Source organism: Chionomys nivalis, chromosome 4 (assembly GCF_950005125.1).
Source record: "Chionomys nivalis chromosome 4, mChiNiv1.1, whole genome shotgun sequence".
In the NCBI taxonomy this organism is placed as follows: Eukaryota; Metazoa; Chordata; class Mammalia; order Rodentia; family Cricetidae; genus Chionomys; species Chionomys nivalis.
Window position 1 is genome coordinate 21719073 of NC_080089.1, and position 122612 is coordinate 21841684.

At 44.2% G+C, this 122612-nt stretch overlaps 4 protein-coding genes and 1 non-coding gene across 6 annotated transcripts; all 5 read right to left on the reverse strand.

The window, feature by feature from the left end:
- Positions 1 to 9084: 9084 nt before the first annotated feature.
- On the reverse strand, positions 9085 to 9489 carry LOC130872688 (EKC/KEOPS complex subunit Lage3-like). The gene has a single exon (XM_057766865.1). It carries the CDS (start codon positions 9487 to 9489, stop codon positions 9085 to 9087), a length of 405 nt encoding a protein of 134 aa, XP_057622848.1.
- Positions 9490 to 17473: 7984 nt separating this feature from the next.
- LOC130872908 (zinc finger protein 25-like) lies at positions 17474 to 30805 on the reverse strand. The gene is made up of 5 exons (XM_057767284.1): positions 30636 to 30805; positions 28824 to 28956; positions 23339 to 23431; positions 20858 to 20961; positions 17474 to 19241 (listed from the first exon to the last, which is right to left on the reverse strand). The coding sequence occupies exons 1-5, from the start codon at positions 30666 to 30668 to the stop codon at positions 17892 to 17894; spliced, it is 1713 nt and encodes a 570-aa protein (XP_057623267.1). The 5' UTR covers positions 30669 to 30805; the 3' UTR covers positions 17474 to 17891.
- Positions 30806 to 53707: 22902 nt separating this feature from the next.
- LOC130872909 (zinc finger protein OZF-like) lies at positions 53708 to 104251 on the reverse strand. Of its 2 annotated transcripts, XM_057767285.1 has the most exons (8): positions 104126 to 104251; positions 101306 to 101389; positions 93974 to 94066; positions 75922 to 76024; positions 65257 to 65383; positions 61123 to 61215; positions 57604 to 57710; positions 53708 to 56470 (listed from the first exon to the last, which is right to left on the reverse strand). In XM_057767285.1, the coding sequence occupies exons 4-8, from the start codon at positions 75922 to 75924 to the stop codon at positions 55415 to 55417; spliced, it is 1386 nt and encodes a 461-aa protein (XP_057623268.1). In that variant the 5' UTR covers positions 75925 to 76024; positions 93974 to 94066; positions 101306 to 101389; positions 104126 to 104251; the 3' UTR covers positions 53708 to 55414. The 2 variants fall into 2 exon arrangements, with proteins under 2 accessions (XP_057623268.1, XP_057623269.1); XM_057767286.1 differs by lacking the exons at positions 75922 to 76024; positions 93974 to 94066; positions 101306 to 101389; positions 104126 to 104251 and adding an exon at positions 66986 to 67286.
- Positions 71544 to 72216, reverse strand: LOC130872910 (60S ribosomal protein L9). The gene has a single exon (XM_057767287.1). It carries the CDS (start codon positions 72206 to 72208, stop codon positions 71630 to 71632), a length of 579 nt encoding a protein of 192 aa, XP_057623270.1. The 5' UTR covers positions 72209 to 72216; the 3' UTR covers positions 71544 to 71629.
- Positions 104252 to 119420: 15169 nt separating the features above from the next.
- LOC130874010 (small nucleolar RNA SNORA3/SNORA45 family) lies at positions 119421 to 119549 on the reverse strand. The gene has a single exon (XR_009057061.1). It is a non-coding gene; the product is annotated as a small nucleolar RNA SNORA3/SNORA45 family (small nucleolar RNA).
- Between the last annotated feature and the right edge of the window lie 3063 nt (positions 119550 to 122612).

Here is a 122612-nt window from a genome sequence, read left to right on the forward strand (position 1 = left end):
CTTTCTGTAAAATCAGTCTTTGTGCATTGTTTTTGCCTTTTTTTCATCTGTATGTAGACAAAGTTATCTTCAGACTCATTTGATCCTGGTTGCCTTAGGAGTTTGGCTGTATAACCAAATCCCTCTCAGTTTGAATCTTGATTTGGTTTGTCAGCCAGCTCTCCACAGTTCAGGGATTTGCGGCCTCACTTCTGTGGTCACTCCATTGCTGTTCACACTTGTGGAGCTTTATGCCCTGACCGTCTGTGACGACTGTGAACGGCAATGAACCCTCTGCCCAGTTGCCCAGGAATTGCACTGCGTGAGGACACGTAGGGAATAGTCAGATTTCTATTTGTCAGGGACAGCTAGCAAAGTACAAAATATTTCTTTACTGCCTGCAACTTATAGTGAACCAGGAGATAGTTTTGAAGCCTCCATTCCTCCCTACTGCAGATAGCTCCACTGGCCTTGATGGTGCTGCCAAGTACTGTTCATGGGACGCGAATCTCAAGTGCAGGGTTATATACAGTTTTATAGTTGAATCATGATTATCCTTTTTTTTTTTTTGTTTTTTCGAGACAGGGTTTCTCTGTGGCTTTGGAGCCTGTCCTGGAACTTGCTCTGTAGACCAGGCTGGTCTCGAACTCACAGAGATCTGCCTGCCTCTGCCTCCCGAGTGCTGGGATTAAAGGCGTGCGCCACCATTAAAATCTTGTGATTTTTTTTGTGCTCTAAGAAACCTTGCCTGGCCGGGTGGTGGTGACGCACGCCTTTAATCCCAGCACTCAGGAGACAGAGGCAGGCGGATCTCTGTGAGTTCGAGACCAGCCTGGTCTACAAAAACCAAAAAAAAAAAGAAAGAAAGAAAGAAAGAAAGAAAGAAAGAAAGAAAGAAAGAAAGGAAGAAAGAAAGAAAGAAAGAAACCTTGACTGGAGATCAGAGTGTGGAGCTAGCCACTAGCTAACCATAGAGGCCAGGGAGTAGTAACACATAACTTCTTGGGAGGAGGAAAGAGGAAGTGAGACAGGAAGTGATACAGCTGGGCGGAGACAGGAAGTGAATGGCTGGACTGAAACAGGAAGTGATATGACTAGGCAGAGAGAGAAAGTGATGAAGTGGAGCAGAGATAGGAGCTCTGCCCCTTTTGGCTGTGAAGTTGGCCAGGTAAGAGGTAGCTGTGGCTTGCTCCTTTGTCTCTCTGATTTTTCAGCCTTTACCTGTGGCGGCGCAAATGAAAGTAGACAGATTATATAGATATATACAGCTTTAATAAGGAAATAAACTTACAGGACCACAGGTTCCCGCGGAGCACAGCGGAGCAAAAGAAAAAAGGGCTGCTGGGCTCACGCCCGGCAGATTTATCTGTAAACATTAGCCCGAGGCGAACACGCCCCCAATGGGTGAGGCTATATCCCTACATCTCCCCCTTTTGTCTAAATAAGATAGAACTAAACCAAGTACAATTATATACAATAATAACAAATAATAAATATAACAAACAATATTGAGAACAAAACTTTTGTTAAACATTTTATCTCAAGGAGTCTAAATAACATAGAGAGTAACTACAATTATATAATCTTTAACTTTGTTAAAGATCTGAGAAGGGAATAAATATTACTTAACAATCGAGAGATATCCAAAATGTGTAACAATTGACAGAGACAACTGACTACCTGGGCAATCATCCAAAGTTTTGTTTGTAATGTTGAGTCAACTAACTTTGGCTAAGGCCTAACATAACTGGCATACCATTATTAAAGGCAAGGAACTTTTTTAGGACTATCCTACCCTGTCTTGGCAAGATAAGACAATCCTGTTTTATTTACTTAGGGATATTTTGTATCTTTGTCAGAAGTTGAGGTATGGGCTTTTTTTAACCCAAAGGTCAGTTCTGCCAAGAAGACAAGCTCCCAGTGGAGTGTCTTTGGTGCTCATCGTTTTCTCGGGAGTAGAGTGGTGTTGTCAGGAGTAATTGTGTCTCTTTGGCACAGAAATTTTAGGTTAGATTAAAGGCCATTTTCTACAGCTCTTTGAAGAGGCTGAAGATCATACTATTTATACTAAATATAATCTCTATGTAACTAAAAGACCTGATTAACTTAAAAATAAATATGACAAACATATAATTTTCAATACCTATCTAATTTTGAAGACTAAAAGAATAAACAACTGTGCAATATATGAAGACAATGATCTTTAACTGTAAACAATGTCATAGTATCAGAGGTAGAAATGTACAATGTAATATGGTAGATATATCAATACAATATAGACAAAGTTATAAGCATACTCATACAAAAATGGAGGTAAGAACATTTACATTTAATATTTAACATATCAATATACAAGAAACAGTACCAGTACAATTTTCTATAAACAGTAATTTACAAATACCAATCATCCCAAAAGTTTTTATTGAAAGGGACTGAAGCTTATGATTTAAATTAGCTGTTTTTTTTAATAGTAATGAATTTTTTTTTTAACATTAGCCTGTACCTTTTTTAAATTTTGTTTAGTTTGTCGGGTTGTGTTAAACAAAGATTTGTTTTTTGCCTGGAGAACTTTAAACTGATTTTTGAGAAGGTTGTTGTCATTTTTAATTGTTTTTAAGTGTTTAACCTTGTCTCGTAAAGACTTTAATCATATTTTTATTATCAAACCATATAGTACCAAGGAAAACTACGAATCCCAGAAAGATCCATATCTGTAGGCTGACAGACACTTTTTGTAAAATCTCTCACATGGTACAACTGAAAAGGCTGTTAAAGTCTTGAATGGTAATGTTTTTAGACATTTTTTTTATTTATAAAAGAAAATTATGTACCTGTAATGAAGTTTTCCTGCCAGTGGTGGCTAAAGAAATGTACCTGAGTCCACGTGGTCTAAGCCAGAGCTGGTCTGAAACAATTAACTCAAAACAAAAATTATTGTACTGCCTGTTAAGGGAAGGGGTTGGCGGCTTTTGCTTCAAAACCGCAGGTGCTTCACTTAAATCAGGCAGTGAGGGTTTGGAAGAAGCAGGGAGCTATTAACTGCTCTGTGGGGTGTCGCTGCTCTGTGACTGTAGTGGCCTGGAGTGGGGGAAGGGAAAGCGAGCAGGGAGCACGCTGTAAATCGCACTTTCTGAGCTCCGGTAACTAGCTGGGAAAGGTGGAGCTTGCGCCCCCCCTGTGCCGGGTCGGGGGCAAAATAGCCCCACGTTGGACGCCAAAATGTGGCGGTGCAAATGAAAGCAGACAGATTATATAGATATATACAGCTTTAATAAGGAAATAGACTTACAGGACCACAGGTTCCCGCGGAGCACAGCGGAGCAAAAGAAAAAAGGGCTGCTGGGCTCATGCCCGGCAGATTTATCGGTAAACATTAGCCCGAGGCGAACACGCCCCCAGTGGGTGGGGCTATATCCCTACATCTACCTCTATATCTGACTCTGTTTTTTTATTATTAAGATCAATTAGAATTTGTGCTACAAAACCTGAAAGTGAAACTAGGTCAATTTTACTCGGGGCAGTTGGCGATTAGACAGAAGCATTTTGATAGTTATCAGAATGAGCAAAGACAAACATCTCTCCACAACTCAGTCTTCTGCTGCCTAAGATGAAACACCAGGAAAAGATGATAGGCAACACCGCTGGTTTCAGGAGAGTATTGGAGTATAGAAAACTGGGATTGAGTGTGCAGTCAGGGCTTAGGGAGACGGTTCAATGGGTAAACCGCTTGCTATGCAATCCTGACGACTTCAGATCCCCACAGCTCATGTAAAAGCCAATTGTAGGGACACAGCATCTGTGAGGCTTGTGTGGAGGCAGGAGCAGCCAGAAGCTTGAGTACACGGTGGCAGAAACAGAGAGCCTTGCCTCAGAAAACGGTGGAAGGAGAGAACTGATTTCAGAAGGTTGTCTTCTTCAGCACCGGCATGCACAGTAAACAAAAGCTTCAGATTCGTTCCTTATTAATTTGCCTCCAGTAAACTCAACTAATACTTAGTTTCTCCTTGTTGGGGCATCTGTTTATTGTTCAGGGATAACATATATACCTTTAAGATGTTTTTTTTACACCTGAGCACAGTATCTGATTAGCCCCTCATAGTCTCATGTGTGAATACCTCATGCCCAGTGGGTGGAACTGTGTGGGAAGGATGGGTCAGAAGGTGTGTACCACTTGGGTGGGACTTGAGGTTTCAAAAGACTGGAGCTAATCACAGTATGCTCTTGGCCTCCTAGTGAATCATTATGTGAACTCTCAGCTCTTCCTGCAGCCATGCCTTTGCTCTGCCATCCTGGACTCTAACCCTCTGAAATTATAAACCTAAACAAACATTTCATTTTATTCATTCGTTCATTCATTTATTTTTGGCTTCTTTGAGTCAGGGTTCTCTGTGTAACAGCCCTAACTGTCCTGGAACTCACTTTGTAGACCAGGCTGGCCTTGAACTCTCAGAGATCCGCCTGTCCGGCTGCTGAGTGCTGGGATTAAAGGCTTGTGCCACCACCGCCAGGCTCACATTTTATTTTATTTATTTATTTATTTGGTTTTTTGAGACAGGGTTTCTCTGTGGCTTTGGAGCCTGTCCTGGAACTAGCTCTTGTAGACCAGGCTGGTCTCGAACTCACAGAGATCCACCTGCCTCTGCCTTCCAAGTGCTGGGGTTAAAGGCGTGCGCCACCGCTGCCCGGCTTCACATTTTATTTTGTAAGTTGCCTTGGTTGTGATGTTTTGTCAGAGTAATAATAGAAAAGTAAACAATGTGCCTTTCATCCTTCATTGTACCCAGTGGTCATCGTTGACAGCTGTCACCTAGAACACTTGCGGCTCTTTCCCCCTGTACTCCATGTCACCTTTTAAAATACACCATGTCTTCTAGCCTTGCTTCTTTTCTACAAATTCTCACTTGCTTGTGCTGCATTCAACACATGGCTGAGAGACACTTGAAGAAATGTTCAACATCCTTCGTCATCAGGGAAATGCAAATGAAAACAACTTTGATATTTTTGTCTACATCAGTTACAATGGCCAAGATAAAAGAAGCGACAGCTCTTGCTCGTCCGGATGCGGAGAAAGGGGAATGCATCTCCATTGTATGGTGAATCCACAAGAAGCCAGGAGATCTACCTCAACATCCAGCTATGTAGGTGGAGGCTGCTTGTTTATTCCTGGACACCCAGACCTGAAATAACCACACAGAAACTGTATTAATTAAAACAGCCTTTGGCCAATCACTTAGGCGTATTGCTAGCTAGTTCTTATATCTTAAATTAGTCCATCTCTATTAATCTGTGCATCCCCATGAGGTTGTGGCCCACCAGCAAGGTTCCATCAGGCTCCTGTAGGATATCTTTCTTATCTGGTGGCTACATGGCCTCTCCCTGACTCTGCTTTTTTCTTCCTCTATCTGCTTGGCATTCCTGCCTTGCTCTATCCTGCGCTGCAATAGGCCCAAAGTAGCTTCTTTATTAACTAATGGTATTCATAGCATACGGAGGGGAATCCCACATCACAGCTATACTACCCTTGGGTATATATCCAAAGGACTCTATCCTACTGTACTGACACTTGCTCATCTGTGTTCATTGCTGATCTTCATCTAGAGATTAGAAACAGCCTTCCCTCAACAGATAAAAGGCTAAAAGATGTGGTACATTTACATAATGGAATATTATACAGAATCATGAGATTCAGAAGTAAGAGGATGGCGTCAGCAAAACATCATTACTAAGATAACCCAGACCGAAAATGGGAAATATGGTATGTGTTCTCATCTATGTGAATATTGCCTTTTAAGCCTTTGATAGGCATGCTGTACTCTGTATCAGCACAGAGCACAGATATAAAGGCCAAGGGGGAAGGGAAGGATGACTCAAGGAAGGGAAAATAGAACATAACAATGGAGAGTCGGGAGGGGGAGGGCAGACTGGAACAGGAGGTTTAAATGGGAAGGAGGAGGGAAAAGGGGGGTTGTCGTGGGAATTCCCTCAGAGTTCTGCGGCTGGTTTGATTCTGGAGTATTAGCACCTGGTTCTGATCATCCATTGTGAACGCTGCCTTTTGTGTCTGCCACCTTCTGTTTGAAGTATGTGAATCTTATCTGAGCGGTTCCTAAAGGTTCAAAGCCTATGCAAAACTTGGCTGTGGGAAGACTCAGAAAACTGAAATGTCTGTGACTGGGAATTGCTTTGGCATTTGACCCTTTGGGGAGCTTCAGATAAGAGGTTTTGGTATGTGGACTGAACACCTGACACGACAGGGCAAAGAAGGGATTAAGGGAGGGACACACCACTAATCGCCCTTTGAGGGATTATATGGAAACTGATAGAAGCCAGTATAGAAGCTTCTTAAACTATATACATACACGAAATAAACCTAGATAGAGTCCCCAGATAATGGGGGCGACAATGCCCAAACTCGACATCTCTTGTCACCAAGTGTCAGGAATGGGTAACATCTAATGAGTTGTTGGCCAAAAGGGTTCCATAGAAACCCCCAAACGACTCAGGCTTTCCCATTTCTCTGCTGGGCCCAAAAGACCTTGAACTACCCCCAGACCCCAGGATGAGCTGAAGGCCATAGGACCCCTCTTTAGGGAAAGTTAAAGTTGCTGACTGCAGACCATTCCCCCACCCAGCTTCCCCTATCAGCTGGGTGACATCAGCTGGGCGATATTTCAAGCAGCCCCTGTGGTTAGCACAGGTCAGCAGATGTCTGGAGGACATAAGCAGGGGCTGTTGCTATCCCCCTTAGATGCTAACAGCCTATCAGGAACCAACAGCTGAGCCTTACCCCACCTTTAGCCAATAGTGACATAGGATCAGTAATTTTGTATTTTGAGACTGTAACCTTGTGACTGCTTTGTGGTTTTTGTCTTTATAAACCCCTTACAAAAATAGACGGGGTCCTTCTCCCTCCATCTGCTGTGTCTGACTGTGAGGCAGAGGACCCGTGCTAGCCTGTACTTAGTAAAGGAAACCTTGCTTTTGCATTTGGAAGTGTGGCTCCGTGGTGGTCTTCTTGGGGGTCCTAGGACTCAGGGACAACAGTGTCACTGTGGAGGTATGGCTTGAGGTCTCATGTATGCTCAAGCTATGCCCAATGGCCCATTGTGGAACATCTCTCTCTGCTGCCTGTGTGTCCAGGTGTAGAACTCTCAGTCCCTCCTCCAGCACCACGTCTGCCTGTGTGCCACCCACCACGATGATAATGGACTAAACCTCTGAAACTGTAAGCAAGCCTCCATTCAATGTTTTCTTTGTAAGAGCTGCTGTGGTCAGGGTGTCTCTTCACAGCAGTAGGAGCCCTAATTAAAACAACTGCTTTTGGGGCTTCTCAGTCCACCCATCAGGTTGATCTCCGCCGCCTGTAACTTCAACTGTAGTGATTTGATGCTGCTTCTGGCTTCTTTGGGCACTACACTCATGCACAAACCGCACGCATGCACACATACACATAATTAAAAATAAAAGAAACAAAAGCCCGACGTTATTCAGTCACTTAGCACCTTGTCTGAGCTTTGGACCTGGGGAGTAAGTAAGTACAGACATGTTATTAACACACATTGAATAACACACATTTTTGTGAAAAAAGTTAATATAACATTTAAACAATAATTGCATATGCATTATTGTGATTATGATAATTTGACATTAGGTTTCATAAAATTAATAATATATCCAAAGCAAGGGCTAACATTGCTACTTGAATGAGCACCGTATGATGCCTCAACTCCATGTACGTCGGTAACAGTATGACAGAACATGGAATCTATCTTCTGGAAATACCATATAACCTTAGCATCTCTTCCCCTACAAGGCCATCTATTTTAATGTAAGAATTTGTGTCTCCTCAATATTTGCTAGAATCTTCATCTAGTTAAGTCTTAGCTAAAGACCTAGAGTTCACAAGTAAAGAGTTAGCTAGCTAGGGTGGCTTCTAAATAATTATTTAAGGAATTCACTTAAGAAGAGAAGCTCACTGTGTGATAAAAGACAGCAAGATTATAGTGGAGAGCAAATATTACTAAATTGAATGTCCCCGAAATTGCACAAATGGTGAGTCACACTTTATCCTTTCTCAGGAGATGTGTAGGCCAGTGAACATCTCACCTTGAAATTCAAATCAGATCTCAGGGAGAATGAATCTTTGGGGCCACTTGCCTTGAGATACTTTGTTATCTAGCAAAACAAAATAAAAAAACCAAACACATTGTGGCGGCTTGGATGGGAAAGTCCGCATGGACTCCTGTGTTTGAATGCTTGGCCCATCAGGAGTGGCCCTTGTTGGAGTGAACGTGACCTTGCTGGAGGAAGTGTGTCTCTGTGGGGTGGGCTTTGAGGTTTCAGAAGCTCAAGTCAGCTCTGTCCCTGCTGCCTGAGGATCAAAATGTAGAACTCTCAGCTCCTTCTCTAGTACCATGTCTGCTCCCATGTTTTCCACCCTGTCCATAATGGACTAAACATCTGAACGGTAAGCCAGTCCCAATTAAATGTTTTCCTTTCTAAGAGCAATGGAAACCCTAAGACATGGCAGAGCTGTGGAAGAGAAGCAACACTCAGCAGGCATAGGTGAGGGGGAGTTTATTCTCTCTGTATGAGATACACGCAGCTCAGGAGCACATTTCTGTTGCACACATATCTGGGGTTCCTCGGGGGATCTCCTGGTATCGTCAGGGGATGGCGCAGGCATTCAAACATTTGAGAAGAGTGCGAAACTCATCGTTTTCTTGAACATTGTGTCATTTGTGATTTGAGGAAGAAAGGTTCTCAAGAGCTCCATGTTAGGAATGCGGATTGCCCCTGACAGTTTAGAAGGAATGTGTCCTTCTAGAGTTCATAGCAAATTCGTGGAAATCAAAACAATACTATACTTTACAATCTTTTTCTTAAAAAAATATATCCGTACAGCTTTATTTTCTTCAGCAACAAACATTTAAGCACCAGACTAAACAAGTGGCCCCTAAGGACCTGAAGACCAAGTCAGGCAAAAAAATATTAGGCCCCGCATTTAAGTGGCCGTTACTATTTCTGGAATCTCTTCCGTAGGATTGTACTGCTTAGGAGGGACCGGACATAAGGTCAAACCTGAGCGCCTTCTCCCAGCCAGGCTTAACGAGAAACTGGGGGCCCAAAGCGCTGTATGGTGTTCACCACTAGGGAAAGCTGGTCAAGAAAGTTCATGATGGAAATTCGGAGGAGGCGAGAATCTTCCGAGATCCAGTGGACTTCCAGCACGCAGCCGCTCACTTTAAGCTCCTTCCCCAACAGTCCTCGGTGCGGTTCGGCATCAGGAGCTAGGGACCCACAGGCGATTTCTGCCTCCAAAGAGGTCGGGAAAGGCACTGTAAGCGCGAATCTGTGATGTCGGATTCCCGGCCTTTGGGTAAAAGGCATTGTGCTTTTACTCGAACTGGCGACTTCCGGTGCTCGTGCAACAGGGTGAGAGCCACTGGGAATAACTGCCACTGAGCCTGCATCCGGGACAGCAGCGGCTAGTCGGGGAATCCGCGCCATGTGCAGTGTGGCCTAACCCTCTCGGTGCTCCCTGCGTGTGTACTGCTGCTCCTTTACAATCTTACACCTAGCTTCTTATTTTTAAATTAAAAATCATTTATATATAACTTGAAAATAAAAAACATCACACAGTGAAATTAGCCAGACTCAAAGTCTATTCATCTCAATGAAGTAGTTCTATAGTTAGGCAGCTATCCTGAGGCTATGGAGAGCCCACTTCGGTTTTTGCACTTTTCCTATGCATTAATCACAAAAGCTAAAAAAAAAAAAAAAAAAAAAAAAAAAAAAAAAAAAAAAAAAAAAAAACCAACAAAAAAAAACAAACAAAAAAGACTATGCTCTTTCATGACTCGTGTCATTTTTCTGCACATATTACAGGGAAGATTCTGCATATGATGGGGGACATGCTGTAAGTGGGTGACCTCACTGAATAGTATATATTGTAAGTTCATCCATTTTCCCACAGATTTCATGGTTTCTGTTGGGATGTTCTGTGTTGCATGAGACAATCAAGAAAGAGGTCACTCCAAGAAGAAATGTTAAGGCCTGTGTGACAGCAAGGAGGTCCAGCCTCTGATGGACTGAACCCTCAACAGCCATACCAAGGTGTTTTATTGATTGTTACATAAAGTTGTTTTTTTGGGTAAAGTATTTCCTGATACCTATTCTAAATCATATGTCTCTAAAGGACAGCATCACCTGCCCCACACATTTGCAGACCACAATAATCCTAGAGATTCAGGTGTGCCCGAAGCATCTGTGACCAAAGTCATGCAAGGGCTGCAATGCCCCTTCAGAGCAGCTCTGCAAATCATGGAAAACAATCACCACTTTCCACAATGATTCTTCAAACACTTATTCACTCTAGTGATTCATCCCCGAGTCCTACAACAGATTGCATTCTTCTTCAGAGCTGGACAGTATTCCATTTTATGGATGTACCAGATTTCCATTATCCATGTCTGTCGATGGACAACTAGGCTAATTCCATTACCTTGTTATATGAACAGAGCACCAACAAACATGGGGTAACTATGATACAAATATCTCTATGGTAGGGCGTGAAATTCCTGGGTGTCTGACCAGGAGAGAAATAACTGGGTCATATGGTACTTCTATCTTTAATTTTTTTGAGAAATCTCCAAATGAGCTATATTACTTTGCACCTCTCCCATCAGTGAGCAAGGGGTTCTCTCCACATCCTCTCTAACATTTGTTGGTAGATTCTGATTGGGATGAGGTGGTATCTCAAAGTAGTTTTAATTTGCATTTTCCTCATGGCTAGAGATATTGAACACTTTAAAAAATTAATTATCCTATTTGTTGATCGGCAGTTTTATTTTCTTGGTATTTAATTTCTGCAGTTCTCCGTAAGTTCTGGATGTCAGCCCCTGTCTGAAGTGTTGCTGGTAGAGATGTTCTCCCATTCTGTGGGCTGTGTGCTCTGCTGATAGCTTCCTTTGCTGTGCGGAAAAGTTTTGTTTCATGTAGTCGCATGGGTCAATATTTAGGACTGGTTCCTGTGTTATTTGTGTTGCATTCAGAAAGAAAGTTCTTGCCTACCCAGTGTCTTGAATAATATTCCCTACATTTTCTTTCCTTTGGTATTTTTACTATTGTACTGGGTCCCCGAGTTTCTTCTGTGGTCATGTCTAGTTGAAGCTCTACACACCTCTTGTGCTTCGTTGTCTACTTTTCCTCTAACTTTTGGAAGTTTTCTACCATGCTCACTTTGGAGACTAGTTTGGGTAAATTTCTAAATTTGTGCATCTGTTTGTTGAAATGTCCTTTATCAGTTGTTCTCAACCTGTGGGTCTTGATCCCAGAAAGACCATTAGAAAACACAGAGATTTACATTTCAACTCAAAACAGTAGCAAAATTACAGTTATGAAGTAACAACACAAATGATTTTATGGTTGGGGGTCATGACAACATGAGGAACTGTATTAAAGGGTCGCAGCATCAGGAAGGTTGAGAACCGCTGGCCTAGATGATCGTTAATTCTCTCTCTGACATGTTAACTGTCTCTGTGGTTGGGATTCCTGATAGGGCGTTAGCAGGTTAGGGTAGGTTGTGATGGAGGTTGTGTTTATGTCATGGTCTTTGTTGGTCATGTTTCACTCATCTGTTGGAGTGGAATTCACTTTCAGTTTGATCTGTTTGGATATCTTGTTTTCCATGACTCTTCCTAGAAAGAAGAGTTCACGAAGCACAAAGTTCTGCTGTAGGGATGGTGAGACTCGGTGTTGACTGTCCAGTGCAGTTGCTGAGGTGATCCCTTCTCAGCTGTGTGAGGACAGGGTTGAGAGTGGGCTGCGCACTAAGCGTGAAGGTGACCATGTAGAGTCTAAACTGTGATTGTGTCTTGCATTTTGTGAGCCTGTTTGGGGCAGGATAACACATGTTGAACCCACTGCGGTCTGTGTATTATCTGGAGGCTGTGGTTAGAGTCACAGATCTGCAGTGACCTCAGTGACCACGGCAGTCTAGACTCTGGATCCTGCAGTGACCCCTGGAACCTGAGAAGTCAGACCCCATGCCCACACCGACAATAGAGACGCCTGGAGCCCAAATCCCAGTCTCTAAAGTGATCTTAGGTATAATGAAGAAAAAGTTGGGCTCTGCCCTGATCCTTGGGGCACTGGTGGTAGAAGTCTGGTTTTGGGGTACACACGGATCTATAGGGACTAGAGAGCCCATGTCCAGTGCACTCTTTTCCCACAGAAACTGGAGGGTCCAGTCATATGGCTGTCTGTAGTAGAGGAGTCTAGATGTGGGCAGTTTGTTCCACTGTGTCCCAGTGTCTTTCTCTGGCTTCCTGAGAATTAGGACTGACGCCAGGCTGGTACCTCTGTGAAAAGTGGGAATCTGATCACCACCACAAGGCTATCAGTATTTTACTTTGATCCTTTGGTGCAGAAAACCCTCTTGAGCAGCTCACCTTGTGTAGCCAAGAAGACAAGAGGGAAAAGAAACTGGGAAACCAGTATCTCTCCTAGGACACTTCTCCATGGCCTCATTTGCTCCCACTGGCTCTATCTGCTTAGTATCATCACAGATAGGGGACAAAACTGTAATACCTGGTCTTCAACACAAATCCAAAACTTAATACTGAAATGCACTCTGCTACACTTAGACATTTCTTTTTTTAAAAAATATTTATTTATTATGTATACAGTTAGCCAGAAGAGGGCACCAGACCTCATCACAGATGGTTGTGAGCCACCATGTGGTTGCTGGGAATTGAACTCAGGACCTTTGGAAGAGCAGGCAATGCTCTTAACCACTGAGCCATCTCTCCAGCCCCCTACACTTAGACATTTCAACCTTAGTTTAAATTTAAATTTTTAAATTTTTGTGACACATTAATCCATGAGTTGTGTTGCTTAGGTTTCTATTGCTGTGATAAACATGATGACCGAAAGCCCCTTGAGGAGAAAAGGGTTAATTCCACCTCACAGGATACAGTTTTTCATTAGGGAAGTCAGAACAGGAACTCAAGGCAGGAACCTGAAGGCGGTAAGTAAAGCAGACGTCATGGAGGAATGTCACCAGCTTGCACACCATGGCTTGCTCATCCTGCTTTCTTATACCACCCAGGACCACTTGCCCAGGGGTGGCTGCTAATCCCACTGGCTAAGAATGAGACCACTACCAGTACATTTACACAATGGAGTACTACACAGCAGAAAAAAACAATGTCATCCTCAAATTTGCAGGCAAATGGATGGAGCTAGAAAACATCATTTTGAGTCAAGTAACCCAGACCCAGAAAGACAATTATCACATGTACTCACTCATAAGTGGTTTTTAAACATAAATCAAAGAAAACCAACCTACAAATCACAATCCCAGAGAACCTAGACAACAATGAGGACTCTAAGAGAGACAGACATAGATCTAATCTACATGGGAAGTAGAAAAAGACAAGATCTCCTGAGTAAATTGGGAGCATGGTGACCTTGTGGGGGTTGAAGAGGAGGGGAGAGGCAGGGAGAGGAGCAGAGAAAAATGTAGAGCTCAATAAAAATCAATTTAACCCCCGCAAAAAAAGAATGAGACCACTACCACAATTTAAAGCCAAACTTGGAGCATGTTTTAACTAAGTATTGACCAGGTAGATAGGCTCTGGCCGGGTATGTGGCAGGTTTCCCAGGAAATGGCCCTGAATCAAGTTTTGCAAGGGCTTGAGAAGGAAAACCCATAATTCATTGTATTTCCATCAGGTTCAATCAGAAGAGCAGATATCCTGACATTTCCTGCCCATGTTCCTCCTGCCCACATATGATCAAGCATATCTGCTGCAGATGGGTCAAACAAACTTGTTTAGGGCGTGAAAACACGTGGTTTGTTAGCTCCCGTAAGCAACAGCCTTCAGCATTTCAGGAACTCTCTGTCCTTGGGGAAAGGGCTTGCTGGTCAGAGGCATTTTTGCTTCGTGGCTCTCTAAGGCCTAGTCAGTAAAATTCAAAATGTAACTTTGGCTCTCACATCACCCCCTCGAGTTGTATTCTGAGTCCAGTATTTGACTTTGTGTCGGTAACTGTTTATGTTGGGACTTAAAAACCATCAGCCTAATGGTACCCAGGCAGGAATTATTGTTTAGTTGAAGCATTAGTGGTGCAAAATCCACCAGCATTAGCAGAAACCTAAGGGCCGAAGGCCTTGTGATGGCTGACTTCAGAGTTACCACCTAGAGGAACCTGGAAAGGAGAATGGCTTCCAGTTATTCACTTCAACTCAGGTTCCCTTTTTTGCAATCATTTTTTTTTAGTACAGTCAGATTGTTTCTAATGATTCCTGAGTGGTTTATATAGAAAAAAATTTTTTTATTAAAACGATACAGTAACCTCTCTGTTTTACCTAGAACAGGTTGAGTGCCCAATCACACTATAGAACTATTTCAGCTAATGAATCTACCTGTTGATAGATCTGGGTCTATTTGGCTTTAACGGGCACCTTTCCTGGTATGCTGATGGGCACTAAGGTAGCTATTTTGTCCCCTATGACAGAGAGTGTCCTTTTGATCTAATATTCCAGCCTGTTGGGGGGCAAGGGGCACCATACTTTCTTCTGTAACTAGATCCTGCTAAAATCCTTTTTAATAGCATAGTCCTCACATTCACGGGATTGCCCATCCGCTCGTATACTGACACTGCGATTTCATAAGATTCTTTCCTGTTTTCTATAATAGAGATATTTTTTTCCAGCATATTTTTATTTTGGGGGAATTTCATACTACGTATCCCGGTCACACTCACTTCCCATTCCTCCCAGGTCCAACCTCCCACCCTTGTGCCCTGCCCCCAAATACACCAAGTACAATTCCTATTGCCATATACTCATTAGAGCATGGTAAACCCCCAGGGGCCAGCCCCTTAAAGATAGCTGAGTCCTTTCCTATCCCCCACCAGAAGCCAACAACTGTGAAGAGTTACTTCAGCATCTTTATCACAATTACTAAGTATTTCCCCAATGGCTTCCTGTCTAGACTGCTTGTTTTTCTTGGGGTGTGTGTGTGTGTGTGTGTGTGTGTGTGTGTAGGTTGTTGCAGGAGTCTTCACTGTCTCTCATTCTCAATTTGAGTCTGGCTGGAGTCATTGATACCATTGCAACAGATGCTCCCTTGCCCACAACCAACAGCAGCCTGGATCATGGACTTCTACATGGTTTCCCAAGGCTGCACTGACCACGGACATCCACATGATCTCCAGGAGCATCAACAGACCACAGGCTTCATCATGGTCTCCAGCAGCAGCACTGACCACGGACATCGACATGGCCTCTGTGAATAATGGAAGATGGACCTCAACATGGTCTCTGAAGACAGCATAGACCACGGACCTTATCATGGTCTCTGGTGGCTGCACAGACCTCAGACATCAGCATAGATCACAGACAACACCATTGCCTCCAATGGCATCAGAGACCACAGACATCAACAAGGTCTCTTTGGCAGCCCTCATCACAAGCACCAACATGACCCTCAGCAGCAGCATGGCCTCTGGTGGTAACACAGACCATGGATAGCTACACTGTCCCCTGTGGTGGGGCAGACTATAGACAAACATGACCTACAGCAAGAGTTCAGACCACTGACATCTGCTGGCAACACTGACTACAAACATCAACTCAGGCAGTAGCCCATTCCACAGACATCCACTTGTCCTATGGACCAAGAAAATCAGCAGTCTCAGGTGGCAGCACTGACCATGGAGGCCAACATGACCTCTGATGGTAGCATGAACCATGGACATCAACACTGGACTCCGGCAGAAACAGACCACTAATGCCAACATGGCCCCCACAGGGAGCATAGGCCACAGCCACCCTATGGTCTCTGGTAGCAACAGTCTAAAGGCATTAACACAGCCTGCACAAGCAGTCCAGACCACAGGCACCCCTGGCTGCATAGACCACATATAGCAACATGACCTCTGGTGGCAGCACGGACCATGGAAGATTTCTGAGAAGACCCAGTCCAGGAAATGAACCAATCTCCTTGGACATCCTGATGTTGCTAGGAGCCAGGGTGACCCTGGAGGCTGGGGAGCGGCTTCGGGACCCCACCGCGCTGCCCCCACTTGACCATGGCGCGCTCCGCGACCTGTTGCTGTTATCCCACACCTGCCGCCACCCGTGGCTCTAGCTCTGTCCTTCTTCATGCGCTGCTCCCTTCCACCGTCCTTCCTGCCTCTCTTGGATGTTTATTTATCTAAGTGGCGAACTGCAGCGTGTCACACAGTATATTATTTTTTGTCCAAATAGCTTTACATGCACATACTTATTGCAATGAGTCATTGGTCTGGTTCAAGATCTCTGGTTTCTGAAGCACCATAAATACTGGACTATTGCTGAGGCTCCTCTCAGATATCGTGCTGTTGCCGAGTCAGGGTGATCTTTCAGCTGGGCAGGGTGTCCAGGGCAGGACCCGATAGAGCTCCAGGCCACTGCATATGGCTCCGCCCTTGGCGAAGGCTCATTGTGTATGACCGTCTTGCCTGCAGCCCTTGGGCAGCTCAGGAGCAATGGCGGCTCCATGCTGAGGGTCAAGTCCCAAGAGAGTGACCAGGGACCCACCCACAAATTGCTCTGTGGTACTACCAGTGTCGGGGACCACCACCATCTTGAATGAATCTTCAAATATTTTTAAAAGATTCTGATATCAGAAATTACAGAAGTGCCAGGACACATCTGGTGAAGGTACAGTCATTCTCTCTGATGCTCCTCTCTAAGTTTCTTGCTGTAGGGCAGTGCTCAGGTTTAGGATTAGGTTTTGGCAGTGGTGGTGGCGGCGGCAGCTCCTCCATGCTGACTGCAGGGGTGATGGGGTGGGAGGAGGGCACTGGTTGGGTTAAAGCGGCTCTCATCTGTCTGCTGTGGGGGAGAGGGATTCAGGAGCCTCGACTGCCCCCTGCAGGAGCCATGAGCACCATGGCCATCTTGGCTCCAGTATCATAAAATTTTTACATTCCTTAAATTCCTAGGTTTTTTATCATGTATGGATTTTCTTACAGAACTCCCCCCAGGCAGAAGTCCTGATCCTGTAGGTGTCTGATACATTTTCATAGTTGTTATAACCATCAGTCTTCTGACTCGCGGACATTCTGTCGTCAGGCGAGGGCAAACGGGTCTACCAGGCTTTCCTGCGCTGGGGGAGATCTGCTGGTGTTGATGGCTCCAGACCACCACCAGTGGAGCTGATCTCGGCTTAGGGGACAAAGTTCACATTCAGAAGACCAGAATGGGCCATCGAGTTCTCTGGCCGACTAAGAGGAGAAAGAGGCACACAGTGAAGAAAGAGGCGGGGCCAAGGGGTTGCACGCTCTCAGATTGAGGAAGTAGAGAAGGTGGGTTGTTTCTCAGTTACTCTGAATTTCTCACGTTTTTTTTTTTTTTTTTTTTTTTCTGGTTTTTTGAGACAGGGTTTCTCTGTGGTTTTGGAGCCTGTCCTGGAACTAGCTCTTGTAGACCAGGCTGGTCTCGAACTCACAAAGATCCGCCTGTCTCTGCCTCCCGAGTGCTAGGATTAAAGGCGTGCGCCACCACCGCCCGGCTGAATTTCTCACGTTTATTCCTTAATATTTATCCCCAAGTTTCAGTTTTCAATAAATGATTTAAAAAAATGCCAATACTCCTTACATTCTCATCCATGTGGCCTCTTGTGCTGGGGCAGGTACGACTGGGGAATGACTTTGTCCACTCCGCACGGGTAAAGCTTCTTGTCTGCGTGAGAGCGCTAATGCGCCTGAGCGGCGACGTAGAGAACGCTGAGCTTCACTCTACACGGTGGTCATTCCCATTTATTCTTCGCTGTGACTCGCGGGATAAAGTTCCCTCCTTCCCTCCTCGGGGCTCCTCATCTGAGCCGCCCACTGTCACTGTGACGCGAAGTAGAAAGCTATCCTGCATTCTTTTCCTTCAGAACGCCTGCCACACGCGTGTGCTCCCTGGTGTGACTGACAGCAGAAAGCGTTCCCACCTGATTTGCATTCAAATCGCTCTTACCTGTGTGAGTACTTTGGTGTCGAGTGAGGTGTGGCTTGCGGGAGAAGGCTTTCCCACATTCTCCACATTCATAGGGCTTATCGCCTGTGTGAGTTCGTCCATGTACAATGAGTAGTGACTTATAGTAGAAATATTTGCCACACTCTGTACACACATAGGGGCGTGTATCTGTATGTATGGTCTGATGCAGAGTGAGATGTGACTTGCAGTAGAAAACCTTGCCACAGTCTGAGCACGCGTACGACTTCTCGCCCACGTGAGTCCTCTGATGTAGGAGGAGTGTGGACTTCTGGTGGAATGATTTCCTGCACTCCATGCATGCATAGGGCTTCTCGCCCGTGTGAGACCTCTGATGTGCAGTGAGGTCCGACTTGCAGTAGAAGGCTTTCTCACATTCCGCACATTCAAAGGGCTTCTTCTCATTGCTGTGAATTCTCTGGTGTCGAGTTAGGTGTGACTTATAGTAGAAAGGTCTTCCACACTCCATGCACTTAAAAGGCTTCTCACCCGTATGAGTTCGCTGATGTAGCTTAAGCTGGGACTGGCAGTAGAAAGCTTTCTGGCATTTTGTACAAGCATAGGGCTTCTCACCCGTATGAGTTCGCTGATGTAACGTGAGGTGTGTTAATCGGTAGAAGGCTCTCCCGCACTCTTTACACTCATAAGGCTTCTTGCCTGTGTGGATTTTCTGATGTTGAGTGAGGTACGTCTTGAGGGAGAAAGCCTTCCCACATCTTGTACACTCGTAAGGTTTCTCCCCTGTATGGATTATCTGATGCAGAGTAAGTTTCCCCTTAGTGTAGAAGGCCCTCCCACACTCTGAACACGCAAAGGCCTTCTTGCCTATGTGGATTTTCTGATGTTGGGTGAGGTATGACTTGAGGGAGAAAGCCTTCCCACATGCTGTACATTCATAGGGCTTCTTGCTTGTATGAATTCTCTGATGTTCTGAGCTGCAGATGGAAGCCTCTCTGCAGTCCGTACGTTCACAACGCTGTACATCCGTAGGCGTTTCCTGACATACGGTAGCATGTGGGCTCTGGAAGGAAGCTTCCGTGCCTTCCCCACTCTTACGAAGCCCCTGAGCTTCACTGAGAGTTGACACATAACGGATGATTTTCCTACGAGTCTGAGACGTTTGATTCCCGGTGCCCTGTGATTTCTGGCAAAATGTCTTCCTATACGCTTCAGTTCCACAGGACTTTGACCCTGGATGGGTCTTCTGTTGCTTCTTTAGCTCTGCCTTGAAATAAAGAATTTGTTATATTTCTTATACCTACAAAGAGGCCTTTGTCCTGGCCTCTGTTCTTGAGGTTCTGTGAGGTCTGATTTCTCACAGGCACATGTACATTTTTCATACATGTGCATTTTTCCATTTACTGAATTGATTTATACAGCACAGAATCCCAAATGTATTAGTAGTGGCTAAACAACTTCACATGATCTGTGTTTTGTGCTACATATACAGTGTCACTTAAATGACTTTTCAATACTTACTGAATTTACTACAGGTATCTTTAAATGAAACTTCATGTATCGAACACACTGCGTTAGCTTAGAATGATATTCCTGGTCAAACATACTAAAGATCATTGTTGTTATGGACAAGATATGCAGGATGCAAAAGATTTGCCGACTGCATGAAAAACTGAGTTATTCTCCTCCCGGTAATTAAGAAGCTAAATATTGAGAAACGGTACATTCTTGCCTGGGTTAAGTGTCTGTGTCAGGAAGATGTGAGTACATATATGTCTATGCATGTGTGTCCACCTGTGTGCAAGTGTGCATGCGCTGACAACAGAGGCCTCTCAATTACTGTCCACCTTTATTTTTGAGAAAGGGTCTCTCATTAAAGGTGGGGCTTGCTGATTTAGTTAAGATGTCCAGGACTGATGGAGGAAGGTCATTGGTTAAAAAATAAAGAAACTGCTTGGCCCTCATAGGTTAGAACATAGGTGGGTGGAGTAAACAGAACAGAATGCTGGGAGGAAGAGGAAGTGAGCTCAGAAGTCATGCAGCTCCTCTCAGGGCAGACGCGATGAAGCAAGCCGCCAGGTCAGACATGCTGAATCTTTCCTGGTAAGACTGGTGCTACACAGATTATTAGAGATGGGTTGATCGAGATATGAGAATTAGCCAGTAAGAGCTAGAGCTAATGGGCCAAGCAGTGTTTAAAAGAATACAGTTTGCCGGGCGGTGGTGGCGCATGCCTTTAATCCCAGCACTCGGGAGGCAGAGACAGGCGGATCTATGTGAGTTCGAGACCAGCCTGGTCTACAAGAGCTAGTTCCAGGACAGGCTCCAAAACCACAGAGAAACCCTGTCTCAAAAAAACCAAAAAAAAAAAAAAAGAATACAGTTTGTGTGTTGTTATTTCGGGGCATAAGCTAGCCAGGCGATCAGGAGCTGGGGTGGCAGGAACACAGCCCGCAGCTCCCACTACACAGGACTAGCCTGGCGGTGGTGGCACACGCCTTTAATCCCAGCACTCGGGAGGCAGAGGCAGGCAGATCTCTGGGAGTTCGAGGCCAGCCTGGTCTACAAGAGCTAGTTCCAGGACGGACACCAAAGCTACAGAGAAACCTTGTCTCGAAAAACCAAAAAAAAAAAAAAAAAAAAAAAAGATGTCCAGGACAGCCTTCTTTCCCAGTCTGCTGAACACTGGGATAAGAACTTTCTGCCACCACTCGCAACTTTTTTCTTGGGTGCTGGAGAACAAACTTAGGTCCTCATGCTCACAAGGCAGCCTGGTAATAACTGCGCCTTCTCACCAGCTTAACATCAAATTCTTAGGGATAATAGGCTTCCCTCTTTATGGTCAGATTTAGATGAAGTGCCCAAATTTAATGCTTTACTTACAATCTTCTCACTTGATGCCTTGGTTTGGAAGGTTTCAACTTCCCACAAATGCACCTTATGATTTTCCTGGCTGGTCACATTCTGGGTAGTCAATATAGGAAGATCTGAAATTAGATGAAAAAAATCCCTATCCATGAATCACATGATAGTCTTATTATGCAATACTAACATAAAGTGGACTTTTTCCCTCATAGAAAGTATAGAATAGTAATGAGTGTACACATCTTAGTGCTTCACGGATCTGTGTAGCAAATGGGACTAGCACACACTGCATGCTGGGTCACGTCTCTTACTGTTGTGTTTTCTTCTGGGGAAGCACAAAGAGAAGCTACTCACCTCTTTCTCCGCTGTAGGTCCCAACTGATTTTCCCCTGCTAGGTCCTGGTCGCTCCATTCCTCTATGATACTAACTATACGTATAATATCATCTATGGTACACATCTTTCATGGGTAAAAGAGATTTACTTTTAAATAGTTATATATAAGATGTAAACATAGCCAAATGTTTTCTCTCCTAAGCAGGAATACATGTTAGGGAAAAGAATGCTAAATATATGTGTTTAAAAGGTTACTTTGCACTGGGTAAAAGCAATAGAACTCTCTGTGGGGTTTGTGAGGCAAAGTGTCTTCCTCAGAAGCAGAAGACACCTTCTCCCAAACTTTCTCTTTAATGCATGTTTTACACCTCCTCTTCACCTTCTAAAACAACAAGAAACACCTTCATGGAAACTAAATAGTGACCAGAGTTTATTATGGCAGTGCGTTTTTCTGTGCATAGCTGACAATTCTGAATGAAAAACGTGTGCACACTGGAGACCAGGTCTCACTTGGTAGCTCCAGCTGGCCTGGGACTTGCTATGTAGACCAGAGTGGTCACCTGCCTCTGCCCCCCAAGTGCTGGGAGTAAAGGCGAACACCACAACACCTCAAATGCAAATATAAATTACTTACCGCATCTTATAGGACAAGGCAGTCTCCCATCTTCCCCTGCGCTGGTTCATTACCCCTATGAATCCACCCAGTTTTACTCTTGACTTCAGTTCTGTATTCAGTGCATAATACAAAGGAGATATTTTCTATTTCAGTTCTAACTTATTTCACTTCCGTCCCTGTTTCTGTAAGACCAAGGTCCGAGACAGGGTTTCTCTGTGTAGCCCTGGCTGTCCTGAAACTCACTCTGTAGACCAGGCTGGCCTCGAACTCACAGAGCTCCGCCTGTCTCTGTGTCCCAAGTGCTGGGAATAACCATCACCTGGCCAATGATTCTTATGAAGGCCGAGTGATACACTTTTTATGTACAGCCTTCTCTGAGTCCAGTGATAAGCAGATGGGGCAATATCATACCATGGTTATTGTGAGTAATTGTTCAGTAAATATGGGCCTACAGACAGTAGTTCTATTTCATTTCATAAAAAAAAAAACAAAAACAACAAATGAAAAACTTCCTGAGTGAATGGACAACTGGACATTATCGACCATAGTGTGTGTGCTTTTAATTTTTATTATTATTATTATCATCATCATCATTATGTGAGGTAGGGTGAATATAGACATGTGTATACACACACACACACACACATGATTGGAAGTCAAAGGACAAATTTCCAGAGTTCGTTCTCTACCTCATTGAGCCAGGTTTTCCTATTTCCTCTGTACTGCAGACCCCAGGCTAGCTGGCCCATGAGCTTCTAGGCAATTCTGTCATAGGATTTAGACAGGGTCTCACTGAAAGCTGCTGTGTAGAGAAGGCTAGCCTCAAGCTCAGAGCACTGAGAGGAAAGCCGTATGCTAGCACACCCAGTTTAAATCTTATTTTAACAAGAAGGAAGAAAGAACGAGCACCCCGGTTCATTGCTTATACTAAAGGAAATGCTTTGCTTCGAGCGTGAAACGGAGTTTTACCCGTGTGACTTCCGGTTGGTCTGTTTAGTCTATCCCCTCAAGAGTGGGTACTGACATTAACTAACAGAACCTGACACTTTGGGGCACATCATTTATAAGAACATTGGCTCACAAATGTTCAGGGAATATATATTTATATTTGATATCACTTCATAATGAATAGTTCATAGTTTCATAATAAACAGACTTCCTTTGACTTTCCATATGCTTCAACTTTGATAAGAAAACCTAGTTTTGATTTCCCTTGCATTTAGTTTGCTTCAAATATCACTTTCTATCTGTACAGTCTGTGTTTTCATTAGCAAACAAATGCAGGTAAGAATTTAGTTTGCTTGCGCCAGCCCTGATTGGAAAGCTGAGATGACTTGCTTTAAGGGCTGCTATTGAAGCACATGTATGATTTCTCCCCTCATCTTAGAGGCGTTCTGGTTTACAAGTTAATATCGAGCACTTTCTTCTTGCTGACGTTTATTTATGAGACTTAGTCCTCAGGAGTGGCTTTAGATAAAGTCAGTGAAAAAGCCCAAGCGGGCCAGAGACTAATGAGTTTCCTTCCATGCTCGCCATGCAGTCACTGACCTGGGAGGCTCCTGTCCGAGGCTTCCGCTGCGGTACATGGCCCAAGTCCTTGCTCCAGCTTGAAGATCAACTCAGGTTTGTTCAGACAGTGCCCTGTAAGTGTGGAGCAATAGAGAGTGAAGCCAGAGTGCTGAGACGGGTCTACAAGACAACAGACAGCTCCGATTCACAAATGGTGCTATGATCAGTGGTTAGAGGCTTGTGGGAGAGATGCTCTCTCTTTCTTTGTTGACTGGAATACTATCTTCAGGCTCATACTGCATGAAATAATGAGGAGATGATTTGAAGAGAACGGAAGTGATAATTAGAGGCGACATATATGGTATTTAGGACAGACTGAAAACGAGAAAATCATCACAAAACAAAAACAAAAACAAAAAAACCCTGGTCTGTGGACAATGAAGAGGGAGAAAATATTACATAGATCATAACTTTACAACTTGTTGCAGCCTTCCTCTTGAATGAGAAGGACTTCCTCCTGGGCAGGAGTGGGTGGAGTCATCGGAATTTGAAACCTATTGTATAGATCACACAAATAAATCAGTCAGGCACCCCAATTTTTCCAGTGCATCTCAGTGTGATCAGCTTCCTCTGATCACATGCTAGGTACAGCAAATGGAAAGATCAGTCCCTCCTGGCTCCTGCGAAGCCTTGCCACACTGCAGGAATTCTCAACTGGTTTCAGGCTCTGCCTGAGCCCCTGCGAAATCTGAGCACATTCTGGCTGTGCTGAAGCGGGAGCCGGGACCCCTACGGCTTGCTGAGTTGAAGCAGGAGCCGAACCGGCTTGCTGAGTTGAAGCGGGGGCCGAACCGCGGGAGCCCTACCGTGGTTGCCCAGCAACAACACGGCAAGAAGTTTTTAAGTTAACTTTATAAAAACAGAGATCAAAATACAAAGTTGGATTTGGAACTTCACTGTCATGAGTTTGTATGTGATGTATGTGGTCATCTACTCCCCTCCTCCCAGTCAGTGTTAAGAACACAACACCTTTGATGCAGGCTGAGAATGTCCTTCAGGAACTTATTTAAACATAAGGCCCAAACCGCTGTGGAGAAGGCATGTTGCTAACACTACTTCCTTGCTTTGAGCCAGAGTGCGTAACTACAGTTAGCAAGGCTCGGATAAGACACAATGCAGGGTTACTGATCACACAGCACACGACCTTCCATCAGGCTGTGCTGTGGAACAATCTTTGTACAGAGTAAATATGTATAACTCTTATTGGTTAAAAGAGCTGGCTGACCTATAGCTGGTCAGGAAGTGAGTAGGCAGGAGAGCCAGTCTAGGAGGGTGCTGGGAGAACAAAGGCGGGGACCGAGGAGTTTTGAGCCAGACACAGAGGAAGCAGGACGTGTAGAAAGTGAGGTAACAAGCCATCAACCACATGGTAGATCTTAGACAAGAAAGATGAGTTCAGTTGTAAGACTTAATTGGTAACAAGCCTGAGCCATCAGCCAAGCATTTATAATTAATATTAAGTCTCTATGTGGTTATTTGGGAGCTGTGTTATGAATACGCAAATGTTTCAGTTTTCCTAAATACAAGCACTCCTGGCTAGAAGTCACTTCGAATTATTAATGGGCATTTGTGTTTGGTTTATATAACAAGTTTATTAAATATATTTTGTGTGTGGGGGGGAGAACTAGTCAAAGCTTTACAGAAGAACTCAATTGATGAACAGGGATTGGGGAGTAAAATTCTAAGATTCCAAAGTGATCGGGAAGCACATATCTGGGCTGGGGAGATGACTCAGTGGGTAAAAGGGCTGTGCAGCATGAGGACCTGATTTCAGATACACAGCACAAACACAAAACAAAACATAAACACAGAAAAACCAACAACGACCAAAACTGGAAACTTCGCACACTCGTCGGCTACCCTGGTGCCCCTGTGGACGACAGGAGATGGAGACGGGAGAATCCCCAGCAAGCTCACGGGCCACCTAGATTGACATATGCAGCACAAAACCAACAAGAAACACCATCTCAAGGTGGGACACAAGGACCAAAACCTACGGTTATCCTGTGACCTCCGTGTAGATACACAGGACATGTAATATGCCAGCTGCTCAACTCCCTCCCACTGATGAAAAGGAAAATAATACCTGGTGAGTATTCCAGAAGAGAAGGGAAAAGACATTATAATATTGATTCAGTGAGAAAGTTTTACATCTTGGGGTAGATTAGCACACTCAGGTCCAGAGAGTTCAAAGGAAGTATAACGGATCCGACCAACAGCGACTCCACGCCTGCCACACTACAGTAAAACTCTGAGACAAACACAATTCTAGCTGTTCCAGAGGACAGTGTGGCGGTGCTGCGCATCGAAGACCTACTGGAGGAACGGTCAAGCTCCTGTTGTGACCACCTGGGCTCTACAATGTTGTCCAAGCTACACAGCAACCAAATTACAGGTGTGTATTCCTAGTCAACACAGGTGCAAAAATTCTCAACAAAACTAGAAAACAAACACATAAAAAGATTATAAACGGGCAAGTGTTTTGGCATGTTCCTTAATCACAGTGCTTGGGAGGCAGAAACAGGTGAATCTCTGTGTTTAAGGCCAGCCTGGTCTACAGAGCAAGTTTCAGGCTATCCAGAGCTGTTACACAGAGAAACCCTGTCTCGAAAAACAAAATAAGACAAAACAAAACAAAAACCCCCAAAAGCCACCAACAAACAAAAGAAAATAAGAAGCTTATAAAAAGGATCCCATGTGACTGCTCCCAAGGATCCCACTGTAACAGGCCCCAGACCCAGCACAACTGACTCCATGATGGAGGGCACCCCTCAGGTCACAACACACAGCATGTACACAGTTCCACTGGCCAAAACTAAAACAAAGGTCTAATCCGTCAGAGCCCATAGTTCTGGGACAGTCTCTAAACGCACCAGCCTTGCTTTCTGGCTTCTGCAGTTCTGCTTCTGACTAACTGTTCTTGTCAACTGAAGTATGCCAGCCAGGATGTAGTTTGTGTCGTAAAAGCTCCCACTGAGAAAGGCCTGGTGCTTCACTGGGATCCTGAACACCCCGTGTAGTTGCCAGGCCCGGAAATAAAGACTTTCTATTGGCTCACGCCCACGTCCAAGCTGTCTTCTCTGGTGGCTACCCTATAGTACCAAATGCCCGTTCGGAAACTCACAAGTTTAAATCATTACATTTACACATTGAGCAATAAACCACAGGAATGTCACAACAGATGCATGAAGGGCAGTTTAAAAATACGGTGGTGGTGCACACCTTTAATCTCAGCACCCAAGAGGCAGGCAGATCTCTGAGTTCAAGGCCAGCCTGGTCTACAGAATGAGCTCCAGGACAGCCATGGCTACACAGAGGAATCCTGTCCAAAAAACAAACAAATTAATAATAATACCCTATCTTCACATAAACCCTCATATGTTAGGCATGACTTTCTCCACAGAGTAATGACTACATACAACCAATAAATCCGTAGCCTCCAGCATAAGCAATGGAGAAGGCATGAAATGTTCTCCTCTAAGGTCCTCAACAGGACAGAGATGTGCTCTTTCAACACTATTTCCCGATACGGAGCTGAGGTCTCCAGACACACACATCTGATAGCACGATATTCTTCCTCACCAAAGGCCAACCTCCTCCCCATCTTTCCTTCTACAGTTTCTTAACACGGAATGCAACCCTGCATTCCTTTCTGAGACATATTTCTGGCCAGATAAGGTAGACTGTCCTCTCTAAAAACTGCACGTAAAAGGGCAGTCAGAAAACTTCAAAAGCATCCACCATGCCGTCAAACCCCCACCCGGCTGTCCCTGGCTGATCTCTTCCTGACATTGTGGCCAACAGGAGTCAGAATGCAGAAGTTAGGAAAGCTTAGCGATAGCTGCTGTCAGAGCTGTCAAGGAAGCAAAAGGGCCCAGCTGCTACGAGCCCGCACAAAAGGGCACAGCTGCCACGAGCACACACAAGAACAGCGGCCAAGCAAAAGAGTGTGAGCCTGTGCAGATCTTTGCTCCCTAGTTAGTGGAAAATGCCAAATTTTAGTTCAGATTTTTTTTTTTTTTTTTTTGGTTTTTCGAGACAGGGTTTTTCTGTAGCTTTGGAGCCTGTCCTGGAACTCCCTTTGTAGACCAGGCTGGCCTCGAACTCACAGAGATTCGCCTGCCTCTGCCTCCCGAGTGCTGGGATTAAAGGAGTGCGCCACCACCGCCCGGCTAGTTCAGCTTTTTAAATAAAGATGCATTTGTAACTCTAAATCAACTGGAAACCAAACCACAAGCAAAAGCACACTGTGCTTCCTTTTAAAATGCCTGTCTCCGGTGTTTGGTTGGTGCAATGGACCACTAAACATCACCAGCTGGTTTCAATAAGTCTAAGAACTCATATTCACAAGGGACGTTCTCTTGCATCAATTCTGAGCTAAGATACAGGGCATCTTCATTGTCACCATAGAAGTAACCTAAAACTGAGTCCAAAGTTAAATATGAGAGTTGAAAGCCATGAAGTTCCTAGAATATATGGGCAGCATCAGTATTTTTATACATGTGGAGAACAGAAACATGAGTCAACACATGGGAGAGCATCAATCTCCAAATCATCTATACAGAAAAGTAGACAATTATTAGAAGAAATCAACTTACAGGCCGGGCGGTGGTGGCGCACACCTTTAATCCCAGCACTCGGAAGGCAGAGGTAGGCGGATCTCTGTGAGTTCGAGGCCAGCCTGGTCTACAAAGGGAGTTCCAGGACAGGCTCCAAAGCTACAGAGAAACCCTGTCTCGAAAAACCAAAAAAAGAAAACAGAAATCAACTTACAGAATAAGAAAATACTGCTAAACGACTCATTTAACATGAAATTAATTTCCATAACATATAAGGACATTGAACACCCTGACGGTAGGAAGACCTCCATATTTATTGTGAGTGGATGTTTCCCAGAAAAGTCAAAGATATAAATGAAATGTATAGACACACATGTGCACGTGTGCACACTAACACACACACACACACACCTTTATGCTACCCAAACTCCGAAATAAAGATGACAGCCAAGAAGTAGAGATAAAAACAGTGTTAACTCTCAAGTATGGAAAAATGTATGCTGGGGTTGGAAAGGCAGTGAGTGGTTTTTAGTGAGATGTCTGTGGAAGTGAGGAAGAACTTATATTCTACAGAACAGCAAACAAGATAAAAAACAATTAAATTCTTCAAAACATTTATTAGATAAGTTTAAAATGTTCACAATAGAAAAAAGTAAAGCCGGGCTGATAAATGTCTCTCTCACATCCATTTGTCTGACCATTACAGATGACAACTATTCGTCTAACCATTACAGATGACAACCATTCGTCTGACCATTACAGATGACCTAAGGCATTGCAAACCCCACTGCTCCCAAACACTTGGAAATGTGCACTGGATTAATATTAAATTAGCAATGATTCCTACCTTATCAACTAAAAAAAGAAAGAATTGCTTCTGGAGTTTCTAGAGGAGTCTGACTCACCCAAGGACACCAGGCTGCTGTAGGTCTCCAGCATCACGTCCCTGTAGAGGGTCCTCTGGGCAGCATCCAGGTCCTGCCACTCTTCCCGGGTGAAGTCCATGGCTACATCCTCAAATGATACCTGCTCCCGCTCCTGTAACGACACAGTTCTCTTCAACCCAAGTCTTCAGCTTTTGGAACACAAAGTGGGGGTTCATTCTATTCTGTGGCGGTCTCATAGCAGGCGACATTTGATTTGTTTCATGGGAGAAAGAAAAACCAATCCAAAAATCTGTTAGTGTAAGGATTTCAGAAAACATGGTCAGAGTTTTCCAAAGGATTACAACACAGACAGCTATACCTGTGATTTCTCAAATGAAGTCTCCAAGTCCTCTAAAATCTTCCACTTCCTGAAAGAAGTTGGTCCTTATGCGGAGGACCTCCGTTTATTGAATACAGAAAAACCTAAAGCTCTGGAAACAAAAGCATCTGGGCACATGCAAGTCTCTCTGGATCTAAAATCAAATGGTGCTTAACTACTTCCATGGCAAAGTAGTTAAAAGGGAAAAAAACATAAAACTCTGTCCATTCACCGACTTCGTGTGAGTACTCTCTTCCACTGGCTTTTTGTTTTTCTTTTTCAAGGCAAGGTTTCTCTGTAGCTTTGGAGCTTGTCCTGGAACTAGCTCTTGTAGACCAGGCTGGCCTCAAACTCACAGAGATCCATCTGCCCCTGGCTCCCGAGTGCTGCTGGGATTAAAGGTGTATGCTACCACCGCTGGGCCCAGTGGCTTTTGACGGTTTGAATTCTAACAGACACGCACCAGATATTGAATGCATCACGTAGCAGGATGCCTGCACTCTACATACAACTATAAAAACAGTTTTAAAAAGAGACAAGTGCTGAGAGGAAGCCGGCATGCCAAAGAGGGAATTCCGCACTCTGTTCTTAAAATGAAAATTAGTAAAAGCATTTTATAAATTGACATTTCAGTTCTTTAAAACCTTAAACAAAAGCTGGGCGGTGATGGTGCATGCCTTTAATCCCAGCACTGGGGAGGCAGAGGAAGAAGCAAGCAGATTTCTGTGACTTTGGGGCTAGCCCTCTCTACATGAGTACTAGGCTCACCAGGGCTGTACAGACACAACTGCCAAATAAAGGAAGAGGCGTCCCATCCACGTTCACTGTGACACACGGAAAATGGAAATCCTGGTCCGGAGGAAGAAGAGACTGACAAAAGCGCCTTTGGTTTAGCGGTCTGCAGGGCGCCTGGCGAAACCAATCCCCAGAGGCCTAGCCACTCCATGCTCTTGCGTGATGTGACCGTGATCTGCTCACCAGGGATAACACCAGCGCTCAGCGATGCTCCCCGCGCCCGTCCTGTGGGTCCCACCACCCGCGGGTACAGGGCCTCTGCTGTCCCCTGAACACCTATCCAGCCGCAGGAACACACAGGCGGGTCCCGGCCCCCATGGCATGCCCAGGCCCAGGCCAGAGGTGCTTTGCCAAACTGGGAGCCAAGAGATGGAGTTCACGACACAAATAGATGGAGTTCCAGGTACCTGGGGGATAGAGTCGAGCTGAGGTCCCGGGGACAGATGGGAGACCATCTAGGCACCAGGCTGAACACCTAAAACCCTGGTGCAGTGTCGGGAATTGGAGCGGGAGCCAGGAGACAGAGATGAGGAGCTGAGGGACTTAGACAATGAAAAGCCAAGGCGCCGGGTCCAGGCGTGGTTATCGCTTTCCTTCCCGTCCGGCACAACACACGCTCCGAGCCAGAGCTGCGGAGAGTCCCCGCGCGGGGACCAGGGACCACCCGCCAGACTCACCATCTCCAGATTCCGGGGCACCAGGGTCCTCATCGTGCGTGGTTCCTCACGCGGCCATGTGCAGAACCTCCCGGGCCGTCTGGGCAGTACGGAACATCTGGACCAGACCCAAGATGGCGAACAGGTGGCGCAGACTTCAGCCCGCCCCTGCTCTCGGTCTGAGTGCTTGATTGGACGTTCATCACCGCAGGGCCTCGGAGACGGCTTGGCTCGGCCCACCGTCTCAGACCCTGTGGGACAGTAAACGACAAGTTCTTGGCTACAAGTATTTATGGCAGGGCTTTTTGCGGAGAATCAGCCCCAGCTGTGCATTTACACTGAATTTTCTAACTAAGGTTACATCGGCTAAAATGTATTTATAAATGAAAACAGTATCAGACTTGTTTGTTTTTGTTTTACGAGACAGGGTTGCTCTATAGCTTTGGAGCCTGTCCTGGAACTAGCTCTTATAGACCAGGCTGGGCTTGAACTCACAGAGATCCGCCAGCCTCTGCCTCCCAAGTGCTAGGATTAAAGGCGTGCACCACCACTGCCCGGCGGATGACGTTTTTTCCCCCTGAAATAGAGTCTTTGTACATAACCCTGGCTGTTCTGGAACTTAATATGTAGACCAGGCTGGCCATGAACTCACAGAGATCTGCCTGCCTCTACCTTCCTAGTGCTGGGTTAAAAGGTGCGCGACACTGTTAACCCCACAGATTCGACTACCTTTTGAAACAAAGGCTTAGTTGTGGTTTCCTGGAACAAGCAGTGCAGAGCCATTTGTAGTTAAGGCAGTTCATATATAGCTGAACCTTTGAGAAACAAATTTAATCATAAACAGGAATGAACCTAGTTTGTCTTTAATATAAGATGGCTTCCAAGCCTAAGATGGAGGCAGACTGGTTGAGAATATCTTTCTAAAAGTGGTCGTTATGATTCATAAAAATAGACATCCATATAATATGAAATCAGCGTAATTTGAGACAAAGTTTAAGCACATGCAGTTTTGCCCAATGCTATAAACGATCAAGTGATAAGTGTTTTAAGAATTAATAATTCTTAATAGAGAGACTATAAATAAAAATTTTTAACTTTTTCTGACAATAAATGATATGAAATTTCCACTAGTTACACAAACTCCATTATCAAATTACCTAACAGAATGTTTTAAAAACAAAAAAAGCAACAAAACCAAGGAAGAGAATTTGCTCTGCCAGACTGGTAAGTTTTTGCACTTGCTGGTTTAACCCCTCACTCTTGAGGAGGAACATGCCAGTATCTGAAGCAAATATATAAGTAAAAAAATAGAATGTAAGCAGGAAATGAGGCTAGAGCATGTTTAGCTACTGCCAGGAGCCATGCATAAGAATCATGTTTTATAATCTCCTGGCTTCCGGTTTCCTTTGGAAGGGTGGACATAAGCAACTCCATCTTGCTGGTTTGAGAAAAGATTTTATCATGAAGCCTATGCTGTAACCTCGGAACTATAACCCTTCAGCTTCAGCTGGCAGGCGTGGATTACAGTGTGCCTTTACCTTGGTTCTGGCCACGCCCCCTTTGTCTCTGAGAAAAAGTCTCTGAAGACATTGCTGATGGGCCATCTGGCAGCTTGTTCTCTGTCCCAGGATGCCAGAGTAAGAGTCGTCCTGGTTGGGGGAGGGGCAGGTGACAGACATGGAGGAATTAGAGTCCTTAAGTCCCTTAGTCCTGCTTTAACCAGGTGAGATACAGAAGTGGCTCTTAGGGGCGCTGGAGTCCGTTCTGCTTATCCTGCTCGGAAGAAGGTTTGGATTTGTTGGAGCAGCATCTCTACAGAATTTAGTAATAAACTTCTACATCAGTTTATTTATATGGTTTTCAAAACCACAATGGACAGAGTTAAACTGTTTTGAAAAATAAGTGAGCCGGGCGGTGGTGGCGCACGCCTTTAATCCCAGCACTTGGGAGGCAGAGGCAGGTGGATCTCTGTGAGTTCGAGACCAGCCTGGTCTACAAAGGGAGTTCCAGGACAGGCTCCAAAGCCACAGAGAAACCCTGTCTCGAAAAACCAAAAAAAAAAAAAAAAAAAAGAAAGAAAAAAAAAAGAAAAATAAGTGATTGTATGCAGATATATCTTATTCAATAACTATCGATATTTAGAAGGTTTACAGAGTTTATGAGGCTCTTATCCACAGTGCCAGAAACAATTGGCATGACACAGAAGAACTAGGCACAAGCTATTCCCAAAGCAAACTTCAGAAACTTTAGTTAGGTAGAATAAGTTTACTTACAATTTTAAATCTCTCACAAAGTTGAGAACAATGCTGGTTATTATACACAGATTATATGGCTGGTCATTGAATCTGGCAGTTCCCATCTGGAGCTGAAGGCCGGGGATGCCTGGAGAGCTTGTGGTCCTCAGTCTACCTTGGATTGTTCAAGAATTGCTGCCACATGGTGGGTGAACTTGCCAGCGAGAGGGGCAAACCGGTGAGAAGCAGCTTCCCTGGTTCGTGTCCTTTCACATGGACTGCCCTAGGAAGGTGCGGGCCACACTTAGAGTGGGTTTTTCTGCTTGAAATAACCCAGTCAAGAAAACCCCTCACAGGCATGCCCAGCAGCTTAGTTCCAGATGTAGTCAAGCTGATAAGCAAGATTAGTGATCACACGGAGCATGGTGGTACACACCTGAAATTTTATAATTGGTTAGCAGGAGGACAGGAAGTTAAAGATCATCTCCAGCTATAGGAATTTCAAGGGCAGCCTGGGCTACAAGACACCCTGTCAACCCCAAACCCCACAGGTGAGGAAAGCAGTGGTCCCTGATGATTGCACCTGTGGGAGGAGGTACCAGAAACTCTATCCTAGGATCTAGAAACCGTGAATGGGTGGGAAGCAGGGATAATGTACAAAGCACGATACAGGCCACACAGTCACCGTTCCCTAGACGGCACCCCAGGGAGCTGGGATCGCATTACTGTCTGTGATTCACATCCATGGCTGGTGTCATCTGCTTTTTGGACCACCACAGCTAGACAGCCACATTATATGAAGCACCATAACCCGAAGGCCCACAGGACAGGACAGTCCTCAGAGCCCTGGGACTACAGCTCGCGATAATAAGGTGAGTTCTCACTGGTGGTTAGGGAGACTCGTCCATCAAGACCTGCCTGGCCTTCAAGACGCACCACACAACACGCAGCTGTGAACATTGACAATAAGAAAGGCTCCTGCCTTGGCGCATTTGCAGGGAGCACATGGCCACATGATGAAGTAGTTAGGCCCAGGGAGGGGGTGGGGCTGGTGAGGAGGGCAACAGCGGTGTGGGGGGTTGAAGTGACGACAAACAGCACTTTGTGGCACGCACAGTTCAGAGAGACGTAAAGACGTAAAGACGTAAAGACGTGCCTTCCCCACAGGGCATCAGCAGTGCTCCTCACTCCATGACTCACAGGACAATTAACGGGCCGCTTGGTGCCTCTGGCCCCTGCTTGGGCTTTTCATTTTCCTTCCGTGCTGCCAACCCAGCTGGGACCACTGGTGCGGACCCTGATTCCCGCTTTTGTCTCTGACCATTGCTGTCTACAGCTTGACTTCTTTAAGGCTTCATTTCAGGACTTTGATTTCACAGGGTGCGAACTTTATCCGGACTGCCTTCAGCCCTCCACTGTCCCCTCAAGGGCATTGGCCACCCTGGGATGGCCGTGCTTACTCTGCATTCCGACCTTTGCCCTGACTCCATCCGTGACTGAGCAAAACCCCGGTTCTCTCCCCTAATGCTCAGGCCCTCCTTGTATGGACCAAGCCACCAGCTCAAGCGGTAGTAAGTTCTACTATAATTCCTCACCGTTCTATGAAATTCTGTTTGTTTGTTTGTTTGTTTGTTTTTTTGTTTTTTTTTAACCATATATCAATCTCTGGATAAATGGGTTAAAACTGATATTAAGTTCCTACTGATGATTCCAAATATGCAGGAATCATGGAATAATACTTTTAAATGTATTATGTTTGATTATGTTGTGGAACATTGGTTTAATGATGCAAAATGTGTTGCATTCTTTTATGTCGAATTTGTTTAACTCTGTGAAGTGTTGTTACTTTTTCTGTTTAAAACGCCTGATTGGTCTAATAAAGAGCTGAAGGGCCAATAGTGAGGCAGGAAAAGGACAGGCGGGGCTGTCTGGCAGAGAGGATAAACAGAAGGAGAAAAAGAGAAGGAGTGAGGGAAGAGGATGCCAGGGGCCAGCAACCCAGCCGGTTGTGGAATAAGAAGGAAAGAAAAGATATGCAGAAATAGAGAAAGGTAAAAATCCCAGGGGCAAAAGGTAGACAGGATACTTTAAGAAAAGCTGGCTAGAAATAAGCCAAGCCAAGGCCAGGCATTCATAAGAAAGAATAAGTCTCCATGTGATGATTTGGGAGCTGGGTGGCAAGCCTCCAAAGAATAAAAAGAGAAAAAAATGCATATAAGTAGTGGGCTTTTATTTGGTAGCATGTGGGATATGGCTCTCTATTACAGGGTAACTGAATTTAAATTGTGTGTGTGCATGCACATGCACATTTGTCTGTCTGTGTGCATGTCTGTGTGTGTTTTAGGAAGCTTCTACAGCGTGGCTTTTTCAAAAGGTTTTAGTGTTAGCTGTCCCTTCCCACATTTCCTACAGTGCCTTGGCCTCTCGTCCTCCACCTGCTGTAATCCTCCGCGGTCCACTGTTCCCGCCACAGTGCTACATTCTAGCGCTCTTTCTCCTCCTCCCCATGACACCCTACATCCGCTTCACTTCCACAGGTATTTCAAATGAAACACACATTCCTTCTCCTTCTCCTTCTCCTTCTCCTTCTTCTGTAAAAGCTAACTTATGATAGAACATGCAGTGTTTATCTTCCTAGGTCTGGGTTACCTCACTCAAGATGATTGTTTCCAGTTCTATCCATATACCTATGGATTTAATAATTAAGTTTTTCTTAACAGCTAAATAATATTCTATTAGTGTACCACATTTTTGCTATCCATTCATCAATAGATGGACATTTGGCTATTGTGAACAGAGCAGCAATGGACATAGATGACCTGGTATCTCTGTAATGATATGTAGAATCCTTCAAATATATGTCCAAGAGTGAATCTTTTTTTTTTTTTTTTTTTTTTGGTTTTTCGAGACAGGGTTTCTCTGTGGTTTTGGAGCCTATCCTGGAACTAGCTCTTGTAGACCAGGCTGGTCTCGAACTCACAGAGATCCGCCTGCCTCTGCCTCCCGAGTGCTGGGATTAAAGGCGTGCGCCACCACCGCCCGGCCTATTGAGGAATCTTTATGCTGCTTTCCTCCATGGCTGCACTAGTCTGTACTTGAGTCAGCGGTGAGGAAGAAACCTCTTTTCCCCACATACTCCTCGGGGTCTGCTGTCATTTAAATTGTTTTTGGTTGTGGCCATTCTGACCAGGTAACGCTCAAAGTTTAAATTTGCATTTTCCTGATGGCTAAGGATAGTGAACATTTTAAAGAATATTTCTCATTCATTTGTGTTTCACATTTTGACACTATTTAGTTCCAGGCCCCATTTTTAAATGTGGTTGCGTGATTTCTTGGTGTTTAGTTTTTTGAGCTCTTTGTATATTCTAAATACTAACCTTATGTCAGATGTAGAACTGGTTAAGATTTTTTCCATTCTGTAGCCAGCCGGTGCACTCGAATGATAGTGTCCTTCTGTACAAAAATCTTTCTGTTTCGCGTGGCCCCACTTGGTCTGAATGTCTGTCCTATTGGGGTCCTGTTTAGGGACCACTTTCCTATATCCAAATGTTTTCTCTTCTGAGAACCGGTTAGATTCGGGGTGTCAGGGCTTCTGTTGAGGTTTTGTTCAGTGTGAGAGACAAGAATCGAGTTTCAGTCCTCTTCATGCAGCCTTCCAGTTCCACCAGTGCTGTTCGTTGAAGATGTGGTCTTTTCTCCAGTGTGACATTTTGACCTCTTTGTCAAATATCAGGTGTCTGTAAGTGTATGCGCATATGCCCGGTCTTCAGTTCTGTTCCTTTGATCAATGTATCTGTTTTGTCCAACAGCATGCCCATTTGACCACAGCTCTATAGTTATACTATAAAATCAGTGCTCCAGTTCGTCTTCCCTGCCGTCAAGGCCCGCAGTCCTCTCTTTTATTTGACCCAATCTGTTGAAGGCTTTCCTTTGGGAGTTTTGTTTAGCTTTCTGAGATTTTCATTTCTCATTTTAATTGCTTAGTTTTTCTGCAGAGATTCTAATTCTTTACTAAACTACTTTCATATCCTGACTGGTTTTAATTATTTTGACTGTCTTTTTGCAGTCTTCATTGAATATCCTTGTTGAATTCCTCGGGCATATTTATAATTCCCTTTTTGAGCCACTGGTGCAGCAGCTAAGTTGTTTTCTCAGGGAATGTAACATCAAAGGTGCTAGTTTCTGGAAAAGACATATCGATCATTTGTGTTGTTTGTGTATTTTTTGTTTTGTTTTTTTAAAAATATTTATTTATTTATTATGTATACAATATTCTGTCTGTGTGTATGCCTACATGCCAGTGGAGGGGTTCAGACCCCATTACAGATGGTTGTGAGCCACCATGTGGTTGCTGGGAATTGAACTCAGAACCTTTGGAAGAGCAGGCAATGCTCTTAACCTCTGAGCCATCTCTCCAGCCCCTGTTGTTTGTGTTTTTGTGATGGGATCTAGCTGCTGGTAGGTCATTAGTAAAATTTATTGGCATGGATATCTGGCCATGCCTCTGTTAGAACTCTGGATAATTGTTGTTATTACCAGAAGCCCCTTGAGCCACATGAGTGGCCAGGCCCCTCCTCCAGGGACCTCCAACTGCCAGGTTCCACTCACAGAACACTCTGACTGCCCTAACTGCTGAACCCTGACCCCACCCTACAGAGTAAAAAGCCCAATCTCTGGACATGAAATCCCACCAATCTCTATCCTGAAAAGTTCCACCCCCTTCCTAAGAAACTCTATATAAGTCCTGTATCCTGCTCAGTTTGCTGCTGTTTCTTGCTCGAGCAGAGACAGCCACCCTCCTGTTTTCTTTCTCTCCCAATAAATCGCTTGTGTGAAGTTTGTTGTGTGGTGTGACTTTGTGGCATCCCTTGGCTTCCAGCTGCCAGAATATCTTTCCATCTGAGCTACAATGGTTGCATTTGGTGCCAATGCCCTCATACTCTAAGCTGCACTGAGACCCCATCCCTCATCTCCAGTCCACCTGCATCAGACTCACCTTCTGGCTCACTGAACACTTAGAACCCTATTCACCAGCAGCAATTAGGTAAGTTTCCCCTTTGGTTGTGTAAATGTTTCCCTGAGTCTGAGAAAGGGACTGTTTGTTAAGTGTCCTGCACCCCTCTGGTACTCTTGGAAGCAGAGGTAACCCCAGCCCAGTCTTTAAGGCTGTGGCTGGCCCTCTTCACCTAACCCCATCCCCCACCCCTGGAGCTGCAATCCTGCAGTTTCTTTAGGCCAAACCAGGCGCCCCCTCCTGTTCTCTTTCTCCACATTGCCCCTGGAGCTGCCTATTATCCCAAGGCTCCATTAGGACCTCATGGATTTTGTGACCCAATTCCCAGTCTCTTTCTTGTGAATAAAAGTCTCCCCCTAAAACTCAATTTTTTTCACTGTCTTGCATCTATGGAAGCCCTGGTACCAGGCACTAAGTCTCTCCTCTGGCTTAGCCAGGCTAAGCCCCTGATCCCTGTTGACTATGGTGATAACCCACTGAATAGCTTGGTTCTCATTCGGTCCTTTGTGTCCTGGTGATGCCCACAGCTACAGGCTGCAGTGATGATTTCCTCTTCTCTCATCCATGGAAATGTGTCTTCCATACTTGTTCATTCCCCCTTGGGACACCTCTTAGAAAACTTCCAGCCTCTCTGAAAGGATCTAAATTTATTCACTTTTGCAATAAAATTTGGCTTCTGTACCCCTTAGATAATCAATCCAAAGTGCCAGCTAATGGCAGCTCAGATCCTAATACCCCTCTGAACCTTTACAAATATTGTGAGTGATAGGGAAACAGAAAGGGATTCCCCATTCCCCATTTCTCTGCTCCAAGCCCTATTTGTCTTTGTCTAGTCTCCCCCCAACACACTATGTAAATGTCCAGACTTTTAAGTAACCATAGATGGATCAGTAAGTTTGTTGCAAAGTAGGAGCTAGGAGTGAGACCTAGCAAGATGGGGAGAAAGCAAAGGAGTAGAAGGGGTAGGCCAGCTGCAACATGCACACACCCTGCACACACCCTATACGCGCCCTGCACACACTCTGCACACACCCTATACAAACTCTGTACACACCCTGCACACACCCTGTACACACTCTTTACATACCATACACACACCCTGCATCACTCTGCACACACCCTATACACACTCTGTATACACCCTGCACACACCCTGTACATACTCTTTACATACCATACACACACCCTGCATCACTCTGCACACACCCTGCAACACTCTGTACACACCCTGCAACACTCTGCACACACCCTGCACACACCCTGCACGCACCCTGCACACACCCTGCACACACCCTGCAACACTCTGCACACACCCTGTACACACCCTGCACGCACTCTGCACACCCTGCACACACCCTGCAACACTCTGCACACACCCTGCACGCACTCTGCACACACCCTGCTACACCCTGCACGCACTCTGCACACACCCTGCACACACCCTGTACACACCCTGCACACACTCTGCACACCCTGCACACACCCTGCAACACTCTGCACACACCCTGCACGCACTCTGCACACACCCTGCTACACCCTGCACGCACTCTGCACACACCCTGCACGCACTCTGCACACACCCTGCAACACTCTGCACACACCCTGTACACACCCTGCAATACTCTGCACACACCCTGCACACACTCTGCACACACCCTGCACACACCTTGCACATACCTTGCACATACCTTGTATATACCCCACACACTCTGCACACACCCTGCACAACCCTGCACACACTCCTCAGGGGCTGGTGCATCTCTCAGCTCCCACCCTCCTGCAGCATCCTTTGTCTATAGCCAAGACTCAAAAATGTCCTAGCTCTAAGCCTTCTTTGCCCTCAATTTTACAGGGACCCAGGTATCTTTTAAGTATGAGTGGCATTAGACTGCTGTTTTGTGCTGCCCCGCTTGAATTAAATCTGGCTTTAGTTAGGGAATGGCTCCCCATCCTGTAGACCCAGGAATGTTTGTTGAAAGGTTTCTTCCAAAATCTGTCTGGTATCAGGCAAGCCACCTGCTGTGTGACAGAGAAAGGAGAGCAAAACAAAGCAAAGGAAGGGACTGTTGCCAATAGCGATTATTGCCTCTCATACCTTTTTGGTTTTCCTTTAACTCTAAAAATTTTGCTAAGGTATAAATTTTATCTCAAGATTTGAAAAACTATTGTGAAAACTTTCTGTATCTCAAGATTTGTAAGCATACTGGGTCTGATTAAAACCCTGTAAAATCTGTAACAGAAGCACAGAACACAAGGATTGGGAGTTACAGATCTATACGAAGATAAACTTAAAGGAAACGTGTGGGTTGCTGCCACCTTAGCTGCTGCTCCCTCACTGACAGCCATCTCAAGTAGAGTTGGAAAGGATGGACATTGCCATGTGACCTCACTCCCATCTTGATAAAAGTGACCACATGACATAAGCCATCCAAGGGAAAACAATTCCTCCTAGCTGTGAGGCCCAAACCAGATGATTCTTCCTTTTTTTTTTTTTTTTGAAATGTCCCTGGCTGTCCTAGAACTCGCTCTTGTAGATCAGGCTGACTTTCTGGCTTCTTCCATTATTTTTGATCACACTTAACAAGCCTCAGCCCACAGTCCCTTCTCTTACTGTCCAGCCTCTCTGGTTTCTCTTTCTCCTTTATTAGCTATAGGCTGCCCACCCAGTCAGGGCTGAGGCAGTCCCTGACCAGGACCCTGAATGAAATTACAGGTGGTAGGGATCAGTTTGTAACTTGCAAGGGCCTTTAAGGTATACCATGGGAAAGATGAGAATGCCAAAACCAAAAATACCTGATGCTAGTGAAGACCCTTTGAGTGGCCATAGCAACTGCCCAGGCTCCCTGGCTTCCCAAATCCTGAAAACCTCTGGGTCCCTGTTTCAAATGCAGTCAGAAGGTTCTCTGGGCCTGGGCCTGTCTGATCCCTCATATACCACCCAGACCATGTCCAAGGTGCCATCAAGAAGGGCATTAGGGTGTTGACTGTGCTTATGTCCCTCATGGTATGGGGACATCAAGCCCAGGTGGCCCTTCAGCTGACTTCCTAGATCTGGCCATGGATGACTGAGGGGCTGGGTTCCCTTTGCCCAACCACTGCCACCTCCCACTGGCAGCAGACATCACAGTATCAGGGCAATCTGTCTCCCTCTTTCTGGACACTCGGACCACCTATTTTAGTCCCGACAGAGATTTACAGACCTACATCTTCTTGCTCCCCTATTGTCAGGGTTGGGGGACAGCTTTACCAGCCTCATCAAACTCCACCAAATATATCACCCAGGCTCAATACTCACACTCTCTCCTTAGCCTCAGCAGACATAAGTCTCTTATCTCTGACCTTTTAAGAATCTTGTATGCTTTTTGGGCTGCCTACCACAGGGGCATACCCCCTGCAGCACCCTTCAGGGCCCTACCATGTGTTGTCAGGGTTTCTGTCCTGCCCAGTTTCTGCAGTCATTAAGTCCCAAAGAAATCACACAGAGGTCTACATTAATCAAACTGATTGGCCCATTAGCTCAGGCTTCTTATTAAATTTTATAACTTATATTAACCCATTATTCTTATGTATCTTAACCACATGGCTCAGTACCTTTTTCAGCGGGGTAGGTCACATCTTCCTTCTTCTTTGTCTAGGCAGGACTGCAGAGGAATGGGCTTTCCTCTTCCCAGAATTCTCCTGTTCTCATTGACCCACCTCTACTTCCTGTCTGGTTGTCCTGCCTATACTTCCTGCCTGGCTACTGGCCAATGAGCATTTATTTAAAACATAATTGACAGAATACAGAATTGTCCCACACCAACCACACTTGCAGTTCTACTCACTAAGACGCTTGTACCTCTGTTCTACTTTGTCTCTCCCCTCCTGGGTAAATGTCATTATGGAGCTCCCTGCTTTGTTAACTTTTATTACAAAAGTCATATAGGTGTGCCAGGATAGCTCCCCCCGCCCAAGCTGTAGGTATAACCTGGCTTCTAGTGGCCAGTATAGATTCCCCCACAAGCTGTAGGTGTAGCCTGGCTTCTGGTGGCCAGGACACATTCCCTGCAGACCTATAACACCTACAGGTGTAGGCTGGCTTCCAACATATGAAATGGGATGCTACCCTTCTTGACCTCCTTTCCCTGCTTTTCTTAGTCCTATTGGTTGTACCCTGCCTTATAAACTTCTTGTCTAGATTTCTTCAACAACAGATCCAAGAGATTTCCAGCCAGACTTTTAACCAGTTACTATTACAACCAACCCCTAGCTACAGAGCCAGAGACCTGTGGCCCCTGGTTCCATCCTGATGACGGAGATCAAGATGGCCCCAAAGAACCTTAATGTCCTGATTCAACAGAAAGCTGTCTAATGATATCATCACCCTCTCCCCCATGGCCTGGTTGTTTATCGATAATAAACATAAAAGGGGGGAATGTAAGTCCCTTGAGCCACATGAGTGGCCATGCCCCTCCCCCAAGGACCTCTAACTGCTGGGTTCCACCCACAGAACACTCTAACTACCCTAACTGCTGAACCCTGGCCCCACCCTACAGAGTAAAAAGCCCAATCTCTGGATACAAAATCCCACCAGTCTCCACCCTGGAAAGCTCCACCCTGAATAGTTCTACCCCTTTACTAAAAACTCTATGAAAGCTCTCTATCCTGTTCAGTTTGCTGATGTTTCTTGCTCAAGAAGAGGTAGCCACCCTCCTGGTTTCTTTCCTCCCGATAAATCTCATGTGAGGTTTGCCTTGCTGTATGATGTAGTGGTATTCCTTGGCTTCCAGGTGCCAGGATACCTTTCCATTTGAGCAGCAATGTTTACAATCACCCCTGCATGGCCGTCTGTGGACCCAAATGCAGAATGTTTATCAGTCTAGGATCCTCTCTGTGGTTCCAGGCTGGGCTTCATGTGGTTTTGTGTGGGGTGGTTAATAGACAGGTGGGTTCTGTGGGTTCCTACCAAGAGCTCTGGTTGAGACTCTGGTTAGGATTCCATGAGGTCTCAGGTCAGCAAAGGGGGTGGGTGTTTTCAGAGTTTGGTTTTATTAGTAGCTCCTTGTATTTCCAGATTTTTTTTTAAAAGATTTATTTTTATTTTGTATGTACTAGTGTTTTGCTAGTGTGTGTGTTTGGATACCACCATATGCATGCTTGATACCCAAGGAGGCCAGAAGAGGGTGCTGGATCCCCTGACACTAGAGTTGTTGCCAGCCTATGGGTGCTGGGAACCTAACCAGGTCCTCTGAAGAGGAACGAGTGCTCTTCATCCCTGAGTCATGTTCCAGTCCTCTTGGTTGTTTTTTAAGCTACAGTTTCTGCAAGCATCTTTCCAAATGTCACACTGCATTACGAATGTTGGTACTTCACCAGTCTGGCAGTTCCACATTCACACCAACAGAAGAAGCTCAGGAGAGATAATAAAATACAGCAGCAATAAAACACGAGGGCACCACTCTTGCTGCTCAGTTTGAACCTAACTTTACTCCCATTTAGAAAACGTCTGTCATTTCGTCTGACCTACAAACGCCCATCTTGTTTCACCTGTTTCTTACACTTCTCATCACGTGACCCACACCTTTACCTGATAGAATCACAACTTTGCTGGAGCCGGGGCACAGGATTCTCTGTGTGCCATCTCCTTGGCTACCACAATACTGCATAGGTGTCTGTGTTTTTATTGTACTCTGAATGACAGTGTCTGATCCTGAGCACTGCTGACGAGGATGAGCTGGAGATCCCTTCATGAGGGTTTCGTCACTTCCCTGAAAATTTCTCAAAAAAGAAAATAAATATGCTTTTCACCCATTCCACTGCACATTACAACACTAAGTCAAGCCAGACTTTTTACTTCAGTCTAAACCAGTGGTTCTCAACCTGTGGGTTGTGACCCCTTTGGTGTTGCATATCATATATCCTGCAATCAGATATTTATATTATGATTCATAACAGTAGCAAAATTACAGTTATGAAATAGAAACAAAATTTTATAGTTGGGGATCACCACAACAGGAGGAGCTGTATTAAAGGGTCACAGCCTTGGGAGGATTAAACAAAGTGAGAAAACGTTCCTTTGCAGGCATCTTGAAGCTACATCCACATGTATGCTACTTAATGGAATAAAAGTCTATGTAATTGGTAGTCAACTCCAGTTCATACTCTTTTGAGCAACCAGTCGAAGCTGGAAAGTGAACTGTGGTCATGTTTTTAAAAGGCTCTTCATAGCTCCAAGGAGACTGCAAGCACAAAGCCCTTTCTGGTGGCGTCATCTTGGCTTTAACAGAGATGATAATGTTGTAAGCATCTATGTAGCTCTCTTGCTGGGGTTGAATAAGAACTGGTGTTGTAGAACTTTAAGCTGAGGCCTCTCAGCAGTAGTGCCCCCCTCCCCTGGGAACCAAAGATCTAACAACTACACATGCACTTACTAAAATGTTGAGAACTTTCCATCTCCCTGAGTCCTTGTGAGTGTTCTCCAAATAGAGCTCCGTTTATGAAACTGGGACAGATAACCCACAGATGTCCACAGATGTTTTGACTCAGTCCCTGGGAAAGGGGCAAAGTAACACTCAGATGTTTCCTCTTACCTCATCTGATCTGGCAACCGCTTTTTAGCCAATTATTGGTAACTGCCCTTTTGAATAAGCCACTCATAATAGTTAAAGAACAACCCCCAGACTCCCCCATTGTTTCTGTTTTTTATTTTGCTTTAAAAGTAGCCTTACCAGCCAGTCTTTCTGGCTTCTCGAATGCTGAAAGACCCTGCCACGACAGAATTAATAAAATCCTCATGCTTTTACATCAACCGTGGTGTGAGAGATGGTCTCTTGGGGCGACTCTTCCCGGTAGTTGGACTTCAGGGTCCAACAATGTGAACTGGCCAAGGTTTGCTAGAGCCATGCTAGAGGTCTTTATGTGTGGAACCCCCTTGGCTATTGGGATACTGCACAAGTGGCCATCCTGTCAGTCAGATGGAGGTCTTCTGTTCCTGACGGTACTGGTGATGCTACTGATCTTTAGTTTACTGGTGGTGGACAAGGGTGTGATCTGAATAGACCTCACTCTAACATCAACACAGGGATAATGGTTCTGATTTCACTCACATCACTCATGCTTTGGTAAGTGCCCTGGAGGTCCTGATGCTGCTCAGATGTATTCAGGTCCTGGACTGCTGTCTCCAGCACTCTCAGAGAGGGTGCATACTCTGTGTTTGGTTGTGTTCACCAGCTTCTTTAAGACTCTTGAGTCAGACAGGTGTTAAGTTGGGAGCATAGGCCCCAGCCCCTCGCATCTATCCCAGCCCCCAGGCCTGAGAGTTATATTGGTCTGGACTCCAAATCCCAGTAGACCAGGTCAGGGGGTGTCAGGACCACTCCCACAGAGTATTTAAATGAACTCCCAAAAGAGGAACACGTGGTCTCTTTTCCTTCCTCCCGGTGGTCGCGTTTGTGGCCTCTGGTTTTCTCTCGCAGGACTCCCATTAAACCTGGATATTTCTTAATTTGGTTTGTTTTGATTTGGCTTGACTGGGAATTTGTGTCGGCAGAGAGCTCGCATTAGGAAAATATTCCTAACAACAGGGTTTTGGAGTTCTCTATGTTTTTGCTGGTGACTTCATATAGAGCACAGAAGACGGTTGCCACAGTATTGTCAGAGTACATGCTAGGGCTATTACTGCCAGCAAGCCAACTGAACAGTAGCACAATTCTTTTTGAGAAAATGGAAATTAAACAATGGGTCTTGTTAGGTTTGTTTGTTTGTTTTGGTTTTTCAAGACAGGGTTTCTCTGTAGCTTTGGAGCCTGTCCTGGCACTCACTCTGTAGACCAGGCTGGCCTCCAACTCACAGAGATCTGCCTGCCTCTGCCTCTGGAATGCTGGGATTAAAGGTCGCTGTGGGTTTTTTTTTTTTTTTTTTTTTTTTTTTTTGATTTTCGAGACAGGGTTTCTCCATAACTTTTGGTTCCTGTCCTGGAACTAGCTCTTGTAGACCAGGCTGGCCTCAAACTCACAGAGATCTGCCTGCCTCTGCCTCCTGAGTGCTGAGTGCTGGGATTAAAGGCGTGTGCCACCACCGCCTGGCCCCCCCGCTGTGGGTCTTGTTAGTTTTCAAGACACTTTCTGTTTTATAATGTATCAGGGAAGTAGAAACAAATTATCAAGCTTCATTTGTAGTTTTAATACTCTTTTTGTTTTCCCACATATAAAAGGCCCGTTGGGAAATGTACAAATCTGGTGAAACACAGACCTCCAAGTTAAATAAATACATCATTTTACCTGTATCCAGTGTGCAGGAGCGAAAGATGTGCACTTGCTGGGGAAGGCGGTGGCTATGCAGAAAAAGTCTAAATGCTTGTCCTGCTCTCTGCTTATTAGTCCATTCTCCAGCTATCTGGGAGTTCCACAAAATACCAAAACGCTATCCAAAAGCTCAGACGAGGGTGTGATCTCAATGGACGATCCAAACATGGGCTACTCAGGCTCTCGATTCCACTGACATCACATTCCGTGTCTTTCCACCATCTGTCCATTTGACCTCTGGTGAAACTGTATTTTCAAACAGAGACATCTTTAGATGCTAGTGAGATGGCTCAGGGGGCCAAATGCTTCTGGATGAGGCTGATGAGTTGAGTCTGTCCCTAGAGCCCACATAAGGGTGGAAGGAGAGATCCAACCTAACAAGGCTGTCCTCCACATGTACACCATTGCATGCTCCTGGACGAGAGGGACACAATAATTTTTTAAAAATCAAAAAATATCTTTAACTTGACACATCCCTGAAATATGTGGTACACAATATTTAAAGAAAAGCTATGGCTGGGTGGTGGGGGTACATCCTTTATTCCCAGCACGCGGAAGGCAGAGGCAGGCAGATCTCTGTGAGTTTGAGGCCAGCCTGGTCCACAGTACAGGCTCCAAAGCTACAGAGAAACTCTGTTTTGAACAACAAAAAACAAAACAAAAAAGTTATGAAACAACGTGGAACAAGTACAGCGATTAAACTGTGAAGAGAGTGAGCAAGAGCTCAGCTTACATCAAGGATTCTTTCTAGATGAAGATGCCCTCTCCTCAGAAATGCCACGTGGGAACAAAATGAAGTCTGTTCTTAGAAGAAAAGATTTTATAAATTATGTTCAAATGAGGAGGCAACAAAGTGCAGCGGTGAAGAAAATCGTGGGGGCTTGGGGTTTGTTTTCAATGTCATTTCCTCCTTTGCTCTCACTGTAGTGACTAGGAGTGCAGTTGAGTGTATAAACTCGGTTGTCTGCCACGACAGGAATCTTGACATGCTGGGGTCGGGGGAGTCACAGGATACTGCCTGATATATGCAGTAGGGACAGTAGTCAACAATCTTTTGGAAGAGGAAGGTGGTGGTTGGAATATGGTTGCAGTTGTGCAGAGTCTATAAAGCTGCTTCCAGGTCTAGAAGGATCTGGCTTGGGGGGCATGGTTCTATTACTTAACTTAGGGTCACAGTCTGTACCCCAAGAAGTCAGCAACCCACTCCAGTCCCCCCACTCCAGTCCCCCTTCAGGGACCTGAAATGAGATTAAATTGAAATAGGCCAGGGATATGCACAACTAAGCAGACTTGGGCAAGGTGTGTCCCGTCTACCACTGACCCACTACTGTCTGATGTTGTCTTCAGCGAGGCAGTCTGACGAGTGGCCAGCACTGTGAGATCTGAGAGGTGAGCTTCCCCACTCCAACCTACTACAGTCACGGCACTGCCATTAACTAGAGCACAGTTTGTAGGTCACTTCCTGTGTCACGATCCTGAGTCCTGAGGCTTTCCAGCATCTTCTTTCTCCCAGCATGAGATTCCTGGATGGATAATTCTGGTTTCTTGGGGGTTATGCCAGTAATCTGATGGTTAGTCTGAGGAACACAGTGTCTCCTTAGACTATTCGTTTCTGCCAGGCCAGTGACAGTTACAGAACTGTACACATCCCAAGCCGAGACACTTCCCAGACATTTGGAAAACTCAGGGGAACAGGTGACCCATTCTGACGATGGAGGGACGTTTCTCTCCAATATCTCATTGCGATTATACAACAGGCCACCCTGATGATCTCAACTTGTAATCACTTAGCATAAAAAATTTCCACACAAGGACTTTAACATATATTTCAGGACTCACAATAAAAAACAACTCTGGTCCCAAATTAGAAGGCGTGTTCTTGTGTGTGCGAAGTTGAGTTTTTCCTTTTACAGTTGTGTGTATGCATGGGCAAGCATGCGCATTGGTGCATGTGTGGAGGTTTGACAGTCTGTGTTCTCACCCGTGGATCCGGGGCCCGAGGACTGAACTCAGGTCAGTAAGTTTAGTGGCAGATGTCTTTATCTAATGAGGTGTCACTCAGCCCTGGTGACGCAAAGTGTGTGGTGTTTTCACGGCACAAATCCACGTTCTGTCTGTTATCCTGTGTGTATGTGGTGCCGGTATCTTGTAGTATCCAAGTAGCAACACTGGGTTTTCACTTAAATACTATTGTTTATTAAAACTTCTAAAAGAGAACCTCACCATCACAAGCAGTGCCAAGTAAAAATTATCGAAGTGCTACATAGTCATTCTCCCATAGAAGGATGTCTGACACTCACTGCGTGCTACATAGTCCTTCTCCCATAGGATGTCTGACACTCACTGCGTGCTAAGAGTCATTCTCCCATGGAAGGATGTCTAACACTCACTGTGTGCTAATAGCACATCTACACCACAGTTCCAATCTCCATAGCAACACTGTACAAGCCTGGACAGTCTATAGCCCTCACTTCCAAAGCAGTACTGATTTTATGTATTGTGTAGTAAGTGTATGTATGTATATGCATACCAGAGGTTAATGTTGGGTGTTGTCCTCAACCATTCTGCACCTTATTTTTTGATACAGGGTCTCTCACTGAACCTGGGGCTCATCATTTCAACTAACTACGCTGGCTAACAAGTCCCAGGGACCCTTCACATCGTCCCCCAAATGCCCGCCAATTCCAGCCATCTCTCTCCCTCCCTAACCTGATCCCTCTTGTTTCCATGCCCATATCCACCCACATATTGTTTCCCCTTCGCAGGGAAATCTAGGTGTCCCCCTGGGCCCCTCCCTAGCCTCTCTGGGTCTATGGATTGTAGCAATGATTATCCTTTACTTAACAGCCAATATCCACTTATACGTGCATATCATGCTTGTCTTTCTGGGCCTGGGTTGCCTTCCTCAGGATTTTTTCTGGTTCCAGCCATTTGCCTGCAAATTTCACGATGCCATTTTTTTTTTTAATGGCTGAGTAATACTCCTTTGTGTAAATGTGCCACATTTTATTTATCCATTCTTTGGTTGAGGGACATCTAGGTTGTTTCCAGCTCTGGCATCATGAATAAAGCCTGAATGAACATAGCTAAGCACACGTCCTTGTGGAAGAATGGAGCATCTCTGGGTACATGCCCAAGAACGGCATAGCTGGGTCTTAAGGAAGTCCTTCTATACACAAATGGCAAGTGGACTGAAGAAGAAATTAGGGAAACAACGCCATTCACAATAGCCTCAAATAATACAAAGTATTTTGGGGTAACCCTAACCAAGCAAGTGAAAAACTTGTATGACAAAAACTTCAAGCATGTTTGTTTTCTAATAAAAAAGCAAGAAAGGATATGGATTCGGGAAGGTGGGGGAACCACAATCCAAATATATTGTGTGCAAAAAAAGATCTATTTTCAAAAAAGTAACAAGGCATGTTTAAGGTTTAAAAGATCGTGGTAAAGATTTAGAACCAGTAGCATTTAATGATAATATAGTCTCAGAAATAAAAGTGTTCATTCCACTCCTTAACTTTTCTCTTAAAAGCACTAAGAACTTCTGAAGTTTATTTTTCATAAAATATGAGCAGACTTTAAAATGAATTGTATATTTCATTGACACTCATTTTCAATATCAATTTTATTTAGCAAGAATCATTTTCAGACACACCCAGTGTTTGCCTGCTGTCCATTCTGCCTCAATGATGCATTTCCAGGTGCAGCTACCACGCTGTTTGCAGAGCTGCTCATAATAGAACTGCGACTGTCCTCTGGGGACAGGCACGTGACCTCTGCGTTATTCCGACCTTCACTTGTTTCCTAAGCCTTTCATAGTCCCGGGGAATCTCTACATTTATCACTATAAAAACATCCTTGGAGCTTTTTTTGGTTAATTCTTTTGTACATATTATAATATCCACTACCTCAAACATTTATTATTTATTGTGTCGGGAAATTCAAAGTGGTCACAGTGGACTGGTGTGAAATGCACACTTATAGTTGTCTGTACTATGGATCACGCGGTATTCTTCTTCCTGCCCATCTTTCCTCCTGAGCCTTGAACCCGTTCTCTTCATATCATCCCAGTATCTTTCCCAGCATCTGCTTGGGTCAGTATTCGCAGTTCTCCGTGTGCCTTCCCTCGCTCCTTTTATTGTTGGTGGTTTTTCTTTTTCAGGGTCCTATTATATTCTTCTGTTTTCAAGATCCTAACTTACTTGCCTTGGCTTCATTAGTGCCCGGATTACAGGTGTATACCACCACACCTGGCTACAACCTTCTGCCTAGCCCAAGGTGATTCTGTAACCATTTGTAACTTCAATCCACATTCATATTTTTAATTCCTACTCTCTATACCTCATCCTCCTTCCAAAACCAATAGAGCCAGAGCATTTACAACAGATACTGTTTGTGGCGTTCCATTGCATGTTGGTTTTTTTCCTATTTATAGGTGAATACAGGTGTATATTCACTGAGTTGTGGATAGAATTATATTACCCATAGTAGTTTAATATTGTCCTTATACATTTACTTTGAACAAAAATTTTTGCTCTATAGTTAACTTCGAATCGAGCATGATGAACTCTGCTGTGTTCACTGTTTTTCAGTAAAATAGCTGGGTCTTCTGTATCATGCATCTCTCCACATCTTTGCATTGAGATTTATGTGCAATTAATTAACAGCATTGGCAGGTGCTTTATAGCAGCAATATAACAGTCCCCAGAGTCATGGAGCCATCTGGAGTGGGGACAGGAGTTTCAGAACTGTCTCCCAGAGCACCAGTGTTACCAGACAGTAACCGAATGCTGTCTGGAGCTGGCGTAATGGCATTCCTTCCTACAATTAGACAGCCAATGCACTTCCCATTGTCCCCAAGCGGTGAAGCCCATGCAATGGAGGTGTGCTGGTTTGAATGAGAATGCCCTCCAAGGGCTCCTGTATTTGAACACTTGGTCCCCAGCTGGTGGTGCTGTTTGGGAGAGGGTCAAGGAGGGTGACTTTGGTGAAGGACTGTGTCACTGGAGATAGGCTTTGGGAGTGGTTTTCACCATTTCCAGTTTGCTCTCCCAGCTTCATGCTTGCAGTTCCAGATGTGAGCTTTCAGCCTTTTATTCCAGCTGCCATGCTGGTCCACGCTGACAAACCAGCTCTAAATGAAAATCAACCATTTCTTGTGCAAACTGCCTTGGTCATGGTGTCTGTCACAACAAAGAAAGGTAACTAGACCTTCAGTCACCATTCTTCTCCCCATCCATCTCAGACATTCCACACGAGGGCACAACATCCAGCACACACACACACACACACACACCATACACACAATACACACACCCACACCACACACCTCCACATACACACATACACAAACACACGCACCCCCTCCACATACAATACACACCCCTACACCACACATCTCCACATCACACCCCCCCACATATACACCCCTCCACCCCCCCACATACACACACACACCTGCACACCCACACCACACACCCACATACCCGACACCACACACACACACACAGTCCCCAACACACCACACATATACACCCACACACAAATGTGCGAACTCTGACCAGGTATCTCTGCTGTGTCTCTCTTTCTGGAGATTGCCCACTTGCTGAAGAATCATACCTGTATGCCAACAGACAGGCTCATACAGTCCTGAAAGGCCTTTGGGGAAACATCAGCATGATATAGATATAAAGATTCAATTAAGATAAATCCCCAAATAACTTCACGTAGATCTGGGCGACAAAACCAAGTTAAGACTAAAATGAGAACACGTTTTCACAGACAAACACCCGGAGGCCCTCCAGCCTCCAGAAATAAGAGCGATTTTCTAAATCACAACTGTCATCGTCATTGCTGCACGTGGTTTCCATTAACATTTAAGGTCCAATGCATTTCAACTAAGTTGCCACATCTAATGACACATTTAATGACATTTTATTTAAAAATATATGTATCTTTAGAAATATTAGGGATTATGTCACATATACTCATACATATGCATCCCATACAATTTCACTTAGGGGAAGAATACACCATTTTAAAAAATTTTACATCAACAAGACATGTCACTTCTTTTGTCCACGGTACACCGAGAGGGCTACACTAGGGAAGGAAACGTATAGAGTCTTCGGAATACAACATTGGGTAAACATACTTGGAACATTGTCTTTGCCCTACTGACACCCACAAGGAATGAGGAATGAAGGGGGGTGACTGTGGTCGGCATTCCATCCACCAGGACAGTGAGAACTGCTGACATCAGCCACTTTAACTCTGCCCACAGCTGGGGACAATCGCTTAAGGTAGTTTTTGTGGGTTAGGGGATTCTGGCGTGTCCCCATGTGTGTATCTCTCATCTATATGTGTTTCATGTGCTCTTTCTTTGGCTGTTCTTGTGCTCATTTGTTCTCCTATTCAGGTTTGTTTTTATTTTATCTTTTTTTTTTTTTTCATTTTTAAAGATACCTGTTTGTTTTCTACCGAGAGAGCAGGAAAAAATTTGGGAAGATGGGAGGATCTGGGAGGAGTTGGGGAGTGGGAACCACAATCCACATATATTGTATGTTTAAAAAAAAATCTACTTTCGATCTCCTGAGTAAATTGGGAGCATGGGGACCTTGGGGGAGGATTGAAGAGGGGAGGGGAGAGGCAGGGAGGGGAGCAGAGAAAAATGTAGAGCTCAATAAATATTAATAAAAAATCTACTTTCATTAAAAAAATTCAATTGCAATTAAAAACTGCTTCTGTTAGCCACACTGGTTTTGCTTTGCTATTGTATTAGAAATTACTTCTTACTCTCATTTATAGGATAGTTTGTAACAGCGTCCATGCAATTTAGATACACACAAACAAAGACACATAGTAAAATGTAACGGCTTCATATTTAAAGATTCATGAGTGGAATGGAGTTTTATTAAAGGTGGATATTTTTAGTGCATTTTGGCTTTGGAATGAAATTTCCCCCACACACTTGAACTCAAATGTGGACCTGGTTTTGGAGGTGTTAGCTGAATCTATGTCACTAGGGTCATGCTTTGGGAGATGTAATACTGCATATGGTCTCTTCCTTGGTGCATTTCCTGTCATTACAGGAGGAAACTCTTCTACCACAACCACCTGTCACCATAATATTCTTCACACTGGTCTTTGGCAGAGTAGCCATTAACAAAATCCATTGAAGCCACAACCCAAAACAACTACTTCAATCCTTAATTTTTTTCTGCTGAGACTTAGTCACAGCGACAGAAAGACAATGAGTAGTGTAAATCACAATATCTATCTATCTATCTATCTATCTATCTATCTATCTATCATCTATCTATCTTTCATCTATCATCAATCTATCTATCATCTATCTACCTATCATCTATCATAAATCAATCTATCTATCTATCTATCCTCTATCAATCAATTATCTATCTATCTATCTATCTATCTATCTATCATCTATCTATCTATCTATCCTCTATCAATCAATTATCTATCATCTATCTATCTATCTATCTATCTATCTATCCATCTATCTATCCATCTATCTAATGTATAATGAAGATTCCCATCAAGACTACATACATACAAACGCATGTATCCTACCACTTCCATTTTCTTCCACTGTTATTTCTTATACAAAGTATATGTATTTTCTATACCATCATGCTGAGTATTCTACAGGCAAAGCATTAACACAAAATACTAACATACAGAAAAATTTTCTGTTGTGAGGAGTAATTGTGTTCTACTAGATCTTTATCAGCATCGTTGGTCTTTGTCTACTACATTCATTACCCACTACCAAACTCTAGTTATGAGAACACATAAATGCCCAAAGAAAAAGATTAACAGACAGTGGCTGGAAATACCATTGTGTTTATTTGGTAGTATACAGTTAAATGCTTAATTTCCAATACCATTTCAAACAATCCCATCTGGAAATTAACATGCAAGTTACATAAACTGAAAATTTTCCCCCAAATTTATGATGTATAAAAATGTTGAAATTTTACTGAAAAATTTTTCACATATTAAAGAAATACACGGTTGCATGGAAGCCCATTCCTCTAATCCAAGCTCTCAAGGGCACAAAGCGGTATTACCATGAATATGAGAACGGCTCAAGCTGAAAACGGTGCTCAAAATAACGTATGATGGGTTTGTTACAACCTCTTCACAACTGCTTATACTCTATAACAACTGTTTCATGAGCACGAACGCTGAAAATCTGGGCGACATGTGAGAAGCTTCAGATACAAACGGAGAAGAAACGCATGTGCTTCCCAAGGGCACTGTGACTGAGCCCCATCCCAGTTCTACTAATTTAAAAGTGCAGACATGTTCCCATTCTCACAAACGGTGTCTGTGGTGGTGGGTTTCTAGAGCGCGTGTATGCAGATAAATACTGAGATCACTATACCGACACGGGGCCAGGAGAAACGGAGCACCTACACGCCTGTAAACACAATGATGCTGTATCACCCTTTCGTTGTGTTCTGATGTCAGCTGAGTTCCAAATTAAGGTTTCTGACATCCTTTACTTTCTTACGGTTTAACAACAAGGCAGTGTCTACTGACACTGAAGATTTTCTCTCTTTTGTGGCAGGCTTTCACTGTATAGCCCTAGTTGGCCCAGAACACGCTATGTTGGCCAGGTTAGCCTCAAACTCAGCGGTCCACATGACACTGCCTCCTGAGTGCTTGGATTTAAAGGCGTGCACCACCCACCTGGCTTTCCCTATCTTTTGGTCTGGTGTCTTGCTATGTTGGTACATATCAAGTCCCTATGTGTCTCTGCCAAGATCACCAACACGGGTCAGGATAAACACCCGTATCTGGCTAAATCACTTGCTGTACACAACTTCATCTTTATGAGGTTTCTGATGTAGACTGAGATCTGACTTAGGTATCGAAGTTTTCTGTGATATTCATATTGATAAAGTCTACCTGTATGAGCTTTTCTGCCCATTGAATGTACTTTATGGTTTAAAAAAGTGTTCTAGTGTTTTTTATATTCAAAGGGCCGTTCGCCTGTGTATGCTACACGTTGACCCATGAGCTCTGACCACACAAAGTCTGCTCGTGCTCCCTAAGTGTATTGATCTGTACATGGAGATGAGCTAAAGCAGACAGCTTTCTTACTTTATTCTCATGGGTATTTTTGCGTCTGGATGAATTCTGATATTGAGGGCTAATTTTATGGCAATAGTTTCTATAAGTGTCCTCTGATGCCAGCTCTAGACTGACTGGCTGTGCTGGGCTTTGCTGCGCCCTCTGTACTCAGGGTCTGTCACCTGCGTGTGTTTTCAGATGCCGAGTGAGGTCTGACTTGGTGTAGAAAGCCTTCTTGCATTCTAGACACACATACGGTTTCTCACCTGTGTGTGTTCTCTGATGTCGCGTGAGTTCATACTTGCACTGGAAGGCTTTCCCACAGTCTTTACACTCATACGGCTTCTCACCCGTGTGGTATCTCTGATGGACGGTGAGCTGGGAATTGCAGTAGAAGGCTTTCCTGCATTCTTTACATGCGTAGGGCTTCTCGCCCGTGTGCGTCCTCTGATGGACAGTCAGGTCGGACTTGCGGTAGAAGGCTTTCCTGCACTCCCTGCACTCGTACGGCCTCTCGCCAGTGTGTGTTCTCCAGTGCCGAGTGAGGTCCGACCTGCACTGGAAGGACTTCCTGCATTCTTTACATGCGTAGGGCTTCTCGCCCGTGTGCGTCCTATGATGGACAGCGAGCTGTGACTTGCAGTAGAAGGCTTTCGTACACACGTGACATTCGTAGGGCTTCTCACCAGTGTGCGTCCTGTGATGGACAGTGAGCTGGGAATTGCAGTAGAAGGCTTTATTGCAGACTTTGCATGCATAGGGCTTCTCGCCCGTGTGCGTCCTCTGGTGGACAGTGAGGTCGGAGTTGCGGTAGAAGGCTTTTCTACAGTCTTTACATTCATAGGGCTTCTCCCCCGTGTGAATTCTCAGATGGACGTTGAGCTGTGACTTGCTGTAGAAGGCTTTATTGCAGTCTTTACATTCATAGGGCTTCTCGCCCGTGTGCGTCCTCTGGTGGACGGTCAGGTGGGACTTGCAGTAGAAGGTTTTCCCACATTCCCCGCATGCATGGGGCTTCTCGCCCCTCTCGAGCCTCTGGCACTGACTGAAAGCAGACTTAGGATAGAAAGCGTGCCTACACTCCTTACATTCGTACGGGTTCTCACACGTGTGATACCTCGGATTTCTGCTACAGTCTGACTTCAGGTACAACGCTTCCAAACACACTTCGCATTCATAGGGCTTTGTTCCTTGGTGGATTTCCTCATGTATCTTTAGTTCTGCCTGAAGACAGAAGGGTTTGTTAAATTCCTCGTATTCACAGGGAGAGTCCTATAGAATTTATTATGTTTTGTTTATCGTGATTTCTTAATGACACTTCTTACAACCACACATTGAAATAATTTCTCTCTGCTGTCTGTCTATTTTACTTCATTTACTGGATGAATTTAGTCAAAGAATGCCGTCTCAGATACATCCTATTAGAATTTTGCATCCTAATCTGTGTCATGACTTGAATAAGTCACGCCTTATCACAGGATTTCCTAGATTCATTGAGCTTACTAGAGCTCCTCTACAAACGAAAACTTTTGTGTTAATGACCCTGCCTTTGTAGGTTCTTCTGGAATCAAAATGACATGATTAACTGTGTGTTACCCAGGAGCACAGGGTAACTGGAGGGTTTCAATTACTGTAAAATGGTCAGATTCTTTTGTAGCCCACATCTCACCAGGTTCACTACTGAGACGTTCATCCTGCCATAGATTAAGTTCCCACGGAAACATTCCTAAAGCAGTTTCTACTTTCCATGTTCAAAGCTGGAATATGGTTTTGAGGGACATGGCGTTGGGTCCCTGGTGGGTGGCCAGATAGGAAGAGGGGCCATAACTAGGTGATAAAGAAGGCAGACTTCCGCGATAGCAGCTTCTTCCTCACTTTCCTGACCTGAGATAAAAGCCTGGCAGCTTAAAAGAAAGGCCTGGTGGGCTTCTGCTGCCGCTAGGAGGGCACCGTGGCGATGGGTCTCCAATCAGTGCGAGGGTGGATCAGTACATGTTCCCACCAAAGTTAAGGGCCTGTTAGCCACTCTCTCTTTGTTCAGATGGACCAACCCTAAATTAGGGGTGAAGACCCCTCGAGCACTCAAATACCCTTGAAACCCCCATGTCCTTAATAAGAAACTGGGTTTCAGACTCCTGGGGCCCTTGGCTCTGTAGAGGTCTTTCTCTGTGTGCCTCGGTGTGTTTCCTTTCTTCAGGATGATGTGCCTGCTCCGTCTGATATTTCCCTAGAGGCTAGGCTAGATGTGGCACCTACAATACCGCCTGCCTTTCCTGTTTTTGCCTTTCTATTCTTCAGCTGGCAGAGAAAATGAAGTCAGTCAGGGCACAGTTTGGGCTGACAGCAGCTTTACCTACTTCAATGAGTTCTTCGTTTGACGCATTGCTGTCGATTTCAATTCGCCAGAAATGTCTGTCTCCATTTTTCTGGCTGGTCTCGACCAGGCTACTCATTTTGTTGACACCTGAAAATAGGAAAAATTTCAACTACTATGAATTGGGCACATGTTTTATGTAATTCAAACACAAGATCTGCCTGCCTCTGCCTCCCAAGTGTTAGGAGTAAAGGCGTGCGCCACTACTGCCCAATATACATTTGAACTTTTACAATATCATCTTATAACTGTACACATCCTAGTCTTTAATGAATTATAATAAAACAATACACTGAGAAATACTGCAGTGTTAAGTCCTGGCTCTCTGGTGCATTGCTGCTCCTTTGAAATACATGGCAATAAACACCCAACCAGTTTCTTAGCTGTAGGTGTCTTTATAGCGATGTTCCCTCTCGTTATTCTACCTGTCCTGTTTCTCTGGTTTCTAAATGTATCCTGCCATGCTCCTTCATCTGTGAAACAGGAAATGCTCTTCTATAGCTACCTTTAGGATGTAGGTTATAAACATTCTCCCTCCCTAGTATACCACTTAGGGTGAAGATTGCTACTTTGTTTCAGATACTGCACTTTGCTTTGATAAAGAACAGCAGGACCTTCCATGGGGTTTTGTGGGAATGATTGTTTTTATAAGAAATGTTGGGGCTGGAGAGATGGCTCAGAGGTTAAGAGCATTGCCTGCTCTTCCAAAGGTCCTGAGTTCAGTTCCCAGCAACCACATGGTGGCTCACAACCATCTGTAATGGGGTCTGGTGCCCTCTTCTGGCCTTCAGGCATACACGCAGACAGAATATTGTATACATAATAAATAAATAAATATTAAAAAAAAAGAAATGTTGCTTGTGGCTTGCCTTTACAAAAAGAATGTTGTTACTTTGTTTTAAGTATCTTCTGTAATAGTGACTTAGTATTCATGGAGTGAATTCATAACATTATCTGATTTTAGACTTTGCTTCATAGAATAATCTTTATTGGCAGTTTATATTTTCAGGGTTTAAAACACCAAAGACTATACTTTCTAGAATTCAGAGTTTCTGTTAATCAATCAGCTATGATAGTAGACTTATATTCAAAAGGAACTACTGGGCGTGGTGGCACACGTGTTTAATGCCAGCATTCTGGAGATCTCTGGGAGTTCAAGGGCAACCGGATCCACATAATGTTTCAGACCAGTCAGAGCTACGTAGTGAGATCCTGTCTCAAAAACAAACCAAACCCAAACAAACTAATCACACATTTTGTTTATGCTTTTCAATATTTGATGGGGGAGAGTCTTCTGTTTTGTGTTGATTTCATTGGTTAATTAATAAAAAAACTGCTTGACCTTTGATAGGACAAAAAATTAGGTAGACGGAGTAAACAAAACAAAATGCTAAAAAAAAAAAAAGCCAAGTCAATGAGTCGCCATGATTCTCCCACTCCAGACAGACACAGGTTAAGATCTTTCCTGGTAAGCCAACTCATAATACTACACAAAATATTAAAAATGGGTTAAATCAATATGTAAGAGCTAGCCAATAAGAGGCTAAAACTAATGGGTCAGACAATGATTAAAAAAATACAGTTTCCATAAAATTATTTTGGGACATAAGCCATGCGGGCGGCCGGATGCTGGGGACGCAGTCCCGCCGCTCTTATTACAACAAATATTCTGCCCATATTCCATCCTCTGGGCGTCTTAACTGTAACAACCTCTGAGGAAGTATTCTCAGAGTCTAGTTGTAAATGCCGTATATCTGGAGACCTGTCTCTTGGCCAAGACTTGTACAATATTATACACTAATTTCATGGAGTATGTTTTGTGTTGACCTTATTCTCAATTCACTGTTTAATAAAAGATTCACAGATTAGATACCTCACTCCCCAAGAGCTCTTCCATCTAGAAGTGCTAACAATCGTCCTGTTTGCTTCCCCTTATTACTATGTAATTGTTACACTTGCTCAATGTTGTCTTTAAACACATCACTGGGATTATTTCTTCCACATTGTGTACTTTCCAAAGAGTGTTTTTTGTTTCTGTGTTTAATTTAGCTTTTCTCTTCCCAGATCTGAGATTGTATCTTTTTTCAGAATCACTCTGATGAATTTCTTACCCAAGAAGCCAAATTTTCCATACAAGAGTTAAAATGACCTTGTACATGCAGGCTCATGTAGGTGTACACGCAGTGTGTTTGTGTGTATGAACATGTGTGCACACATGGGGAACTCAGAGGGTGAACCTCGAGTATTGCTTCCTTGTTTGAGACAATGTCTCTCACTGGGACCTGAGGTTCAGCAATTTATGAGACTGGCTGGCCATCAGGCTCCGGGGATCTGCCTGTCTCCAACTCCGAAGCACCAAGTTTACAAGCAGGGGCCCCCAAACCATGTCCCAATTTTTGTAATTGTGTACAGAAACTCAGGTCTGCAGCCTTTGAAGGCAAGCACTTTACTGACCGAGCTCTCTGTCTGTCTGTCTGTCTGTCTGTCTGTCTGTCTGTCTGTCTATCTGCCTCCCTCCCTCCCTCCCTCCCTCCCTCCCTCCCTCCCTCCCTCCCTCCCTCCCTCCCTCCCTCCCTCCCTCCCTCCCTCTCTCTCTCTCTCTCTCTCTCTCTCTCTCTCTCTCTCTCTCTCTCTCTCGGGACTCTCCCTCATCCACAACTCATCTGAGTGTGCCTTGGCTTTTGAGCTAGTTCTCCAGTGTTCGGTGACTGCGCAAGGCTTTCTCCTCTCTGCACACTCCACACTCACCTTTGTGATTCCGACTTCAGATTTCCACAGTCCATGTGGAAAGACCTGCTTGTGTGCCATCCAACCCTGTGACTTCTGATGTCCTCTGTCCACAGGTGACACAAGTACAGCCAAACTAGACTCTTGTTTGGCTGGTAGTTTCTAATCAGGTTCCCTAGCTAGTCTTAAATTTAAATCCACGTGTATACTTCATGGCAAATGTGGAAAATAGTCATCACACAGTAAAACGGAAATAAATGAAAAATTCTTTACTATTTCCTCCTCTAAAGCCCCATGTTCTCCCTCCGCGCCTGAGAAACATTCTCTGTGCTGCCTACCTGTCCATAACACATGTTCCTTACTCCTTTTCTCACACTATATGGAAGTATTTTAAGAGGAGAAGCATTTGTGTGTGATTAAGGATCAGGATAACTGCAAAGACAAGCACTTGTCAATAAGCTGGTATTGAAATAATGTCAATAAATGCCTAACTTAAAACATACGGTGGCAAAGGGAAGGGAACACGCACAATTGAAGACCCGGGTAAAGCAGCTAGATGGTTCTGAAGAGCAGCAAAACAAAAAAAGCTATTCCTCAACATCAAGAAACTGGTAGTTTAACACAGAATGTTGGGAAACCAGATAGAACAGGTGTCTGGTCCAGGAGGCGAGCTGTCCTCAGGACTGGGTTTAGACGGACCTTGTTGAAAACCGCCCGAGATGAACAGTATGGCGGCCTCTGTGTCCCACCCCTCTCGCCTCGTTCATTCACTGACCTGAGAGGCTCCAGACTGAGGCATCTGCCGTGCTCCACGGCCCAAGTCCATGCTCTAAGTTCAAGATCAATTCAGGTTTGGTCATGCAGTGCCCTGTGAGTGAGAAACAATGCAGGGGTTGTGACAAAGTGCTAATCAAGGCCCCTGATGGGAGCATTAGAAACATCTTCCTTCCTTTTTATTTATTTATTTTTGAGTGGACCAGAGACTAAACCTATGGCCTTACACAAGGTAGGAAAGTCACTGTCAACCGAGCTACAGCCCTAGCTCTCAGTGATTTACACATTTTTACTAAAGTAGGTTTTCACTCACACTCTCCACTGATGGAAGTGTTGTCCCCAAGTGGCACTTGAGGATTTTAAGAAACCTCCCAGGGGAGATGGATGGTGGAACAGTGGGTAAAGCCCCCGTTATGGATGTATGAGGACCTGAGTTCAGTCCCCAGCAGTCATGTAAAAGCGCTGACTTAAGGAAACACGATAGACAATTTGTCTGCTATAAAGGATAAATTAAAAAAGAAAAGTAGTCATAAAGAAAGAACCACCCAGAAGATTTGTAGGGGAAGAGCTCAACTGATCAAAGAAAAAAACACACACAGCTGGAACGACCATGCAGAGAGAAACACGGGGACAAAGACTGGCTACCTTAAACAAAGGAGATTAAAGAATTGGGAAGAAGAAAAGACAGGGTCTAGAGAGTCTGCTCAGTAGTTATGAGCACACGCTGCCCTGATCACAACCATATAAAGCTCCAGCTCCAACGCATCTAATGCCCTCTTTTGGCCTTCAAGGACACCAGGCGCACAAGTGGTGCACAGACATAAAAAAGGCAAAATATCCATACTCACAAAAATTTTAAAAATAAAAGAATATATATGAGAACATAGTTCCTTTTTTTTTTTTTTTCCTTTTTCCAGACAGGGTTTCTCTGTATAACAGTCCTGGCTGTCCTAGAACTTGCTTTGTAGACCAGGCAGGCCTCAAACTCACAGAGATATGCCTGCTCTGCCTTTCAAGTGCTGGGATTAAAGGCGTGCACCACTACCACCACCCAGCAACATGGTCCTTTTAAGAAAACAAACATTCACATTATTTGTGTTCCAGAAGAAAAGAGAATGGTTATAAAAACATAGACAGGCATGTCCAATAGAACCTAAAAGATTTGGACCAACAAATCACTTACATCCAAACTAGAAGAACTCCAAGACAAAGGGAATCCCAAAAACACAAGGAAGGAAGCCTGCAGTCGCTTATAAATGAGCACCTATTACTGGAACAGCCAAGTTTCCAGGACTAGCTATTACAATGACTTCAAATCCAGACAAAGTCACACAAGATCCAAATGACAGATCTGATATCTCCAACAAATAAAGATGTAAATCGTCTCCACAGAATAGAAATGGAGCAGACGAGGACATCACTACTACAAAAACGACCAAGGGAGCCTCATGCCAGAGACACAGTATTTCTACATAGAAATGAGCGAGCACAAAACACTCTGTACACAGTTAAAAATAAAACAAAACAAAATCCATGCATACTTAGTATGGATCAAAAATGCACTCCAGAGACAGGTGGGCAGGCACTGGTCAGCGGTCTGCTATGCAATCATCAGGTAAAGTTAAAGGGGAAGGAAAGGAGCTTGCTGGACACACTTTGCAGGGGACGCGCTCACTGGACACACTCTGCAGGGGACGAGCTCACTGGACACACTTTGCAGGGAACGAGCTCACTGGACACACTTTGCAGGGGACGAGCTCACTGGACACACTCTGCAGGGGACGAGCTCACTGGAACACACTCTGCAGGGGACGAGCTCACTGGACACACTCTGCAGGTGACGAGCTCACTGGACACATTCTGCAGGGGACAAGCTCACTGGACACACTCTGCAGGGGACAAGCTCACTGAAATACACTTTGCAGGGGCACTGAGGGAACCCAGCTCACTGGACACACTCTGCAGGGGACAAGCTCACTGGGACACAGTTTGCAGGGACATTGAGGTGTCATCTCCTACCTTTCCTCCTACTGAGACTGAACTGAGAAGCCTTGCCCTGCAGTGTGTTCCTTGCTACAAGGCTCTCTCAACAGAGGCTCCACGTAAAAAGGCCCAAAAGAATGTCAAATGAAACCTCTGACCTCCTAGAGCTAAGACACATCTTCCCTCCCCCATGGCATCAGAGGGCAGGGAGCTTCTCACTCAACAGAGGCTTCAGAACTTACATTCAGAAAAGAAGTACGTTCTCATGAATCAATTATTCTGCGAAACCTGGATATTTACATGCTATAGAAAGGGACCACTGTCTTGAGAACAAACAAAAGACTAGACTCTTCTTTTTTCTTTTTCTTTTTTTTTTTTTAAAGATTTATTTATTATATATACAACATTCTGCCTCAATATATGCCCGCATGCCAGAAGAGGGCACCAGATCTCAGTATAGATGGTTGTAAGCCACCATGTGGTTGCTGGGAATTGAACTCAGGACCTCTGGAAGAACAGCCAGTGCTCTTAACCTCTGAGCCATCTCTCCAGCCCAAGATGAGACTCTTTTCATACCATATAGAGAAATCAATTACAAATGAATTAATACAATTACAAATAGAATTACATGTAAGGTCTGGAACTCTAAGACTCGGAACAATGATGCAGATGGAGTCTTTTAATATATGCCAATCCAGTCAACAGAAGCAAAACCAACAGATGAGATTATATTAGACTAAATGTCATGTCTAGAATGAGAAAATACTGGAAAATTATTTATTCAGCAAGCAATTAATTTCTAGACCATATAAAGGATCTCATTCACTAAACATAGAAAAGTAAAAGATTTCATTAAATCTGGGCAAACAGTCTAAACTGATATTTCCCAAACATGATATACAAGTACATTTACAAGTAAAATTGAAAGAAATTTTCCCAAATTTACCACTGAATTATAGATAGAATGTTACTTTTAATATACAAAGTAAAAAATGCTAAAAAGTTACACAAACAGATAGTAGCAATATATGTTAGTGCAGCCACTTGAAAATACAATGTCCTGGTTGTAAAACTGGACCCAGAATGACATCAACACTGTGCCACTGCTGGCCATATTCAGTCAAAGGAAGTGACGTTAGCGTCTCCAGGGAAATCTGCACACTGGCGGTCTTCAACAAAGGGATGTGAGTAGAGAAGTGTGGCACATGCAAATTTAAAATAACATCGGTCACGGTGGCAGGTAAGCAGGCCATTCTGTTATCTGTAGGCTGTTATTCTGGGCTTCAAAAGACTGGCACCATCTTAAAACACAGGATGATCTTGGCACAAAGCCATGGCAATGAAATGAACAAAGATACATAACATTATGGAGGGGACCAGGATTGGTAGCATCCCCTTACGAGACTATCATGTATTTCTCTGCTGAGATTCCAGCCTGGGCACACTTTTGCCCACCTGTAAGTTGGTAAAACTATAAGTAAAAAGTAACTAAGGTTGGAGGCTTTTTCTGCTTCTGTTTTTTTGTATATCTGAGAGTCACATTTACTCACTAAATAAACCCAATAAACTCATATATTCACCAAGCACTGATGAAATCTTTCTTTGGGTAATAAAACTCCATTCGTATTTGGAGCAAACACATTTTTCCCAAGTCTCTCCAGGAAAGTTATAGTGTGTAGATGAAATGAGTCAGGCACAAAATGAAAAGTCCTCTGTGTTCTCATCAAACTTGCAAACTAACGGTGGCCTCAAACAGAGAGAAAAACAATAGGAACTAGAGCAAGGGCAAGACATGGGGCACGGGGGAGGGGAAGAAGGTAAGCAATAGCAGGACATAGCAGGAGGGGAGGCCTAGTGTAAGCTCTACAATACTATCACTATTATACCCATATATACGGCACCAACGAAATATTCTAAAATGGCATCAGAGAGATGTAAATGTTCCCCATACAAACAAGCGAATCCAGGGCTGGTACACTCTCAGTTATCACCAGCCAGACCACTACACACGATGTGCGGTACAGAGCTACACTGTTCTTCATCCATGCGTATCACTGCCACGCCAATTAAAATGTACAATATCAGATTAGCATTAAAAGTAAGCAACAATTCTACAACTGGTACCTCTGAGAATCACGGGAGTCTGACTCACCCAAGGACACCAGGCTGCTGTAGGTCTCCAGCATCACGTCCCTGTAGAGGGTCCTCTGGGCAGCATCCAGGTCCTGCCACTCTTCCCGGGTGAAGTCCACGGCTACGTCCTCAAATGATACCAACACCTAGAATGACAAATTTGTCTTCAATCCAAGTTGTGCTCACCCTTAGGAACAGAAAATGGGAACTGATTGTTTTATGTGTATATATGTCTTATCAGTGTCTTATAAAAATGTAGCCTGTTTTGTATTCTGTATTATTATAGAAGAAAAAAAATCAACACAAGAATCCTATCTATGTATTAATCTTGTGATTCAAAAAAATATGACCAGAAACTTTTCTAAGGAATTACAACAGAAACACAAATTCATAGAGGAATACATGTATATGCATGGTCTGTATTATTATGAGCAAAAGACAGACATAGATACATGTAACCATTAAGTCTGTAAAGGATGAACAAAACAATGCAAAGGCAGATGGGGCTGGGAGCACACCGCTGTGGTATAGTGCATGCAAATGGCAGGGCCGTGAGTTCAATTCCGAGAGCCTGGAGCAACTGTGGAATCCATATGGAATCATGTACACTGGTGTAGATGTTGGGGAAAATTTGTCAGTACTTAACATTTCCTGAATATGTGTTAACCAAAAATGAATTCTGAATCAAGTGTGCATGGATCCAAGGGGAGCGTGGCACCAGATCACGTGGTGCAGCACGGGGGAGCTGTTGTGCAGCACTCAGCAGCTTCCTGCTGTGATTCCACCACACACCTCCCGGGGAAACGACCAGAAAAGCTTTGCCTCACACGTATGTTTTAAACTATGCTGCTTTTATTGTAAATACATTTTCCACTCCCACAGAGACATGACGGCTTAATTATAGAAAGATTTAACATTTTCCATATTCTTCATCTAAGCATCAAACTAGTATATGTCTGAATTGTATTGTTAGAAACACAAGCCTTTCATGGCTTAGTATGCACCTTGCCTTCATCTTTAATTAAAATTGTATGTATACCAAAGAATCGTTTTAAAATAACTTCTTTATGGTTTCTCATCAGTAAACCTTTGAGCCATTTGTATACCTATATATCTAGGGTCATATAAAATATCTCAGATAAAAAGTGGTCATGCATGCAAAATGTTTTAAATGTCCTAAATGGTAGAAACTTGATTTTTCCTCTATACATGGTCATAAACAATAAATATCTATACATATCTGAGGCCCTTCTGAAAAGTACATAGATTGACAGAATATTAAATTCTGTATAGTTTAGACAACAACCATATAAATGAGTTTGGAATGTCAGGGCACACACAAGCATGAGTTCTACATTGGGCCAGTATACTCTGTAATTAAAAAACAATTCCAGACCACTAACATCCCTCTGAAGGGAGAAAGACAGTTACCTAAACTCCGCTATTTCATCCACACAAGCCCATCTAGAGCACAGATAAAAATGGGAATTCTACACACAATGTTTGTTTCCACTGGCTTCATCCTAAGGGACCAGGGCAGAAGAGAGAGGGCAAACTCACAGAATTTACTCCTGGAAGGTAACTTCAAACAAGGTTTGCTTACTGCCGTTGCCAATAATCAAGCTTTTACCGTACTTGCCCGCAGAAATGAACAGGGCAGAGTGAACAGAAAGCTCTAGCAATCTGGCAGATCTTAGACCTTCCTGAGCCCAGGCCTTACTTACAGAAATCTAGTCTGCTCTGAATACCTCCGCTTTAACAAAGCCACGATGAGGGAATACAGGCGAAACTCCCCAGCTCTGGAGGAAAGGGACCCGGGCACATGCCAATCTCCCTGCAGCTCAGAGAGACTAATGATTCCTGAGGATCATGTCTTCCATGGATTCCAATCCCTAGTGGTGTTACAGAAAAGGAGACAACACAGATCATGAGATCTCTTTGGTGACTTTTGTGTGGATCTTGAACATGAATGTTGCAGATGACATGGTGGTGTTGCAGCGCCAAAGCACTGGACATGCACACAAGGTCTGAGGGGACGGTCAATCAACAGGCAGTCTGGCAAGGGTTGAGTCTATGGGAAGAGGAAGTACAAAGATTGTTTACATGGAATCAAGCCAATCTTCTCAGCTTTGCTCTTATGGGAAATGCCCGCAAGCAATTATAGCATTCTTTCAAAAGCCTTTGCTGCAGTGCTGAGAAAAAGACAAAATAGAGAGTGTATAAAACAAGCACCAGGAGAAACACATGCTTAGTAGAAATGTGGGAAGAGGGACTTACTGTACGGGAATGCTTGCAGGGAGGAGAATCTTAGGACTTTGTCTCCAGACACAGAAGTCAGCACTCTGGATTTGATAGCTTGCTTCCTACACATATGGAAAGCTCAGGGACCAGAGGTGAGCCGTAGGGGAGAGGTGCGGCTACCCCAAAAAACAAAGGATTACCAGACATGGGAAGAAGAAGGCCCTCGCTCTGCATTCTATCAGGAAGCCAGAAACTTACAGACACCCAACACAATTTCCAAAAGAGATATCTTATACTAATTATGCTTTAATCAATAATATATATATATATATATATCTTTATATGCCAAGGAGTGGCATAACTGGATCATATGGGAGATCTGATTTTAGCTTCTGGAGAATTCACCACATTGGTTACACCAGTTTGCATCCCACTCATAGTGAATTAGGGTTCCATTCTCTGCATCCTAGCCAGCATTTGCTGTCCGTTGTTCACTTGGTCTGGAATGAGATAAAATCTAATACTAGTATTAAATAGCACGCCCCTAAGTGTTAAGGATGGTGAACAGTTTGAGATATTCCTACACGTTTCTATTCTCTTTTTGAAAACTCTCCTTGGATGCATTTTTTTCTCTTTGATTTTGAGAATTTTGTATAGTATGGATATAAGTCATTGTCAGTCATTGACCTTAGCTCCTGGGAAACATTCCAAAGCTCACTTCCCACACTACATCCTACAGGGCACTACCTCCCTTTCTTCCAACAGTTTCAGAGCTCCAGGCTCCTCGTGGACCCCTCTGATCTATTGAGAGTTGATTTCCATGCAGGGTGGTAGATAAGGGGCTCTTTTATTCTTCCTTCTATAGACATCCAGTTTTCCCCAGCATCATTTATCGAAGATGCTCTTTTCTCCAATGCATTTTTGGGGCATCTTTGACAAACTGAGATGCCTATAACTAGATGCAATCACATTTGGATCTTCTACTTTGTTCTGCTGACCTGCATGTTTGTTTTGTGACAGTGCCATGTTGTTTTCATTACCATTGCTCTGTAACATAGCCTGAAATCTGGTGTAACTGTCCTTCCAGCACTGTTCCTTTGCTTTGGATTGCTTTGCCTAGCTAAGACTTTTGTGGTTCTGTGTGAATTTCAGGATTATCTATCTATCTATCTATCTATCTATCTATCTATCTATTTATTTTTGTGTGCATGTATGTGTGTGTACACGTGTGGGCATGTATAATACTATGGGAATTTTGACGGAGATTTGCTGAACCTATAAACGGCTTTTGGTAGAACAGTCTATTGTAATAAATACGCTGGTCTGCCCTGTCAGCTGTCCCTTTAAGAGACAAGCCCCTCCCAGCACTTGGGAGGCAGAGGCAGGCGGATCTCTGTGAGTTCGAGACCAGCCTGGTCTACAAGAGCTAGTTCCAGGACAGGCTCCAAAACCACAGAGAAACCCTGTCTCAAAAAACCAAAAAAAAAAAAAAAAAAAAGACAAGCCCCACCCACTCCCAATCTCCCCCTTCCCGCCAAGCAGATCTACTGATCTTCTGCCTCCTCTCCATCTCTCTCTCCCTCCCTCTCTCTCCTTCTCCTTCTTTTGAAGCGGCAGTCTCTGCCTCTCCCTCCCCTTTCTTTCTTTCTTTCTTTCTTTCTTTCTTTCTTTCTTTCTTTCTTTCTTTCTTTCTTTCTTTCTTTCCTTTCTCTGTCCCTCTAACTCTCTCTCTTTCTCTCTTCCCTTTATAACTCCTTACACCTATACCCTTCCCAATCCCACTAAATAAACTCTATACTCAGGCTCTCTTTGAATTGCTTATCCATCCAGCGGCTCTGCGGCAGCAGTCTCTGGCCTCGGTGCCCTCTCGGAGCCTTTCTGGGTCCAGCTTCCCCGGCACCCTGCGGAAGTGCAGGGCTTCCCCAGGTGTTGGGGCTTTGCTGTTCCTGCTGCTGCCGTCCAGACAGGAATTTCCGTGGAGCACAAAATCTGTTACTTGCACTGAATAACCGCTTTTAATTTAAGCATATTTTTCAGTATCTAACACGCTAAAAGCAATTCAAACTGTTCAAGCCGGCCACAGAGTTACAGCTGCGACACCTACTGTCCGGTAACGGTATTGCACCTACTCTAACTCATTACAGGTGAGATTTGTAAGGTCAAATTTGTAATTTATAAGGTCAACATGACAGATAATTTAATGATGCAAGAGTTCAACAGCTTTTTTACTTATACCATGAATAGCATCATGCAAGGCTTATGTGATTTACCTTCTACATCACTATATTTAATTCTAGGGATTAGCTTTGTCTTCCATATTTTCTCCTTAAAAAATGGTTTGATAACAGAGCCAAGAATGAGGCACTTTTAGAAATTATACAGTCTTTACAGACTGATAATGACCAGCTAAAAGGGAAAATTATTAGCACTCTAAAAAGGACATGACCAATTTGATGGATAAAACCCAGTCCGTGACAGAGGGTGCTGAGACATTGTCTGAGAGAATTTGTACTGTTACCTGTATTCATCGAAATCTATTGACAGTTATAATAGATTGATGGATAGAGTGTTTCTTCAGGAAGGTAATATGTATGCCATAAAAATTACGTCCAAGGATATTATTTTTACTGAACAGACTTCATACCTTGGAATCCTCAATGAGGACATTAGAACAGAACACCAGACAGGAGATCTAGACTTTACAAAAGGCAGTGGTAGAAAGATTTAAAAAGATTGAAAAATTTATCAAATTTGATGACCAGGGACAAAAGGTACAAAGACAAAATTTCGCCTCATCAATACATACCACGCTCTGGGATATCTTACCCAGAGTTCTAACTGCCTATCCAGTAATCTCCTCGGAAAGAGCATCTGACACCAAGTACCTAAGGCAGTCAAAGAATATACATGGAAACCCATACGTATAAGTGCTCTAAAGAAATTAAACAAACAATAGTTAATTATGGCCTACGTTCACCGTTTGTTAGGGAAATGGTCAAAACATGGGTTTCAAGCAATAAGGCAAACCCACAAGATTGGCTTCAATTAATCTCAGCAGTCCTAGAAGACAGACTGCAGCTTCTTTGGAAATGTTACTGTAGAGAAGAAGCAAAATTTTTATAACAACAGGGAAAAGCAAAATGACTTACTATTTCCCAAGATCAAATTCTGGGCGAGGGACTTTACTCTGAGGAGGACCTGGCTCTTTATGACGAACACACCTTGTCCCTATGTAGCACGGCAGTTTTAAATGCTTTGGGCAAGATTCAGAAACCAGAAAAGAGAATTAAATCATATATCAGGGTTAAACAGGGCCAAAAAGAACCCTTTAGTGACTTTTTACAAAGATTAAACTAAGGCTGTACAAGTAGGAGTAGCAGACCCAGAAGTTAGATGTGTATTCATTGAATCTTTGGCTTTTGAAAATGCCAACTTAAAATGCAAAAAGATTCTTGGGCCTTTAAAGGTTAGATCAGCACCAAGAGATAAATGAATCTTACATATGATAAATGTTGAGACATTTGACTATAGTACTGAAGCTTGGGTAGGAGAAGCAATTTCCAACAGTATGAGGAGACGCCAAAATGCCTAAAGTTTTAACTGTGGTAGAACAGGATGTCTGAAAAGGGATTGTAGACAAAAAAATTCTAGAAATAATACCTCCTCTGGGAATGGCAAGAATAGGAGGACTCAGCCTTCAGGTGTATGTAGAAGGTGTGGCAAAGGCCGACATTAAACCAGTAAGTGTAGATTGACAAAAGACAGACAAGACAACACAATACCATCAGAAAACTCCCTTGGGGGGCCTCTTGCAGGTCCCCATGTGGAACATGATCCAATCATTCCCAGTGACTGTGGAAAACATATCTCATCAAAAAAATTAAAAAATCCAATACCTACTGTAAAAAATCATACTAGTCTGGACGATAAAATAGACATAAAAGTGAATCAAAAAAGAGAAGAAACTGAATGGGATAATAGGTAATTTAGTGTGAACTTATTCATACTACTACCAATAATAGTGGGTATTAGAATGAATAATTGTGGGCTATTCTTTTTTTTTTTTTTCAATACAAGTCTTTTATTGTCCCAAAAGACACCCCAAATCGTAATAAAATTCCGAGCTTGTTTCTGGGACTGGTACCTTATGTCTACTCATCAGCCTGCTGCACTGTTCCCTTTTCAGACACATAGATACCATCCAAAAACTTCCTGATATCCTTGTTCTTAACTGTTGTGGCCTGCTGTATCAGAGCCGCCGAGTTTGAAACAAGTTCAATATCATTTCCTTCAAGGATTAATTCATCCTTCTGGGCTTGAGAGACAGAACAAGCAACGCCTGTCCTCATCCGAACCCTGCGGATGTATTTTTCACCCAAGAAATTTCGGATTTCAACCAAAGACCCATTCTCCTGAATAACGACGTTGATGGGGAAGTGAGCATACACAGACCTCATCTTGTAGCGGAAGCCCAGTGTAACACCCTTGATCATGTTTTGAACGTGGCTGCAGATGGTTCTGACGGTGGCCAGTTCCTTCCTGTTGCCCCACCATTTGTCAACCCGGAGCCTCTTCTTCTTCTTCCCAAGAAGGCTCAGCTCTACGTTGATGTGATTGAAGTCCCTCCGGAGGGTTCCTCTGGGGCCCTTCACAATGACTGTGCGCCCCTTCAGAGTGATGTCCACATTTTCTGGAATGTCGACTGTCTGATTGCTGAGAATGGTCTTCATTCTCGCAGTAGATGGGGCAAAGAGCTTGTGGGCTATTTTTTATGGACAATTTACACTGGTATAGATTCTTGTATATTGATACAAGTTCAAATTATCTTGTTATTTGTTTACAATATTTGTACACCTATGCAAAGTTATTTTGTCAGATTGTATATATGTATGTTTCTACCTCTGTTTAAGACATTTTGTATATTGATACAAATTTTAGGATATATTTATCATATTGCATTACATAGTCCTACCTCTCTGATCAAGATACTTATACATTGTTTACATTTTGAGGTCATTGTCCTCATTTAGTTCACAGTTGTTTACAGATTATTTAATATTCTGATATGGAGTCTTAGTCCTTAAGTTATACAGGTATTAAGTATTATAGGTCAATAGTTATTCATGTGTGTTATACATATAGTCGGATTAATTAGGTTCTTTAGATACAGAGATTGCATTCTGCCTAGATAGCTAATCTTCAGCCACTTCAATGATCTGTAGATCATGGCATTTAAATAACTTAGAATTCTGTTGACATGAGACACGGTTGTTCCTGACAGTACCAATCTATTCCTGAGAGAATGTTGAGCACCAAAGACACTCCACTTGGCATTTGTTTTCTTCTTAGCACAACTGGCCTTTGGGCAAGGAGCTGCCTATGCCTCAACCACTAACAAAGTACATGGTGTCTGGACTGAATAAGCAGAACACATTCACATAAAAGACTGCCAAGCCTTGCCAAGACAGGACAAAACGGTTCTGAAAATTTTCCTGCTTCTAAAAATGGTCTGTTAGTTACGCTAGGCCTTAGTCAAAGTTGGTTGCTTCAACACTGCAAATGTTAAAGATTAGATAGTCATAGTTACTGTACTCTTATGATCTAGCCAAGCCATTTCCAATGCAAGACTTAGACTCTTTAGGATAAAATGTTTATTAAAACATTTAGCATGTGTCCTTGCTTAATATTGTTTATGTTGGTTATAATCCTAATTTTATACTTGATATCTGTTCCTAGTATATATGGTTTTTTTAAGATTTATTTATTCATTTATTTATGCAGTATCCTGACTGTAGGCCAGAAGAGGGCACCAGATCTCATTATAGATGGTTGTGAGCCACCACGTGGTTGTTGGAAATTGAACTCAGGACCCTGGAAGAGCAGTCAGTGCTCTTAACAGCTGAGCCATCTCTCCAGCCCCCTACAGTTTTGTATTGGGTTTAAAACTCTCTTATTTATACAAAAGGGGGAGGTGATGGGGAATCTCTGTCAGTCAATGATTTTCAAGAGGTTGGACCAGGTTAGGGGAGTGATCTTTTGGGTACCTAGAGAAAAGCTGCTGGTGCCCAGGGCTTTCTCTCTCTCTTTCTCTCTCTGTGGTTTCTACGCTACACAACTGAGGTTGGACTTCTGGTTCCTGTTTCATGAGTTTTCCACTTATAATAAAGAAAATATAATTTGTTTATCTTAGAGTTAGCCTGGGTTTCTTCAACCTGTGTCATTCAACACACATCATCACTGGGTCCTCACTGGAACTCCTCTGGGACTCCTCTGGGATATCCTGTGGCTGCCCCAGGATCTACAGGGCCAGTTCCTTCACGAACTCTACCGGGTTCTAGATGTAGTAGATGTTAGGGTGTGCCAACTCAGGGCTATGACCTGGGTGGTAGCTGAGCTGGTCAGTGGGGCCACTGGGGCAGCCTTCTTTAGGTGAGGGACGAGAGTCAGAGCTACACTCATGCTATCAGGGTCAGTTCTCCCTCGCCTGTGGTGAGGGATGGAGCCATCTCTCCCAGCTTTTCCAGGGCCAGAAAAGGGTGGGGCTGGCTCAGCATGGCCCTCTGATTTCATCATGCATCGTTCCTACGGTCCTCTGAGATGACACAGGCCACAGACATCAGCACAGACCCCAGCTGCAGCTGGACCTCAGACCTACACATAGCCCTCAGCAAGCAGCTGGGGCCCGGATGACACCATGGCCCGAAGTGGCAGCACAGGCCACCCAGATCTATACGGCCCCTGCTGGAGCATGGACCCCAGACTCCAACCTTGGGGCTCTGTGTGGGCCTGGTGGCAACATGGGACATGGACTTCAACACAGACCCCAGTTGTGAAAGGACCACGGACCCAGGCACAGTCCTTGGCAGCCACCTGGGTCTGGATGTCACCATGGCCTCAAATGGAGGCCATTGGCACCGCTGCGGAAGGCCATGGAAGTCACTGGTTTTTAAGTTGGTTTTGCTGTCAGGCGGTGGTGGCGCACGCCTTTAATCCCAGCACTCGGGAGGCAGAGGCAGGCGGATCTCTGTGAGTTCGAGGCCAGCCTGGTCTACAAGAGCTAGTTCCAGGACAGGCTCCAAAGCTACAGAGAAACCCTGTCTCGAAAAAAAGAAAAAAGAATAAAAGTTCTTTGCTTTTCCATACTGGACTTGGTCTCCTAGGTGGTTCAGGGGGGACTCCGTAATCTGGGCATAATGCTGTGATCAGTCATGTAAGCTGAAATAAAGCCTTTTCCTCCAGGTTGCCTTGGTCATGGTTTTTCGGCACAGCAGTAGAAACCCTGACAAAGACAGGCACTCACCAGGCGAGCCTGGCATACAGGCTGTGTGGCAAGGCTAGGTCTAAGGACTGGGGACAGCAAAAGCAGAGGAGGTTCCAGGGATTCACCAGTTGAGAAGGCGCACACATATGTGCTCTGGACTAGGCTTTTATTGGCTAATGAATAAAGAAACTGCCTTGGCCTGTTGATAGGGCAGAGTAGAACTAGGTGGGAAAACTAAACTGAATGCTGGGAGAAAGGAGGCGGAGTCAGTGAGAAGCTACATAACTCTGCCAGGACAGCCGCAGGACAGAAACTTGTCGGTGAGCCACAGCCATGTGGCGATACCACAGATTAATAGAAAAGGGTTAATTTAAGATATACGAGTGAGCTAGAAATATACATAAGCTAATAGGCCAAGCAGTGTTGTAATTAATACAGTTTCTGTGTGATTATTTCAGGTCTGGGCATCTGGGAACAAACAAGCGGCCTCCCTACAACAACCCGGCCTCCCTACAACAACCCGTGTTTCCAAGCCAAGGTCAGTTACTTAGTGTCTCCTCTGTGAAGTTAGAGACTTGTTTTTCATGGACAAGAAAAGTACATAAACCAACTTATATATTTTTCTACCTAAGTTTTAAAACATTTTTAATTCTTCAAAAAATGTCATAGATGAAGACAATGGGTTGAGGTTTTTTTTGTTTGTTTGTTTTGGTTTTTTTTGCTTTGTTTTGTTTTGTTTTTTGGAGACAGAGTTTCTCCGTTTCACTGTTTAACAGTTCTGGAGTCCTGGACCTTGCTTTGTAAACCAGGATGGCTGTGAACTCACTGAGATGTCTGTCTCTGCTTTCCAAGTGCTGGGATTAAAGGTGTCCACAGCCAGCCTAGACAATGCATTTTATCTGTCCACACCCAGCCCACCCCTTCTTCTCCCTGGAACACTCAGTTCCAACTTCACATCCTCTTTTCCTTAAATAACCCACTGAATCCCAGTGTTCATGGAGGTGGGGCCATCCCCTGGAGCACGGGGTTACTTACCAGGGGTCCCACCCAAAGAAAACCGATTTGCAAGATGTGTTTATTCATTAAACCATGATGTAAATTATATCTTTGGTGCAATGTAAATAAGAAGCCCACAGAACGATCAGGCCTGTGTTCCTTGCCAGAGATGTGTCACAGACTCACCATTTCTGGTTCCAGGACACCCAGTGTCCTCTCTGTGGCTCTAAGGGAGCAGCACGTCACCGGGAAACAGAAGTGGCATTAGAGCCTCTTGATCAAGATGAACCTGAAGACAGATCACATGATGGTTTGTTCAGAGACAAAGACTGGACATTCCTCACCTTAGCGCTGGGCCAGACAGGGTTTTATTTCTCACCCCCTTGGACTCTGAGTAACAGCAGGTGGCACAAAGCCTAGGGAAACTGAGCCAGAAGGCAGAGCTTCCTACTCAGGACAGCCTGCAGCTATCACTGTGGCCCAGTTAGAGGCTGGCCTCGAATTATTAGCCTTTCTTATGCTTCTCAGGCCTGAGACTATGGACTCCTGAGCACTGCACCTCCTTAACCAGGCTCACCTTGAAACAGAACAAATTGTTATTCTGAGATACTAAGGTATGCAAACATTTAATATTTCATAACTTCTAGAAAACTCTCGTGTTCTTCCAAGGGCAATTCTTCCTTCCCACAGAGTCAAGTGAACGTTGTGACTTTTAAATCAAATTTTTTGTTTGATTGTACAACTACCCACTACCCCCTCCAGCTTTGTCACTTAGGAAATTGTCTGAGAGTCAATGGAGTGCACATCACCAAGCCCTGCGGGCAAACCATTCCGACTCCAGGCTGGGGACACTCTCTGAAGCCCAGGCTTACTTCGTTTGAAACTTAACTCATCTAAGTGCTCAATTCCTGTTAATTCCTTCTTCCTCCCCACACCAGGGACTGTGGTGTTGGTACCAATGCAATGGTCATTACAGATCAGTCACAAAGAGCCCTGCTGGGGCGAAGGGCACAGAGCCCAGTCCCCAGGGTAAGTTCACGCCTTTTCTTCACACTGTGCACATTGCCTGTCTCTCAGTATGTTTTCAGGCATGATTACTGTATGGGTACTAAAAACTTCATTCTTGCTTTCACCAAAACTTCCACAGCTCTCCTAAGAATATTTTTTAACCATATTCATATAATTTATATTCACTCAGTACAGTCTTTGCCCTCTTCTTTAAGGATTAAATGCCCCCAATACAACTTTAGACTTTTAGATAGTCATTTTCTTACAGTAATCACGTGGAGGTTGGAATCATATTCTGGACAATCATTGCATGTTTGTGCCTTAGCAAGAATCTGGCAGTAAAGGGCAGTTAACTCCCCATTGTTCTGTAAGACTTTAAGACAATACTGAAGCCATTTTGACAATTCTGAATCCTCTCAGCCTCTGTGCCACAGTGCTTCCCCTCCTCCCCTGGGAACCAAGGACCTAACAGCTACACTCGCACGAACTCAGTTCCTGAACAATTACCCATATACGTATGTTTTGGTTCAGTCCCCTGGGGAACGGGGTCAAAATGACCTCTTACCTCACCTGATCTGGCAACAGCTCTCCAGTCAATTATTGGTAATAGCCCTTTAAATAAGCCAGTCAAAATAGTCAAAGAACAACCTCCCTTGCTTCTGTGGCCCCTTTAAAAGTAGACTGTACCAGCTATTCGAGGTCCCTCGGCTTCCCAAATGCTGGGGGACCCTGTCATGACAGAATTAATAAAATCCTCATGCTTTTGCATCGGCTGTGGTGTGTGAGATGCGTCTCTGGGGGCGACTCCTCCTCGGTGTTTGGACGCTGGAGTCCAACAGTCCCAGTGCTGCCACAGATGAAACACAAGCCTTCGCACATATTAGCCAAGCGCCCTACTGCCGAGCCATGGCCCCAGCTCCTAAACGTTCAGTTCTAGGCAACTGTTCCTCCACTGAGCTACATCTGAAATTGTTTTTGAGGCAATGCAGGTCTATGTGGCCTAGGATAGGCTCAAACTCAATACTGTTCCTTCAAGAGTCTAAATTTGGGGATTACAGGTGTATGGCCATCATTACCAGCCCAGACACTTTAAATATTTTTAAAATATTTTCTACACGAATGTTTTGCCTGTATATGTGTGTGGGCATCATAAGAGTGCTGGATGCCCTCAAAGGTCAGAGGAGGGGTCAGAGTCTCTGGAATTGGATTTATGGAAGGTTACGCCATCATTGGGTACTGAGAACTGAATCTGGGTCCCCAACAAGAGCAACAAGCATTCTTTTTTTTTTTTTCTTTTCTTTCCATTTTTGGTTTTTTTTGAGACAGAGTTTCTCCGTGTGACTTCTGGAACCTGTCCTGGAACTTGCTCTGTAGACCAGGCTGGCCTCAAACTCATAGAGGTCTGCCTGCTTCTGCCTCCCAAGTACTGGGATTAAAGGCGTGCGCCACCACCACCCGGCACATTCTTGTGTGGTAATGAGCATTCTTACCAATAAGCCATCTCCCCAGCCCTGGCTAGGCTAACTTTAAATAAAGGCCAGGCATCATGGGTAAAGTTAACGCTGCTGTGCTCAGCCCTTCCCCGACATCCATACGCTTGCACACTCACGAATGCTCTCGGCTTTGCTATCGACTGGACGGCTGTTCTAGCTGGGGACCACTGGGAAGCGGGCAGAAGGGTTCGATGGAAAGGACTCTCTGTCATCTGAGCAGGGACCAACTGCCCCACAGGGAATCCTGGAGGTCACATAGCTTCCATAGTGAGAGTCAAGAGATTGTAGATGACCAGCCTGGTGCCACTGCATAGCTGATGCCCTCATCCCATGAGACAGGCATGATATGAGCAAGCACCTCCCTAACAGAGGGTACTTCCCAGGTTATATGAAATCAAAGACCCTTCCATTGGCAAAAGCCCAAGAGCGATGTCTCTATCCCACCTAGCCCTTCCTCCTTTTAGCCAAGGTCTGTACTCCATATACAGCCCGTGAGTATCTTGGATTGGAGGCTGACTTTGATGTGCATTTGGCAGAGACCTTGAGGACAGCCCTGAGTTCACATCCCTCACTTCATAGATGAGAGAGCCATGGCCCACTAAGGGGTGAAGTTGAGAGTGACTGCTGCGATGAGTGTATTCATTTGGCGAATTGTCACTGAACACATACACCGTACCAGCTGTGTGTGGTGAATGGTCACATACACCGTACCAGCTGTGTGTGGCAAATGGTCACATACACCGCGCCAGCTGTGTGTGGCGAATGGTCACAAACACCTCACCAGCTGTGTTCTAGGCATCAGTGAGAGAATGAAGTCTTGCCTTGGGGAAGGAAACATTTTAGCAGGGAAGATTCAGACAGCTACAGAGTATACATGAACCACACAATGACATGGAGGAAAATGAGGCAAGGGATCACAGGGCAGAGAATTTGAGTAGAAACAAATTGACTGGATCGAGCCCTGTAGCTGTCTAGGCAGGACCATTCCAGGCTGAGGGTTTCCTGGGCAAAGGCCGTAGGAAACAATTAGCTTAGTGAGTCTGAGAAGCTCAGCACTGAGGACAGTGTGACCAGAGCAGAAGGAAGAAAGCATGGAGATGCAGCAAAAGGAGGTGGAAGATACAAACACCAGAAGACACAGATGTTAAATATGCTTTCTTTTTTCCATTTAATATTTTTTGCTTTGTCAAAAATCGGGTGTTCTTAAGTGTGTGGACTGGTATCTAGGTCTTCGATTCAGTTCCATTGGTCCTCCTGTTTTTATGTTTTTCTGCCAATACCAGGCTGGTTTTGGTACTGCAGCACTGAAGTAGAGTTTGAAGCCACGGATTTTGATGCCTCCAGAAGTTTCTTTATTGTACAGGATTGTTTTGGCTATCCTGGGTTTTTGGCTTTTCCATATGAAGTTGAGTACTGTTCTTTCAAGGTCTTTGAAGAATTTTGCTGGGATTTTGATGGGCATTGCATTGAATCTGTAGATTGCTTTTGTTAAGATTGACATTTTTATTATGTTAATTCTACTTACCCAAGAGCAAGGGAGATCCTTCCATTTTCTTGTTTCTTCTTCAATTCCTTTCTTAAAGATTTAAAGTTCTTGTCATATAAGTCTTCCACTTGTTTGGTTAGAGTTACTCTGAGCTATTTTATGTTATTTGTGGCTATTGTGAGGGTGATATTTCTCTGATTTCTTTCTCAGCCCATTTATCATCTGTGTAAAAGAGGGCCACTGATTTTTTTTTTTGAAATAACCTTGTATCCTGTTACATTACTGAAGGTTTATGGATTGTAGAAGTTCCTTGGTAGAATTGTTAGAGTTGCTTATATAAACTATCCATATTATCAGTAAATAGTGAGAATTTCACTTCTTTTTTTTCTGATTTTTATGTTTAGGAATGTCCCTGGTATCCCTGCTCTAAGATCTTTATCCTAAAGGGATGTTGTATTTAGTTGATTGCTTTTTCAGCATCTAATGAAATTAACATGTGGTTTTTATCTTTCAGTTTGTTTATATGGTAGATTACATTGACAGATTTTCTTATGCTGAACCATCCCTACATCTCTGGGATGAAGCCGACTTGATAATGGTGGATGATTTTTCTAATATGTTCTTGGATTCGACTTGCCAGTATTTTATTTAGTATTTTTGCCTCAATGTTCATGAGTGAGATTGGTCTGTAATTCTATTTCTTAGTAATGTCTTTATGTGGTTTGGGTATCAAGTAATTGTAGCCTCATAAAAAGAGTTTGGCAATGTTCCTTCTCTTTCTATTGTGTGGAAATATTTGAGGAGTATTGTTATTAGTTCTTCTTTGAAAGAATCTGAGCTGAAACCGTCTGGTCCTGGGCTTTGTTTGATTGGGAGACTTTTGATGACTGTTTCTATTTCTTCAGCAGCCATAGGTCTGTTTAATTTGCTTATCTGGTCTTGATTTAATTTTGGTAAGTGATATTTATCCAAAAAGGTGTCCATTTCCTTTAAAATTTCCAATTTTGTGAAGTACAGGTTTTCAAAATATGACCAATGATTCTCTGGATTTCCTTTGTGTCTGTTGTTATGTCCCCCTTTTCATTTCTGATTTGTTAATTTGGATATTCTCTTTCTGCCTTTTGGTTAGCTTGGATTAAAGTTTGTCTATTTTGTTGATTTTTTCAAAGAACCAACTCTTTGTCTCATTTATTCTTTGTATTGTTTTCTTTGTTTCTATTTTGTTGATTTCAGCTTGTGTGGGATTTTTTTCCCAACCCTTTACTCTGAGGTAATGTCTGTCTTTGAGGTTGAGGTGTGTTTCTTGTACACAGTAAAAGGATGGATTCTGTTTTTGTATCCAATCTGTTAGCCTGTGTCTCTTTATAGGTGAGTTGAGTCCATTTGTATGAAGGGATATTAATGACCAGTGATTGCTATCTTCTGTTATTTTAGTTTTTGCTGTTGGTGATGTTATTTTGTGTGTTTTTCCCTTTTTGGGATTCCTGCTATGAGATCATCTATTGTCCATGTTTTTGTGGGTGTGATTTCAGCTCTCAATTTGATTATTTCCTGCCATCTAGTCCTCTTGGGTGAGTTTGCTGCAGAGTTCTCTGACATGGGCCTGCTCCCTTGGTGGTTGCTCCCCCTGCTCATGTAGAGTTTGCTGCCTCGGCCTGCTCCAATGGAGGTCGCTGGCTCAGACCTGTTTCTGTAGATGTCCCTGGCCTGGGCCCGCTCCCACGGAGGTCCCTGACTTAGGCCTGGTCCCACAGAGGTCTCTGGCTCTCGTCTACTCCCTCAGAGGTTTCAGGCTCATGCCCCTTTTGTTTTTAAAAACTCATTTCAGAGAGATTGGCTGTGGACCTTCCCTGGGAGTCTGGCAGAATTCTGCTGTGAGCCCGCCTGGGCCTGGGCTGCTCTCTTGTGGGTTCTCGTCACTGTCTCCAGTTCCTCGGTCGGGGGCAGCTTACACTGCGGTCCATTTCAGAGACGCTTCCACGAGCTGCTGAGAAGGTGTCTGCTCTTTGGTGCATGTTAGGTTCATATGGCGTATGGTGCCACTTAATTCTGGTGTTTCTGTTTATTTTTTGTGCAGATGTTCTGTGTAGTGGAGAAAGCGGTGCTCTGAATGGAGTTCATCTTTGTCCTGAAGGTCAGTGGTATGAAACTGTGGTCAGTGCATTTCTGGTATGAAGAGTACTTTATATCTCCTGGTTTGTTTTAGTTTGAAGTCTGTTTGCCAGATATCAGAAGAGCAACATCTGGTTGCTTCTTGATCACATTTGCTTAGGGTACTTTTACTAATATTGTCTTTGGAGGTAAAATGAGTTTGTTGTAGACAACAGATGGAGTCTTTCTTTCTTTCTTTCTTTCTTCCTTCCTTCCTTCCTTCCTTCCTTCCTTCCTTCCTTCCTTCCTTCCTTCCTTCCTCCTCCTTCCTTCCTTCCTTCCTTCCTTCCTTCCTTCCTTCCTTCCTTTTTCCTTCCTTCCTTCTTTCCTTCCTTTGTAGGGACATAGCCCCACCCATTGGGGGCGTGTTCGCCTCGGGCTAATGTTTACGGATAAATCTGCCAGGCGTGAGCCCAGCAGCCCCTTTTTTTCTTTTGCTCCGCTTTTCCAGTACTCCGCGGGAACCTGTGGTCCTGTAAGTCTATTTCCTTATTAAAGCTGTATATATCTATATAATCTGTCTACATTCATTTGCGCCACCATATTTGCCGTCCCAACGTCGGGCTATTTTGCCCCCGGCCCGGCACAGGGGGGGCGCAAGCTCCACCTTTCCCTGCTAGTTGCCTGAGCTCAGGAAGGCTATTTACAGCGCGCTCCCTGCTCGCTTTCCCTTCCCCCACTCCAGGCCACTACAGTCGCAGAGCAGCGACCCCCACAGAGCAGTTAATAGCTCCCTGCTTCTTCCAAACCCTCACTGCCTGATTTAAGTGAAGCACCTGCGGTTTTGAAGCAAAAGCCGCCAACCCCTTCCCTTAACAGGCAGTACAATAATTTTTGTTTTGAGTTAATTGTTTCAGACCGGCTCTGGCTTAGACCACGTGGACTCAGGTGCATTTCTTTAGCCACCACTGGCAGGAAAACTTCATTACAGGTACATAATTTTCTTTTATAAATAAGAAAAATGTCTGAAAACATTACCATTCAAGACTTTAACAGCCTTTTCAGTTGTACCATGTGGGAGATTTTACAAGAAGTGTCTGTCAGCCCACAGATATGGATCTTTCTGGGATTCGTAGTTTTCCTTGGTACTGTATGGTTTGATAATAGAAATATGATAAAGTCTTTACGAGACGAGGTTGAACGCTTAAAAACAATTGAGAATGACAACAATCTTCTCAAAAATCAGTTTGAAGTTCTCCAGGCAGAGAACAGATCTTTGTTTAACACAACTCGACAAACTGAAAAAAATTTAGAAGAGGTACAGGCTGATGTTAAGGAGAAATTCATTACTATGGAAGAGGGAACAGCTGATTTGGATCGTAAGCTTCAGTCCCTTTCAGTAGGAACTGAAATATTAACGGCTGATATTAAGGAGAAATTTATTACTATGGAAGAAGGAACAGCTGATTTGGATCGTAAGCTTCAGTCCCTTTCAGTAGGAACAGAAACATTAACTGAGAGAATCAAAACTGCTGAATGTGACAATCGGATTTTGTCTAAAGCTTATGACAGATTGACAGAAAGATTATCTATACAAGAAGGCACGGTATATGCTATAAAAATTATGTCCAAAGATGAGACGTTATCTCTAATGGACAAACTTCATACTTTAGAATCCTCAATGAAGGCTTTAGAACATAATTCTGGACAGGAGATTCAGACATTAAAGAAGGCAATGGTGAATAGAATTGAAAAGATTGAGGAATTTCTAAATTCTGAGGAAGAAGAGCAAGAGGTAGAAAGGCATATTTTAACTAAATCTGTGGGTAAATCCCTCCGGGACAATTCCCACAAAGCTCTACCTACAGTTCTACCTGCCTTTCCAGTTGTAACAACCGAGAAAGTAGTTGGTTCCAGAAACCCTAGGGTCATCAAGGAAGATACATGGGAACCTGTCCGTATGAATGATCTCAAAGAAATTAAACAGGCTGTAATGACTTTTGGAATGAATGCCTCTTTTGTTAAAGAGATGCTAAGATCTTGGGCCACGACGAATAAGGTCACGCCCTCTGACTGGTTTCAACTGAGCTCTGCTGTCCTTGAGAGTGGAACGCAATTGAAATGGAAATGCTTATTCAGGCAAGAGGCTAGACTTTTAGAACAGCAGGAAAGAGCAAAGGGAATTGAGATTTCCATAGATCAAATTTTGGGAGAGGGGCTATTTTCTGAGCCTCAGGAACAAGCTAATTTGGATGAAAACATACTCTCCGTGTGTACTACAGCAGCCTTAAGGGCTTGGGACAGGGTGCAAGACCCAGGACAGAGGATGGAATCATTTGTCAGAGTTAAACAGGGTCAGAGAGAACCCTTTACTGACTTTTTACAAAGAATAACTAAAGCTGTACAAATAGGGATATCTGACCCAGAAGCAAGACGTATAATGATCGAGACTTTGGCTTATGAAAATGCAAATGTGGAATGCTAAAGGATTTTGGGACCTTTAAAGCTCAGATCAGCGCCATTAGAAGAATGGGTCTTGCATACACTAGATGTTGATACATTTGACTATGGCACTGAAGCATGGGTAGAAGAAGCAATTTCCAATGGTAAAAGGAGACATCAGAATACCAAATGTTTTAATTGTGGCAAAATGGGTCATATGAAAAGGAATTGTAGACAACGGATTTTCAGAAATAATAATAATGCATCTTCTAGAAATAACAGAAATAGGAGGACTCAGCCTTCAGGTTTATGTAGAAGATGTGGAAAGGGCAGACACTGGACGAATGAGTGCAGGTCTACAAGAGATAGACAAGGCAACCTGATACAGACGGGAAACGTGAGAGGGGGGGCCTCACAGGCCCCCATGGCAAACATGGTTCAGTCATTTCCAGTTACTACAGAGAACGTGACTCGTCAGGACAATTAGGAAGCCCCATGCCTACTGTTACAAGCAACAATGATCAGAAAGATGAGTTCCGTGTGTTTTGGCAAACTTCTATAAATGACCAAAGACCAAAGCTGAGAGTGTGTGTAAATGGCATTTTTATTACTGGCCTGCTGGACACAGGTGCGGATGTAAGTATCATTACCCCAGAATCTTGGCATCCATATTGGCCTCTTCAGAATGTAAATGTTCAGCTCCTGGGAATTGGAACCCTATCTCGAGTAAGGCAGAGCACGAGATGGGTTGAATGTATAGGACCAGAGGGACAAATAGGAAAATTAAGGCCATATGTAGCCAATATTGCAATGAATTTATGGGGTCGTGACCTATTACAACAATGGAATACCCAAATTAACGTTCCTGCTACTTCTAGAGCCTATATTTCTGGGGATAATATTAAAAGATATTACAAACGGAGAAAACGGGCCATTCGGGCTGTACAAGAACAAGCAATTGATGTCCCTTCAGAGATACCAACAGCCTTGCCTTTAAAATGGTTGACTGAGAAACCAATATGGACAAAGCAATGGCCTTTAGCTGAGGAAAAGTTACAGGCTTTAGAACAGTTGGTACAAGAGCAATTAGATGCTGGACATATAGAAGAATCTTGGAATTCGCCTGTATTTGTGGTTAAGAAAAAATCAGGTAAATGGAGAATGGTGACAGATCTCAGGGCTATCAACAAGGTTATTCAACCTATGGGCCCTCTGCAATCTGGAATTCCTTTGCCCTCTTTATTGCCAAAAGGATGGCCTCTCATAGTTATTGATTTAAAGGATTGTTTTTTCACTATATCTTTACAAAAAGAAGATAGAGAAAAATTTGCCTTCACAGTGCCTACTTATAATAATTCTCAACCTTCGAGGAGGTACCACTGGGCCGTCCTCCCCCAGGGTATGTTAAATAGCCCCTCCCTGTGCCAATATTTTGTGAATCAACCATTGCAAATAATACGCAAGAAATTTCCCAAATCGATAGTATATCATTACATGGACGACATTTTGTTATCCGATTCAAACATGGATACCTTGAACAGACTGTTTGAAGAAATAAAAATACTTTTACCAAAATGGGGATTGCAAATTGCTCCTGAAAAGATTCAGAAGGGAGATTCTGTTAATTATTTAGGTTATAAAATAGGTTTACAAAAAATTAAGACACAAAAGGCACAAATTCGGAGAGATCGCCTACGGACTCTTAATGACTTTCAAAGACTATTAGGGGACATTTCCAGTCTACGGCCAACTATTGGGATAACACCTGATCTAATAATTCATTTGAACAAAACCTTGGATGGTGACAAAGATTTAAACAGTCCCAGAGAATTAACAGCTGAAGCAGAAAAGGAACTGACGATGATTGAGGAAAAATTACAACAGGCACATGTGGATAGGGTAAATCCAGAGCTCGACTGTATTCTCGTCATACTACCATCAAAAATTTCCCCTACAGGAATTTTAATGCAGAGAGATGATATTATCTTGGAATGGATCTTTTTACCACATAAACCAAGTAAGAAACTGAAAACTTATGTAGAAAAAGTCTCTGAGTTAATTATAAAAGGCAAGTTGAGACTTCGTCAACTAGCAGGCATAGACCCAGCAGAAATTATAGTGCCTTTCACTGCTGATGAACTAAAGAAATTATGGGAAGATAATGAACCATGGCAAAGAGCTTGTGCTAATTTCTTGGGAGACATTAATAACAACTATCCAAAAAGCAAGAGGCTTAACTTCATAAAGAGAACTTCTTGGATCCTTCCTCGAATCGTCCGTGATACTCCAATAACTGGAGCCCGTACGTTCTATACTGATGCCAATAAATCAGGGAAGGCAGGTTACAAATCAGAAGACTTGGGTAAGGTGGAACAAAGTCCTTATGATTCTGTCCAGAAGGCAGAATTATATGCCATTCTTATGGTGCTAAGGGATTTTAAAGAACCTATTAATATAGTTACTGATTCACAATATGCAGAAAGAGTTATTTTACATATTGAAACTGCTGAATTTATATCTGATGATACAGAACTAACCTCTTTGTTTATCCAGGTGCAAGATTTGATTAGGAACAGGCTTTGCCCTATGTACATAACACACATCCGATCCCATACGGGTCTGCCAGGTCCTCTAGCACAAGGTAATGCAGAAATTGATCAATTATTGATTGGTAGTGTGCTACAAGCCTCTGGATTTCATAAAAAACATCATGTTAATAGCAAAGGTTTGAAGAGTTTTCTATTACATGGCAACAAGCTAGGGAGATTGTAAAGAAATGCCCTACTTGCTCTTTCTATAACCAAACGCCACTGCCTGCAGGGGCTAATCCAAAGGGCACCCAAAGGAATGAAATCTGGCAGATGGATGTGTTCCACTTTGCAGAATTTGGCAAATTAAAATATGTTCATCACACCATTGACACGTATTCAGGCTTTCAGTGGGCAATGGCTTTAAGTTCAGAAAAAGCTGATTCAGCTATCACTCATTTATTAGAAGTCATGGCTATCATGGGTATACCTACACAAATAAAGACAGATAATGGTCCTGCTTATGTCTCTAGGAAAATGAAACGGTTTTTTGATTATTACAATATCAAGCATGTTACAGGTATACCATACAATCCTACAGGTCAAGCAGTCATAGAAAGATCAAATCGAACTATAAAGGATATGTTGAACAAACAGAAAGGGGTGGAAAACACCCCCAGAAATAGGTTACATAATGCTTTGTTAACCTTGAATTTCCTCAATGCTAATGAGAAGGGAACATCGGCTGCAGAAAGACATTGGATAATGGAAAAGTCTACTGAACTAAATCAACCAGTTTATTTCAAGGATGTGCTGACCTCACAATGGAAGCCAGGAGATGTGCTGCGTTGGGGAAGGGGATTTGCTCTTGTCTCCACAGGTGAGGAAAAATTGTGGATTCCATCAAAATTGATAAAGGTTCGTTTTGATGAAGAGAAGCCAGTTGGGAAAGATAAATAACAATTCAATCACATGGATGGCAATCATACTGATGGTAAGTAATACAAATAGGTTGGGGGCAGGGTTCTCTTCTTATCTCCACAGGAAAATACCCATCTTCAAAGAATTTAAGGTACCCCTAATATTTAATTACTGATGGAGGGACTTGTTCTGTAAGTATTAATTTATATATATATATATATATATATATATATATGTCTTAAACTTTCTTTGCTTTTCCTCATATCTGTGTCTTTCTTTATATGTCAGTATATGTCCTTGTTGTTAATGTTTAAATTTCCCATAACAAGCAACAAATTTTCCTACAGTAATCTTTGAAGTTTCCAGGATGAAGATGGGGCCCCACAACATCAACTCCATCTGGTTTTTATGACGTCATGATTTTTTTTTTAAAGCGCTAATATTAGACCTGTTTTTTGGTACCAACTACAAGAGACAATTTCGAATGGTGCACATTTTTGACAACACTCTGGTCGGACCTTCTCAAAACGCTCTGAGACTAGTTACAATTTTCTTAGGTCAAAGGTTAATTTGGAAATTTTACCATCATTTGCTTTCACAGGACCCCCTAAGAAGAACGTCGCCCCCATGTCAGCTAGAAGCAATCTTAGAGGACGGCATCCCCTCTCCCAACAGAGTTTGCCCTCAGGGTTGGGGACATCTTTTAATGGTTGGTTTAGGGTTGAGGGGATGGGGTGATATTTTTTTTTTGGAAAAAAAAAAAAAAGAAGAAGAGGAAGAAGAAGGGGGTAACTGGTTTTTTGGGATGATTGGTATTTGTGAATTACTGTTTATAGAAAATTGTACTGGTACTGTTTCTTGTATATTGATATGTTGAATATTGAATGTGAGTGTTCCTACCTCTATTTTTGTATGAGTATGCTTATAACTTTGTCTATATTGTATTGATACATCTACCATATTACATTGTACATTTCTACCTCTGATACTATGACATTGTTTACAGTTGAAGATCATTGTCTTCATATATTGCACAGTTGTTTATTCTTTTAGTCTTCAAAGTTAGATAGGTATTGAGAATTATATGTTTGTCATATTTATTTTTAAGTTTATCAGGTCTTTTAGTTACATAGAGATTATATTTAGTATAGATAGTATGATCTTCAGCCTCTTCGAAGAGCTGTAGAAAATGGCCTTTATTTATTGTTTTTTTTTTGTGTATACAATTGTCTGTGTGTATGCCTGCAGGCCAGAAGAGGGCACCAGACCCATTACAGATGGTTGTGAGCCACCATGTGGTTGTTGGGAATTGAACTCAGGACCTTTGGAAGAGCAGGCAATGCTCTTAACCACTGAGCCATCTCTCCAGCCCCGAAAATGGCCTTTAATCTAACCTAAAATTTCTGTGCCAAAGAGACACAATTACTCCTGGCAACACCACTCTACTCCCGAGAGAACGTTGAGCACCAAAGACACTCCACTGGGAGCTTGTCTTCTTGGCAGAACTGGCCTTTGGGTTAAGAAAAGCCCATACCTCAACTTCTGACAAAGATACAGAATATCCCTAAGTGGATGAAACAGGATTGTCTTATCTTGCCAAGACAGGGTAGGATAGTCCTAAAAAAGTTCCTTGCCTTTAATAATGGTATGCCAGTTATGTTAGGCCTTAGCCAAAGTTGGTTGACTCAACATTGCAAACGAGACTTTGGGTGATTGCCCAGGTAGTCAGTTGTCTCTGTCAATTGTTGCACATTTTGGATATCTCTCGATTGTTAAGTAATATTTATTCCCTTCTCAGATCTTTGACGGAGTTGAAGATTATATAATTGTAGTTACTCTCTATGTTATTTAGACTCCTTGAGATAGAATGTTTAGCAAAAGTTTTGTTCTCAATATTGTTTGTTATATTTATTATTTGTTATTATTGTATATAGTTGTATTTGGTTTGGTTCTATCTTATTTAGACAAAAGGGGGAGACGTAGGGACATAGCCCCACCCATTGGGGGCGTGTTCGCCTCGGGCTAATGTTTACGGATAAATCTGCCGGGCGTGAGCCCAGCAGCCCCTTTTTTTCTTTTGCTCCGCTTTTCCAGTACTCCGCGGGAACCTGTGGTCCTGTAAGTCTATTTCCTTATTAAAGCTGTATATATCTATATAATCTGTCTACATTCATTTGCGCCACCACACTTCCTTCCTTCCTTCCCCCCTTCCTTTTTTTCTTTCTTTGTTTTTCCAAGATGGTTTCTCTGTGTAGCCTTGGCTGTCCTGGAACTCGCTCTGTAGACTAGGCTGGCCTCGAAATCACAGAGATCTGCCTGCCACTGCCTTCCAAGTGCTGAGATTAAAGGCATGTGCCACCACTGCCCAGCTCAGAGTTTGTTTCTTAATCCACTCAATCAACCTGTGTGCTCTGATTGAGGAGTAGAGGCCATTAATATTTAATGTTATTATTCTAGGTGTGCTGATTGCTGTCCTTTTGTTTCTGTTCATGTTTAGTGTAATCTTGTGCTTCAGTAGTTGTAGCTTCATTTGTTTTCTTCCTCTGGCTATGCTTATTCCTCTCATCAGTGCAAAGTCTTGTTTCCAACATTCTCTGTTTGGTGACATGAATTCTGTTAGCCTGGTTATATCATGAAGGTTTTCCCCCTTCAAATGTGGTACATGGTTTTCCTGCACACGGTAGTCTCAGTTTGTGTTCATGGTCTCTGAGAACTGGGGTGCACTGTTCCAGGATTTTCTTTCTGGTTTTTAAATCTTCCACGTGGAAACCACCTGTCGTTCTGATGGACCTTTCTTTCTACATGACTTGTAACTTTTCTCTTGCTGCTTTAGTACTCTCTCTATGTGCTGTATGTTTGATGTCTGAACTGTAATATGCCACGGGGAGCTTCTTTTCTGATCTTGTCTATTTGGGGGGTCTCTGTGCTTCTTATATCTGTATGAGTGTATCTTTCCTTAATTTGGCCAAGTTTTCTTGTATGATACTGTTGAAGATCTGGTCATTCCCACTGGAATTCTTCTCTTTCATCATGCCCATAATTTGAAGATATGGTATTTTCATGGTATCTGACAATTCTTGCATGTTCCTTGTGCATGTTTTTAATTTTTTTATAATCCTTGCTTGAGTGGTGTCTTAGTCGGGTTTACTACTGCTGTGGTGAAACACCATGACCAACACAACTATTAAAAAAGAAAACATTTCATTTGGGCTTGCTTACAGTTTCCGAGATTTGGACCACTATCGTCATGTTCGGGAGCATGGTCGCATGCAGCCAGACATAAAGCTGAGAGTTCTTCATCTGGATTTGCAGGCATCAAGAATGCTGGGCCTGGTTTGAGTTGAATGTCTTCCTGTAATCTGTCTTCATGTGGTTTCTAACCATATGAGCTCTCTGAAGGACAGTAAGTTGTGACTTCCTGTAGAAGGTTTTTCTAAATCCCTCACATTCATTAGGTTTTACACCTGTGTGGGATCTCTGATGTCAAGTAAGTGTGACTTGCAAAAGAAAGCTTTTCTAGAAGCATTATTTGCATTCACAGGGCCTCTTGTGTGTGTTCTCTGATGCACAGGAAATTTTGACTGAGCAGAAAGCTTTCTGTACTCCATGCAGCCATAGGACTTCTCCCTGTACATACTCTCTGATGTAGGGTAAGCTTTTCTTCTGACAGGGGTTCTCACTGGTATGAGTCCTCGGATACAGTTTTGACCTAAGAGAGAAATATCTCCCGCATCCTTTGTATCCAAGAGGGTTCTCGCCTTATGAACTTCTGATGCAAACCAAGTAGAAAGCTGTCCTTCTTTCTTTACACTCATAGAGCTTCCCACCTACGTGGGGTCTATGTGTGCAGACACATGACTTTTCCGATGCAGAGCTGTGGCTTGCAAGAGGAAGTCTTCTTGCATTCTTCACATTATTAAGGCTTCCAACCTTAATAACGTGTGACTTCTCTGATGTACAGTGAGTTGGGACTTGAAGTTAGCAGCTTTCTTGCATTCTTTACATTCATAAGGTTTCTTCCTCTATGTGTTCTCTGATGAAAAGTGAGCACTGACTTCAAATTGAGTACTTTCATAACATTCTGTAAATTCATAGGTTTCTCCCCATTCTAAAATTTCTGATGTTGAGTGGGGGCTGATTTGCAATAGAAAACTTTCCTATATTTTATAGATATATAAGGTTCTTAAATTGTGTAAGATTTCATGCCTTTAATCCTAGCATTCAGGAGGCAGATGCAAGAGGATCTCTATGAGTTCAAAGCCCACCTGGTCTACAGAGTGAGTTCCAGAACAGCCAGGGCTCCACAGAGAAACCCTGTCTCAGGAAAAAGAAAAAAAAGGTATAACATTTTTGATTCCTGCAGAGCTGTGACATCTGGTTATACATTTTCATACATGCTTTATATTCATAGGAGTTTTATCCCATAGAGGATTTTCTGTTGAACTTTTTGTTCTGACTCAAGACATAAAAAATATTTATATTCCTTATACTCATGGGGCCTTTTCCTAGCACATATATCCTAATGTTTTCTGAAGTATAGCTACTTAATAAAAGATTTCTCAAATAACTATATTTACACTACTTTTCTTGTGTGTACCTACCATTTTCTGAGTTACATCTGTAACAGAACATTATCCCACACCCATTAAATTTAATGGTTTGCTTCTTTTATATTTTTCACATTTTAGGCATTAAATGCTGCCTCTAAAGGGGACTTCTAGCACTGATTGAATCTCCTAGAGCCATCTTGAATATGAAACCTCTTGATGTGTCAGTAAGATTACACTGATTTTGAAGGATATCCCTCATCAAATATATGGAGTATAACAGCATGACTCTTGAATCTTCTTATAGACACCAAGATGGTCAGCACATCAGAGGGCTTCCTCAATTATAAAAGTGCTGGGTTTGGTGACACAAAAAGCCAGCACGCACGTTCTCAGCTGTCTTGCTTTCTGCCCAAGCCCTTTTGTCTTCAGCCTAATGCTTACAATCTACATTTTATTCCACCTCTGTTTAAAAAGAGAGCAGCGGCTCTTCTCCCGTCCGCAGTTCACCAGGCGCACTACGGAGCAGTTCCGCATTCCTGAAGACTTTTCGTCCTTTATGTTCAGACCTGAAATGTGGTTTGAGCGCTTGCAATAAATGTTTTAGATAAATCAACAGTCTTCATTTGATGTACTGCTTTTTCGATTCCTATTTGCCACAAGTCTTTCTCTTGATTTTCATGGCTGGTCTCAATCCTGGCATTCACTTTATGAACACAGAAAATGATATTAAAAATACCACCACCCAAGATCAAGGATGATGTGCTAAATTTGGAAATCAGTTAAATCCAACTTGAACTAAAATAAACAAATATCTCCTTAACATTGAGTTCAGCTTTTACATTCTTCTTAAAACCTCACACCTACTTTTTCTCTCCTCCCAGTAAACACTGTCTGAGCTCTACGTCACCATAATCTTCCTATCTTTGGTTCACTTTTCTTCTTACAATGAATGTAAGATAACTCTAAGAGTTGCCTGTGAGCATGGAGGTGCACACCTTTAATCCCAGCACTCCAGAGACAGAGGCAGGTGGATCTCTGTGAGTTCCAGACCAGCCAGGTGTACAGAGCGAGTTCCAGGCAGGACTGCTAGGGCTGTTACACAGAGAGTTGTCTGTGTGATTACTATTGGCATCACCACCACAGCTACAAAGAATAAACAGGACCATAGCAATGTTGAAAACCGATGTTAGCAACTGCTTAATTTAAAAAGAATGGAAGCGAGAATTTAGGTCCAGGGACTAAGCAATAAAAACATCTAAGTCAGAGGTTCTCAACCTTCCCAATGCTGAGAGCCTTTAATACAGTTCTTCATGTTGTGGTGACCCCAGCCATAAGATTAGTTTAATTGTTACTTCACACCTGTAATTTTGTTACTGTTATGAATCATTCTGTAAATATCTGTGTTTTCCAATAGTCTTAGGTGACTCTTATGAAAGGGTCATTCAACCCCCAAAGGGTAGCAACCCATAGGTTAAGAACCACTGGATCTAAGTACTATATAGGATTGAAATTTTAACAAATCTAAGAAAATATACTTCGAAGCAGAAACTGGAGACTGTGTTAACAAGGAGAACCCTCTTCAGGAACTACAGAAAACACATATCTGAGTCACAGGACTAACTATCTACAGGAACTGTTTGGGTATAAAATCAGCTCAACACAAACAATACATGATGTGCTCTCCTTGTTGACACTCTTGTGCCATATGCACTGACTGACCTGGGAGGCATCGAACTGAGGCTTCTGCTATGGTCCATGGCCTGAATTTCAGCGCCCACTTAAAGATGAACTCTGCTCTGGTCATGCGGTGTCCTGCAAATGGAAACAACACATCAGCTTTGCAACGTTCCGAGTGAGGGCCACTCATGAAGGACGACGGCTCCATCGCAAAGACCGCACTGTGACCAGTGAATCAGAAACACTCTCACCCTGTTCCCCGATGGGGCTGCTACCCTCAAGTGGCAGTAAGCTGCATGATAAATAACCCAAAATAAAGATCTGGAGACTATTTAAGGTAACAGAAGATAATAAAGAGAAAATACAACCAAATTAGAAAAACTCCATTAGAGCATACAGAACTCAGAAAGAGGGGTAATTATAAAGAACCGGCCAGAAACTTCGCATGGAAAGAGTTCAATTCAACAAACAAAAAAAGTGGAAAAACAAAGCCAGGGACAGAGGCCGTTAATCCCAGCACCTGGGAGGAAAAGACTGGCAGATCTCTGTGAGTTCAAGGCCAGCCTGGACTACACAGCAAATTCTAGGCCAACAGGGACTACATAGTGAGACCTGCCTCAAAAGAAAGAAATGTAAAAAAGGAAAAACAACCTCCAAAGCAACAAACAAAGACAAAGAAGAAAAAGAGCAAAAAGCAAAGACTCCACAGCTGAATTGGTAAGGCAGAGAAAAAATCCAAAGCACAATGACTTTATCTTTAAATAACTGAAGCAGGTGAAGAAAGGAGAAACACTTAAGGAATAACTGACCTTTTGATATACACTAGTGGACATTAAGGAAGCACACACTAGTGTTATGTTCCAGAAGAGAAAGCACGGGGCTGGAGAAATGGCTCAGCACTTAAGAGCATTGCCTGCTCTTCCAGAGGTCCTGAGTTCAATTCCCAGCAACCACATGGTGGCTCACAACCATCTGTAATGAGATTTGGTGCCCTCTTCTGGCCTTCAGGCATATGTGCAGACAGAACACTGTAAACATAATAAATGTTTAAAAAAAAAAAAACAGAAGAGAAAGCACATGAAAATACAGTTTCAGCAAGAGAATTTTACCATCATAGGAGAGATAGACACAGAGAGACTCAGAAACTCAAGGATCCTCGGTAGATATAACAATTCTGTCAGGGACATTGAAACTAACAAACTTCTTTTCTAGAGAATTCTATAGCCCTGAAGAGGTACACCTAAAGCCCTTATTAAAAAAAAAAAAAAAAAAAAAAAACAGCAAGTAGAGGCCCTGCCGACTTCCCGGCTATAACCATACAACCAGCATTACAATGCTTTTTTTCTTGGGGAAGGGGAGTTTGCGACAGGGTTCCCTCTGTGTAGCCCTGGCTGTCTTGGAATTCACTCTGTAGACCAGGCTGGCCTCTAACTCAGAGATCCACCTGCCTCTGCCTCCCGAGTGCTGGGACTAAAGGGTGTGCCACCACCACTCCTGGCTTGCATATGCTTTTAAAACTATATAAAGTAAGTTTAAATCTACCCTGGGCTACAACAGAGTTTCAAAAGACAAAGAAACAGAGAGAAATGAAGGCTCCAAAATGGCACAGGAATTATACACCAGTTCTTAGGAAGAAAACAAAGAACCAGTTCTGACCTGGAAAGCACCGTGCTACTCCTGTGCTTCAGGATGGCCGCACCGTAGCCACAGGGGAGATAGGGTGTCCAGGCACCACTGGCTGTTAAGAGAGACTTAGCTGAATGCTGAGATGTGTACATGTTTCAAGCTACCTGAGAGGCTGGTGCAGAAAACTGAGTTCAGGGCCAGTCTGGACAAAGAGTGAAATCCCGTCTCAAGCCCAGAGTGGGGCATCTTGTTTGTAATGCCTACATTCAGTAAGCTTCATCATGTGTTTGAGGCCAACCTGGGCTGCCCAGCAAGATCCTGGAGACGGAGGAAGACACAGATACAGAGCCTAAGACCTTGGGGGTGAGGGTACACACTGGGGTGGCGGGTATAGTGGCCCATGACAGTAACCCCAGCCCTCTGGAGGCTGAGGCAAGGGCCTACAAGATCAAGGTCAGGGTGGGCATCAAAGGTCCAGGCCAGCCTGTTCTTCAGAGTAAGACCTTATTTCAAAAGAATAAATAAAGTTAGTCATGGACACAACTGTCTGTAATCAAACCACAGACCCAGTGGCTGAACGCACATGTAATCAAACCACAGACCCAGTGGCTGAACGCACATGTAATCAAACCACAGACCCAGTGGCTGAACGCACATGTAATCAAACCACAGACCCAGTGGTTGAACGCACATGTAATCAAACCACAGACCCAGTGGCTGAACACACATGCAAAAACTCTTAACAAGGGCTGGTGAGATGGCTCAGGGGAGAAAGGCATTTGCCACCAAGTCTGACGACCTGAATTGAATCCCCAGGGCCTACCTGATGGAGGGAACCAAGTCCTTCAGGTTGTCTTCTGACATCAACATATTCACCACAGCACACATACCATCTCCCCAACAAATATGTACATTGGAAAAAAGGCTATCATTAAAATTTTTCAACAAAATAATCAAGAGGAACAACACATAAAGATTGCAAACTACTTGTGGTGGTTTGAATGAAAATGGCCCCACAAGCACTGGTAGGAGGTGTGGCATTGTCGAAGTAGGTGTGGCCTTGTTGGAGGAAGAGTGCCACTGGCTTTTGAGGTTACAAATGCTTAAGTCAGGCCCAGAGTCTCTCTCTTCCTGCTGCCTGCTGATCCAGATGTACAATTCTCGGCTACTCCTCCAGCACCATGTCTGCCTGTGTGCACCACCAAGGTCCCCACCATGTTAACAATGGATTAAAACTCTGAACCTGTAAGCCTGTCCCAGTTAAAAGTTTTCCTTTATAGGAGTTGCCGTGGTCACTGTGTCTCTTCACAGCAAAAGAACACCAAGACACTACACAAACAGGAGCCAGGGGTGCACACCCGTGATCTCGGCACTCAGGAGGTAGATGCAGGAAGATCAGAAGCTTGGCTTCATCCTTGTCTATATGACGAGTTCAAAACTAGCCCAGGCTTCATGAGACACTGTCTTTAGAAACATTATAAATTATGATCATGTGATACATGCCAGGGTTGCAACATTCACAGTATAAGATCTCACACGTGTAAGACACCAGATCCACAGGATAAACACCAAAACGGTGTAAGCAGGTCAGAACTGATTGTTAGAAGTCCTAGGGGGCTGCTGAGATGCGGCCCTGTTTCCTGGCTGTAGTGAGGTGACCAGCCTGGCTCTACTGCCTGCCGCATTGCCTAGATCCACTGCATAGGTGAGAAAACTGTACCTAGCAAAACTGTCTGCCTAGAATCACATTGGAATTCAAATACAAATTTGAAGAGCAAGGAAGCCCCTCCTCTGCAGGTGGTAATGAAGTCTCACTATATAGACTAAGCTAGCCTCAAATTCCCAGTTCTCCTGCCTCAGTGTGTCAAGTGTCAGAATTTAGGCAAACACCACCATGCCTGCACAACCTAAACGATTTGATGGTACCCCACTTACAGATGAGTACCATGGTCCCCCTGCTGTCTTTCATCCTCTCGTGGGGACCTCTGTGTTCTTAGGTCCTAAACCCAATTTTCTGAGACTTGCCCTCAAACCTATCCATTGATGGCAGATGCCAGCGTCCACACGGTACCATATCTACACTGGCCATTGTAGTCAGGAGAGGAACACAGGGCGTCAGGTTCCCGGGTGGCAAAGGGAGGAACCTGATATCTAAAGGCTTCTGTACAGACACAGCCTGAGGAGAAAGGGGAAGCCAAGCACTGGGGGTCAGCAGAAGGCACTGCTCCTGCTTCTGTGAATAAGTAGAGCTCCACCCCCAACTACTGCGCTGGGGATCTCTCCCCAGCCCTTCCTTCTCCTGGAGGCAGCAAAGTCAAGTTGCAGAGTGTGTGGCTGTGTCATCAGGTCCCTGCAGACACCCTGGCAAGGCACAGCTTCAGTCACCCCACGATCCATTTTCCTCATCCAAGCCATGCCCTTCCGGGACCAAAGGCTGAAAATCAGAGCCAATTTGTAGCCACTGGCCGCCCACCCAGGGCCTGCTGAAACCAGAACACTGGAGCCACAGATGTCCGGTTTAAGCCCCATCTCCTCCCAGTCCCTGGCTGGGAAACAACTCTGAGTGTAAACTTCAGCTGAACTTTCTTCACAAGGTGCAGAGGGGGCAGATTATGTGGTCAATTCTGAGTGGGACTCGGGGGAGGCCCACCCTGTCTCCTCTGTGTGCTTAAAGGGTTACGAGAAGCCACGAGTTGAGCGGATAAGGGTAAGACAAGCAATGTAGGTAGGAAGAGTGTGTACACCTATAAGCACTTCCGAGGCTGAGATAAGAGGTTCCTTGAGTTTGAAGCCATAATGGACTATACAGTGAATCCCAACCCGGTGTGAGCTATATAATGGGTTCCTATCTCGAAACAAACAAATAAAAATCAAACATTACCCAAATAAAACAAAACGCTACCAAAAAAATAAGAACAAACCAAAGGTAGAGACAGAATCATTCAGTCTTTTATCTTCTTGTTCTCTCTCCCCATATGTGTGTGTGTGCACACGGCACATGTGTAGACACGTGTGTGCCTGAGAAGTCAAGGCTGTGTCTCCCTCTGTTAACTTTCTGCTGTGTTTCTGAGACAGCGTGCCTCTCTCAGACAGACTATGATCCACTTGCCTCTGTTCCCCTAGCACTGCGGTTACAAATACCCCAGCACGCCAGCACGCCAGCACGCCAGGTCCTCTTGCTGCATGGCATCATTTTACTGACTGAGCCATCCTCCCCCCCCCACTCCCTTATTCATTCAGTCTGCACATGGGCTAAATTAAATCTGTTCATGACCCTGTGAGGACCTGTTATTGTCTTCAACTCTTAAAGTCACAGTGCAGGACCGCGGAGGGAAAGCGACCAACATGGGTAACGCAGCTACGATACAGCATCAGAATTTATAAGACAGAAGCAAGGGGTAGTCAAAGCTGGAGCCCCCAAAATCAGGGCAGAAGCAGGAGGATCAAAGTGTATTTAAAGCCAGCTGGGTCTATATGGTGAGCCTGGAAAAGCCTTGTCTTAAAACCAGCAAAACGTGAAAAGAGAGAGCGTGGCTGCTGAGTGGATCTGGTTTCCCAATTTGGCAGCTGAGGATCTGTAGCGACAGCTATGGCCTGGAACTCCCAAAGATGATGAGCAGTTGGTAAAACTTCCACACAGAGCTACACTGAGGCAGAAGGAAATGTGATGTCTAAGCCCCATTGCCCTCTCAACTAAAGGACGTCCAGTTCACAGAGAACCTCCTCAGGTCCCCATCTTCTGACTGGACTCCGCCCCCATGGGAACTTGGAGCAGTAACATCCCCTGCTCCTTCCTCTAGAAACAGGAAGAACAGCCCTGCAGCTTGCACAGGGAAGAGATTAGACATCAAGTAGGACTTTCCAGTCTTCTTTGATAAGTTTCTACAGCCCATCCAAGGGCTGTCCCTATTGGTGGGTGGGAACCTCTGAAGCTCAAGGTCCAAAGAGGGAAAACCAGTCCTTTATGTTTATCACTTTTGACTCTGTTATCAGTTACCAACCCTAGGAAAATGCCACTTGGGGCAGAGACAAGAACACTCTACTCTGCCTGCCATCACAAGCATGAGTATCACCATGCCCCGCCCCATTGTCCCCAGTCCTGCTCCACTGTCCCCACCCCCCACCCCAAGACTTGCACCTCTCAGCAAAGCAGGAAGCAGGGGAGGAAGGAGTTAGAGCACACAAGGCCTAACTGTGGTCTCTGCCTGTCTGCCTCTTGCTGTGTCTATCACCTGCCTCTCACCACATCTGTACCTGTCCCTGAGTCCCCTCTCACCACATCTGTACCTGTCCCTGAGTCCCTATAGCCATTTACATCTGGGTTCCACAAGCATCATCTTTAATGTCTTGGGCTGGGTGCACGAACACCACAAATACAGACACATTCCGAGCATTTGAGTAACCCCAATCTCATGGCCTGCTGCTGGAGGCACAAGGTAGAACCTGGGAAGCAAAAAGGTACATTTTTGTGCAAGGATCCTGCCATGTGCCAGTCACTGAATGGGGTCTTCTCTTCATTGCTGCAAAGGACATGGGCCCAGACCTCATGGAGCAGCCCTGCGATCCTAGCTTGGGAGTCTAAGGCAGGATAATTCTGAATTCAAAACTAGCCTGGGCTCCAGACCAAGAGCTTGTCTAAAGACAAACCAAGGATCCCATGGGGATGTGGCTGGGTGGCAGAGCTTGTCAAGTGTGCTGAAATGTCTAGGTTCAATTCCTAGTTACAAACAGACAGACATATACACACAAAGGGAGGGAGGGAGGGAGGGAAGGGAGGAGGGAGGGAAAAATGAGAGGGGGGGGATATTAATCAAGATCAACAAGTCAGGAAATGGGAATCCTTATTCCTGCCTATACCTAAGCAACTCTAGGGCCCGAAGGGAAAGGCCTTGGGGAAGCTGTGTTGAGAGACCAAGGGACACTAGGGAAAGATGGGTCAATGACAACAAAAACAAAGCCGAGTGGCACTCACAGGCTGGATCCGGAAAGAGAAAGATAGTCACAAGCATTCAAAGCTAGTCAGCTGGAGCCACAAAACCAGAGATGCACCGCCCAGGCCTGCACAGGCAGTCTGGGGTAGGAGGGTAGGGCGAACAGCACTAGCTTAGCCTCCCGGGCAGGGGGCACGGGTGGCCATCATTGCCCAGGCTTACAAAAGTCCTCTAGGTTCAGCTTCCTAAGCTGCTCCACTACGGCTGCAGTTTCCAGCTTCCGCACATGCCCAGTACTCAGAAGCAGCAGAGACAAGGGGCCCTTATACCAGGGCCAACATCATCACTGCCTTCAGCACAAAACTGCGAATCCACAAACATCCCCTGCAAACAGCCACAGTCCTCTGCCACTGATGTTATTGGCAGGACTGACATCTTCCTGGGCCATTGTCTGGCAGTTCAAACACACTGGCGGTCTTAGGAACCCACTGACAGCCTGTGCAGGCCAGAGTGAGTTGTCTCCGCCCAGTGCTGGCTGCCTAAATTCACCAGAACCCATAGATGGAGCTCAGGGCAAAAACAGACTTAGTTCTGGGAGACAGAATGGAACCTGATGTCACGAGCAAAGACACAAACGCATCTAAATCGCAGGTTACAGAAACCAAATATGAAGGCTCCAAGTGTTGGGGATCAAGAGACTCTGGGGGGGGGAGGACCCCACAGTCAAGTTGCACAGATGATGGGGACCTAGACCAGTCTGATTATGCAGGCTACAGATTTCCCTCCCCTGGTTCTGGAAGCTAGACCACACACTCACCGTTCTGGCCTGCAGGGAGTAAAGTGCCTTGGGCCTTCTGGAAATAGCATCACAAGGACGTCCCAGGAGAATTCAAGTTTACATCTGCAAAAGAGTCAATGTCTTAGAGGCTCCAGTTTTGAGACTGTTTCATTAAAATTTCAATATTCTTTCTTTCAATGATTCATTTATTTATATTTTGCATGCATTGGGGTTTTGTCTACAGTATGTTTGTGTGAGGGTGCCCAATTCCCTGGAACTGCAGTTACAGATGGTTGTGAACTGGCATGTGGGTGCTGGGAATTGAACTCTGGTCCTCTGAAGAACAGCCAGTGCTCTTAACTGCTAAATCATCTCTCCAGACCAAAAATATTAATATCTTTGCTTTCTTTTTTGGAGGGGTGGGGTGGAGAACAGGGTTTCTTTGTAGCTTTGGAGCCTGCCCTGGAACTAGCTCTTGTTGACCAGTCTGACCTCGAACTCATAGAGATCTGCCTGCCTCTGCCTCCCAAGTGCTGGGATAAAAGGCGTGCGCCACCACTGCTGGCAATGTTAATATTCTTAATGGAGATATTGCTATATAGAAGTAACACTCTATGTTGGCAACTTCACAGCAAACATTCCACTTGACCCTCAGCTGCTAAGAGCTCCTTCCATCAGACTGCAGAGGGGGGTTCTCTATAGTGGGGGAGTTCCTCTAGAGTGTGGGGCTCTCCAGAGAGAGGGACTCTCCAGAGTGGAGAGGTTCCGTAGAGTGGGGGTGGTCCTCCAGAATAGGGTGTTCTTCAGAGGGAGGGGTTCCCCAGAGTGAGGAGTTCTCTAGATCAGAGGTTCTCCAGAGTGGGGGTTTCTCCAGAGGGAGGGGCTTCCTTGCTCTTCCCATGTCCCCTTAATTTTTTTCCTTTCTATCTGGTCAGTCTTTCCACAGGTCACGCCTTCACTCTTCAAATCTCAAACTTCTCTCCTCCTTCATAACTGGTCTACACGATCAGACCACCAGTCGCCTCATCCTAAACCTCTGTCCCTCTGACTGACTCTCCTGCAGACCCTCACCTCCTCCCTCAGGCCCCAGGTCTCCTGTCAGGCCTGTGAGCTCTGAGTAGCACGGGTCTCTCTAAAGCAGTTCCTCACTTCGGCCTTTGTGGGCCCACGACACTGAGAGTCAGGGGATGACATCACCCCAATCTTCAAGAAGAGAGTATTGACGGCTCTGAAGTCCCACAGAGAGGTGACTGGGATTGGAACCCAGGGCCCTCTGGACAGGGTTTAAATAGGTTGCTTAGGGTGGCCCTGAACTCTGTAGCCTGAGCTGGTCTCAACCTCCTACACCACCACGTCTGACGTGAAGGTGAGTTGAGCCTGGATCTAAAAGCCCTCTCCTCTTTCTCCTTAACAGGGCACTAAGGGGACATGTAGATAAAGGAAGGCAGGCAAGGGTGAGCCCTCTGTACACAGCTACTTCTGGAAGCCCACATCCCAGCGTCCTCCATCTGCCTGGGTAGAGGCTCAGTCAGCAAAAGTCCTTTTCCAGTCAGGTCCTCACACTCAGGATTTCAAACAAATGCTAACAAGGAACAGGGAAGGGGTGGGGAGAGAAAGGGGGACAGGGAAGTAGGGTGGTGGGCGGCGCATGTGCTCAGGAGGCTGGGGTGGGACCACCATAAGCTGTGGCAGCCTGGCTACAGTGTGAGGAGTCCTGCCCCAAAAGGTGTGGTGGGGGGGGGCGGAGAGCAGGGGTGGGAGTGGGGGACAGAGAGAGAGAAGACTGGGTGTCAGGGATGATAGGGACAGGCCAGCAGGGAAGATAGAACTTCCCACTTAAGGGAGGTGCCTGTGTGCAAGTGTGTGTGGGTGTGTATGTGTGTGTGTGCAACAAGACCATCCATCGACCAGGACCTCTACCCTTGGTTATCTCCATCCTGATCAAGGCTGCCTGGGCTAGATATTAAATGTAGGGAGTTGGGATTAAACCCAAGTACCCAAAAGATAACCACGTCAAGGTCTCCCTGCTCTGGAGACCCTATCCTTCCTGCCAGGGTGTTTTCCGCTTCAAGAGATGGTTGTTTTCATCTCTTCAGAGTCCCTACTTCAATTCTTTGTTTGCCTCTGAGAAGAGCCTGGACACCTGGGCTGCTGGACACCTCATCAGACACTTCTGTCACACGCGTGCTGGGATCGTGACAGAGTGCTTCCCTGGGACGCTCCCCTAGGTTCCATCACAGAGAGCCATAGGGTAGTGCCAATGGATATGTGGGAATCCGAATTCCAATCCATGCTCTAGAGAACTGGACTCAAGAAAATGTCTCAAGGGGAAGCGGTGGTGAGAAATCAAAAGACACACGTCTAAAATCGGTACGGTTCAAAAGCCAGTCCTTATAGAGCGGGTCCGAGATTCAGAAATAAGACTTAAAGCAAGAGGCACACAGGGCGGAGGGAGCGGGGTGGAGCCGTACAGCGACACAGGTCCAGGAAAATCCTGGGGCAACGAGTGACTGGGGCCAGGGAGCCGGCACTGTTCAGCTGACAAAAGTCCTGTCAGATCAGCTGGCTGCAGAGAAGTGCCACAAGCCCCAAACCCCTCGGGGGCCTTCGTCCGGAGACGGGGACCTGCATCCCTGGGCCTCCTGCCACAGTCCTGGCCCCCGCGCGGCCCCCGCCAGGCCAGAGCTGCGGAAAGCGCTGCAGCCGGACTCGAGTTCCCACGCAGGGACCAGGGATGCGACAGGACGCCAAGATGCCGGGAGCCCGCCCAGCTCCCACCCCACAGCCAGAGGGACAGAGGGCTCGGGCTTGGGGACTCTGCCGCCGCCGGCACCAGCTCCGCGGGGACGTCGCGCTCACCATGGCGGAGTCCGGACACCCCGCGTCCTCGCTGCGCGGCGCAGAACCGTGCCGGTACCGACAGAGTCCCCGGAACCTGGGAGGCCGGCTCCAGATCCCAAGATGGTGGTCCGACGGCGTATCAGGCACAAAGGCCCCAGCAAGACCTCAAAAGCCCGCCCCCTACTCTCGGTCTCTTCGCCTGATTGCACGTTTCTCACCCCGGCGCCTTCGATTGGACAGAGCTTAGTTCTCACCGGCTCAGACCCTGAATGACAGAGAGGGGTACCAATCCATGGGTTGATAAAACTAGAACACTAACTTCATTCTCATCATTAAGAATGACAGTTTCAGCTGGGTGGTGGTGGCGGCGGCGCACGCCTTTAATCCCAGCACTCGGGAAGCTGAGGCAGGGGGATCTCAGTGAGTTCGAGGTTAGCCTGGTCTACAAGAGCGAGTTCAAAAGCTACAAAGAAACCATGTCTCAAAAGCAAACAAACAACAACAAAAATGACAGCTTCTTGATGGTAGATAATGTTAGACCAAAACAGGAACAACATACCTTGTAAATGAAGAAGCCCATTGTGTTAAACTTCCATACTTTTTTACAAAAATCTTTTCCTTTTCCTTTTTTTTTTTTTTTTTTTTTTGGTTTTTTGAGACAGGGTTTTTCTGTAGTTTTGGAAACTGCTCCCAAGTGCCCGACAACAAACTTATTCTTTTTTCTTTTTTTTTTCTTTTTGGTTTTTTTTTTTTTTTTTTTTCCCGAGACAGGGTTTCTCTGTGGTTTTTGGAGCCTGTCCTGGAACTAGCTCTTGTAGACCAGGCTGGTCTCGAACTCACAGAGATCCGCCTGCCTCTGCCTCCCAAGCGCTGGGATTAAAGGCGTGCGCCACCACCGCCCGGCTAACAAACTTATTCTTAAATAGAAAATATTTTTGTGCCTGGCAGTGGTGGCACACGCCTTTAATCCCAGCACTTAGGAGGCAGAGGCAGGCGGATCTCTGTGAGTTTGAGGCCAACCTGGTCTACAAGAGCTAGTTCCAGCACAGACTCCAAAGATACAGAGAAACCCTATCTCGAAACAAACAAACAAAAAGAATGTTTGTTTCTTAAATCTGATGTAACTTGGAAAACATAATGACGCCATTTACACGCTGTCTTCCTTGTCTTCCTCTTTCATTGTATTTCTCTAACAGCCAGTTCTTATCTCACCCTCGTAAAAGGGACCTCAAGAGGCCAGAAGGGTCTGCTCCCTAAAATCCCAGATTAGGGTGAGACAGCCTGCTGGCCAGTCCCCCGGTGCACCTCTAAACTAAAGCTTGCTCCAATTAGACAATTGTGGAACTGGTTTATCTTCCGCAATTTTCTCCTGTGCGCCCTAAGATGATCAGTTGAACATTTGCGCTTAGCCTTGTACAGAAGGCTATACGATCCGGTCCTAGGGTTTGTAGGCGAAGTAGGGTTTGGAGCAGGTTCGCCTCCTCTGCCAGTTAAAGAACCGAGACAGTAGAAGCCTCCAGCACCCCAGGTAGCAGGAGGGAAGAATCTCAGACACAGCAGGCAACAACAGTTTACAAATTTTGTTAAAAGCACTACACTTGTGCTACTTTTGTGACTCCCTGGGAAAAGATCATAGACTCAATCCAATCATAATTAAAAGTTGTATTGATTAGCTGTTAGCAGAATGAACAGTCTGGGAGACACATTTGAGATTGCTGCTAAGGAAGGTATGGGAAAGAACTTTTAAAGCGAAAGCCAAAAGAAGACCCTCAACAACTATGCAATCAAGCAAAAACTGCTCTGCTCTGCCAAGTCAAGTGATTAAGGAAACTCAAAACCATCATTGGGTATCTGCGTAGGCAAGTTACAGAAACAAAAAAAAGGCAGTCAGATCATAACTGATGCCTTAAGTAGATAGTCACGGCTGTACATGGGGGTCTCCGAATCAGGGTTATTGGGAACTGATCTTCCAGGGACTGGAGTCAGAGACAAGCAGCTGGTGCGTACCAAGAAGAATGCCCAGCATAAAATGGCACTTTCTTAGCCATAACACAATTGCACAGCCAGACACACACAGAGGCAGGCATTCTACAGAACACAGAGCAAAGAAAAGGGCAGCTGGAGTTAGAGGGCTGAAGGAGTAAAGTATTGTGTTGGCCGACGATGGGCCACTGTGGAGGTGTGAAAGAAAATGACCTCCGTAGACTCATAGGGAGTGAGACTATTACAAGGTGCGGCCTTGTGGGAGTAGGTGTGGCCTTGTGGGAGTAGGTGTGGCCTTGTTGGCAGAAGTGTGTCACTGGGGGCGGGCTTTGAGGTCTCCGATGCTCAAGCCACGTTCCCAGTTTCTCTTCCTGCTGCCTGCAGATCCAGATGTAGAACTCTCAGCTCCTTCTCCAGCACCATGTCTGCCTCATGCCACCATGCCAATAATGAAGTGAGCCTCTGTTACTGTAAGCCAACCCCAGCTAGACTTCTTCCTTTACAAGAGTTGCAGTCGTCATGGTCTACTGGGATTAAAGGTGTGTGTCACTACTGCCCGGTCTGTAAGGCTGAGCAGTGCGAATGTTTTACTCTCTGAACTTCAGGCAAGTTTTATTTATTAAAATATAAACGAAATATTACTACAGCTTTGTCTTGAAGCAATATATGCAAACAAAGGAGTATGTCAAATTTGTTTTAAATTTTATTTTAGCTATGCAATGCTGTTTTCCACCAAAAGGAACTGAGATGCTGCATTGTGTTGGGAGCCCTGTGGCCTAGTTTCAGATCAGCTTTTGAGTGCTTATCCAATGCATCTCCACAAGGCAAAGCCCATGGGGACAGTTTCTCACTCAACACGGACCAGCAGACCTGGGAACAGCCCAGAATTCTGCTGGGACCGCCCAGCCTGCATGCTCTCTTCTCTCTCACAAAGTTGACGAGTCTCTTGGTGGTTTTTAGTGTCACTTCCATCAGTCACGCAGGGGTCAGATGTGATCATTCCTGGAAACCCCGTTTTTCTCAAGTATTTTCCTCTAAAATTCTTGGGAACTGATGCTTCTCAGGTTTCTTATCTGGAAATACCAGCAGTCACCCTAGACCCTGGGAATTGTTCCTACTCAGTGCTGACAGAATCAGAGGCAATAACAATTAATGGGCAGTTAAAGAAACACAAGCTAAACCGGGCGGTGGTGGCGCACGCCTTTAATCCCAGCACTCGGGAGGCAGAGGCAGGCGGATCTCTGTGAGTTCGAGACCAGCCTGGTCTACAAGAGCTAGTTCCAGGACAGGATCCAAAACCACAGAGAAACCCTGTCTCGAAAAACCAAAAAAAAAAAAAAAAAAAAAAAAAGAAACACAAGCTAATTGTATTCAGTTTACGGTAAATCACCGATTTGTGTAAATATGCTTCGTTAATTTGTTTTTTGCTTTTTTTCTTTATCTTTTTTTTTATTTATTAAAAATTTCCACCTCCTCCCATTTACCTCCCCCTCCCCTCATTCCCCTTCCCCTCCCTCTCCAGTCCTAAGAGCAGTCAGGGTTCCCTGCCTCCATCCAGGTCTAGGAAGGTGAGCATCCAAACAGACTAGGCTCCCACAAAGCCAGTACATGAAGTAGGATCAAAACCCCATGCCATTATCCTTGGCTTCTCAGTCAGCCCTCATTGTCAGCCACATTCAGAGAGTCCGGTTTGATCATTTGATCACAGCTTATCCAGCTGGCCTTGGTGAGCTCCCATTAGATCAGCCCCGCCATCTTTTTGGGTGGACGCACCCCTCGCCTGGCGGTCCTAACTTCCTTGCTCATGTTCTCCCTCCTTCTGCTTTGTTAAGTTTTGAACAATATTGTGAAAGACCCCAGTAGGGACCTTCCCTCAGGTGGAGACCCCCGGACCCAAAGACCAGGCCGAGACCACGGGTCGGATGCAAACTGCAGGAGGTTTATTAGATAGACACAGGTACCTGCGGGCGGCAAAGTCTTTCGGAGGACTTGCGCGCCTGCAGACTGGGAGGAGGTCTTTTTATAGGAAAGAGGGCAGCAAAAGCAAGTTTTACAGAAGCAGAAGCGTGGTTATCGGAATGAGGCGGGGGCGGTGGGGGGGTGGGGGGGGCATGAATGGTTTTTCCTCTCCCAGCATGGATGTCTGGCAGCAGACATCCTGTTCTTATAGATATCCTACTTTTGCAGTCATCCTGCTTTGTAGATGTCCTATCTTATAGATATCCTGTTTTCCTCTCACGAGAGCAGGCTAGCTGCTGATCCTGAGAATCTTTCAAGCAAACAGGACTTTCTCTCGGGAGCCTGCTAGCTGTGGGTTCTGAGGAGGGGGGTCTGTAGGGTCTTTCATTTGTAGTTCTTGAAAATGTGCCTATGTTTGTTACTTTTTAGCTTTGAAAGGACAGGATGTGCCTAGCTTGATATTTAGCCAAGCTAACAAAATGCTGAGCGTTGTTTTGATTTAAAAGACGTTTTGAAGAAAATCAAGTGTTCCCGTTCTGATGTCCTTTTTTTTTTTTTTTTTTTTTTTTTTTTTTTGGTTTTTTCGAGACAGGGTTTCTCTGTGGTTTTGGAGCCTGTCCTGGAACTAGCTCTTGTAGACCAGGCTGGTCTCGAACTCACAAAGATCCGCCTGCCTCTGCCTCCCGAGTGCTGGGATTAAAGGCGTGCGCCACCACCGCCTGGCCTGATGTCCTTTTCTTAATCTTTTTTTTTTTTTTTTTTTTTTTTTTTTCAAGACAGGGTTTCTCTGTGGTTTTGGAGCCTGTCCTGGAACTAGCTCTGTAGACCAGGCTGGTCTCGAACTCACAGAGATCCGCCTGCCTCTGCCTCCCAAGTGCTGGGATTAAAGGCGTGCGCCACCACCGCCCGGCTCCTTTTCTTAATCTTAATAAAAAGAAAAATACTCACTCTGGATGGGGAAGGACCATTTTCTGTCTTTTGTCAATCCATTCACAGTACCTTAGCTTGGTGAGCCTGTGTGTGGGTGTATGTGTGTTTGTGTGTGTGTGTGTGTGCATGCGTGCATGCCTAATCTTATTTATGCTGTGTATGTAATTTGTATTCAGATCTTTTTTTATTATTTTTTATTTTTGGTTTTTCGAGCCAGGGTTTCTCTGTAGCTTTGGAGCCTGTCCTGGGACTAGCTCTTGCAGACCAGGCTGGCCTCAAACTCACAGAGATCCGCCTGCCTCTGCCTCCCAAATGCTGGGATTAAAGGCCAGCACCACCACCGCCTGGCTCAGATCTTTTAATAAGATGTTTAAAACTGCTTAGTTTTTTTACTTGAGCTTTATCTACAACTGCTAAGATTTAAAACATGATTTACTGTCCAATGCTGGTTTAACTGACCAAGTATGGTATTCAGTAAGCATATTTGGAGTCCTTTGCCACGGTGCAGAGAAGGACTAGAATGCTATTTTGCCTCTTGCCTTCCAAGGTCAACCGAGTTCCCTAGATTTCTACCGAAGATCCCAGAACATAAAACTGTAAGCTTAAACATATTTGGGGGGAAAAATAAAGCCACTGTTAACCTTTAACAACCGCGTTCTGCCTTGAGAGCAGATATCCTGGCAGCTACTGTGTGCAGAGGTAAAGTTTTAACAGTTGCCTCCCAACTCAGCAGTTCCAGCAGGGCAGTGAGGGCAGACACATCTTACTCCTAACCATTGCCTCTATGGGACGTCTGCATTGTACTCCCCTAACTTTCAGCTTCCTCTCTCTGAGATTCTGCTCTCTGCCTTGCATCCTTTCAGGGACAGTGAGAAGTGGCTGTGTCAGCCTCAGGCTCCTGCAAACATCCTAAATTAGCATCATATAATCAAAAGTTGTAAAACTTAACATGTAACATGACTCTAACCCTGACCTCAAGGTTGTAAATGCTCTTTTACCCACACCTGAAGCTTGATTTGACTTTAAGAAGAGACTCAAGGGGCTGGAGAGATGGCTCCGTGGTTAAGAGTAGTGCCTGCTCTTCCACGGTCCTGAGTTCAATTCCCAGCAACCACATGGTGGCTCACAACCATCTGTAATGAGGTCTGATGCCCTCTTCTGGTTTGCAGACATACATGCAGACAGAATATTGTATACATAATAAATTTAAAAATTAAAAAAAAGAAGAGACTCAAAACCTGCTTCCATTGTCAGGTCAGAAGCCCGAACTCTGACCTATGGCCCCAGTGCACTGGAAGTTTTTATGTGCCCCGTGGTGATTGGAATAAAGTTTGCTTTTGGATCCTAGACTTCGGTGATCTGTTCCTCATAATTTGAACACCCCTGGGATCCAACATTTTTGGTGCCCAAACCTGGGACTTTGCGCAATTTGAGGGGGATACCCCAGTCTCTACCAAACTTTATTCTACTGGGTTTAGTCAACTTGTAAATTTTCTCTGGATTTTGTGTCTGGTGTATGGACAAATTGGGGTTCAACAGAGAATTGGTGGACATGCTATTAACCTCTGAGCCAGAAGAAATAGGGGGACAGCCTGACTCTTCCTTTGTCCATAGAGTCGTGAATTTGTGGCCCTTCGGGATTGAACCAGGACTACATGGTTCTCCTGTCTGTGTCTGCTGGCTTTTTCCTCCTCATGTTGGTTTATTCATTGTCTTGGTTGCTGTCAGTCTTCTTGTTTTTATTTTTAAAGATTTATTTATTAATTATATATACAGGGTTCTTCTTGCACATATTCCTGCAGGCCAGAAGAGGGCATCAGATCTCATTACAGATGGTTGTGAGCCACCATGTAGTTGCTGGGAATTGAACTCAGAACCTCTGGAAGAACAGTCAGTGCTCTTAACCTCTGAGCCATCTCTCCAGCCCTAGTCTTCTGGTTGTACTTGTGAATTAATCTCCACCATAAGCCAAACTTCCTCTAAACCTAGGGCCCCCTTGGACTTTGTTTTTTCTTTCTCATTTCCAGAACTTCAGGAATGCTACGCAGTCTCTGTAGCCTGTGTGAAACCAGGGCAACTTAAGGTCTTCTGCTCATTAGAGTGGCCAGACATCCAGGCTGGATGGCCTCCTGAAGGTTCCTTTGATCTTAAATTTATTCTTAAGGTCCAGGACTTTGTTTTCAGTCATCCAGACCAAATCCCTTACACTGTGGCCTGGCACTGTCCCCTGGTTAACCACCCTTCCTGGCTAAAACGCCTTATTCTTCCCTCCGAGAACAAGACTGTGGAGGGGGGCTTTGAGATCTCACATTAGCTCAAGCCATTCCTAGTGACTCAGACCACTTCCTGTTGCCTGCAGGTCAAGATGTAAGACTCTTAGTTACTTCTCCAGCACCACATCTGCCTGCATGCCACCATGTCCCACTATGATGATGATGGACTAAACTTCTGAAAATGTAAAACACCCCAATTAAATGTTTTTCTTTATAAGAATTGCCATGGTCATGGTGTCTACTCACAGCAATAGAAACCCTAACAAAGGCAAATTGTACAAATCCTGGTTCAAGTACACAGAAGCCCCTTGCATTCTACTCCTATTCGGTTAGCATCCTGGCAGGTATGACACCGTGCTAAGGACCTCAGCATTCACATGGATTCCCAGAGGCATCAAGTGTGACATCCTTAAGGTCCCCGGTTGGGGAATATTATTTTCAGGTGTGTAACTTTTGCTTATGCTGTATTTGTTTAATTCTGTGAAGCTGTATTACCACTGTGCTTGTCTAAACCACCTGATGGTCCTAATAAATTGATGAACAGCCAATAGCAAGGCGGGAGCAAGGATGGGGGGAGGGGAGTAGCAAGCAGAGAGTATAAATAGAAGGTGAAATCTGAGAGAGAGAAAAAGAGGAGAAAGAGAACAAGGCAAGAAGGACATCAGGGGCCAGCCACCAGCCAGTCATGGAATAAGAAGGAAAGAAAAAGTATACAGAAATAGAAAAAGATAAAAGCCCAGAGGCAAAAGGTAGTCAGGATAATTAGTTAAGGAAAGCTGGCAAGAAACAAGCCAAGCTAGCCGGGCGGTAGTGGTGCACACCTTTAATCCCAGCACTTGGGAGGCAGAGGCAGGCGGATCTCTGAGTTCGAGGCCAGCCTGGTCTACAAGAGCTAGTTCCAGGACAGGCACCAAAGCTACAGAGAAACCCTGTCTCGAAAAACCAAAAAAAAAAAAAAAAAGAAACAAGCCAAGCTAAGGTCAGGCATTTGTAAGTAATAATAAGCGTCTGTGTATGTGATTTACTTGGGAGCTGGGTGGCTGCCCCTCAAAAAGCCAAAACAATAAAACATCATACAACTCAAGATGGCCCGATGATGCCAGGCCAGCACTGATTTACTAGTAGGGTGAGTAAACCACCTAGAGTCACTGAGAGCTCAGAACATAGATAGACAGAGCTTCAGGTATCTGGGAAAGCTAACAGAACTTGATGTCCCAGTGATACACATTACTGGTATTACTAGTGTAGGCTACAGTACCCTGAAGCCTAGATATGATGACCCCTGGAGCTTGGGACCAGAGGTCCTGGGAGTATAGAGGACAAACACAAAGTGGCACAGGAATGGGAAGCCAGGGGACAGCGTCCAGTGGTGCAGATGTGTGTTACAGAACCAGTAGACTGGCATCCCGGGGCACAGAATTATAGACTAGGCTGAACCAGATGTTCAGAGCTGTTGTTTCCATCTGGGGGTCCTGACTGGGTTTGTTTTCTCCACCCATTAAAGAGTTAAAAGGCAAGAAAATCTCAGACACAGCAAGGAAAGAGGCTACATGCTTTATCACAGGTGAAGAAATACACAGCAAAGTACACAGAGAGACAGGGGGCTTGGCAAATAAGGTCCATCTCCCCCTAGAGGGATGGAAGGGCCCCTCTTCCTCTCATCTTTGACTGTCAACTTAGAAGTAAGGGGCTTGGATCGGCCCACAGTATCAGATAACCCTGTTCAGGACTGGTCTTGAACACATTTAAGATATTCAAGTGGCCTGGACACGTAAGCCAGAAAGGAGGCCCGTGGGCAGGAGAAAAAGCCGGTGAGGCCTTTGTCTCCAGTCAGGACGGTAAAGAAGGTGGAAGTTTGTCATCTTTATTATTTATCTGTAGCCCCATCCCTGCCAAGGATCTGTCTGTGAAAACCCCAGAGTGGGGAGACTCTCACTCAAGTCTCGGGATAGCACGACTCCCCAGGAACTCAGGAGAGACCGTCCTTGCTGCAATCACACAAGGTTTATTAACAGGAACCAGCACGCTAGGGCCGAAACTCATTTCCCAGGCAGGGGAAGAGGAGTTAGACCCTGAGTAGCTGAGAGAGGGGGTATTTAGAGGAAGAAACCACAACCCAAAGGGGGTAGGGAGGGTGTCATTGGAAAATTCCAAAAATACCAGTGATAACCACAAGGGGGTAACTTCTCAAGATTATAATCTAACTTTTTGGTCAGCTAGTTCCTGGAAAAGAGTCACTGAACCGGCTAATCTAGATTTTTGGTTCTTCTCTCCCTGCTAGATTTTTGGCTCTATTTTTCCTGCTAGATTTTTGACTCTATTCTTTCTGTTAGAGGGGTCTGGATTTATCCGGGTCTTTCATCTGGTTCCTGCTCCCTCGCTGTAAACAACCCTTGAGCTTGGGAAACTAGGATTCTTGTGATCCGCCTCTATAGGTTCAGTCAAGACAGAAGCAGGGTTTCTATGGAAACTAGGATTAGTTAAAAACCTTAGGATTCAAGACGTCAGGATGTATGAGAACTCATGAGGAGTTGGAGTCTGAATCACAGGGCTGGAAGCCCATGCTTACAACAGGCCAGTTAAAGTGAGACCACAAGTTCAAGGTCAGCCTGAGCTAGAGTCAGACCCTCTCACAGAATAAAAAGGAGGTGCTGCTGCTGTTAAGACAGGGGTGTAGCTCAGTGGCCCAGCACTTCCCCACCAAGCACCAATCCCTAGGTTCCATCCTCAGGACCATCCACACAACATGAATACTCAGAAGTGGATCACTAAGGTCACCTAGAGAGGAAATAGGAAATGGTGACTCACTCCGCGTTTTAGTGTCGGCAGGGCTTGAAGGAAACGCTAAGAGAGAGTTAGCGAGAGAACCAGATAAGGTGGGCCAAGGTGGACTGGTGGCAGCAGAGACAAAGGGGAGTGCGGGACCCAGCCGTGACAAGCTCTACAGAGGCCTGCGTCTTAGTCGTTTACCCTGGTTCCAAGAAAGGCGGCAAACTGAGACCACCCAGGCACCATCCAGGAACAGACCATCCAAAGGAAATTCCTAATTTTCCACCCATTGTGGATAGGATCACCTGCCAGCACACACCATCTCTTTTCACCAGGACACCCAATTGGCTGACAAGTGTCAGCCAATCAGGGCTCCTGAACCTTAGAAATCCATCACCCCCACCTTTGCTAATATAAAAACCCAACCCCAACTGAGCTCAGGGCTCTCCGATCACTCCAATACATTGGACACATGGAGAGACCGAGTTTGCAAATGTCTCCTATTTGGTTTTGGGGGGATTCCAGTTGGTTTTTGGGTAAACAAGCTCCACATACCAATGTCCTATATGTTTCTCTGAAGGAAAGCATCACACCCTGCTATGTTAGTTTTTTATTGTGTACCATTTGCAGTACCCAGTAATCCAAGAGCTTCAGGTGGGCCAACAGCTTCATCTTGCCACCAAAGGCATGCAAAGACTGTAAAGCTGCTTCAGCAAAGCAGCTCCAGAAACCACAGAAAACAAACACGGATTTCCACCAAGATTTCTTCAAGGCTAAAGACTTCCAGAGAACAACTGTTCTGCTGTAATATTCACCCTTGATACAGTGACTCTGCTAGATTCCTACAACAACTTTGGGTTTCTTATGCTCTTGAGCCAAAAGCTAAGAAAGGAATAACGGTGTTAGGACGGTGACAGATCCAGATTACCATGGGGAAACTGAATCACCTCTCTACAATGGGGGTGAGGAAGGTTATGTCTGGAGTGCAGGAGATCCTTTGTGTGGTGAAAGTCAATGGAAACTACAACAGCCTAATCCAGACGGAATGACTAAGCACACAGATCCATCAGGAATGAAGGTGTGGGCCATTCCTCAAAAAGAGCCAAGGCCTGCTGAGGTGCTGAGACTGGAAGAAATACAGGTGGGTAGCAGAGGAAGGTAGTTATAAATGTTTGCCCAAATCTGCAAAATCCCCCAAAAGCCAAGAAGGAGACCGTGCCCCATATGTAAAAACAAAGAGCCTTTATTTTATGCAAGTTTGCAAACTCGGTCTCTCTGCATGCCCAATGTATTGGAATAAATGGAGAGCCCCGAGCTCAGTTAGAGTTGGGTTTTTATAGTAATAAAAGTGGGGGTGAGGGGTTTCTGAGGTTCAGGACCCCTAAGTCGTTGACATTTCTCTAGGGGTGCCCTGGTGAGTGTGTGCTGGCAGATGATCCTATCTACAATGGTTGGAATATCAGGCATTTCCTTTGTATGGTCTGTTCTTGGGTGGTGTTCAGGTAATCTCAGTTTGTGGTTCTTCCTGCAACCAGGTATTGCTTCAGGGTAAACTACCGAGACTCAGGCCTCCATTAAATTTGTTGATGGCAGGTGATAATTGTTGGAAGTAAAGACCTTCCTTTGGGTGATCTGTTCATATTTAGCTTATCATGGCCGGCTCCTACATTAAATACCACCCAAGGCCACGTGACCAGTTATAAATGCCACCCAAGGCCACGCCACCAGTTGCAGAAAAGAGGATCATAATTGACATGAGTGTTTCTGTTGCATTTTGTTATGAATGTGTTTGTGCAGAGAGCTGTGCTTTCTTTCTTCGGTTACTTTACCATATAATGTAACATCAGTTGAGAGAATCTCAGCGGTTACCTGTGGGGACGTGGCCCAGGAATGCAGTTATGTGTGGAGAATTCTGAGCGTTTATGAGACCACTCTGAGAAAGACAAGAATCTTGTGACCGTGTTTCTTCAAAACATGAAATTGTCCTTGACACGTGTTTTGTTTCTGCTCCTCTTGGGTGTGGCAGATAGGAGTGAGCTGACTTCAATTCAATTCAAGACTTAAACTTCGCTTTATGTGCCTCTACGGAAAAATATGATTTTTGTCATGCATGGCTTGTCCTTGTGATTATATACAGCTTGAACTTATGAGAACTTTCTCATGTGACCGTCTTAAACCCCGGAGTATAAATTGTTAGAGGCTGTGAGTAAGTTGACTACTGCATGAGACATTGCCTTATTTATCAGCTCCATTGGCCCAGGCCCCACTGCCTTTAGAGTGGTGTCAGTTATCACATGTAAGATATGAGATACTAAAAGAATGTCCTTCTAGAAAACCCCAACTAATTCTAAAACATACATTTAAAAGTATGTACTGGGTTTGAGATTGTAGGTAGGACAGTTACATCATGCTGAGTGTGACTATGGCCTGGTTTTGTTATCATTTGGAAATGTGCCAAGTTCAAATGAAACTCCAGTTCCCCAAACTCTTAAAGACAGTCCAATATTCAGAACTGAACACAACCTGGACCCCACCTAGAATTTCTGGCAGTTAGATAAAAGCTAGCATTCCTTAGGAACTTGTGAAGCTGGTTTCCGTCTGCAGAAAAGGGTCACTTCTCTTGCCTCTGGCAGAAGGGACAAATGGTTATCCACACACGGTACCTATCATTTAAAAGCAAAAGCTGGTCTCCAGGCTCTGTCAGCATCACAGGTACCTGTTACATATTTCAGAGTCCATGCTAGCTCCCCTCCCTCCAGCTTGCATGCTTCCCTCCCCCAGGATACTCATTCTCCGCAAAAAGCAGCTGTTTAGTCTCACTATGCTTTCTCTATTTTCTATCATCTTCCATTCTCCCCTCACTAGAAGATATCCCTGACCATGTCCAGTCTGCTGGACATGCTCAGTCTACTCTTTCTCTCTGCTCTGGACTCTGCCAGATATCTCTGCCTGTTCTCTCATCTCTACAATAAAACCTTCCCATTCCAGTGAGTAGTCATGGCAACAGTATATACAATAAGGGGATACAACTATGTGTCAAATTGACAAAGCATGGGCTTCTGATAATATTCTTGGTTGTCAAGTTGACTGCATCTGGAATTCACTAAAAACCCAAGTCACCAAGCGCATCTGTGAGGAATTCTTGTTAACTGGATCATGTGAGATCAGAAGACAGAACTTCTCATGGAAAGCGATATAAGGACATGAAATGAAGGCTTTGGGTTTTGCCTGTTTGCTCTCATTATCACTGGCAAACTCACATATCCTGCTGCTGAAGCATTCTTTCACTGTTATTAGAGCCAACTTCTTCAGTATGTTGATGCGTACTGAAGACCAGCTGAGCCATCCGGCCTCATGAACTGAATAACTATTCATGATTTTCCATCAGGAAACAGCCATTATTAGACTAGCTAGACCACAGCCTATAACCCACTCTAATAAATCATATATAAAATATTTATTATATATCATCTGTATAATATATATCTTATGTGTGGTTTATTAGATATGTGCTATATATCTAATATATAATACATAAGATATATTGTAACCCGCCCAGCGGGTGTAATCAGCCTAGCAGGTCAGTTATTCCAGGGTCCTGAAGAGGCGCTATCTGAAAAAGACATGGGTGGGGAAGAGGAAGGAGACCAAGCAGAGTTCTTGTCAAGGTCTCACTTTATTGGGGAAATGGTTGTGGCTTATATAGCCCTTGAATGAGGAATTTGGCTTGGGATGGGGGCAGGGGCATGGCGAGGGCAGGAAGGGATCTTGCAGCAATGGTCACGAGTCGACACTTGGTCACGAGTTGGTCACAAGGTCACGAGTCGACACTTTGTCAGGAGTGGGTCACGTCACGAGGTCACGAGTCGGCACACCTAGTGTTCTCTATGCAAGCGGAATCTTTCCTTTTGTGATTCCAACCACAAACAGTTCTCTAGATAGTTGGAATGTGGGGCGGGTTCCGCTAACAGATAGCTCTCAAGATAGTTGGGTGTGGGGTGGGCTCTGCCAACAAACAGTTCTCAATACAGTTGGGGTGTGGGGCTCTCTGCAAACATCCCCAGGATGATGGTCCCCGCCATCATCCCTGGAAAATGGCTCCCAACAATATATAATATATATCTTATATACATATATGATTCTATCATTCTATCAGTTTTATTCCTCTAGAGCAGTGGTTCTCAACCTTCCTAATGCTGTAGCCCTTTAATAGACTTCCTCATGCTGTGGTGACCCCCAACATAAAATTACTTCATTGCTACTATTATGAACTGTAATGTAAATATCTGATATGCAATACTTCAACAGATCACAAAACACAGGTTGAGAGTGGCTGCTCTAGAGAATCCTGACTATTGCACAGGGTATACTTCTACCAAGGGTGAAGACGTACCACAGATAGTGATTAAAAACCTAAAATTACCTGTAACCCAGACCCAGAAAAACATACATCACATCTTCTCCCTCAACAGAGGCACCAAACCTTCAAATGTGAGCACATACTCTGGTAATTCCAGAAAGCTTGAAAGCAAAAAGTCACCATTGATAGGGTGGGGGCTTAGGGGAGCAAGAGAGGGGAATAGCAAAGGACAAATGATCTGATACGGGGAATGGGAAAGGGGGTTTGTAGGTAAGGAGAGGGAGATAAATACAGTGGAGGAGGGAGGAGGGCAAAATAACTAGGAATGTTTGAAAAACTCATAAGGAATATTAACTATTTACCTAAAAATCTAAATGCACTTATAATTTAAGTGATATTTTGTCATCTGCGATGAAGGTGTTCCCACCGACAGCCAACGACCACTGAACAAAACTCCCAACACCAGGTGTGGGAGGCACGGCGGTCCTCGGCACTCACAGAAGAACACTAAGGGAACCTGGAATGTCAAACACACAGGGTTGTTCCTGCCAAGGAAGGTTGGGAGTGGGCGTGGTTAACGGCCTGGTAACCTTTGTGATATCCACGTGGTGGAGACCACCCCAGATCTTCCCCCAAAATCCTTATAGTGAGGTTGTTTTCTCAGTCTGTAGAGTCCATTTGTATGGAAGGTTTCAATCATACTCTACAAAGAGTTTTGATATAGTCATGATCAATCTTTATTTAGCTTACTTTGTTCCTCAACAAGATTTGTGAATGCTTTACTGTGAACATGGGATTGAGTTAGTTGTCACCAGGAAAGTTTTTGTTAAATTATGCTATGCTTATTTTTTTTTAATATTTTAAATACAGTACAGCAGATACTCAACACCCCAAGACTCAGGTAGGACTTGTTCCCCTTTTGTGTAACCTTGGCTGGCCTGCAACTCAAATGTACATTAGTATGGCCTCATAGAGATCCACCAACACATCCATAGTGCTGGGATTAAAGCACGCACTACCATGTGTGGCCTCAGGCAGGACATGTTTCTGATCTGGGCACTAACAGGGACACTGAAGACCCCTACCAGTGAATCAAGACCAGCAGATTGTCTTTGAGAACTCTAGCAAACCAGGACAAAAATTGTGCTATGCTTAAACATGCCTAAAATAACCTCCTCGGTGTCAGATTCCTGAAATTTGAGACAATGGAAGTTTGAACTGGCTAAGTACAGAGAAGAGTCTGTCGAGCAGAGCCCAGAGTATCTTGCAGACACTCTGCCGTGTACATGGAAGGACTTGGCTGCCCCAGAACTTAGCTTTTGTTTTCTCTCACAGAGTGGCTGACCCAGTATGGGTTGATCAACGGCTCCTTTGTGTGGAAAAATTAAAACGGGCCTAACTGTTAGTACAGGAACAGTTGCAACTAGGTCATCTAGGGCGTATTAGGCCTTGGAATTCCCCTACGTTTGCGATCCATAAAAAGGCATGAAGCATGGTGCTGGAGAAGAGAGAGAGAACACCCAGCATGGGCTTTTGAAACCCCAAAATCTACACCCCCCCCCCCGTGAGATACTTCCTCCAGCAAGGCCAGATCTCCTAAACCTTGTACTCACGTCAAATAGTTCCACTTCCTGGTGACTAGGCATTCAAATATGAGCCTATGGGGACCATTCTTATTCAAACCACCACACAACTCAACAGTCTGAACTTACTGTACTCAAGCAGCTCGTATGTTTCTTGCCATTGACTATTTTACCTGACTCAGCATATCGAGCTCAACCTGTTTCTCTTTTAGTCTTGAACCCACCCCCACTTCTGTTACGATTATTTCTCTCCTACCGGATGTCTATATGACAAAAACAATCAACATTATTTTTATAACTCATAGTCATGCTAATTCCAATCCACCAAGTTGGTTAACATCTGCTAATGCGCAGACCAGCATTCTGGCCTCAGCAGCAGCAGTCTGCCTTTTCAGGAGGCTAAAAAATTCTCATGAACTTCTTTACTTTCTCCTTCTTTCACCCCACCCACTGCCCTCTCTTGGTGAAATTAATCCCTTAAGTCTGAAATCTAAAGCAGTGGTTCTCAACTTTTAGGAAGGTTTATACTGGGGGCTTGCAAAGATGGCTCAGAGGTTAAGAGTACTGATTGCTCTTCCAGAGGTCCTGAGTTCAATTCCCAGCAACCACATGGTGGCTCACAACCATGTATGAGATCTGGCGCCCTCTTCTGGCGTGTAGACATAGATGCAGGCAGAACACTGTATATATAATAAATAAATCTTAAAAAAAAAAAAGGTTTATACTATCCCTGCAGGTTATAAAAGCTCATGTGGAATTGGCTGTATTACACCCATTTTTCTCAGAAAATATTTGCAACTGATCAACAGAATTAAGAAGACTCTTCTCAAAACTGTAATAATTCTCTGGGTCTATTGGATCTTGTAATGGTTGCAGCCATAATGGCTTTTTTTTTTTTTTTTTGTATTTCCAATCCCAGGAATGATTACTGGAATACAGAAAGAGGTTTCAAAATGGCCTGTATGATTAAGTCAAACTACTATATCAGAGCAAAACTAAATCACTATCTAATAACTGGTCTTTTCTAGCTTATCTGCTTCAGGAACACGTGTGTGGAGACAGTGTAAAGGAGTGTTCTCTTTTCCCACCACGTGGGTTGTGAGGAGGACTCTGGCTGTCAGGCCTGTCAGCAGGCACCTTTCCTTACTGAGCCAGCCCAAGACACATTTCTTCTCTTTTTTTTAAAAAAAGATTTTATTTATTATGTATACAATACAGTGTGCTACTTTCATGTATAACTGCAGGCCAGAAGAGGGCACCAGATCTCATTGTAGATGGTTGTGAGCCACCATGTGGTTGCTGGGAATTGAACTCAGGACCTTTGGAAAAACAGTCAGCGTCCTTAACCCTGAGCCATCTCTCCAGCCCCCAAGACACATTTCTTATTAAGTTTTATTCTTTAAATATTTCAAATGTGTAGTTAATCATTGATAATAAATGTAAGAAGAATTCCATGTAGAATTTTCAACATTTAAAAATATTATCATTGAGATTTTCTTATATACTTTACTCAAACAAAAAATATAAATTATATTAAACAACTATGAGAAAAGCAAATGAAGGAAAACAACAGTCTGTAAGCTTTGCTCTTGTATTAAAAACATCTATTTTTCATTATGTATAACTGAGGGTAGATTCCCTGGAGCTGGAGTCACAGGAAGTTGTGAGCTGCCCCACGTGGGTGCTAGGGCATGAACCCAGGTACTCTCAAAGAGGTGTATGTGCTCTTAACCACTGAGCCACCTCTCCAGCCCCCCATCCATGTATTTTTTTAAGTAGATGCTGGGAAAACCAAGTTATAATTGCACTTAGATTATTTTAATTTGAGCAAAAGAATGTAACATTTAAATATCTTAATTTTCCCCAAATGATGGAATTACATCCTACATGACTTGGTATGTTTAAATATTTTTTATAGTTTATTTAATTTTATTTTATGTACATTGGTGTGAAGGTGTCAGACCCCCTGCAACTGGATCTTCAGATAGTTGTGAGCTGCCATGTGGGTGCTGGGAATTGAACCCAGGTCCTCTGGAAGAGCAGTCAGTGCTCTTAACCACTGAACCATCTCTCCAGCCCCAAATGTTAATTTTAAATGTTTTTTTTTTTGTGTGTGACAGACTTGGTTTGTAGCCCAGACTGTTCTCTAATTCATGGTTTCCCTGTCCCAGCTACCACACTCAGCTTGATGAAAAATTCAGATATCAACTTAAAAACTAGGGAGGTAGCTGGCACACCTTTAATCCCACACTTGGGAGGCAGGTGAATCTTTTTGAGTTCAAGGCCAGTTTGGTCTAAAAAGTGAGTTCCAAGACAGTCCGGGATACTTAGAGAAAACCCTGTCTTGAAAAACAAAGCAAAACAAAACAACCCAAAACCAAACAAACAAAACAAAAAAAGACTATCTTTCTTTTTCTTTTTTTTTTTTTTAAGGACTTTCTCTATCCTTTTTCTTTTCTCTCCCACGGCTATGTATATTTTTAAACACACTGTAAACCATCTAGAGGTCTATTCTTTTCTCTGAATCTGTCTTTACTGTATATCTCTTATCTTTTTCAGTTTGCTAAGCGACATGACTAGGATTAAAGCTGTGGCTTTGGCGACAGGATTCGCCGCACTCCTTGGCTTCCTGAGTCTAGCTTCATGGC

What these genes read in the sequence shown, in the direction of transcription:
- LOC130872688 (XM_057766865.1), bottom strand. Translation starts at nt 9,489, where the DNA reads ATGGCGCGGATTCCCCGACTAGCCGCTGCTGTCCCGGATGCAGGCTCA.
- LOC130872908 (XM_057767284.1), bottom strand. Translation starts at nt 30,668, where the DNA reads ATGAGGACCCTGGTGCCCCGGAATCTGGAGATG. An exon ending in TGCCCCGGAATCTGGAGATG is followed by an intron (nt 28,957 to 30,635) that starts GTGAGTCTGGCG and finishes GTGTCGTTACAG; the next exon opens with GAGCGGGAGCAGGTATCATT. An exon ending in CAGCAGCCTGGTGTCCTTGG is followed by an intron (nt 23,432 to 28,823) that starts GTGAGTCAGACT and finishes CCACACTTACAG; the next exon opens with GGCACTGTCTGAACAAACCT.
- LOC130872910 (XM_057767287.1), bottom strand. Translation starts at nt 72,208, where the DNA reads ATGAAGACCATTCTCAGCAATCAGACAGTCGACATTCCAGAAAATGTG.
- LOC130872909 (XM_057767285.1), bottom strand. An exon ending in CAGCAGCCTGGTGTCCTTGG is followed by an intron (nt 61,216 to 65,256) that starts GTGAGTCAGACT and finishes TCTCACTCACAG; the next exon opens with GGCACTGCATGACCAAACCT. An exon ending in CAAACGAAGAACTCATTGAA is followed by an intron (nt 56,471 to 57,603) that starts GTAGGTAAAGCT and finishes TTCTGTCTTCAG; the next exon opens with GCAGAACTAAAGATACATGA.